The sequence below is a fragment of the Panthera tigris genome, chromosome F2 (genome assembly GCF_018350195.1).
Source record: "Panthera tigris isolate Pti1 chromosome F2, P.tigris_Pti1_mat1.1, whole genome shotgun sequence".
Taxonomy (NCBI): Eukaryota; Metazoa; Chordata; class Mammalia; order Carnivora; family Felidae; genus Panthera; species Panthera tigris.
In genome coordinates, this window is record NC_056676.1 from 80,859,652 (window position 1) to 80,974,916 (window position 115,265).

At 61.5% G+C, this 115,265-nt stretch overlaps 1 protein-coding gene across 1 annotated transcript; it reads right to left on the bottom strand.

The window, feature by feature from the left end:
- Window positions 1–10,305: 10,305 nt before the first annotated feature.
- TSNARE1 (t-SNARE domain containing 1) lies at window positions 10,306–112,365 on the bottom strand. The gene is given in 14 exon segments (XM_042973238.1): window positions 10,306–11,606; window positions 18,983–19,414; window positions 20,645–20,717; window positions 32,273–32,431; window positions 42,464–42,523; window positions 43,009–43,083; window positions 45,738–45,828; window positions 54,196–54,265; window positions 55,084–55,161; window positions 67,399–67,648; window positions 67,650–67,894; window positions 68,917–69,066; window positions 75,602–75,727; window positions 112,318–112,365. Coding segments are annotated over 13 exon segments (2,361 nt in total). The 5' UTR covers window positions 75,690–75,727; window positions 112,318–112,365; the 3' UTR covers window positions 10,306–11,016.
- Window positions 112,366–115,265: the final 2,900 nt, after the last annotated feature.

Here is a 115,265-nt window from a genome sequence, read left to right on the forward strand (position 1 = left end):
CCGGCCCTCCCACCTGCCTGCCCTGTGGCCAGGGCTCAGGGACGCTGAGCAGCTTCCCTGCAGGCACAGTCCTCCTCCGGAACTCAATCTGGGACCTGGAGCTGCCGGGCTAGCCAGAAGCTGGGCTAGAAGGGGCCCCCGGAGGCCGGCCCCCCAAGTGCAAATCCAGAGGCACTTGTGGATCGGGTCTGGGCCTCTCTGGAGATCCACCCTAGACAAGGGTCTGTCTGGCAAGCGGCCTGGGTGGTCGTGAGGTGCGGCCGGACGCCCTTTCCTCCTCGCACGGTGGGGTGGACAGCTCAGAGGCTGGGGGTCGGGCCCCGGGCCCGCTGCTCTTCCCCGCCCCCCACCCAGCTCCCTGCATCCCCATCAGCCCTCAGCCGCTTCCTGCAGAGCTGGCCAGCTCCTGGAGAAGCCATATCCGGAAAATGGGCCACTTCTTCCTCTGTGCTCCTATCACCGCCCCAGAAGGCAAGTGTGCTCAGGTGCACACACACCGGCGTGCACACACGCACTTGCACACACACACACACACACACACACACACACACAAAAGCTCGCCGGCGCCCCCAGGGCATGCCCGTGCCTGTCTCCCCCGGGGCTGTGGGCAGGTGCTCCCTGAGCGCTTACTGAGTCTGGGACAAGTCTCCAACTCTCCGGCCTCAGGTTCCTCACCTGTGCGATGGGGTGACAGGCTTCTCGCCTCATGGGGTCGCTGTGAGGACCCAAGTCTGAGTTCCCCCACCCTAGGGGGTAGGCCTTTCCAGCTCTAAGATCCCGCTGGTGTCTCAAAGCAGTTTCATTCCCCTCCTCTGGGAGGCCTTTCCCAGTCAACCTAAGCCATGCTGATTTATCCTCCACCTTTGTCTGGCCCACAGTGCTGGCATTTAATTAGCCTCTCTCTCTGGCAGTTTCTCCTGGGCCTCAAGGACACCCCTGACCCTGGCCCATAAAATAGGAACACGGTGGCCAGGCTGGCCAGCTGCCTCAAGTCGCCCTCCCACAGCCTGCTGGCTGGCGTCCTGCTGACCCTCCCAGCGCCGAAAATGCGCGCCCACTTTCCTGACCAGCCAGACAAGAACACGGAGTGGGGTCGGCACACGGGGTTCCACAGCCACGCCCCAGGACCAGCCCTGTTCTCCATCTGGGCAGATCAAGAAAGGGTAACGAGGCCTCTGCCGGGGAGGGGCTGGAGGGCTGCGTCAGGCTTGGGGGGAGCCCCCTATGGGAGCTCCCTGCAGCCCAGAGCAGCCCGGAGGCCTGGCCCCAGGACCCGCACCCGTCGCCCCGCGTGCCTGCAGGTTCCACAGGCCCCAACCCCAGGATGCCCCCACCGCCAGCCCAGAGACCAGACCTGTCACCCAGTGTCCCCGACATCCTGGGCGTCGTACGGCAGGCTCAGAGGAGTGGGACCACCCCAGAGTCACGACGGAGCAGGGCTGTGGCAGTGCCGGCCCTGAACTCAGGCCTGCCCGATCTGAAGCTGCTCCGAGTGGCCGAGGACAGTGGGACAGGTAGGTGGGGGGCTGAGTCAGGTGCAGGGCCCTGTCAGGAGCTCATCTCCCAGGGGGCTCTGGGACAGAGTGCCCGGCTGCTTCACGCTGATGAAGGTAGGAGAGCATCCCCCTCCCTCGCTGGGCCCCCCTGGCCTGTCCTCCACCCCAGCCCCGCCCTGCAGGTGGGAGGGGGTCTGCGGCTCTGGCCCCCGGGTGCTGCGCGCAGGGCATTTATTAAACACTGAGCAGATTGATCTAAATCTTGGCCGAGGGTTGTTTTCCTGCACGGCGCTCATCCAGAGCAGGGCCGGTGGGTCTCCGCACAGCCGCTGCAGACGGGAAGGGCAAGGCCCTGGGGCCCAAGTGCACACAGGGTCACCCTCTGACTGCCCCCCACGTTCCCACCAGCTGTCTGGAACACAGTTCGCATGTACATTTCTCAGCAGACGGAGGAGAGAATCTGTAACAATCTGATCACGAAAATGAGATTGTTCCCTTCACCCAGGGACATCGCACACACTTGGGCCCTCACAAAATCAAATTGCTGCTTATTTAACCTGCTCAGTCTCCAAATGAAAAGGCAGCCCCAACCCCCGTCGATACACACTCCCCTCCCCCCACAGCAGGCGTCAACAGGCCCGGCCAGGGGCAGCGGGGTCTCTGGGCAGTGGTGCTGAAAACACCCCGTCACCAAGAATGCCAGGAAGAGCGCGCCCAAAGCCTCCTCTGGGTGCTGGCTGGTGGCCAGGAAGCCAGCTGGCCTTCAGGAGCAGGAGAGGGGCTCCACCCACCCAACCCGGGCCCAGGGATGACCCCTTCCTTGGGCCTGGACAGCTTGAGCCCAGAACCTGACGGCTGGCAGGCACCCGGCAAAAGTATCTGAGATGCTGACCAGATCCAAACCTCTAATTTTACAGAGAGAAAAATGGAAAAGGTCAAGTCATGATCAGGGGACAAGCAGCCCAGAGCCTGAGCACCAGGGAAGGTCAACTGACTCTAGAAGGAAGGAAGGAGGGAGGAGGGGAGTGGAGGGGAGAGAGGAGGAAAGGAGGGAGGGGGAAGAAGGGGGGATAAAGGAACAGAGGAGGGGAGGGGAGGGAGGAGGGAGGAGGGGAGAAAAGGAGAAAGAGGAGGGAGGAGGGGAGAAAGGAGAAAGAGGAGGGAGGAGGGGAGAAGGGAGAGGGAGGAGGGAGGAGGGGAGTGGAGGGGAGAGAGGAGGAAAGGAGGGAGGGGGAGGAAGGGGGGATAAAGGAATAGAGGAGGGGAGGGGAGGGAGGAAGGAGGAGGGGAGAAGGGAGAAAGAGGAGGGAGGAAGGGAGAAGGGAGAGGGAGGAGGGAGGAGGCGAGGGGAGGGGAGGGGAGGGGAGGGGAGGGGAGGACTCCAGGCCTGACCCCACAGGACCTTCATGTACCTCCTCACCTCACTGCCCAATGCACCAGGCCCAGCCTTGCCTCCCGGTGGGGGGGGGGGGGCGCCTGTGAAGCCCCACCCCCACCAATTCCTGCACTACGTGCTTTTACTGAGCACCTACTGCATGCTAAGCACTGTCCTAGGCACCAGGCAGGGACGCAGCCAGAGCCCTGCCTCGCGGAGCCAGTGTCATACTCGGGAGAGACGGTGCCCCAGCAGACAAGTCGGCACGGGGTCAGCACGGGGGTGCCAGCCGCAGGGGATGAACCAGGGGGATCCTCTCCGATAGGAAAGCAAAGGGGAGGGTGACCGGGGTTGAAAGGAGACCCACACTGGTTGAGCACCTGCCCTGGGCCAAGATGGACATTCACCACTTCCTGCTGCCAGTCGGGCCGGTTATTCGGTTCCCACGGGTCAGGCAGCTGGGCTCGTGGGCAGAGGGCCAGGCAAGGGGCCGCAGGGCGACAGTCAGTTAGTGTGCAGCACACAGGTATTGTCGTCAGCCCTGGTCCTTGCAGCAAAGACCCCTATGCGTGCAGGTGTGTGTGTGTGTGTGTGTGTGCGAGTGTGCACGTGCATGCATGCATGTGTCAACACGTGTGTGTCCTGCACCTCAAGCTCTGGAAAGGTCGGTCATGGACACAGTGTGGCTGGCTGATGCTTTACTCGGGATTGCCGTGTCTATGGTCCTGGGACAGGCGGGCCCGCCATGCTCCTTTGCCGTGTGGCCATCTCTGATTTGACCCTGTATCACGAATTTGGAATTCCCCTCTCTCTGCTCTCTAGAAAAGTCTGTAGAGGCCGGACCTCTTCCCTGGAGGTCAGAGGAGCATACTTGAGAGGCCACACGGGCCCAGTGCTCTCCGCGGCAGCCGCTGGGGGCCCTGTGCCTGCTCTGTGGCGGCCCAGCGCTTCTCCAGGAATCGGCCCGTTTGATTTCTAAGTTTCTAGCTAGGGTGGCATAAATTGTTCACAGAATTCTTATTTTGGAATTTCTGCTCTTTTCCTCCTGCATCCATCTTATCAGTGGCTTGTCTATTTTCACGGCGTTCCCGAACAACCTGCTTTTGGCTTTGTGGAGACTATTATGACTCACTGAACATGCCCCGTCTCTACACGGTTCTCCCTTCTAACTCTCTGGTTTTTTTCTGTGGTTCTTTTACTTAATCTCTTTAATATCTTCATACGGTAATGTTCCGCCTCTTCCTGGTTCGTGGTCGAGGCGTTTCGGGCCAGCAATCTCTGAAGCGTCCGGCAGACGAGGACATGGCCCGCTTCATCGTCACTCGCTCACGTCTTTCTCGCACACCCATTGACGGTTTCTTCTTTGACCTGAGTTACTTGGAGCTCTTCTTAAGTTTCCAAACATACAAAAAAAAAACGTATTTTTTAAGTTACTTACATCTGAAGACTGCATTTGTCCAACTGCATTTTCTAGAAGTCGCTGTTTTATGCAGCACTGACTCGGGCTCCGCAGTCTATTGACCCTTTATATCTGATTTGTGGTCGAAGCGTGCACGGGTCCCAGGCGTACCGGAGAAGGGCCACGTGTGCTCACCGGTGCAGTTCAGTGAGTGTTGGCAAGCGGAACCCTGTCTGTCTGCTAACTTCCTGTGCGCGAGCCCCGCGGGCGGCTGGAGCCTCCGGGATGCTGGGCTCCCTCTGGGGAGGGAAGGCCGTGACTGACCTCATTTTGAGCTGTTCTATTAGCTGTATCCAGGTGTGGAGTTTTCATTTTCCTGCTGGGCGGCCACTGTTACAGGATAATTCTCTTCATCACATTTAATTCATTTACTCCTTTTCCTAGTATTTACGAACATGTGTGTGTCCTAACGCCCACTGTCTGAAGCCAGCACTGCCTCCTGCACTGTAGGCGGTGGGGCGGGGGGAGGGGGTTTCAGCGGGAGCAGCTACATCGTCACCTTGTCCTCTTATAAATGGCAGAGACCTTTTGCTTCCAGTCGGACGATCTTGGACATTCCCCGGGCTCTTTGAACCCACCTGCGGAAATGTGTTTCCCGGACAGGACTGCCCACTTCCCTTTTGCTGTATTTTTTTCTTCTATATTATTTTCGTTTCCTTGTTTTCTTCTTTCCATGTTCAAAGAGAATTTTTGTTTGCTTAATTGTATTCTTACTCCATTTTTACTGGTTTGGAAGTTAGATACCCTAACCCTCCTCTTTCAGAGGTGACCCTGGCCTCAGATCTCGCACTTCTTACTAGTTCCTTCTGTGCACGTCCGGCCTGTGTGATCCTCCCAGACGCACAGACTCTGGCCAGCACCGTGGTGACGCACACACCTCTGCCCTGCGGCGCTCGGGCTCCCTCGGGCAGCCCCCCGCAGCCACGCCCGGCCACCTCGGCTCCCCTTAGTTCCCCTCCCTAAGGAGCGAAAAGCAACCTCAAGGCAACCTTGCTCTTTGCTTACTTGACAACATCCGTCACGACCTTGTAACATGAGATCACCGAATCAGACTACACGTTTGCGTGTTACCATATATGGGAGTCCAAGAAGTAGAAGATACAGAGAAAACCATGCCACACGGCGTTCGGGGCTCAGTCCTTTGGGGACGAACCCAACTGAGCGGTGCCGGCAAGAATAAAGTTGCTTCCGGAAAGAAGAGCCTCGGTGTCACGACTCTCTGTGCGAGACTCCTGCTGCACAGCCACTTGGCGAGCGTTCTGTACAGGGACACACGCGGCACATGACCCCCAGGCCTGGCCGGTGGGCTCAGAGCCCGCAGGCTGCTCGTCCTCCTTCACCGCTGGGCAGCCCTCCGGCGTGGACACACTGCAGTTTCCATCTACCACGGAAGGACACCTTGGCTCTGTCCGGTTTGGGACTCTCACAAACACAGGTGCTGCGAACATGTGTGTGCAGCTTTTGCTGTGAACGTGACTCTCTGCTTCTCTAGGATAAATGCAACCGGTGGCAGTGTATTTAACTTAAGAAACTCCCAAACGGGCTTCCAGGGTGGCCGTCCCGCCGGTGGTGCACAGGCAGCCCGGGCTCCCCGCGTCTGGGGGTCTCCTCCTTTGGCCACTCGGGCAGGCTGGCGGCGGGAGCTCCTGACGCGCCAATTTGCATTTCTCCAACAGCTGGTGACGCTCCGACGCCATCTATGCATCTTCTTTGGTAAATTTCTACTCAAATCTTTTGCCCATTTTCTTACTGCTGAATTCAGAGAACTCTTTATATATACAGGATACAAGTCCTCTGTCAGATGTGTGACTTGCAAATATTTTCTCTCCGTCAGTAACTTGTGTTCCCAACCTCTGAACAGGGATTTTTGCAGAGGCTAAGTTTTTAACTTTGATGAAGGAACCCTTGAGTTTTTACCAAGTGTAACTATTAACAGAAGCTAAAATTAACCAATATTTAACTTCCCTGCAAATAACAGATGGGATTAACCATTCGTCCCAACCGGCATACTAGCTTTGTCCGACTGTTGGCCTGTGCTTTCTAAAAATGCAACCCGCGAAACAGACGCTATTGTCACAATTATTATTTTATCGCAGAATAACTTTATTATTTCACATGCCCGTTTGTTGGACCCGCCTCCATATTCACCTGTGTTACAGACCTTCCAGCTTTGCTCCCTCCTTCCTGCAGTCCATCCTTCAGAAACCCCTCTGGGGAAAGTCTCCTGGTGGTGAGCCCTCCAAGTTCCCACATGTATGGAAACATCTGCATTTTGTCTTTGCTCCTGAAGGACCGTTTTGTTGGAAACACAACGTTACCTTGACAGTTTGCTCAGCGCTCGGTCAGCCTCCCTCCTGGTTCTGCAGTTGCCCTCGTTGCCGACGTTGATGTAAAACAGTCGCCTCTTCCCTTCTCTTCGCTGCGACGAGATCCCTTCCCTGGGACCCTGGTGTCCACGCTTCTCCCCGCAGGCCTGCCGCCCGCGTCCCTCCGCCTCCCCCGTCCTGGATGGCGGGCTGGACGAGCTCCTCTCTTCGCCGCCGCCGGCTCACAGCTCTAACACTGTAGCATTTCCGGGGTTCCCTTCATCTGTTGTTTGGCACTTTCTGCGACCAGACGCCCGGACACGCGGGCCTCCGTGAACTTCTTTCATGACTTAAAGTTGCACTTGATTTTCCAGACACACTGGGTCGCTTCTGATAACCTCTCATTGTTCACTTTTGTGATTCCATCTTATTTGAAAATATTTCGTAAGAACTATCTATGTTACATGCTTGATTCATTCCAACAGCTGAAGCCACTCTGGGGCCTGTGTGGTCAGCTCGGCGGACAACTGACACCACGGGCTGGCGCCTGAGACCACAGATACGGGCTCCTCCCGGCCGTGGCAGCCGTGGGTCTGAGACCCAGGAGTGGGCAGGGCCGGTCCTCCTGAGGCCTGTCCCCAGCACATGGGGCGCGTCCCTTCCCCGTGTCCTCACGTGGTCGCCCCCCCAATCCCCGTGCGTGTCTGCGTCCTGGCCTCCCCTTCTTGTGGGGACACCAGCCTGGATCAGGGCCCCCGGTGCCCTCCTTTACCTCAGTCACCTCCGCAAAGGCCCACCTCCGAGCACAGTCACCCTGCGGCCCTGGGGGTGGGACTCGGGTGTGGCTCCGGGGACACGGTTCGGCTCATAACGGGGCCTGTTTTGTCATTCCTGGCATTGTTGCTGTGTCCTCAGCTTTCCACTCAGTGGCCCCGTGACTCACGGGGTGACCTCCGACTGTGGGCTCGCGTGGGCCTCTCGTTCTGTGCGCAGCACAGACGCCCGACTGTCCTGTTCCCTCAGTGAAGGGCCCTGGCAGGTCTGGGATCGCAGGTCAGCCAGCCCTAAACTTGTTCCCCATTCCAGCACATTCCATCAGGGCGGTGGGGGGAGGCGACGGCCGGCAGGGAGCCAGGCCAGTTACTTTGTTTATTCTTTGCAAGGCAGCAAAGCATTTTTCTTTCCTTGAGGGAAAGACAGAGAGAGCACGCTGGAGCAGGGGAGGGGCAGAGGGAGGGAGAGAGAATCCCAAGCAGGCTCTGTGCTCAGCACCATGCCAGACACGGGGCTCGACCCCACCACCTCGGGATCATGACCTGAGCCAAAATCGAGAGTCAGACACTTAACCGACAGCCACCCAGGCGCCCTGGAAGCCAAGCTTTTTAAATCGTGGGTTTCCCACATTGAACTGTTCTATACCGGGAGAGCCGTCCGGGCTGGCTAAGCTCCAAGAGCAGATGTGCCCAAAGGCCCGCATGTCCCGAGGCGACTCCAGGGCGGGACCCGGCCTCGCTGGTCTGCGGGGAGAGCCGTGAGGGGACAGGGCAAGGACCTGGGCGTCACCCCTGCACCCCCAGTGCACCCCAGGCTCTCAGGTTTGCCACCTGTACAAGGGGCGCGGTCAGGTGACCCGCAGCCTCTCCGGCCTTCTGGAACACAGCACGGAAGGCCCTGTGGTCAAGCCACAGACCCACAGAAACGTCTCCCGTCTCGGTCGCAGACACCTTCTGGATGCACCCAGATCGGGTGCGAGGCCGACGTCCAGGACCACTCGGCTCCCCTTCTGTGCACAAGGACCCGCACTCGGGGCTGGCCAGGGCCCCTGCTCTCCCCGCATCATCGCCCGGCCCCCTCATGCATCCCTGAGTCCGGGCCGCTGTCCCCGCCATGCTCCTCCCCGGCCCTCAGTGTGCGGCACAGGGCTCCAGCCGCAGGGGCCGGAGGGCGCACGGCAGCCTCAGGACCTGGACGCCCCACCTCTCAGGCCCCAGCAGGGTGGGGTCGCTCTTCCCCAGCCTCACCCTGGACTCTCTGCCGGCCCTGCCCCTCTCACCCGCTCCCCTGGCCGCATTTCTACCCGGTCTTCAGGGCCACTCGGTCGTACCACTGGCTCCCATGGTGGGGTCGCCCGTTCATCTCCCTGCCTTCAGTAACAGAACCTCCATTTTGGGCTAAAGCTATAAAGATACTTCCCAGCTTCTATTAGGACTTAGTGGGGGCACCTGATTAACTTCCTAGCCCATGGGAGGAGACGCAAGGAGAGGCGTCCTCGGAGGGAGTGGATGTGCCTACTTATCCCTTCTCTTCATCCTGCTACCTGGGACATGAGCGCAATGGTGGGAGTCCTGCAGCCATCCTGGACCATGAGCATCGCCACGGAGCAGGGGGCCATAAGCCACGTGGGTCCTCGAGGACCACAGGGCCACCCTGCCGCGCTGGACCACTCGCCACAGAAATCTCTTAAGTAATTAAGTCATACTTGTAGTCATTATCTACAACATGCTACTCGGGGTTTCTTCCAAATACAACCAGATCTAGTTTTGACTTCTACACAGAAAACACTTACCTGACACGTGTTTACTTGCTTAGTGTCGTTTCCTACAGCAGACCGTGAGCGCTGGGAGGAGAGGCCTCTGGTCTCCCTTGGTCACCTGTGCATCTTCGCACTTAGTACAGGGCCAGGCCCCAAGGGGGCTCCTGATGGACATTATGGAAGTAAGTGGGGCCAGGGCTCAGGGTCAGGGCGCAGCATGTGATCAGGGTGAGGGGTCAAAGTGTAACAACAGTCAGGGCTCAGCATGTGACCAGGATCGAGGACCAGCGTGTGACCAGATCAGGGCCCAGAGTGTGACCGGGGCCAGGGCTCAGTTTCCACTGGAGGTGGCACAAGCAAGGGGCAGCAGTGCTCATGGACAGTAGGGAGGTGAATGTCAACCAGTCAGGCACGTTTCATCGGACAAGGACAGCCCATCCTTTCCACCCACAGAGAAGACTAACGGTGGCTTCGAGAGCGTGTGGAGAAGGATCCGAGGTTTGCGGAGCGGACGGAAGGCTTCGCAGGGCGGGGCCACCTGAGTAAGGCGGCCATTGACAAACGGCACCACCTGCGACTAGAGGGAGAGGAGGCTGCGAGGGCGGCCAGGCCGTGTCGTGGGGGGCAGCTGGCTGAATCGCCAGAGAGCTCTGGCTCCCTTCTGTAGACAAAGTCACCGACACGCTGCTGGCTCACGGTGAAAATGGAAAACCAGAAGAGGGTCCGCCCAATGTGCCAGTGACGCGGGTCCGGGCCCTCCTCAGTGCGGGGGCTTCCCCGGGAGCCCTGGCACCAATATGCTGCCCGGCCCAGGCCGATCCTTCAGGCTCCTGCGTGAAGGATTTTATCCACAAGGGTCAGGAGAAGGAAGTAAAGGGGAGGCGGGCAGAGGGCACGAGGCCCAAGACCAGCGAGGCCCTGGGGAACCCTGCCCTCCCCTCCTGGCCCCCAACAGCCTCCCAGGCTGTGTGGCTGCAGCCCAAGCTCGGTCTGAGAGGGCCAAGGACTGGCCCCAGCTCCCTGAGGGACCCCCCCTTCCCCCCCCTCCCCCCCCCCGGGGCACAGGAGGTAACGGAGAGAGCAGATCTGAAAACCCAGCAAGCGCTCAGGGCTCCCTGCCGGGGCCGAACACAAAGGCACAGCCCGCGTGAGGAACAGGACCGGGCTCCGTCTCATTTGCTCGCGAGCATCACCACCGGCAGGGCTTTCTCCGTTGTTATTTTATGCTTATGTAGGAAAAATAATTCTTTTTGCAAGAAACATCAGTAGGTACAAAATGGTATCCCGCCCCATACAGTACCAGGTGACATATATGCACACGTGTGTCTGTCAGACCACAGATCTAACACCGGGCAGAAATGACCGCAGGCTGCAAGACGGGGGCGTCCTGGGCAGAACCAAGAAAACCGCAGGAGCCCAGCCCACAGCGTCCACACGTCCAGGAGGAGGAGGCTTCCGGCGGGCCCTCCGGGTCACCCTCTGGGGACCTTCCTGACACCCCGCCGAGCCACCCCTCCAGGTCTGGGGACACCCAACCCTCTATAGCCCCGGTGGCCGCAGGGGGGTGCTGGCTCTGCCCTCCAAGGCACTCGGCACAGCAGGTGAGAGCGCGGGACGGGAGCGGAGGCCGGGCCCCGCCAGCGCCCCTCCGCGTCTTCCAGCCACGACGTCCCTGAGTAGACTTCTGTCCAGGACCCCCGACCGGCCCCAGAGCCTCTCCCTGCACGAGTGTGTCCTGTGTCCTTGCCGGCTCCATCGAGGCCCCAACTCCGCCCTGCTGTCCCCCAGCCTGCCTCTCAGGAGGGCTGGGGTCCCCGCTCCTCGTGCAGCCCTCCAGGGACCAGACCCTAGACCTCCTCTTCCACCTTCAGGATCATCCCTGAGAAGACCTCCAGGCCCGGGTGGGGGCCCTGGGGGCTGCCCTGGGGGCCTCTGGTGGGCCCAGAGCCCACTCCCCCAGCGGGGCTGCCGTCCAGGACTGTGGGCGAGGCTCCCCGGGCCGGGCAGGCCTCCACCAGCTTCTCGAGGGTCCGGTTGAGGGCCTCGACGCCGTCGGCCAGCCGCTGGGTCTGCTCGGCCAGCCTCTGGAGCAGCAGGTTCTGCTGGGCCGTCAGTGCACTCTGCTGCTGAGACCAGTGGGAGAGCAGGGCGCCCTGTCGCCGATGGGAGTCCAGCAGTCGCCGCTCAAACTCGGAGGCCTCCGCTGCGGGCCTCCCAGGGGGCGGGGGTGGCACAGTGGAGGGCGGGGAGGGTCCAAGGGCCCCTGGGAATGCAGCTGCAGGGGGCACCGAGGCCGGAGAGGCTGGCGGGGAGGGTGAGGAAGCAGGTGCAGGGACAGTTCCTCGTAGGTCCAGGGGGTCAGGTTCGGGCAGGCTTGGCCCATCCAGGGTCCGCAAGGGTAGCCACAGGCAGCTGGGGGCCTCGTCTTCCTCGTCCGCTGGTGAAGGGGGACAGGAAATGTCAGCCTCCGGCAGCCATGACTCTGGGGCAACACCTCAGAGGGATGGGGAGGTGACGGGTGGGGGCCCTCTGCACATGGCCCTACTTTGGTCTCCTGATGCCCCTCCATGGTGGGCAGCAGTACCCACATGAGGAAACCAGGACTCAGAGGTGAGTCTTCCTCTAGTAACACTTAAGTCCAAACCTCAGCCTGGCAACCGCAAAGCCTCGGTGCTTGTCCCCCATGCCGCCATTTGTCTACACTCCACCCAGCTGGCTGTGGTCTACCATCCAGTCTGTCCATCTGTTCACCTCCGCATACTACCCACCGATCTATCTGCCCATCAATTTCTTCGTCCGTCATCCATCCATCTCCTTCCTTCTTTTCATCTCTCCTTATACTCATCCACCAATCTTCCTTCCACCCATCCATCCACCCATGCCTCCGTCCGTCCATCCATTCACTATCCGTCTATCGTCCATCTACTCATCCATCCACCCATGCCTCTGTCCACGCGTCCATCCATCATCCGTCCTCTATCGACCCATCCATTCACCCACCCCTCTGTCTACCCATCCATCCATCATTCATCCTCCATCCACCCATCCATTTACCCATGCCTCTATCCATCCATCCATTCACCCACCCACCCACAAATCATTCATCCACCCATTCGTTTACCCACACCTCTGTCCATCCGTCCGTCCATCCATCCATCCATCATCAGCCTTCCTCCATCCACCCACCCGTTTACCCCTGCCTCTATCCACCCATCAATCCACCATCCGTCCACCCATCCATTTACCCACGCCCTGTCCACCTATCCATCCACCCACCCATTTACCCATGGCTCCATCCATCCATCCATCCATCCATCCATCCATCCACCCATCTGTCCATCCACACCTCTGTCCATCCGTCCATCCATATCCATCTTTCATCTACCCATCCATTTACCCATGCCGCTGTCCATCTGTCTGTCCATCCATCCATCCATCCATCCATCCACCCATCTGTCCATCCACACCTCTGTCCATCCGTCCATCCATATCCATCTTTCATCTACCCATCCATTTACCCATGCTGCTGTCCATCTGTCTGTCCATCCATCCATCCATCCATCCATCCATCCATCCACCCATCTGTCCATCCACACCTCTGTCCATCCGTCCATCCATATCCATCTTTCATCTACCCATCCATTTACCCATGCCGCTGTCCATCTGTCTGTCCGTCCATCCATCCATCCATCCATTCATCCATCCATCCATCCATCCATCCTCCATCCACCTAGCCATTTACCTATGGCTATTCACCCATCCGTCCATCCACGCCTCCATTCATCTACCCATCCATCCAGGATCCCATCCATCAACCTCTGAGTGCACGCCTCCAGCAAGTAGATGTTCCAGGAGGGTGGGAGGGTGTACATGAAGCAAAGCTTTCCCAGTGCAGCAGGAAAAGCCCTGGACGTGAAATCCTACAGCCTAGGCTCCAAAATCAGCTTTTCCCCTTGAGACCCATGTGGCTTTGGGAAACCCTTTTGCTCTGGACCTTCAGTCCTCAATCTGCACCTGAAAGGTCTGGCTAAGGACTAATCCTCCCTCCTGTCTGGGTGTGGAGGTTACGTTGGTCAATGCCCCAGGGAAAACCTGAACCTGAAACGTGGGGCTATGTCATGCCCTGTCTTGGTGGACACTTCCACCCCTCCATCCAGTGGAGGTGAGAGGAAGGACATTCCTGCGTGGCAGCAGCTTTGGGCCGCACCTGTCAGTCTGAGCCCCACTCACCTCACCTAGGGCACAGGGGCTCCTGAACTGCCATGGAAATGGGGTGGGGACGGCATCACCCCAGAGGACAGGGTCCGATGAGCAACATGGGGCTGGGGTAGGGGTCTGAGCCTGATGAGGTGTCCACGGACACAGGTGGCCCCCATGCCACCTCCACCGCCTCCTGCTGCTCCTCCTGCTCCGCTGTCACACCTCCTTTCTGGGGTCCTGGCATCTGCAGGTCCTGCTCGGATGGCCCCAGGGCATTCGTGGAGGGAGCCACCCTGCTGGCCTGTTGCTTCCCTCTCAAGACGACGCTTTCTGTTGGTGAGGGCTTCGGGCAGGCACTGCCACTCGGAAGAGTTTCCATCAGAGAGAGGCCGGGCCCTGAGCTTCTGGCAAGTCTGTGTCGCTTCATTCGCAACCTGAACCTTCCGCTCCGGGAGGCCCCGGAAGGACCAAGCCTGGTGGAGAGGCCCCAGGTGACGGCCTGGCTGCCCTCGGTGTACCACAAGGTGGCAGGGGCCGTGGGCCGGGCGGGGAGCACCGAGCTGCTGTTCTCTTGCCTCTGCTCCCATCTTGCAGATGAGACCTTGCCACGGCCCCTGTCTTCTCCTGGTGTGGCACTGACCAGCTCCCACGTGTGACCCACCCATAGGCACCCTGACTTCAAGTCTGACGGCCATTGACGGAGAAAAGAGGAAGCCGACACGGCTTTGACTTCCCGGAGACCCAGGGAACGAGAGCCCAGGGAACCATCCGCCCACCTCTCCCGAGAGCCCTCTGCCCCGCTCCTGCCCGCCACGGCCCCCACACAGGGGTCACGTCCAGCCTGTGTGTGGCATTCTGAGCTTGCCCGGGCAGCTCCTCCTTTGGCCTCCGAGCACAGCGTCCTTTCCACCGAGACGACCCCACTTGGCCTTCAGGATGGAGCGTGTACTCTCCCAGGAAGCCGGTCCTGCTCCGCTAGCCCGGGGTCCCCCTGTCGCCAGGCTGGACCATCCGCGCCGCCCCACCCCCCCCTTAGGATGTCCACTGGTGGAGAGGCGGGCTCCATGGGGTCCATCTGCGTGTCAGAGCCCAGCGTGGAGCAGAGAGCAGTGTGTAAGCGATGAGTGAATGGGCGCTGGCTCCCCAGCCCTCCCTCCCGGCCGGACCAAGGCCCAAGCCCGCCTGGCCTGATCAGGTGCTCACATGGTCGCCGCGGGTCAGCACAGAGGCCCAGTGGTCCGTCCCCAGGGCCGCTCTAAGCCCCGTCTCAAGCGAACAAAGGTCTGATATTTGCTCTCTCTCCCTCTGAGCCACCCAACTGGTCCCAAGCCAAGCTCCACTGGCTCCAAGAAGGGAGGGTCCCTCCCAGCTTCCAGCCCGGGGCCAGGCCAAAGGCAGACCCGAAACACACAGGCACCTAGACTGCAGGTGCAGGAACAGGAGGGTCGGAGGAGCCCTCTCCACGGCCGGTTCCCTCTGGGAAGGAGGCAGACACTGCCCGACACATGTTGCCCTTCTGGGGAAAAGAGACCACAGAGCTTTCCATAGGGCACCTCGGTGAGAGTGGTCCTGGGAAACCATGGGTGTGCACCCACACAGTGAGACCTCCCGGGCGGGCGCCGCTCACACTCTCGACCAATTCCCTCCCTGCAGCTTCCACAGAGCTAGCCGGCAAAGGCCCTGGCCGCCTGCCTTCGCGGGGGTGCAGACGGCGGGCGACCGTGCACAGCGTCCTGGGTGCAGACCCCGCCGGCCTGCCTCTCCCCTCCCAGACACCGGTCCACCTCGGCTCGGAAAAGACCCTGTGGGCGTGCCCCTCCCACGCACAGGGCAGGGCCTGGGCCTCCCAGGGAGACAGGGGACGGAGGGGGCCACGGGCCAGCCGGGCCGTCCCCTCAAACTGACTTACTTGGTGCCGGCTGGCTCCGGCCAGGAGCTCGCTGGCCGCCTCTGTGTGCGAGGACGCAGCCTCAAGGCTGGCTTCAATACTATCTGCAAATCAAGACAACGGAAGCAATTACAGAGTGGCGACCCTGAGGGTGTGACGAGGGCGAGCCCAGGGAGCCCAGGCCCAGGGGCTTGGAGCGGGGCCTGCCCTCCCGTGGCCACTAAGGCCCCGTCCTGGCCTCACCAGAGGCCAGGTGAGGAGTCCAGACTCCAGAGAAGCGGAGGCTGCAAGGCGCTGGGCCACCTGGCTGGGGCAGGCGCTGGCTGCCAGAGCCGTCAGAAGGTGCCCTCGGGGCAGGGGCCACCCACTCGGGAAAGATGGGGGCCAGCCTGGAAAGAGGCCCGGCCCTGCTACTTTTCTGCGCCCTCGGGCCGTCCTCCAACTCCTGACCATGGCCCCTGCTTCTGAGAAGGGGCCAGAGCCGCCGTGAGGACGACCGTGACCGGGTCCGTGAACGCAGGTGCAGGGGGCCGGGCAGCGGCACGCGCTGGCCTCTGGCCACTTCAGCGCGGGGCTCCGGGCACGGGCCTGGTGGGGGTGTCCACACAGCCCCTGACACCTCACACCGGCAGCAACACCTAAGCCACCGTCCCGAGGCCCAGAGCGGCCCCAGGAAACCAGAAAATTCCACTCAGCAACGCTGGCGGGAAAGAGGCGGCATCATGAGAACGTGTGCCGAATTCATAACCAGACCCATTCGGAACACGCAGCCAGGCCGCGGGGCCATGCGGAGCAACGGTCAGCAGAGACGAGGACGTTCGCCCACGGTGGGAACTGGCTTGGAGTCCCGGTGAGGGATGCGGCTACACCGTTTCCTCTCCTACCACCAGGGATCCTGGTGGCGCCGGACAGAGGGAGCGTGTGACCATAGCAAGAGGCGCTCTCTCCCCAGACCGGCTGCTCTCACTGCTGGCCACTGCAAACGCCCGGAGTCCCCTCTTCAAGGAAAAGGAGACAGGCCTCCGAACGCCTGAACTTTGCTTAGGACTTCGGAGGCAGAAACAGGTCAGTTCGAGTGGCACCCCTCCCCCGGGGCACCCCGGGCACCACCTGAGCCGAGCGACGCGGGAGGCCCGAGGCCGGGGACAGAGAAGGTGCAGATGGACACAAGTGCCTCTGGGGCACCGCGCCCTCTGCCCAGTGGGTCGCTCTGCGGGGGTGTCTTCCCCGGGGCTCCTTCCCGTCGGACTAAGCACAGCCCCTCCACGCGGAGCCCCACTGGAAGGAGAGGAAGGAGAGCTTGGCCCCTCCTTGCGCCGGGTCACCCCTGCTTCTCCCGCAAGTGCGGCGCCCACCCCCCAGCGTCCATCCAGGCCCCCGCCCCTGCCACGGCCCAGCTCCTATGCCAAGAAGCCACCTTGCACCCCCAGGCCATGGGCGGCAGCAGCCCCACCTGGCTCCCGCTGAGGAAAGAGGCGGGTGCACGGGGCAGGAACAGCTGCTACCATGCGCAGGAAGACAGCAGGGCCACGGCCGTGCCGGGCGCTGGGGGCCGCACTCCTAGCTGGTGTCTCCCGTGCCCGGCAACCACACGGAGCCTGGGCTGCCCCAGGACCCTGCGCTCAAGCTCCGACAAAGCCCAGGTCTGGTCTGCACCCAGCAAGGTCCTGGGGACACCGAGAGCCCAACTCTGATGGTAAAATACTGCCCGGATTCACAAGTGGTCCCCACAGCTGAAGCCCAGCTGAGACCAGGAACGGGCGCACTCAGCACTCAGCCAGCAAAGCCCTCCCCAGATCACAGTTCTGCCCCTGGCCACCCGCTCACAGCCAGCTCCCTCGTCCTGAGCCCCAGGGGCAGCCAGGCAGGCATGGGGCACCCCGGTGCTCCACTGGCCGTGAAGCACACGGCCTCTGCCTCACCTTGGAGATCCCAGGTGGGTCAAGGGCAAATTGCAGGAGCCCTGAGCTGACCCCCAGGCCCCCTGCAGGGCTGCTCAGTGGGAGCTACCTTGCAGGGCTCTGCTGCGGAGAGCTACAGGGCATCTGGGCACCGGGCCAGGCCTCCAGGGCCCAAACAGACCCCCCATTAGCACTGCTCCCCCAAACATTGACAGAAATCAGGGGGATGCACCCCAAGGTGCAGCAGATAGCACCCTGTGGAGGCCCCACAACACTGTCAGCTGGCTGTCCTCACCCCCGTGGTCTTGACGGGGCCCCTGCAAGCCTGACCCTGCCCCAGCCCCTGGACCAATGCTGACCCAGATAGAGGAACTGGTGGGACCTTCAGCACCAGTCTTTGCACAACCCCCACCCCCCCGATCAGGCTTTGCAGACACCTCCCTGCCCCATAGCTCAGCCCTGCCAGGGAGGCCGGCCCCATGCATTCCCATTCGGTGACAATCAGCACTGTCCCAGGAGGGACACTCCCAGGAGGAGCCCCAAGTGCTAAGAGACCAGTCGGCTGTCCCCATGGGGCTGCAGGGTCTAGGGAAGGGGGCGCCTGGCTCAGCAGGGCAGACAGAGTTGTCTGGGCTGGACTGGGCCCCATCATCAGCCAGCACAGGGCACCTTCAGGAGCAACACAGCCACCAAGTTCCTGCCCTGCTCCAGGGCTGGGGACTCGGGGGGTGGGTCCGGGCACACCAGTGCCACCTCTGCCAGCACCCCCTCCAGTGGGCACACCCTGGACCCCAAAACCGGGTCTTGCTCTGCCTGTAAGGAGAGTGGGGCGCCCCCCAGGATGACAGGCTGGCCGCGATCAAGGCCAGCCCCCAGGGACGGCAGCAGGTCCACACACGTCCCCCAGCGGGTCCACCAGCAGCTCCGAAGCGGCCATCCGTCATCAGGGGCTCGTGGCCCTGTCTCTGCAGGGCCAAGTCCCGCGGTCCACTCCGCGGCCTTCACGAGGGAGCCGTCCTGCTCCAGGCTTCATCCCCACCAGGCTTCCACCAGTGGCCCGAGAAGCGCAGGGTTCGTCTTGGCCGTGAGGAGGGGCGCGGCCCCCGAGCAGACTGACCAGGACGTGCAGAGGTGTCTTGAGGAGGAGGAACAGCAGGAGGGAGCACTGAAGGAGGCGGCACAGGAGTCCGAGGCGGCACCACTCTGGAGGCCAGAGGAGGCTGGGTGCGGCAGAAGAGCCCATCGAGCACCCTACGCTTGCCTCACCAGGCACAGAAACTTCCAGCAAAGGGGGGCCCTGGGGGCGGGCGCGTGGGCTCAGAGTGGGGCGTCAGTGTGCCTTGGGAAGCTGAGAGCCACCAGAGACCGGCCTGGCCTGGTCTGGGCCCTGAGGGGCCCTGGGGAGAAGAGCCCCCACAATGAGAGCACAGGAAGGGGTCAGAGGTCAGGGGCGGTCTCCCCCGCCCCACACCAGGAGAGTGGCACTGAGTGGGGACAGGGAGAGGAGCGCGGCCCCTGGTCGTCTGCTCCCTGAGCCTCCAGAGGCACCTGGCTGTGCTGGGTCACGGTGGGGGCACCCCCAGAAGGGTCCCAGCTTGGGGCCAGGATGAGCCTGACTTTGAGCCCCAGCTCCTTTGCTCCCCACGTGGGCCGGCCCCTCCCCGACCCGAGGCTCAGTTTCCCATCTGGAAGCAGAAAGGCCCCACGTGGGTGGTGGTCACGCCCACAGGCCCGCAGCCCTCCCCTGAGCGTCCTACTCCCCAGAAGCCCGGGCACGGGGCGGGGGGGTGGGGGGGCAGGCCCGGGGCGGTGGGGGCCACTTACTTGGCAGGGGCTCGGCAGCCTGGCCCTCGCCTAGGGGGGCTGGGGCCGAGAAGGTCTCGGCCACCATGCGCTCGACAGGGGTGAGGACGAGGCCGGGGGCCCGCGGGCGCTCCGCCAGCTTCTTGCGCACCGCCCCTCGCAGGTCCCTCCACTTGTGCTTGAGGTCGCCCAGGTCCCTCCGGCAGTAGCCCAGAGCGTTCACGGCCTGCAGGATCTTGCTCCACACTCGGTGCTTCCGGGAGGGCGTGCCCCGCAGCGCCCCGAACAGCAGCGGGTAGTGGCGGGCCACCCTCTGCACCAGCACCTCCGTCTCCTGGGGGCTGAAGTTGGGCTTGCGCGTCTTGGTGCGGGAGTGAGGGCCCGGCCGCAGGGGCGCCACGGCTGGCTCGGGGCTGGAGCTCCGCCGGCACGTGGCCCTGCCGCTGCTGGACCCTGGAAAGGCACCAGAGGCTGAAGGAGCAGGCGGGCCGGGAACAGCAGAGCGCCGCCCGGCTCACGACCCCAGGCGTGCACTGTGTCCACGGGAGCGCACACGGGCCCCTGCCCGTCATCCATCGTGGTGGGATCACCCGCGTCAGCACGCGGCGGGATGCCGAAGTCCCAGCCACTCCGGTCCCCAGGCCCGGACCACAGTTGCCACAGGTCGGCCCTTGCCCGTCCCTCTCCCCTTCCCCGCCTGGAGACGGCCCCTCCCGATCAGCCCGTCACGGGGACTGAGTGACCATCTGGGTGACATGCGGGTATCCATCTGGAGTGGACACGCACTCTGCATGCCCGGAGACAGCCACCCAGAGGTGGAACCAGCCGCAGCAGCTGTGCTGAGGCCAATGGGGGCGAGGGGTGGGGGACGTGGGCCCAGGCAGGGGTCTGGGGAGAGAGCGCCTCGAGGGCACGCTGGAGCCGCCCGCTGTCCAGCTGTCGAGCAAACCCCTGCCTGCAGCCCAGGCTCTGAGAAGGAGGGAAGGGGAAGCCTGCCGGACAGCAGCCCCAGGAGGGAGCCGGCCCCACCCTCCCCTGGGGGTGCAGCATGGCCAGGGGGACGGCCGGGCTGGATGCCAGAACCTTGGAACGGGGGTGCAGAGGCTGGCGGGGGGCTGCCTATGCCGGCCAGTGGCTCTGGCCTACCCCAGACACTCTGGGTGCCCAGGCATGCGAACAGTAGGAGGGCCCACGTAGCCACGTAGGGTACAGAGGCCAGGCTGAAGGGGGCTGAGGTCCTCATGTGGAGGGAACACAGAAAGAGCAGGGACATCAGCCTGCTCCCGGCACGGCCCTGCCCCCACCGCACCCATTTCCCAAGAAGCGGCCCCTCCAAGGTGACTCTGGGCGCCACACGTCCAGTGCTCTCTGCCGAGGCACCTGCTGCAGCCTCGACCCCTCCCCCACCCAAGGACAGTTTGTCCTCGCCCGGGAGGGGGGGTCCCTGGGTGGGAGAAAGGCCCGGGCTCTTCAATGAGCAGAATGGATGGGCCACCCTCTCGCACGAGGCTCCCTGACTCCGGCCTTCCTGAGGGGCTGGGGAGACCTGGGGACATGGAGAAGGAGGGCAGCAGATCCTCAGGTGCCTGGAACTGCCCTGGGTCTCATTCATCCAGGAGGCGGCCCTGCCCACACCTGGGGGAAAGGGCAAGGGGCTGTGGGGCAGGTGGCTCAGATACCCACCAATGGCATCTCCTTGCTCTGACACCATGGAGGCCAAGTCCTCGATAATCTGATTTACATCCAACAAGTCACTCTGTGGAAACAAGAAGGCAGGTGTTAGGTGCAGCGGTCAAGGGCACAGCCATCAGGGGGTGCTAGGTGAAGCCAAGAAAGCCTAGGGTCCCCCCTCCCAACCAAGTCAGAGACAGGGCTGGGATCTGAATACTGTTTCCTGACTCCGAGGCCAAACCCCAAGCTCTCTGAGAATCCCAGGGCTGTAAGCTCCCTCACTGGGTACAGAGGACCCAGGGTTGGCCCTCAGAGAGCTGCAGTCAAGTGCAGAGCAGTGTCACCAACACTGCCTGCACCTCCTACAGGCCCATGAGTCCTGTAGACACCTTGTTCCCCACACTTGCTTTGGGGCTCCTTGATAGAAGGATACCTTTCCCTCTCTGTACAGCCAGCACCTGGCATAAGTCAGCACACGGGTGCCACTCAAGAAATCCTGAAGAAGCAGGATGGGTTGATGGATGGATAGATAGATGTATGACTGGATGGTGGACGAATAATAGATAGATGGACAGACGGTGGATGCACGGATGAACAGTGGATGAGTAGATGAGGGGATGGTGGGTGGGTGGGTGGAGAGGCAGGTGGATGGATGGACAGTGGATGGGCGGATGAACAGACGAGTCGGTAGATGGTGGACAGGTGGATGAATAAACGATGGGTGGGTGGATGAGCGGGTGGTGGATGGATGATGGATAGATGGCGGATGGATGGACAGGTGGGTAGATGCGGGCAGATGAACGGATAGATGGATGGGTGGATAGATGGTAGGCAGATGAATAGAGTGAGTGGGTGGATGAATGGATGGATGAATAAATGATAGATGGGTAGGTGATACAGGGGGATGGATGGGTGGATGGATGGATGGATGGATGGATGGATGATGGATGGGTAGGTGATACAGGGGGATGGATGGATGGATGGATGATGGAGAGACGGATGGAGACGGTAGGTGGGTGGATGATAGACATTGGATGGTGGACGGATGGCAGTCCCACTGCCATGGAAAGACTGAGTGGCTTCATGAAGCTGGTGAACAGGGCAAGGACTAGAAATTTGGCCCGGGGGGTCTTGCACCTCACTCCTCCATGCTGCCCAACTGCTTAACTCCATTTGCCAGGAAACTAGCAGTGATGCTTGTGAGGGACACGGCCACTCCGTTCACAGGCCACATGCTGGGGGCATGTCACACACCATCCTGAGGCCAGGTCAAAACGCCCAACTGACAGTAGACGTTGGGCGCTCAAGAGGCTCCGTGACCTCCGGGGCCTCTCAGACGGGGGGAGGGCTGGTACCGGCACCGGGGCCCACTGGCTCCAAGGCCACCCTTTTTCCGAATGCCACCCTGCAGGGACCAGCTCTTCCACTGGCCAGCCAGGTCGCCCTGGGCAAGACCGTTCACCTCGGGGCCAGGTTTCCTCACCTACCATGTGATCCAAACCAAAGCTTCCTCCTTCGGTGCCTGGCTTGTGGCCAGGGATGAGCCCCAGTCAGGGAAGGCTCCTCCAGGCCAGTGAGAGGGGCGGGGAGGGGGCGGTGAGAACCCTACCCCAGGCCCACCCACTCTACAGCTCATTCTGGAACTCAGATCGATTTCCACAGGGGTCGCTGCAAAATATTACGGGGAAACTCATTTTCTTTTTAGGAGTGTTCTCGGAAATGAAGCAATTAGCATGATCTCAAACCCACGTGTGCTACCAACTACAATTCAATTACATGCTTAACCATGGTGCAGGCAGATGGCCACCCTGTGGAAGCGGCCCGTGGCCGGGAGGGTGGCCGTCAGGGTGGAGCCTGTGGGCCTCAGCCCCGGGGACTGCAGCAGGTGAGTGGGTGCTGGGCAGCCCTGGGCCTGGGCCCATTTCTGGGAGCTCGGTCACCACAGCCTCCCCTGAGTGAGGCCACCGGTGGTGGGGGGGGGGGGGACACCCAACCTAGGCTCCACCCCCACCTGGAAACGTCAAGGTCACAAGATAAAGGCTGCAGGCCCAGCGGGGCCTCAGTCAGACTGCCTGCCACCCAGATTCCCCAGCCTCCGCCCCAACCCTGTCAGAGGCTGGGCTCAGACCAGCCACACCCAACCCTGACCTTGCCACTGAGGCCTCTCTCACAGGAGGCTGGCCCTGGATGCACTTGGACTCGACTCTTGGGGGCCTTTCTACGCTAACTCAGTCCCCCCTTATCGTGCGTAAGCACGCCTTCTGGTACTCCCACTTTGCAGACAGGTCAGGCAGGGAAACCAAGTCACCCACAGGTTAAGGGACTCTCCCAAGGGCATGTGGCTGATAAGTGGTGAGCAGCAAATCACCTGACCCAGGTTACCGCCCACCTAGACGGCACTGCTGGAGTGACACAGGGAGGTCGTGGGGCGCGGCTGCCCGCACGGGTGGGATTAATGGGCACGTCCGGCGTTGCTTCCCACGGGCAGGGGCCACTGCGGGCCACGGCTGGCGTGGTGCTGCCCGCGGCCCTGTCCGGCCCACAGGGACACAGCCTCGGCAAAGGACAGGGCAAAGAGGGGCGTCGTTGAGCAGGGGACACGAGCCCGGTGCCCCCCTCGGGGCCTGCCAGGGTAGAGGTGGCCACCGTACAGCCGCTAGCACGGCACTGACCCCAACAGGCTGGGACAGGCCCAGACGGAGCACAGAGGCCCCATCTGGCTCACGTTCTGGGCTTCGGGGGAGACCTCCCTTACAGACGCGGCGGCCGAGGCCGCCTTCCCACCTGCAGACACACCGGCGCCGTGGCTGACGGCCGGCCTTACACACCTTCCCTGCCGGGGCCCGACTCGTCCCAGGCAGGGGGTTCCTGCGGCAGGGAGCCCTCAGCACACCGCCAGAGCCATCCACGGCCCGGCAGCTCAGGCCGGGGGTGCCCATCCGGGTCCCTGCCCTCGCCCCCAACCACGGCGTAACACCTGCCGGGCCCGCACGTGGGGCCCTGATCGAGGGACAGACGGAGCCGGGGGGACTGCCACCTGGGCCTGCTGGCTGCTCCCGACTGGCCCAGTGGACCGGCAACCCGGAGCAGAGACGGCGTGGTCTGCTGGCACGAGCGGGGGTTCCCGGAGCCCTCGGTGCCCTCGGTGCCCGGGGCGGCAGCAGGATGGAGGAGGGGACCTTACGCGGGGTGACCCACGCTGGACCACGGGTCAAGGGCACCCGCAACTCAGGGCTGCGCGCCTGGGAGGTTCCCACGCACAGGCCCCTTGGCGGTCAAGGTCACCTGTCACACACACACCCTTCTTTATTCTGGGCCTCCCTCTTTTCAAAACGCCCAACGCTCAGACCCCTGACCCTCACCTGCCCCCGAGCGGATGGCTCAGGCGACTCTGCAGGACCAAGGCTGGCCCTCGTCCCAGCAGACCATCCTGAGGCCCTGCTCCACCCCCCAGACCCGTAACACACGAGGCTCTCCGTCATTCAGCAACACATAAACACAACGTCATCTGTCCTGAAGGGCAGCTCAGGCTGGGCTCCCGGAAACAGTGACACTAAGAACCGCCCCCTCCCCATCCCATCCCTTTTGTGTTCTGGAAAATGCCCTAAGCAGAGAATCCCTTCCCCATGTGACTTAGACCCGTTCGCCACAGACAGACTCAAGGACACCCCCTGTTCACCCAGGACCAGGCCAGACGCAGAGCCCTTGTTCCCACCCTGTGCTGAATGCTCATCATCCCCCTGGCCTGTCAGGACAAAAGGCTTGGGAACAGACTCTGAGCTCAGTGTGTCTGCTGCCCGGGCCTGGACACCCCCTAACCCAGACACCTCACCCACCCCTCCACCAGACACAAGAGGATCCCCGCTCCCCGGCTCTAGGGGCGTATGCACAGCCTATGGCCCCGGAGGTCACCTGATGGGAGACATCCGCTTGTGACGATCCTTTTGAATAAAGACTCTCCTTGCTCAACAAAGCAAGTGAGCCCTGTGGGGGAGGAATGAGGGGTGTGAGAGTGTCCCAAAGCCCCACGTGCTGCAGCTGGTCTCTGCCAGGTCTGAGGGCTGCAGGCACGGGAGCGGGAGGACAGGGACGCCGCGAGGGGGCCGGGCTGACTGCCGGGCCCCTGTGCAGGGCCAGCCCAGTGAGGTAAGCGGGATGCACACACCCACCACGAACAGCAGACAAGGCCACAGGGCAGGGCTGCGTTCTGATGGCTTCCCTGCGGGGGCCCTGGCAGGGCAGCCGTGCTCCCCAGACAGGTGGTCCCACAGCTGTGCCTGGTTCTGTGGCTCCTGAAGGGTGGCTCAGAGGCGCCGGGACATCCCGGCGGTGCGGGGTTTGTGTCTCATTCGCCCCGGCATCCAGTGGCTGTTTGCAGAATGGATGGGGTCATGAGGACTAGGCAGGCTCCGGGGACAGAGCCCCCGATGTGCCGGGACAGGGAGGGCCCACGGGAGGAGGCGCAGACAGGCACCCCAGCAGCAGAAGGCAGCACGCAGAAAGGGAACATCTGGGCAAAGGCAACTGACACTGACAAGTGTCCCCCCAGCCCCTGTCCCGGGTGCCCGGGACCCTGGCAGGCAGGCCTCACTCAGCTCCCGGAGGAGGACGCCAAGGGCAGGTGGGCCCAACTCCCAGGCAGGCCCAGGGGCACCCCTGAGACGTAGATCCCACCAGGAGCCGGGGTGGGAGCCACGCACGGGCACGGCTCGGGGCCAGGCTGCCCACGGGCCTGAAGGTGAGCTTCCACTGGGGGCCCGGAAGCCCCCAGAGCCACCCAAGGACGGCGCCCACCAGGGACGTCAAGCGGCAGCGGCTGTGGTGCGCGAGGGCGGCGGGCGCTGGGAGCCGTGCGCCTGGCGTGGGCACCAGAAAGCGGGAGAGTGGGTGACGGAGAGACTCAAAACACCTTAACTTAGTAAATGTTTAAATCATGCCATTATTTTCCTGATTGCTTCTAAAACTGGGGCTCATTAAAAGCTCTCATGGAATCTTTTTTCTGTTCCTTTGCTGGCACCACGTAATAACAACCTTGCACGGGACATAATAAAACCTCGGTAAGTGTGTGTGTGCGTGTGCGCGCACCTGTGCGTTCCCTCACTTTTAAGAAGGAAAAGAAAGAAAATACCACTGCGCTTTTTCTATTACGCGATCTCTTCTTATAATTAGAATCTTGGCAACCATCCGCCTATGAACACGACTGTTCCAGTTAATGGAACAGCCAAACTTCACTGATTTATTCCCATATTTATAGGTATCGGCCACGTCACCCCCTCCCCGCCCCCCGCCTTCTGGCTGCACAATGCCACCTTCAGGGAGGGTAGCTGGGCCCCGTGGCTCTGCCTCCTCCCCAGCCTCCTCCCTCCCAGGCCTGCCAGGCAGCCATGGCAACAGACCAGCTGGTGTGCTGGGTCAGGTGCACACGGCTCCGGAGGGGGCAGGGAGCACCAGTCCTCACAGGTGAGATCAGGTAAGGTGGGCTTGGGCGGGGGAGCCCCGCGCAGACACGGCCGTCCGGCCCGGGGGGCTGCCCAGGCTGGGAGCGGACAGACGACTAGGGCTCCGGTGCGGTCAGCCAGACCCGAGCCCGGCAAGCCTGCCCCACGCTGGCAGTGGCTAGGGGCACGCGCCCATCTCATTCGACCTCCCCCCACCCTGGGAGACGAGGCACTGCCCTCCCTCCAGACGGGAAGAGCCAGCCTCAACCAGGATTAAGTGGCCGTGGGCAGGGCAGGGCTGGGGCTCAGGGGCTGGCTCCTTCCGCTCCCGGCTCCCGGGCCCCGCGCCCCCTCGGCGACCGCCTGCATCCTTCCCATCTGGGAGAGAGGCTGAGAGGCAGGGGTCAGACACTGCAGCCAGCCGGCACAGCCCCGCTCCTGAGTCAGGCAGCTTGGGCTCGAATCCCTGCTCTGCCACACACGAGCTGCATGGCCAGGCCAAGTGACGCGGCTTCTCTAAGCCTCCGCTCCGTCTCCGATAAAACTGGAACACGGGAGTGCTCACTCTCACAGAGCTTTTGTGGGGGCTGCTAAAATGATGCATATAAATAAAGGCAACAGAGCCCTCTCATTAAGTCACAGATCTGCTGTGGAGTCCCAACACTTAAGACACATTCATCCATCCACCCCCCCATCCATCCACCTACACACCATCCATCCACCCATCCATCCATCCGCTTATCTGTCCACCTACCATCCGTCTCCCATCCATCCATCCCTCATCCTTCCACTCGTCTATTTGCTTGTTCGAGGAACAGTCATCAAGTGCCCAGATAGCATCATGTGTCCTTTGTGGTGCTGGGACCGCTGCAGTGACTAAACAGACAAGGATCCCTGCCTCCGTGGGGCTTCATTCTCACGAAGGGAGATAAATATTAACATAAAGCACTGAACAGTATGCTAGACAAAGGAGAGGGACACTGGAATTCTAGACGGCCAACATTTGAGCCAAGACCTAAAGGTAGAAGGAGTAAGTTGCTCGAGTGTCTGTGCCAGCATGTGGAAAGAGCCAGGACAGCTGGAGGACAGGGACGGGGAAAGTGTGGTCCACGAAATGGCGTGTGTGTTGGGGGGGTGGGGCCTGGAAGTGCACCTCCCAGAGATGGCCACCCCGACATACCTGCTGTGCTTCTCCTAAGAAGGGACCCTGGCATGCCCCCACCAAGGGGTGGGCCCGCACAGGCCGCCGGAAGTGCCGTAACCAACAGGGCAGAGGCGAGGCTGTATGACTTCCAAGGCTAAGTCACAAAAGCACCACGGGCTCTTCACGCTAAGAAGCCGGGAAGACCCCAGCACCTGGAGACAGCAGAGTCTTCCTTCCCTGGGAAAACGCCGGCACCCGGAAGGCCCACCCTGCCATTACCGCATTGGTGCCCAGGCTCTCGGCCGACCTCAGCACCTCAGTGACAGCGAAGCCTCGCACCCGGGTGAACCCCCCGTCGGCAGCAGGCTGCGCCAGGCCGGGGAGGGTCTGACCTGGGGCAGGGGCCTCAGAGGAGCTCCCCAGGGAGGGCGGGGTGGGGCCGCCGTCAGCTAGGCGCTGCCCCAGCCACACCTGCCGGCGCTGACTCTGCCCAGGTGACGTCCCTGCCGGGCAGCTCAGCTCTGCAGCACGCTGTCACCCGTGGGCTGACAAAGATCTTTCATGGTCCCTTAACCCTTTCAAGGAGAGACTGGTGTCACTGTCCCCTCTCACAGGCAAACTAAAGCCTCCGCAAGAGACCCCGGGGCTCCCATGGCCAGGCAGTGGCATGGCTGGGGCTGGGAGCCTGGGCCAGACTTCTATTTCCCCTCTGTGACCAAGAGATGCCCGAGGCCAGCCAGCCCCTCCCCACAAGGGAACAAGGAAGCTTCTACCTTGGCCACTGGGGGGGCCTCCCCTGCCTCCACCCTCCCTCCAGGCTCTGGCCTGCCTGCTGCCTGCAGCGAGGGACTGTTCTTTCCGCCACAGCCCGCAGCTCTGGTGGTGACAGGCCACGAGGGCCCAGGGATGGTCCCGGCTGCAGCTGTGAGGACAATGGGCAAGCCACCTTCCAGGGGCAGCCTCGTTCCCGGGAGGAAGAAGCGAGGGGCAGCCTCGCCCGCGGGCCTGCAGCACAGGGTCCCGGACACGACCTTCTGCTCCCCTGGGAGGTAGGCACCTCCCAGGGCAGGGAGCTCAGCCAAGGTCTCGAGGGGCGCCTTCCTGTTACTGACCCTTAGCTCCACCTGAAGTCACCACGGTGCCCCCAGGGATCCCCAGAGCCCATTGTCTGAGGTTCCCCATTTCTGACAGCCCCACAGGACCAAGAAATGGGCTCAGAGAGGGGACCTGAGACCAGAAGGGACAGGAGAGGTTGTGGCTCGGAGAGCTGGCTCTGCCCAGGCTGGCGATGGCCCTGCCGTATGTGCTCGGTGGCCGAGGGTACGTCGTCAGTGGGAACAGGAAGTAGGGACTCACCCCTGCGGGCCAGACTCCCAGGAGAGGACGGCCAGAGAGGAGGGGTCGGCCGGCAGTGCCGGCACTGGCTTTGGCACAGCTTTGGCAAGGGGCAGCACGCGGGCCTGGGGACAGAACGCTCCACCGCCCGTCACCCGCCGACCCGCGGTGGGAAGGGGCAGCAGCTCCTAGACACGACTTAACTGTGTGGCTCGTGGATCCTGCTTCTTCCCGCCCACGCCCAGTTAAAGCCTGAGCTCCCACTGGGACGTGCAGTCCCTCCCTTCCTTCCCTCTGCTCTACTGACGGGGCCACTGGCCCGGAGGCTGCCAGGCACCAACACCTGCCCCAGCATCCCTGACACCCTGCCCCCTGGAACCCTGGGAGGTCTGGGGTCACCTAGGGCCTGGCCCATCTGGGACCAACGTCAGGAAGGGGCCTTAGGCTTGGAAGCCAGAGACCACCCGCCTCCAAATCAGGGGCCAGGAGAAGGAGCCCCAAGGAGGCCAAGAGCTAGCCCCGTGGAAAGTGGGCTGTGTCCCAGCCCCCTCCACTCCCTGTGGGAGGGACTCACCCGCCGACCTGGCTCCTGCAAGTGCGCTGCTCACCTCCCCCAGGAGGGGCCAGGGCCCGGGCCGCGTGGGCCCCAGCAGCGTGGCCTCCCCCATCGGGAAGTGGGGGACAGGGCCCTGACTTGTGAGCGCGTGCCTGGGACCAGGGTGCCCGGGCTGGCACGGCTCCCTTCGCGGGTGCAGGGCTCCGGCCCTGCGCTTCTCACTGGAAAGGGCCGTCTGAGCCCGAGGGCCTAGCGCGGCCGTCCCTGGGGCGGTGAGGCTCCTGACACAGCCAGACGCAGCTCTCTGTGGGTGGGTGTCCCCAGAGCTCTCCCTCTGAACCCTAGTCTCCCCGTGGGGAACAGAAGGGGGAGGCCACCAGCCCGGGCCTCCAGACCGTGAGGGAGAGTGTCTGGGGCAGGGGTGTCTCAGGCTAGCCCTACAAGGCAGCCCTGCAGCCCTGCTCTCATACTCCACAACTCCGGCAGCCTGATGACAGCCAGCCAGTGCTTCCCACGGGAGGGGATGTGAGGCCCAGGGAAGGCCTGGGCCCGCCACAGGCCTGCCGGCACTTGGTGGCAGGAGGATGGAGCCCAGGCTGGGAAAGCACGCAGAGTCCAGGCCCAGGAGGCCAGGGGTCAGGACAGAGGACAGCTGAGTCCAAGCCCGGGGACAGCTGTGCTAAGGTCATCTGTGAGCAGGGAGGAGCCGGACTGAGCAGGGCCGTCAGGGGCATGGCCCTGGAAGGGCACAATGGGTCAGGGCGAGGCAGCGCAGGGCGGAGCCGGGCTAAGGGCGGAGCTGAGTGCGGCTGGGCGGGGCTTCATTAGGCAAGGCAGAGTGGGGGGGAACTGTGCTGAGCTGGGCAGGGGGCGGGGCGAGGCTGGGCAGGGCGGAGTAGGGAGGGGTGGAGATGGGGAGGGCGGGGCTGGGCGGGGCTGAAGCTGGGAGGGGAGAGGCGTGGCAGGGCGGAGCTGGGCGGGGCAGGGCAGACTAGGGCGGGGTGGAGCTGGGGAGGGCGGAGCTGGGCGGGGCTGAAGCCGGGAGGGGTGGGGCGGGGCCACCCCGTCCCAGGGCCAAGCACTTCCGCTGGAGAAGCGGAAGCAGCAGAGCTGGATGAAAGCAAGGGATACAGGGACACTGCTTACAGCTTTCTGGGCCAGCGGTCTGGGCACAGGGACCCTGCGTGGGGCCGGCGGGGAAAGGACACGGGTGATGGCACCGCGTCTGTGGGGCTCCAGGCCCCCTTCCCAGCCCTGCACAGCCACCTGGCCAAAAAGCAGGTCCAGGGCTGGGCAAGCAGGCAGAGACCCTCCTGGACAGCAAGCTGAAGGGCAGCAGCTGATGACCTTGGTGGACAGGAGCAACTTCCCACATGGGAGCCACTAGAGGATGACAGGCTGCTTTACGGGGGTCCTTACCCGGCCTGGAGGAGGGCGGCCCAGACATGGGTGTAGGACACAGGCCTCTATCGCTGGGGGGAGTGGCCCCTGTGGTGGGGGGGCTGACCACTTGTCTGGGTTCATTCAACACGTCTGTCGAGCAAGCTGCTGAGGGCCCTGGGGATTGGGCCGGACACCTGACAGGTGAGGCCCCTGTTCTGCTGGACAATAACAGGCTAGCAACCAGAGGCAAAGGGGAGACCGTGGGGGGCAGGTTGTGGGGGTGGCAAGAGCCTGCTCAGCTCCACAGGGAAGCTGCCAGCAGCTCAAGTGTGAGCCACCCCTGTGTCTCCTGAGGCTGCTCCCCACAATCCGCCCACACCACGGTCCGCTGTCCTCTCCAGCTCTGGACAGACAACCCCCATCACCCTGAGCAGCTAGGCTCCAGGCTGGCCCCGTGGGGGCCGGGGGACACCCGTCTGTCCCTGGGACTCCAGCCTGGCCTCTGCCCCTGGCTCACTCATCACATGGAGAAGCTGTCACTGGGACCAGCTGCAGCACTGGGGGAGGGAGAGGGGACGTCGCAGGTGCACTGGCAGGCGGCCTTGGGAGCAACATGGCAAGCCCCTGGCTGCTCCCACGCCACCCTCGTGGGGCAGAGGAGGGAACTGAGGCTCAGCACGCAGCTGGCCACAGTCCGTGCAGTCCCCCGCTGACCCCCGTCAGGCTCCGAGGCCCACAGACAGGACTGGCCGGATTCAGGCCCCAGGTTGGCCCGCAGCCCCAGGCCCCTCCAGCTCGGCTGCCCCGCACAGGCCTCCACGTGGGGCCCATCACCCCTGGTGAAGCCCACCCCTCCACCTATGCTCACCACACAGAGAACCACAGCAGGGCACAAGGAACCCCACAGCCCACCTCAGAGGTGGGCCCTCGACCTACTCAGGGGCCCCAGGCCATGCACTTGGTCGGCAGGGTCAGCTCCCTGGGTGCCAGCACGAGGCCCCATCATGGAGAGCAGCCTGGCCCCTGTCCCTGCCCCCACCGCCCACGGTGCCAGCAGGGCTGCGGGCCCTTCCTGCAGGACCTCAGTTCTTGAGCCAGAGACAACAGCAGATCCCCCTCTAGGGACCCCAACCCCCCGTGTCTTTAAGGGTGACCATGCCTGGACTCCCTCGTCAGCCTCTGGCAGAAAGTCAGTCCTGCTGTGCCAACAGAGAGGCGTGGGCGTGCGTGTGTTTGGTCCTTATCTGGTGTCTCACGGAGAGCAGAGGCCTGTCTCCGGTGCTGCCTCCTGCCAGGGCCCCGAGCAGGTGCACCTTCCCCTTGGGGGAGCAGGACAGGGTGAGGGGGTGGGGGCTTCACCGAGGCAGCGGCTGCAGTGGGGGGACCCCAGAAGTAAGGGGCCGAACCCCGCCTCTCTGGGGGGGCATCCACCTCCTTCAGGGTGGGACAGGAGACACGGCAACGGGTCCTGAGCTGGTGACTCAGTTTACCACCTTGCCCAGGTCCCTGTTTCTCTAGACAAAGGTGCTTTCAGAGGACGTTTGTCCAGAACCCCAGCCCCTGCAAGAGGCTCCCCCTCCCCCTGCAGATGAGCAGAGGGAGGCCCAGGGGAGAAGGGGGGGCGGGGCTCACAGGGCTTCAAGCCCCCCACTGGCAGGGCCAGCAGCCCTCCTGCATTCCCGATGCACCTCCGGTGTCCAGGGACAGGGGCCACCGGTACAGGGATTCACATGGTCACGCCCCTGCTTGCACACACGCGCACACTCGCCAGGCCAGGGCCTCACCTCAATCTGCAGAATGGCCTCCTCGCGCAGCCGGATGGCCTCCTCGTCCTCCTCGGTGATCTCGGGAAGCAGCGCCTGCTCCTGGCCCTGCCACATGCCGTCACCCCCGTTAAAGATCTTTTCATCGTCGGGCAGCTCAGCAAAAGGGGCCCGGGGACTCTGCTGGCAACAGAGACAGGCCGGTTAGCCCGGGTGCGGCCCAGGAAATGGCCTTGTCCCGGGCCGGCAGCGGCAGCTCCACGTTGGGGCTAAGCCTCGGCTCTGGGCACCAGGAGCCTCCGGGGCTGTGCACGCCCCCCCACCCCGCACTCCTAGGAGGGGAGAGGCCCCACGGCCCGGGTTCTGCACCCCCGACGGGGCCTCTGGCGGGCCGCCTTGGGGGGGACGCCCTCACAGGGCTGCCCCAGCGATCAGGGTCCGGTGGACACGCCGTGCCGGCCTCTGGCCATCCCAGGCCCAGCTGCGGGGCGCCCCCGGCAGACCCCCACAACCCCGCGGGAGCACCTGAGTCCTGGCATCCCCAGCTCCTGGTGAAACCTGTTCACACACCAACACAAACCGCAGCTTCTCACGGGAGGCCATGCGCCCACCGGTTCCGGAGGCGGCCGTGGGTCCCAGCGGGAGCTGTGGAAACCGAGGCGTGGGCTCCCACACGGCTGGGGGTGCGTGCCCCCGGGGACCGCGTGTCGTCCTGCGAACCCCTTCGCTGTGACCAGGCCGCGGGGAAGAGAAGCCAGAGGGTTTTTCACGTGGTTTCATTCTTTACTGATTTCTTTAGTTTACCAAATTTGGGGATCCAGTAAAATGGCGGCTCTTCCCTTCCATTAACCATCTGCTCTCCGATGGGATACTCTGAGTACAAGCGAGGCGAGTGTCAGGTCCTGAGCGGGGGAGCTGGGGTGCCTGGGGGGGGGCGCTGTCTCCACCCTGGGCACCGCACAGGGGAGAGGAGAGCGGGAGGTAGGGGTGAGCCCCACGCCGGAGCTGTGACTTCACGCAAAGGATGTGCGCGCCTCGGCCCTGCCCCCATCAGGATGCCGGGCCCGGCACAGCCCAGGTCCCCCCCCGCCCGCCACCCCGGGGTCAGTCAAGCTCTCCTTCATGTCAGAGAGGTGAGTGTGGGTACGCGTGTGTGCATGTGTGTGTGTAAGAGAAAGACATCAAAAGGGCAACAGGGAAGGCTGCAGGACAGGCGGAGCCACCTGGCAGCCCCAGGTCCCACCCCCAGCCCCCCAGTGTCAAATCTCCTTCGAGCCAGCTGTCTCTGACACTCCTGACCGCCTGCAAAAGACAAAGCACTATGGGCCCGTTTTACGAACGAGGACACTGGGGCCGAGAGGCCAAGGAACCCACAAGAGGCAGCAAGTGAAACCCAGCTGAAGGCTCCGTGGTGCACCCAGCCCAGGGGTGGCAGGGGGGCGCGAGCCTGAGCCCACGGCTGGAGCAGCTTCCTCCCCAGCTGACTCCGCGCCCCAAGCCGCACCGGGGCCTCCTCAGCTCCCCTCCTGCCCAGAGACAGAGAGCAGGACACAGCTGCCGCCCCCAGTCACCCAGTGCCAGCCCCGAGCTCCGATGAGCCCCTCGTGCGTGCCGGCGACGGGCCGGGGCCGAAATGCAGGGCGGGACGTCCGTCTCGGGGCCTCCCTCCCCAGACTCCACGTCGCTCTGCGGTGGTCAGCCCGCAAGGAGGCTTCAGAAGCTACCACCTGCCTATCCTCTCCTCTCCCTTCATGACGAGACCACCTTCCTGCTCTCCTGTGCCACTCGGCCACGTGGCAGGGTGCTGGCCGTGCCACAGCCACCACGGCCCGCCAGGCGGCCTTCAGATGACCTGGGCAGCAGGGAGAACACAGCCTGTGCCGCGCGCGCTCAGGGCCCGTGACCGCCCACCCTGCGTCAGGCCTGGGGACACGGCGGACGGACGCCAGGAGCTCCGTGCACAGACACAAAGGCTTCAGCGCAGTTCTCACCGACGCCAGCACGGGCAGGCCCAGGACACCCTGAAAGCCACGTGTGCATGTGCGACGACACCGAGGAAACACAGGGACGGCTGGACAGCCCGGGCGACCTGCCTGCGGGAGGCCCTCGTGACCACGGGACCACCGCTAGGAGCCCCGGAGGGACAGGTGCTCTCTCCAGTGCCGCCCACGCCCTGTGTGGTGGACGCGCTCACCCTCGTGCAAGGAAGGTACCGTGAGGCCCGCACTCACCCAGCTCTCCTTCCAGAGCCCACGTCCTCCCCCAGTCCACATGCCACGGGCAGAGCCCCTTCCCCCAGAGTCAGCAGAGGCCTTTACATAAATAAATACGTGGATACGTGAATATAAAATAAAAGACCAAAAAATCCGCTGACAAGCACTACTGGTCCAAGGTGGCAATTACCACCCCCCCTTCCCGGTGTGGGCTGGAGGAAGCGAGCGGTGCCAGGAGGGGCTGGCACGCAGCCGAGCCACGGCGTCTGGCCCAGCGCCTGCCGGCACGCTCTCCGGGCCTCGGCGTCCTCATCTGCAGAATGGGACGACGACCCCACACCCCCGGGTGCCCGCCACACAGCAGCGCCCCCCCCAGGAGCGACCCTGTGGGGCCCCCCTGCTGCCTGCCGGCGCCTTGGCCCGGGTGGCAAGGCCCTGGGGAGTTCCCCGGATCCCCCAGCCCAGGGTCTACCCCCACGGCACGGGGCTGACACCCCACCCCGGGGTCAGGACGGGAAACCTCACTGCCGTCCGCAGGCGCACAAGGAAAGGAGGTGAGCGCAGGCAGGCTTCGGGACACAGACGCGGGTTCCTGCGTGGAAGCCACGGTGCCGCCCTCAGACGGGAGCGTGTGCACCGCCTCCCCCCCACCCCCGCCCCCCCAGGCCATCCCAGAGCAGCAGCGGGAGGCTCCACAGGGCCTGGTGCTTCCCAGGGACATGCGACAATCCCCCGTGGTGACAGCTGCCCGAGGCCCCCTCACTGTGCAGCCGGGGACAGGACACAGGAACCCTCACTGCATCTGCTCCCGGAGAAGGGACTGGAAGACCACAGTGCTCCTATACAAGGACCCCTACAGACCCACTAACGGAAGCAGTCAGACACACCCGTGACAGACGTGCCACGGGGCACCACGTGACCTCCCCCGGAGTCTGGGGCTCCGCGGAAGCAGCACGAAAGCTGGGAGCAAAGGGCGTCTGCGTGCCTCGCCTCCCCAGGTGCCCTCACCTCCCGGGGTACGGCCCACCCACGCCTCCCCGGGTACGGGCCGCACTCCCTGAGCGGCTCGTGACAAGACAGGGCAGCAAGAAATGGCTTGAGCGCCTGATCTCGTGCAAGGATCAGAAAGTGTCCCTTTATTCTCCTCACAAAGACCCGATTTGGGGATTAGGGATTTGCTGGCAAGACGCTGGGGCCGGCGTGGAGGGGACAGCCCTGTGATGGTTTTCCAGCTCAAGAGGCGGCCAACAAAGAGGGCTTTCTCCTCCCTCCAAGGCCGACGGTTTGGGTCCCGCTCTGCACGGAAGAGACCCACAAACCAACGTGACTGCCGGACCTCGGGGCTGTGAGTGGTTTCCCGTGAGAAGAACCAAGGCCTGCGGCGCCTTCAGGGAGGCGGGGAGGAGGCACACCAGGGTCCCAGGGTTCCCGGGGGCTCTGGGAAACGGGCCACTTTCTCGCGCACTCCGACCCTGGGCTCCGCGCAGGAACACCCGTGACCCGTGGGAGGGCAGGGGTCAGGGTGCGAGCCGGTCCCAGGCCTGGGAAAACTGCTTCTGTTTCGCAGCCCAAGCCTGGTCATCAATTTCCCCACAGAGTAAATGACTCTGTTTGTGAGCTAACGGAAGTTTCTGGAGACTTGTCAAAGCCCAGAACGTCGGAACTGGCAGGACTGTAGCAACCCTTCCCCCAACACCCACATGAAATAACAGAGCCGGGGCCCTCCCGCCCTGTGCCCAGCGGGGCGGTGAGGCAGGATTTCCGGGGAGCACAGGAAGGTGAGGCGTGCTTTTCCCGCCGCGGCCGCGGCCACGCGCACCTCCGGTGGAAATCCGTGCCGAGCCGGCCGACGGCAGCACAGACTGCGGACGGTCCCCCGTGAGGGGCGGGAGCCAGCCCACACACACCGCCTGGGCCTCACCTGGTCTGAGACTGGCCCACGTGGCCGCCAGCCACGGCCCAGAGGGTCTGAGCCGGACACTCGGCTCAGATGGGAGAAGGGGGCCGCCGGGCACCCCTCACTCCCGCCAGGACCGCCGCCGGCAGACAGCAGCCACACAGTCTGCGGCATCAGGGCAGCAACGGTGCCCGCGTCGAACAGGGGACGATTGTCATCGCGTCATTTCCAGTCTGCAGAACTCCCGGAAATAACCTGATCTTTCACAATTTCTCAGAAGCACTGCTGACCCTTCCCTTCCTTTTCTAAAAATTCTGCTGAAACACAACACATCTACGTACAGTCCGATGCCCAAATCAGAAGCGTACGGGTCTGAATTCTTAGACGGGAGAGACCGCGAGCACTGCCAGCGTCCCAGCACCCCAGAAGGGTCGCTCCAGCCCCCCGGTCATTCGGCTGCCTCCAGCCCAGGAAAACACCGTCTGGCTTCTAACACTGCCCACCACTTTGACCTGCTTTTGATCTCTGTCCTCTGCGGTTTCAGGCTTCTTTGGCTCGCCATCCTGTCCGAGGTCACACCGGGGGGCCTGGCTGGCGACAGGCTTCTGCGCGTGAATTCCGCACCGAAGATCTTGCCGTTCCGCTGAAGGCTGGCTCCCTTCCCAGGAGTCTGCTGTCTCGTGTCCGGCTGCCACGGGCATTCTTCAGTGTGACCTCTGGTGGGCACACGTGTGCGTCCACGCACGGCGTGGTCACGGGAAAGAACACGCGTGACTCCAGTGAACGTTTCGGCGTCCCCGAGTGGTCACCGTGGGGTCACACGAGTCTGCTGTCTCGTGTCCGGCTGCCACGGGCATTCTTCAGTGTGACCTCTGGTGGGCACACGTGTGCGTCCACGCACGGCGAGGTCACGGGAAAGAAAACGCGTGACTCCAGTGAACGTTTCGGCGTCCCCGAGTGGCGGCGCCGCTCCGCGCCTCCAGTGGGAGGACACGAGGCTGCCGGCCGCCCCACATCCTCACCAGACTGGGTGTTTTCCTGCGTGTCTGACTGTTCTTAGTTACTTTGGTGGTACAGGGCGACGTGTGGTGACAGCACCGTGGGGTCACTTTCCCTCTTCTGATGGCAGATGCTGAGCACACGTGTCCCCACCTGCCATTTGGATGTCCCCTTCTGTGACGTGCCTATGGCTTTCGTCCTTTTAGGTTTTTGAAAGCAGCTGTCTGCCTTTCTCTTATTGGTTTGTTGGAGACCTTTACATGTTACGGACATAAATCGTTTTCAGGTGCACGTTATGTAAACACCTTCTTTAATGCCACAGGTCGCCTTCTTCACTCTCTTCAGGGTGCATTAATTTAACAAAGTCTCTTCTTTATACTTAGTACATTTTCATCTGTGTAAGAAACGTTAGCTCACCATAAAGATGTGAAGATAGACCCCTATGGTATCTTCTAGAAGCTTCGCTGCTTTATCCTTCACATGTATGTCTGTGATCCAGCTGAAGTGCTCTTTGTGCACGGGGTGGGTTACGGTAAAGGATCTGCTGGCGACGGCAGTCGCGTGCACGCGGGCTCCCGGCCCCTCTCGGCCACATAAGAACGGGCCGTGGCCTGGGGCACTTTCTCACCAAGAGACAGAGCCTTCACAGCTGTGCCGGGCTTGGCGCCTTGGACGACAACGTCCTTCCCTGTTTCAGACTCAACTCGTCCTCCTTTGTTCGGCCAAAGCACCTGCATCACGTGGCACTCCGCCAAGCCCACTGCGGGTGGGGGGCGGGGGCGGGGTGGACAGGGGCCCGTCGCTGCAGCACAAGAGGGACGCGTGCAAGCCAACGACCCCGCCTCATCACCAGGAGGGCCCCACTGGCCACGGAGGACATGCCCACCGCAGGAGCTGGCCTTGCCAGCTAGTCTCTGTGTGAGCACGGCACTGTTGCATCGGTAACTGACGGCACCGTTTCCCTGGCGACCCCGACACCGGGATGCAGGGGCTGGGGTGTCTGCACTTGGACTGGTCATCTGCTCAACAGGATCCTTCTTCCCAGTTCCAGCCCCCGGCCGGTCCGGCGTCGAGCCCCGAACGGACCTTCCATTCCCCACTGCATGGCGGGACTCTTGTTCAAACAGCCGCTCAAAGGCCTCTTTTAGTTTTGATGCTAATACAAGGAGCATCACTGTTTTAAATTTCACTTTCAAGCTGTCTTTTGCTAGCACGATGTTTTCTTGTCTACTGACCCTGTTACAGCCACTCACTAATTCTAAGTTTATCTGCAGATCCGATCACCTCTTCTAGTAATGCAGTCATGTCTCTGAAGTGCTTTCCTCCGCCCCAATTCTCCTACTTTTCATTTATTTTCATGTCTTTTCATGTCATTTATTTTTCATGTCTTATTTTCATGTCTTATTTTCATGTCTTATTTTTCATGTCTTATTTTTCATGGACACGCCCTCCAGCGCAGCAGGGAGTAGAGGGGATACGACTAGACACAGGGTCTTGTCCGCGGTCGCAGGAGGAAAGATCTGAACATCTCCCCAGGAGGTGCGATGTTAACTGTGGGGCTTTTGAAGACACCCATCATCAGACTAAAGGCATTCCTACCTACCCGTCCGCCGAGAGTCTCTCTCCTCACCCTAAATGGGTGCTGAAGTTCACCAAGTGATCTTCCCTACTGAGACTATCAAGTACATTTTCTTACTTACTCCATTAACATGGCAGCTGACGCAGGTTATTTCTGGATGTCAGCTAACCTTGCATTCCCAGACTAAACCCACTTTATAATGATGTCACATATTGCTAGATTCGGTCTATTCGTGATTTGGCTAAGGCTTTTGCTCCTGTGCTCACGAGAGAACATGTTACTTTCCTTTTTGTGATATCCTCGGAAGAATTTGGAATCAAGGTCTGGTGGCCTCCTAAGGCCAGGTGGGAGGTGTTCCCTCTTGATGTTTAAGATACTTAAGAGTTTGTATAAACTGGTAATATTTACTCCTCAAACACTGGAAGAATTCACCAATAAAACCATCTAGGTCTACGGTTTTCTTGGTGGGATTTTAACTATGGAAATTACTTAGTTATTGATTTCATTTTTTTAATACACACCGGACTTTTCAGACTCCGTATGTCTTGGTAACTTACATTTTCCTAAAACAATTTATGTTTTACCTAAGTTGTCAAATTTATTGGCATAAAGTTGTATCACAATATCGTCATACCTCCGTTATTTCTAATTGGTAGGACCCGTGCTATACTCATTGTCATTCATGATATTAGTAATTTGTATTTTCTCTCTGTATTGTGATTAATCTTGTAGGAGTTCATTATTTTCATTAATCCTTCTAAAAAGTCAAATTTTGGCTTTGTTGAATTTGTCTACTATGTATCTATTTTACCCTTCGTTGATTCCTGGGGTTTTTTTCCTATACATTTTCTTAGGATTTAATTTATTGTTGCTTTTCTAGCTTCTTGAGATTGAGAATCAGATCTGTGATTTTTCATCCTTCCTTCTTTCCTAGTGGAAGACTTTAAAGCTGTGAGTTTCCCTCTGGGAGCTGCCTTGGCTGCACCCACAGGTCTTAACTCGGTGCCACTCTCATTTTTGTTCACGATGGTTTCTAATTTCTGCTGTGACTTCTTCTCTGATTCATGGGTTCCTTCAAACTGTATTCTTTCACTTCTCAAGCGTGGCAATTTCCTTTTTGTTACCAAATGTGACTTTAACTGCGCCACCTTGAGAGTGTTCTCAGGGTCCCACCAACCCTCTGGAATCCGTCGAGACTGGACTCGGCATGTGCCGTGCACCTGCAGAGAACGCTCGCTCCCCTGTGGCTGGCTGCAGTGACATGTCCACTTGGGCGGAGTGTATTCCTTAACTGTGACGAGTCTTTTAGATCCTCACTGAACTTTCCTCTGTTCACCTCATCAGTCATTTGGACGGCTGTGTTAAAACTCCCAACTACGATTGTGGATTTGCCATTTTTCCTTTTATTACTATCAGTTCTGTCTTATGTGTTTTGAGGCTTTGTGATTAGGCACCTATACAGAATTACATCTTACATCTGAATTACCGTGTCATCCCCGTGAAGCACACCTCTGTCGGCAGCGACATTTCTTCACACGGACTCGTTCGTTCAGATATTAGCACCGGACACAAGTCTTCTTTGGTTTCATAGTTATCTCTGACCGTCCTTGTATTTTCAACATTCTCCTGGATTTCAAGTGTGCTGCTTACAAGCACTACTTTTTTCTTTTCCCCAGATCTGACAACGTGTGCCTTTTCATCAGAGGGGTTAGGCCAGTCTCCTATAGTCATAAGTGAATTTGCTATAAGTCTACCATGGTGCAACTTGTTTCCTACTTTCCTTCCTGCTTTTTGTTGATTTTTCTCTTTGTTTGCTTTCTTTCCAAATTTTTGAGAGAGAGAGAGAACATGAGACAGACACAGACAGAAAGAGAGGGAGAGGGAATCCCAAGCAGACTCTGTGCTGTCAGTACAGAGCCTGATGCAGGGCTTGAACTCACAAACCGTGAGATCATGACCTGAGTCAAAACCAAAAGGAGGACACTTAACCGACCGAGCCACTCAGACACCCGTGTTTTCTTTTAAATTAATCCTTCATCATCTCGTATGTTCCTCTTAGTTTATAATTCATATTCTTATGCTGTCCTTTAGTGTCACCTGCCTAACGCAACAGGCAGCCGCCTCAGATCAGGGTTCTGGTCACTCCTCAGAGGACGGGGACGCCGCACGCTCTCTCGCAGCTACTCCTCGTCCTGTGCCGCCGGCCGAGCGCTTCCACCTGCCCCACAGCCAGGCCCCACGGCCGGGGCCACTATTCACCAGCCGCACTGCCTCACACGCGTCCTCACGTCAGCATTCCCAGGACGCACCGTCCCTTCCTGCTGCCGCACGTCCGCCTGGGACCACTTTCCCTCTGCTACCGTCAGAGTTCTGTTGACGATAAATGCCCTCGGTTTGTGTTTCTCTAAAAATGTTTTCATTCAACCTTCATTTCTGAAAACTATCTTCACCAAATGCAAACTTCCACGTGAGCGATTACTTTCTGCCCGTTGTCCTCTGGCTTCTCCTGATTTACCTTAGAGTCAGGTGTGAGTCTTGTCGCTCCTTTAAAAATAACATCACTTCTGGGGCGCCTGGGTGTCTCACTCGGTTGAGCGTCCAGCTTCAGTTCAGGTCATGATCTCGCGTCTCGTGAGTTTGAGCCCCGCGTCAGGCTCTGTGCCGACAGCTCAGAGCCTGCAGCCTGCTTCGGATTCTGTGTCTCCCTGTCTCTCTGCCCCTCCCTCACTTGTACTCGGTTTCTATCTCTCTCAAAAATAAATAAACACTGGGGCGCCTCGGTGGCTCAGTCGGTTGAGCGTCCGGCTTCGGCTCAGGTCATGATCTCGCGGCTCGTGAGTTCGAGCCCCGCGTCGGGCTCTGTGCCGACAGCTCAGAGCCTGGAGCCTGTTTCAGACTCTGTGTCTCCCTCTCTCTCTGACCCTCCCCTGTTCATGCTCTGTCTCTATCTCAAAAATAAATAAACATTAAAAACAAATAAACAAGCATTAAAAAATAAAATAACATGACTTCTTTCCTCAGGCTTTAATCTGCTGTTAGGATTTTATCTTTGTCTTAGGTTTTCAAAATCTTATTATGATACAAGTAAGGGTGGTTTTTAAGGAACAGGGTAAATTCATCCTTTGTATGACGGAGGCTCTTCAACCCGTGGCTTGAAATATTCGGACACTTTTGGAGAAGTCTCAGCCACTGCACCTTCAGACGCGGTTCCCGTCCACTCCCTGCCCTGTTCGTGTAGGACTCCAGTTTCTACCCGTTTCTCCCCCGGGGAGGGCTGGCGGGAACAAGCCCGTCCTGAAGGCAAGCAGACGGTCAGCCCCCAGTACCCCGTCTCGAGCCTGCGCCGGAGGACTGAGGCCAGAATACCGGCTTTCTAAAAGGTCCTTCGTCAAGTCACATCCCCCTCCCCCAGATGGGGCCTCTGCCCTCGGCAGCCCCTACGCCTCCCCAAGCACCGAGGGCAGCGAGTGGACTCTGTGCCGTCACCTAACGCCCCCCAACTGTGGCGGTCCCTCAGCACCCACCTGCTGCGTGCTGCCCCTCTGAGCGGCGGGAAGCAGGGCTCTGGACTTTTCTGCAATTTTCTGTTAAATAATAGAGGGAGACGGGAGGAACAGAAGGGTGGGGAGGAGAGAAGAGATGGTCAGCTGAGCACGCAGTACGGGACGGTCACCGACAGCAACGCACACGTCAGCTCCCCGGCCGGAGGGAGACGTCCCAGGTCTCAGGAAAGCCGGGTGCTCGGCCGGGCACCTGGACGGGCTCTGCCGACAACCCAGGGGGCGGCCCCCTCCCACACTCTTAAGCTCCAGGTCTCCGTGTCCTTCCGTCAGGACGAGGGTCTCCCGTCTTCCCACCTCCCGGCAGGGCTCTGCTGATGCCTCCTGGGCACCAGACGGTAAGGTTCCTCCACTGCACACATGCGGAGCCTGTGGCTCCCGGCCCAGCCCTCTGCTCTGAGGGCCAGAACCACACCAGGCCAGCCCCGGGACAAGAGGGCCCGAGCGGGTGCCCGAGGGACCGAGACCCACCCCCGCCTGGCCGGCCACCCCCGCCAGGGGTGCCTCACCTTCTGCACCGCGCCGTAGCGCTGAATGGCATCCGACAGCTGAGTTCTGAGGCGGTCCAGCTGGAGACGCTCCTGCTGCAAAGAGGGAGTGTGGCCTCAACAGGCAGCCGAGGCCCCGTCCTGCCCCGTGGCCTCCTCCAGCCGCTCAGTTCCTCACGCTCCTCGGCCCCCCGTCCCTCAGGGCGCGGGCCGCACCGTCCCCCCAGCCCCCATCCGGCCCCACACTGCCATCACGCCTCTGCCCTGGGAACGGGGCTCGGCCCCATCCACTTCGCCCCATGCCGTCTCGTGCCACCTCAGACACCAGCACGGGCTCCACGGGCTCGGCCTGCGTCCCCGCAGACGCCTCCCCCCGCGATCCCACGCACGACGCCCTCGGCACCCGCCGCGGAGCCAGGCGCTGGGCCGACACCATACGCGTGTCTGGTCCGCACAACGTCTCGCTACCTGAGGGCTCGGGAGACCTCAGTCCGAGTTCCACGGGGCCGGTTCAAGGCCACACGGGTGGTGGAGCCAGGCCCCAGAGCCAGGCCACTGACCCAGAGCCCTGCACCCAACCACACGCAAGGCTGCAGCTGACGCCCCCAGTGTCGGACCGTCCCCCTCGCCACTGAGCTTGGCAGCACGCACGGCCTCACCCCTGCACCGAACAGGACTTGGTGTGTTTGCCGGTGCGCCCTGGTGCCCAGAAGGACGCCTGGCAGAAAAGTGGCGCTCGGGCATACTTCCAGAGCAGGGAAGGACGAGCAAGCCCTGAAGGCTGCCTGCTGGGGTCGTGTGAGCTCCACAGGCCGCCAGGAGCCCCTCCCCTCCCCTCCCTCCACGCAGCACCGGCACAGACAAAGTCACACCGGCGCCCTGTGCCCTCGCCCCAGGACGGGACACCGACGAGGAACCTGGGCACCTCCAACCTGAACTCGGCCCCTGGGCTTGGTGCCCACCCCCCCCCACCACCACCCTGCGCCCCCATGCGAGCCCGCGGAGGACCAGCTGCGGCCGCGCAGGCAGGCTGTTCACCCTCAACGATGCCAGCAGGCGCGGGTCTGCGGAGCCCTGTCTGAGCGTCCGGCTCAGGCCCTTGCGAGGGGCCCCACACGCGCACTCGGGACAGAGCTAAGAGCCCAGGCACTGAGAAAACGCCTCCGGCTCTCCGGTCCGTGAGACCCAGCAGCAGCCCATGTGAGGGCATGGCCTTTCTTCTGCGGGGACAGCAGCCCCTGCAGCCCCTCCGGCCACGTGTGCTACCACGGGACCACGAGCGCCTCAGAGGGGACCCCACTTGTGTCCTTCTCCCAGGGGCACAGAGTAGGTGCTCAGCGTGTGCTGGGTTCTTACGCGGGCGGGTGGCTGGACACAAGGAAGGACACGTTAGGCTAAAAGCGATCCCTCTGACCCCCGAGGGATTCAAGCTCTGATCCCTGGCCTCCAGGGTGCACACCAGAGACACCACGGACTCTGGCCCCAGAAAGACCAGGGCTGTGATCTAGCCAAGGCTCCTCCCTGGGGCTGCAAAGCTCGGGGCGGGGCCCTCTCCCAGCCTCAGGGTCCTTCCATATAAACGGGGGTGGGAACAGCAATGCGCAGACGCCAGGAGCGCCCAACGCGAATGCGACGTGCAGAGCTGCGCACGGGAGGCCCCGGAGACGTGCTCTTGGATGAAGGAGGCAACACGGAGCCCACGAGCAAAGAGCCACGCCACGCGTGAGGAGGCCACACACGTGGCCAACACCACAAAAGCACCGTTCCCCGTGCCCCCGTCCACCGGCCCAGAGAGCTCCCGGGGCCCCGCGGGCCGTCCCACCTCCCCTCCGGCCACGCAGCCCCCACCCCTGCTGCCCGCCCCGGTCTGCATCTTGCAGACCCTTTGTGCGAACGGGGCCACATGACACAACACGTGGCTTCTGCACCGGCCTCCGTCACTGAGCGGACCTCAGGCAGCACAGCTGGCATCTCAGGCATTCCACCGGAAAGCCACGGTGCGCCTTCCTCACCAGCGTCCCGCCTCTCTCTGCGGAGGCCGGACTCGAGCATCCCCAGAACCCGCGTCAGCCGAGGCAGCAGGAGGGGGCCCCGGCACCGTGTGACGGGCAGGGAAAAACTACAACTTAAGAGCACGATCCCGCTCTGTGGCGGCTGAGGGTCTGAGGGTATTTACCGTTTCGTGACAAGCGCCCTCCAGCCTTTGGGGACGGGGCAGGGCGGGGAGGGACAGCAGACAGGGGTGCACTGACCTAGCAAATGGGGGTGGAGGGAAGTAAGAGGCCGACGGTGAAGATGACAGGGGAGGGGCTGTGGGGGGAGGGGCTGCAGGACAGAGGGGATGTGGCCATGGGGGAGGGGCTGCAGGGGGGAGGGCCACAGGGAGATGTGATGAGGGTCAGGGCTGTGAAGGTGACCACAGCGGTAATGCCTATGCTCTGATGACGAGCGGCGGCGTTGGCGAGGACAGAGATGACGGTGGTGACAAAGAGGGTGAGGGCTGGCAGGCTGGGTGGCAGGGAGATGTGGGGGGGGGGGGGGGAGTTCATCCGTCTCCGTCGGGATGACCCAGCCGGGACACGGACTCCACAGCAGCGCCCAGCATACAGTGGGCGCCCAGTGAGCGCGCTGAGCTCCGGCCCGTGCAGCCACGTTGGCCGATCCCAGGCCGGCGTGGGCATCTTGGGCACGTCAGTGTCCCCGGGGCCCCCCGCCACGGCCCCCCTCCCACGGCCTCCAGGACCACCTACCCGGGAGCAGCCCCGCAGGAGCTCTGCCATCTGCTTCAAGGCGCTGGCGCTGGCCGCGACGGTCTTGTTGGTCCCCTGCTGCGCCACATGCCTGAACCAGGACGGGGTGGGGGTGGGAGCAGGACCAGCACGGACGGAGGGGGAGACGGAGAGGAAAGGTGGCCAGACAGACGAGGGCAGGGGCAGGGGGGGGCAGGAGACACGCGTGGTGAACGAGAACACGGGAGGGGAGAATCCCAGGAAGGAAAGAGCCAGAGGCACAAGAGACAGCGGCCATGGGAGGGGACAAGGATTGGAGGCCCAGAGAGGGACGGACAGACACCCCCACAGACGGAGAAGGCAGCAGGGAGCAAAGAATTGGGGCAGAGACAGGGGTGAGGAAGGGGGAGAGAACGATAGGAGTGAGGCCTGGATCGGGACGGACCCCCTCTGTGCACGGCGGCCCCACACCCCACAGGCAAGCACGAGGAGGCCGGCCACAAGCCCTCCCTGGGGAGAGGGCCACCCCCCGCCAGGGTCAGCAACAGTCGGGAACCTGGGGGAGCAGGGGGGCCGCAGACACGCCTGGGACCACGGCTCTGTGGGCTGGGGGGACACTCCCACCTCCTGACCCAGGAGCACAGGGAGGCTGGGCCCGGGCCTCCCCCCGCTCGCAATTTACGGTTCCGAGGGTGACCTGGAAGGGACTGAAAAGACCAGCCCCTCATCTGCTTGGGTTGACCGCTGTCCCTCTGGATGGAGTGACACGGGGCCGGGGGGAGTTGGGGGGGGGGGGGGCGGGTGGCAAATCCAGCCCTGGGGCCTCTGCAGGCACACACGTGGGGCAAGGAAGGGACCCTGGCCTGGCTTTGGGCCTGACAGACACCAGAGAAGAGCCCTCCTGACCCTTCAAGCTGCAGCCTGATGCTCCCCTTTGCTCCCTGCAGGACCCCGTGTGGCAGAGGTGGGGGCGGGGGCACCATCTGACAAGGTGGACGCCTGGCAGACGTGGGCCTGGGTCCCTGACCCCTGCCTGTGGGCCGTACAAGCATGTGGCATAAAGAGGGGGAGTCGCCCACACCGGAAGGTGAAGGGGGGAGGAGGATAGGAAGGAGACCCCAGGCCGGCCTGGGGGATGCAGCGTGTGAGCCCCCTTCCGCCAGCGGAAGGGTTCACTAACACAGTCGTACCCACCGAGCCCTCCATCCACCTTGCCGCACCTCCTCCCGTGGCCCCCACACTGCCTCCCACCCCCTGGTGCCCACACTGCCCCCCATGCCCCGCGGCCCCCACACTCCTTCCCACACCCCCTGGCCCCCACACTTCCCCCCCACCCCCTGGTGCCCACACTGCCGCCCCTACCCCGTGGCTCCCACACTCCTTCCCACGCCCCGTGGCATCCTCCCAGCTCGAGGCCATCCTGCACAAGGTGCTCAGCTGGCCCCTCGTCCCTCTGACCTCCTTGTGTCTCAGCTGGGGGCTCAGACCCTGGACCACCTTCTTCACTCCCTGGGCTCAACTCTTGGGTGTTCTCATGCGGCCTCATGGCCTGAAGTCACATGTGTGCCGCCGTCCCCCAGTCACACCCACACCTGGGCCTGAACTCGGGCCCAGCCCCTCCAACAGCCCCGGAGGTCCAGCGCACATCTCAACGTCCATGTGCCCAAACCGCCCTACCCCCTTCCCAGCCCGCCCTCCGCGGGCCCCCCCACGGCAGCTCGGGGCAGCTCTGTCCCTCCAGAAAAAGCCCTGGGGCCGCTCTTCCCGAAGCGTCTCTCCTCTCATTCTTGAGGGAGGCATGGCCCTCAGACCTGACCCAGACCCAGACTCGGGCCGCCTTCCGCCGGCCCCCCCACGCCCTCGGTGCCCGCAGCTCCCCCACACCCTCCGGACCCCTGAGCTCCCCGACGTGGCCGCGTGTGTTCCTGCAGAAGTGCAGTCCCCACCTGTGTCACACGGTCCCACGGCCCCCTGCTCCCAACGTGCCGGAAAGACCCCTGCCTCGCTGCCCATGCCCCACTGCCACCTCCTCAGACACCCTGACGGACGGTGCACGCAGCCGCCTGGACAGAGGACGCTGCCGCGGCGGGGGCAGTGGGACAAGTGCCTCCGCGAACTGGGAAGGGCAGGCATGCCCCGCCCCGCCCCCGCCCCGCCCCCACCGCCCTCTCCACTTCTGCCCTCCCTGATGCCCCCAAACTCCTGGCAGGGAACGGGTCACAAAGTGCCCCCGCTCCCGCCCAGCCATGCCCGCGGCTCCGCGGAGCCTCTAGCGAGAACACAGAAATAGTGTGAGGAGACGGTCGGCCGCTTCCCGTGCTGGGGGCGGTGAGCTGTCTCCCCCAGGAACGGCGACCGCTCGTGCAGCGAGCGAGGCCTCCCTACCCAACCCGGCCCTTCCCAGGCACCACACCACTCTGCTGAGGCCCTCGGCAGACAGAGGGATGGCAACCAGCACACCCCAGAAGTGACTGGGGCTCCGGAGGCGGGGGGGGGGGGCGGCGGCGGCCATCGGTCAGGGCAAGGCAGCCAGGGCCACAGGGACGTCTGGACGTGGCCCACCTCCATGCTGCTCGTCTTAATAAGGAACCCCATCGAGAGACGCAGCGCGGAGCGGCGTCTGGTGCAGGCCACCTGTGCCGCCATGAACAGAGGGAAACCGGGAGGAAATGAAACTCAAGGGACGAGAGCCGCGGACGCGGCGCGAGCGGCCCTGGAAGGGGAAGCGGGGCTCACCTGCCCACAGCAGAGAAGACGGAAAATGAATGTCTTACGGCTGCCCGAGAAGCCAGCCGCCAACCGCAAAGGAAGTAGAAGAGGAGAGACACGACAGACACGATGAAGCTCAGGAGTTAATGCAGTACAGCAGACCAGTAATAGAAGCGATCCACAAAATCACAAGGTATTCTTTGAAAGTACCAAAAAGCTGCACAGCTCTCGAAACACCGCGTCAACTACGCAAAAATAAAACAAACTGCACAACTCTGTCTAGACAAGTTGAGGAAAAAACTCACAGATTACCAATACCGAGACTAAAAGAGAGAACAGGACTCCAGCTCCAACATGAAAAAGTTTATTAGGAGGTTTTACGAATCTATTATGATAACAGATTTCATAACTAAGACAAAACATGAAAATTTCTCCAAAGGCACGAATCGTCAAAACTGACTCAAGAAGAAAAGGAAAACCCAAGTAGCTCTGTCTCTATCAGAGGACTTATATATGTTCTTAGAAACATTCCCGCAAACGCCCAAGGACAGACGGCCTCTCCACCACATGTTTAAAGCAGAGGTTGTACCAACACCACATGCTCCCCAAACACCGATGGACCGCTCACCTCTCCTGAGGCAAGCGTTACACCAACACCAGAACCCAAGCGAAGACTCTAGAAGAAAAAACACCTCCCATCACTCACAAACACAGGAGCAGAAACCCTTAACACCAGAGTCACTGAATCCAACAATACGTAAGAGGAATGATACATCGTGGCCAAGAGGAGTTCATCCAAGGAACGCAAGGTTGGCCTACCATTCCAAAAGCAATTATGAGGGGCACCTGGGGGGCCCCTCCTCCTGGCTCCTCGAACGTGCCACGACCACTGTGCTCTACAGCGTATGGCAGCTTGGAAAGAGAGCCTCCCCTGAGGTGGAGCGGGTCCCTTCTCCTTGGTCCAGGGGGTCACCTCCACCGTCTCTGCAGCAGCGTTTGCGTGGAGCCCTGTGCTGAAGCAGCACCGTGAGGCCGCCGTGCCACAAGAGACCGTGTGCAGACGCTGCGGGTGCTGCCCTGGCTGGGCCCATCGTCAGTAAAGAAGCTTCCAGACGCGCCAGCCCCAGCTGTGGCGTCGCCTCAGCTCTGAGTGTTCCCGGCAGAGCCCCAGACGTCTGGAGGCAGCACAGGCCTCCTCACTGGCCCTGCCGACCTGTGGTTCACCAGCTCTGTGGCTTTCGGCCCCACTGGCCTCGGTTTCCCCTAGAGACGGGGCCCAACATCACGTCCAGGTCCCCATGGCGTCTCCAGGCCCAAGACGACAGGTGCACACCACGTCCACTTCCCGGGGAACGGTCCTCCACAGCTCTGCTCTCGCTCCGTGGCCCCGAGAAAGCCCTCCCCTCCCCAGCCTCAGTTTCCTCACGTGCTTAAAAAAAAAGACCTGGTCGGTGAGGCTCCGACCCCAGAGGCAGCTCCAAGGAGTCAGGGGCAGGTCTCCGGTCAGCCCAGGTGATCAGGGTCCATCACAGATCAGCGGTAAGAGAACGGGCTGCAGAGGGCGCCCCCCTTCCCCCCCAGTTCTCGAGCAAACTCCGGCTCGGTGTCTGCGCAGCTGTGGAAAGGCTGGAGTCAGGAGCTCGGGTGGTCTGAGTTCTGGGAAGAGGAGGGACAGAGCCTGTCCAGTGCCCCTGCAGCAGCACCGGGCCGTCGGCACGAAGCCCCTCCGAGAGCCCCGGCCCGCGTGGTGCGGACCACCCTGATCCAGGCCCCCCTGGTCCCCTGGGTGCCCATCCTGACACACAAATCCTTGCCGTGGGGAGGAGAGGGAGGGCTGCTCACTTGGGCCAAGAGCCCCACCCCCTCCCTGCACACCCCGCACCCCGGGCCTCGGCCCTGCACCCTGGGCGGCATCTGGGCAGACGTCTCTCACAGACACCCCCGCTCAGGGCCCCCTCGACTTGCACAGGGTGAGGCCAACAGCCCCGCAGACCAGAGGCAGCCAGTCAGAAAGCCCCAGGGAGACGGTCCCCTCTGTCACACACTAGGAACGGAACACTGGGTGGTCACCTCCCTCCTTCAGGGTGCAAGCCCCCCAGGGAGACGGAGGGCGGCCGCCGGGGCCGGGACGCGAACAGAGTCCGGCTCCAGGGATGGGACCGGGCCCTCGGCACCCCATCAGGTGCCCCCGCCAGGCGTGGCCTCCATTATCAAATGTGCACCTGTGTACCTGTGACTCAGGTGGGAAGGCCCGGTTACTAAGGGAAGGGGGCACTGCCGAGACCCCCGTGAGGACGGGTCAGGGCCCCACACCACCCAACCTACCCCCACGCACACCTGCCCCATCCAGCCCGTCTCCAGGCGGAGACCCCACAAAACACCCGGTGGACTGGTGAGCGCCCACACACAGGCCTCAGTCCCGAGACGCCACCATCTCCAGCAACGGGGAGGGAGGGGCTTGGAGCTCTGGCGACTGCGGCAAGGACCCTGAGCTGTGGGCCCAGCGGCCGCCAGAGCCTCCAGGAGCACTGCCACCCTCCCCACACCACCCTCTGCTCCCAGTGTGCACCCACCCCCTGCACCCGCCGCCCGGATCATCATCAGGCTGCAGCCAGGCCTGACTGGATCTCTGTGGGGCCGGGCCCAGCACCAGGCGCAGACGCCGTCATTGCCTCCTCCAACAGGACATCACCCAGAAGGGTCCGGGCCCACCCAGGTTACAGGGCCTGTCACGCAGCCGGGAGGGGACAGGCTGGCCCTCCCCACGCCCCACTGCCGCAGCCCGTCAGCACACGGGTCTAGGGCCAAGCCGGCCCAGGCACCAGGCTCCAGAGGCGGCAGGGTGCTGGGGGGTGCGACGGGGAACGGGGGAGAGCACCATGGGGCGTTGTGGGGGTGCGCTGAGGGAGGGGTTCTGGAGTAGAAGAGGCAGGCCGTGCTGGAGGGTGGGATGGCCGATGCATCCCTAGGGTCCCCTGCTTCACGGGCTCAGGCCTGTACCCGAACAACAGCCCGGGGCCCTCTGTGGTCACGGGAGCAGGGCGCAAGAGGCCAGGTGTTTCGGGTGGAGGAAGGTGAGTCGCAGCCCCTGAGGGAGGTGGCACCAGGAGGGCTCTGGAAGAAGTGATGCCCCCCGTGAAGGTGGAAGGGTGGGAGGCGGGGGCTGGCGTGCACCCCTGTGCACCCCAGGCAGGGCCGCCCACCTGCGTCTGCTTTCTGCTTTTGGAGCCCGGCTCACTGCAGCCTCCAGTGCCCCGGCACCCCCTCGCTCTGTCGTAGCGAGGCCGGGGCCCACGGCCCATTCACAGATGGCACCGTGAGAATCAGAGGGGAGGGCCTGTCTGGGCGTTGACCACCACCGGACTCGGGCAGTGTGCCCAGCCCCATGCCTGCTCGGAGCCGGGACCAGCAGAGCGCCGGAGCTGGGGGCCCTCCTGTCGGCCGCGAACCCAGGCTGATGACAGCTAGGTCATCCAGACGCCGTGCCTGGGGCCCTAGAGACAGGAGCCAGGGCCGCCCCGCTGCGTGGTTGCAAGGCTGAGGGTACCGCGGGCAGACTTCCCGTCAGGGCTCCTGGAATGACCATCCATCTGTTCGACAGCTCTCTGGGTGACACCCCCAAGAGACAGACAAACCAGGCCCCGCTGTCACCTAGCTTCACACCACGGGGGAGAGAGAGCTACCACCCGGCCACCCTGGCCAACCTGGGAGCCTACGATGGTGTGCCCAAGGCAGGGTCCCTCACGGTCCCGACAAAGATGGCCAAGTCCACACCTGTCTCGTGCAAGGCGAGAAAATCACGTTCAGCCCTGAGGTTCACAGGTCACTAGCTTTATTCATCTTGAAGGAACGTCCTCTCTCCCAAGACCGGATCCCATCTACTTCCGTCGCACTGAAATGTCTTGCCTTCCACAAAATGACGGCAATGACAGATGCCATAACGGACTTTTTAAAACGTCCTTATCTGGCAAAATAAAAAAGCCAATGAATGTCGACGTGGAGAAAACAGAGCTGCTTGGCCCCCTGTGCTGGTCTCCACCGTTTAGAAAACACTAACGGTCCACGATGAATGGGGCCCTGGAAGGTTCCAGGCTTGTAGCCTGGTTAGGAACTGCCCCTTGGGAGGAGGAGCCAGATTGGGGGGGGGGGGGGGGTATGGTCAGGGGAGGGGGTGCGGGGCAGGCAGGTGCTAAAGGCCAGAGTGGCTGCATCTGAAGGTGGAGGCGGACGGGGCAGAGGCCCCCACAGCCCTCAGTCACCGCGGGCAGGCCCAGAGTCCGGCCGGGAAGGCAGGAGCCCGCTCTCCACTCCAGACCCACGTTGGTGACGTCGGCCTTCGGCCAGCTGGGCAACACAGCCCAGGAAACGTGTTCGAGGGCCAGGGGCCCTGAAAATGCCATCGCGTGACCCAGGGGACACCACTTCAGGGACCTACCCCGGAACAGGCAAACACGGAGACCAACCCCAGCGCCCTCCCGGGGTCTGGTCACGCAGCTGACAGACGGGAAGAGCCACAGATACGGCTCCAGGTCTCAGCGCAGTGACTGCGCACATTGGACAGTGTCCTCCGCGGCTCCACAGAGCGTGTTTTTAGTGTGCGATTAAGGGCACACGCACCCCAGAACCCGAACAGCAAAAGGCGGGACCGGAACATTATTCACTGAAATCCAAATCTGCAAGACGCGTAAGGATCTGAGAAGAGGCTGGCAGGAAATACCAAAATGTTAACAGTGCCTCCTCAGGCATCCTGTGTGTCCAAATTTCCTATAATGAGCATATGCTACTTCCACAATCAGAAAACAATACGTTATTTTAAAAAAGAAATAAAAAGAATAATTAAAAAAAGAGTTGCACAGAAAATCTGCAAGGGCCCTCAGCTGCCTCAAGCTCTGGACCCCCACACTTGGCAGGAGTGGTCTCAGGCAGCCCGTACGGACGGCCAGAGGACAGGCGGGCGGGTGGGCGAGGCGGGTGGGTGAGGTGGGTGGGCGAGGCGGGTGGGCGAGGTGGGTGGGTGAATAAACAGACAGAGGGAGCCGTGACCTCTCCAACGGACATCACTGCCAGGAAGAGACATGAGGTCTTGGCCGCGGCCCACACCCCCCCGAGCACGTTTGCTCCGGCATCCACACCGTCGTCTTTCCCAGGCAGGAGGCCCAGGCTCACACAGGACCCGCCCGGGGTCCCCTGGCAAGAAGGTGGCAGGGGGAACACCGGCTTCACGGCAAGTCTCAGGACCCCGCCTCGGGGCCCCCCAACCCACGCCATGCCGGGACCACGTGGCGGCCTTGTCACGTCCCGCCAGGCCCAGGGTGGCAGGGCGTGAGCAGAGCTGCCCCCTGCCCCCTGCCAGCCAGGCTACCCCCCTGCAGAGGTCCCCTTCCTTCTTCCCCAGGGACCCAGCCCCCGAGAAGCCTTTCCGTCAGGAGAGGAACTCACCCGAGGCCACTGCTTCACCCAATCCAACCCAGGGCCGGCCTCTAGGCAACCCCAGCAGGAGCCCCTGGGGGCAGAATCAAAACCACAAAGCCACTCTCCAACCCAGCCCGTGTGTCCACTACGTGCAGGCGGCACGAGTGTGCCCCCCAGAGGGTGACGCCGGGCACGCGCGGCCTCGGGCTCGGGGCGCAAGCGGGGCTGGCCCTCGGGCGTGTGGGGCAGGTGTGGGGTCCGGGCAGCTGCCGCGCCGGGACGTGGACAGGCAGGCGTGCGAGGGGGTGCAGGGCACACCCGGGCACGCCCACAGCCACGCACACGATCGCACACTCACAGGCTCTCCCTCAGCTCCTGCGTGTCACTCGGTGTCCCCAGGGACCGGAGGCTCTGCTCCAAGGAGGTCACTGCCAGGAGAAAGGAAGGACGTAAGGAACAGAAAGACCTCCCCCCCGGAGACCCCCAGACTCCAGCAGAGGAGGGCCGGGGGGGCCACAGGACATGGGGGCCAAGGCCAGGGAGACCACCCAGGTGACTGGGGGCAGCTTCTGCCACGGCCCAGCCCCAGCCCCGCAGAACCTCCCAGGCAGGGACCCTCCCCCTGTTCGGGCACAGGCCCCCAGGCCCTTGTGGGCGCAAACGCTCTTGGGAGCCTCCTCCAGGGCCCTCAGCCTCCAGGGCCCCTGGGTCTGGGGATCTCTTTCTCCTCTCCTGGTCAGCACTCTCTGCCGGGCCTAACAGAACTCAGGGTTCACGGCAAACATCAGCCCTCACCCATAGAGTGCGGCGAGCCACCCCTGTGTCCCCATGTCCTCCTGCCCCCGCCCCCCCCCCCCCCACCGTCTGCAGAAGCTAATAAGGATAAGGCCTGGCCCAGTCCCATGAGGCGTGACTGTCGCTCCTGACCCCAGTACCCTCGACCGTGAGCTGACCTGCACTGACGGTCTGAGGGAGGTTCTGAGGCCGCCCTCCCCCTCAGGGATGCGTCCAAATCACAGCAGCCGGGCCAGGGAGCACACACGGGCCCGCCCCGCCCCACCCTGAGACCCCAGGGCTCAGCCCATGCTGTCCTAAGAGAGACGACAGGGTCTGGGCTGCAGGGTGCCAGGTCAGGGGAGGGCGGTGGGCACGCCACCTCCCCCAGTCGCCTCGACCTCCTGGGGCGTGTTCGGTGGCCCGGGCGGCCAGGTGGGGAGGGGTGAGGCTGGGCCCACCACGGACTCACCGTTGGAGTTGATCCGGAAGACGCTGGCCGATGTCTGCTGGAACAGCTCCTGGAGGTCACCTGGGTCCACCCGGGTGGCTAGAAGACAGGAGAGGGAGCACACAGGTTCACAGAGCGGGGGCAGCAACACCCTCCCAGCTGGGGTGGCCCCACGGTGTCAGACAGGGAACAGCAAGCCCGCCCCGGGGCACCCAAAGCCCCTGGAGAAGGAGGAAAGCAGGGGCAGCCCCTCAGAAAAGCCCCACCCGGGCACCAGCTGCCCCCAGCACCCCTGCACCTGCACACGGGGCGCCCTTGACAGAAACGAGGGCCCAGGCCCACATGAGAGCCTGCACAGCCGAGATCACTGCAGCTGTACGTGAGTCACAAAACAGAAACAACCCAATGGGGGCGTCTGGGGGCGGCCCGTTAAGCATCCGTTAAGCGTCCGACTCTCGATTTCTGCTCAGGTCATGATCTCACGGTTCACGGGATCCAGTCCCACGTCCGGCTCTGTGCTTGACACAGCACGGCCGGCTTGAGATCCCCTCTCCCTTCTCTCCGCCCCTCCCTGGCTCGTGCTCAGGTGACTTTTCTCAAAATAAACACACGTTTTTAACACAAAGAAGGCAGCAACAACCCAACGGCCGGCATCTGACGACGTGGGGTCCGAGCCGAAGGCGAGCACCACGCAGCCTCGAGAAGGAGCTGGTGGCGACAGCACAGCGACGGTGTCGCACCAGCGAACGCGGCCGGACACGGGCCTCCCACCACGCGGCTCCGCGTACGGGAAGAGTTCAGGTCCAGGGACAGAAAGCAGACCCGTGGCTGCCGGGGGCTGGGCCAGGGGACGGGATGGCTGCTGACGGCCGTACGAGTTCTCTTGAAGTGACAGAACGTTCTGGATTACTCGCGGGGATGGTCGCGCACACTGCAGGATACGCCACCAACCACAGAAACGTCCACGTGAAGGTGGATAACGTGGTGAATTTTACGTTGTGTGAACTTTATCTCGATCTGAAAGACCACGCCGAACATCGTGTGGTTACCACCCACTCCTAGGGGGACGGGAAGGCCCACTCCACCAGGCGAGCACGAAAGTCTTGCGGACGCTACTGAAAAGTCTGCCCCCTTCACGGGACGAGGCCCTGCCCGTGGCCACGGCCTCTTGGGTAGCTACGCGCAGAAACACAAATGTGCCCGCACGAAGCTTGTGTAAGACACTCACGGTGGCTTCATTCTCAGAACCTGGAAAGGCTGCCACCAGCCGGCAACGGAACGCACAGGGCCCCTCACCTGATGGAGCCTGGGACAGGAACGACTCCCACGTGTGTCTATACTACCCACTACTACCGGCCCCCAGGGAGGCTGGCGCCTCGGCCTGAATGGGCCAGACCCAGACAGGGATTTGTGCACCACGACAAGGTCAGGGTGCACACTCTGAGCTTAACGCAGAGGCAGACGGGTGGGAGGCTGTGGCCTCCGGGCCCCGCCTGGGCTGTGCAGCCTCAGCCCACACGTGGGGAGGCTGGTGTGCGTCTTCCTACAGGACAGACACAGGCAGGGGCGCAGCCTGGCCGCCTGCCTCACCCGCTAAATGCTGGGAGGAGAGATCCAGCTCCAAGAATCGTTCCTATTCTCCAGGTCTGTGTGTAGGTGATCCCAGAGGCCACTTACACTGGGACAAACAGCCACCCTTCTCAGAGCCACCTTCCTCTGGACATCTCTTCAAGCCCGTCCCCTGGCTCGTCACCGTGGCCCGTGCCCTGGGCCGAGTCCTGCCCCCGCCGGTGCCCTGTCTACTCCTGACCCCACGGGGCATGCGTCTTTCCAGAGGACACCGGCTGATGGCCTTTGAGACATTCTGTGTCCAAACCAAGGATGACAAGGCTGAGCTCCCAGAGGCGCAGAGAGTGGCCCCAGGAAAGGGCAAAGGGGGGACTGGAACTGCAGCCTTTACAAAGGTGAGGAGAGCTACATCCCACAGGGCAGGGCGGGGCAGGGCTGCTGAGGGTCTCAGCAGGAGACCAGGCCTCAGATGCAGCTCTCCAGCCTCCACTCCACCCGTCAGTGCAGAGCCCTCGGGGCGGGCAAGCGGGTGATCGGGCCCATTACTGGCTAGGGTCAGGGTGTCGGGGGCAGGGGTGCAGGGTGTGGGGGGCAGGGCTGCAGGGGGCAGCACGGCAGGGGTGCAAGATGTGGGGGGCAGGGGGGCAGGGGGTAGGGGCATAGGGGGGCCAGGGCTGAGGGGCAGGGGCGAGGGGTGTTAGGGGGGCAGGGTATGGGGGACAGGGGTGTGGGGAGCGGGGTACAGGGGTGCGAGGGGCTGGGGTGTGGGGGCCAGGGGTGTGGGGTGTGGGGGGCAGGGGTGAGGGGTAGAGGGGCGGGGGGATAGGGATGCAGGGGATGGAGGGGTGGGATGCAGCAGGCAGTGGGGGCTGGGTCAAAACTGCCCCGAGGAGCTGCATCCAGGGCCGGCATGGACTCTGGCCAGCGGGCAGGTGCCTGCGCCTGGGAGGCCCCCAGCAGGGCGGTGGTGGGCATGCCAGCCTGGTCTACACCACTACCACCGTGGGATTTGGGGCACATCTCGGAGCCACTGTGGAAACCAGGGGAGGGGGCAGCTGGCAGACGCACAGGGCAGGTGCGGGGGGAGGGGGGGGACTGGCAAACATCCCAGCCCCGCAGCAAGGACAGCAAGTCCCCCACCCAGACGGCCTTCCACCTCCACGGAGGTCTGGGGGAGGCCGCGGGGAGGCCGTGGGGGACTCCTACCTCAGCAGAGGGGATGCCAGGGATGCCAGATGCCGGCTGCAGCTGTGGGGCAACTCGGGCTGTCTCCCTCAGACCCGGCCTCTCCCTGGTCCTGGCACCTGACAACACAGCCCGGGACACCCCCTGCGGCCAGGAGGGGCCGCGTGACTAATTCTCACCCTGGAATTAGAGAACCGAGGGCAGTTTCCCCTCCTGTTCTCACAAGGAGGCTGGAGCCCTGGACTGCCCCTCACCCTCTCCCTGGCTGGGACACGATGGGGTGTGACGTCCCTCCCAGGGACACCACCGAGGGGGCGCAGCCACAGCCGGGGGGGGCGGGGAGCCGCGGGGGTGGGGGGGCTGCATGAGGGGAACGGAGGCTCCGTGTTATTGCGGGGGCAGCTTAACCTCTTCTTTCCTTTTCGCCAAGGAGGGGCCGGAACCCCAACAGAGGCCGGCGTCCGCATACACGCGGCTGGGGCGCTCAGGGCCCGGGTTCACCTGGAGCACGTGTGCCCAGATCCCACACCGAGGCAGCCGTCGGACAGGGAAGCAGCAAGACGGTGACCACACAGCACGAGCAGGGCCTCTGCACGCAGCACAGGGACCAATGCTGGGCAGGGACCGGGGGCTGGGGGAGGGTGGGAGGACGAGGTAACGGGACTGGAGGAGGTGGGACTCACAGGGGCGGAGGGAGGATGTCGCGTCTGGTGGGCATGATTGGGGATGGAGGGGGGCTGGCCACCAGCTTAGGAAACACAGAGGAGGAACAGGGACATTAATCCCCCAAACATAAGCCACTTTTTCACGGAATGACAACGCAGGGCAGCAGATCAACTTGAGCTTCTGTGGGGGGGGGGGGGAGGGAGGGCAGGGCCCAGGCCCCCCCTCCCCTGCATGCAAGCCGGGAAGTGGTGCTCTGACCACAGACAGCCCTGGTGCGGCCCCGTGGCCCCCACGGCTCGTCGCCTGGTGTCTCCTACAAGCAAGTCCAGACGGCGAGCAAGGAGGGCGGGTCGGAGCGGAGCTGGCGTCACTGGGTCCGGGGGTGGGGGACTCCGGGGCCTGGCAGGTGCCGCGGCTGCCCTGGGGCAGGAGACAGGGTTGAGGCGATGAGGCAGGAGGGGCTCCAGAAGCCGGTCCCGGTGCCCTGGTCCCTGGCCAAGCACACGTCTGTGCTCACACAGGGAAAGACGCCCCTCGGCCGAGGACCCGGGGAGCACAAGAAGCTGGAGGCCGCTCCCCCCTCCCCCACACAGGGTCAGTGTGCGTGGGTGGAAGTCACACGAGGAGAGAGGAGAGGGCGCCACCCAGCACCCGCGGCGTCGGGCAGGGCCCGCGGAGGCCGCAGCCACAGCACAAGTGCCCTGAAACAGCACCGTGACCCCCGCGCAGGTTTACTGCCCCTGGACAGAGTCCAGTCCTCCCGCAAGGAGAACAACCAAACCCGGGGAGGGAGGACACAAAATTCACACTCGCAACTCGCGGGCCATACGAAGAGGCAGGAGCACGTGACCCCAAACCGTGAGAAAGGTCACTCAACAGGAAATCAGGCCCAGAAATGGTGGCGGACAACCTCACTAGTGCAGAAAAACAGGCGTAAAAGTTGCAAAAGGCTGACGGGACACCGAGGTGCGTGCAGAGCAGCAGGGGAGACCCGGAGAGGCCGCAGGCCTGCCACCCCGCCTCCCCTGACACCCAAGGAGACATTGAAATGACTTCCCACTGTACGGGGTCAGCCACGGGTGCGATGCTGCACCGAGGTTCCCTGCGGTGACAGGGCCACGGGGCACCTCGGGGCGACACCCGGCGACCCGGCAGCCACGGAGCCACAGAGGGGAGCAGAGTTTCAAGAAGTAAGAACCCAAAGTATCCAAATTCCGTCCAATAAAAACCGAGTTCCAAGAACTTCATTAAGTCACAAGCAGAATAAATACTAAAGTCTAAGGGCGCCTGTGGGGCTCAGGTCATGGCCTCGCGGTTCGTGAGTTCCAGCCCCGCATCAGGCTCACTGCTGTCAGCACGGAGCCTGCTTCAGATCGTCGGTCTCTCTCTCCGCCCCTCTCCTGCTCACTCCGTGTCTCAAAAATAAACATTTAAAAATGCATATATTAAAATTTTAAAGCCCAAAGCACAGTAGTCAAAACCACAGAAAGCCTGTGGCGAAGGGGCCCCTTTCGGAGGGGCCAGAGAGGCACGTACCCCACCCCAGAAGGAAACACAAAGGTCGCCCCGCCCCCGTCAGAGCCGCGGAAGCCAAGCCCAAACACGCTGCAGGGACATCTTCAAAGTGCCAAGAGAGAGAAAACAAAAAACACCTTTCGACCAAAATTCTACATGCAATGGAAATATATTTCAAAAATACAGTCAAAATAAAGATTTATTTTAGACAAAAGAGCCGAGAGACTGTCTCAGCCAGATGTGCACCATAGGAAAAGCTGAAAAAAGTCTGTCGGGTCAAAAGAAACAATAAAAGGCAATTTGGATCCACACGAGAAAGCAGAGTGCGGGAGGGAGGCACACGTCTCATTTTAAAGGTATCTCGGACGCCATCGGTTGATAAAGCAAACTGCCAGCCAGGTGCTTCCAGCAACAACGTGGCGTCCGGGGTCGGCTCTGTGAGGTTCCCACGTCACGCGGCGCGACACCGTTGTTACCCGCAGGCAGGCTGCGAGCGCAGGTGTGGGTACGGCTAGCGCTAAACCACAAACGGAGCAGGTCACTAATACGCCAAGAGCGGACTTACCATCATCAGCAACGGAATCATCATCAACACAATTACCCCCAAACAACAAAGGGAAATACCACAAATATCGAGATGGGGGATGTAAGCCTGAACATATCGGTATTTCTGCCTAAACCTGAGGCACCCGTGCGGTCCCCAAGTGGCCAGCGGTGGCCACGCCATCATCACCAAGGCCCTACGGGACAGCACCACTGCCACCGCTCTGGGCAAAGCGGAGACGGTCAGATGGGGCCAAGGGCAAACCCCAAATACACGGGCTACGAGGAGGGCACTTCCTACAGAAAATCAGACACACCTGTGAGTAAAGGGACCGGAAGATTCGTTGTGTGACATGGCTGTGTGAAAGCTGCCACGCTAACATTAGAGAATTCAGAACAACACATGAAAGGAGAGATAAAAGAAGGTTTTACAGTGACAAAGGGGGCAATGGATGAAGAAGACAAAATCCTCAACGTTCAACACGCCTAACAGCACAGCTGGAAAACGTGCGAGGCACAGACTGACGGGCTTGAGGGGAGAAGCAGACACATCCACGGCCGTGGTCATCAGCATCCTCTCAGCAGAAAATAGATCGGGGGACAGAAGATCCGTGAGGATACCAAGACCTGAATGGCACCGTCGATCACCTCGGCCCGAGTGACAATTATTGGACACTCATACCCAACGACAGATGGACACACTCTTGTCAAACACACGGGGAACACGCACAAGACACGATGCACCTCCAGTGTGCAGCAGGTCCCGATGCATGTGTAACAGCTGAAACCATATGAAACATTCGCCAACCAGGACAGCACGAAACCAGAAGTTAATAACAGAGAGGTATCTGGAAACAAAGAGAATTATTTGAAAATTAAGCAATACCCTTCTAAGCAACCCTTAGTTAAAGAATAAACCACAAAGGAGATTAGAAAATATTTTTAAATGAATAAAATGAAAATACGATATATGCAAAATTGTATAAGTAAAGCAATGCACAGGGAAAAATTTACAGCAATAAATACCCGTTACTAGGGAAGAAGAAAGGTCTCACGTCAATGATCTAACAAAAGCAAATTAACCCCAGAGTAAGGAAAAGGAAGGAAATCATCAAGATGAGCAAAAACCAATTAACTCAACATTGAACAAATAGAGAAGATTAATGAAATCAAAAACTGGTTCTTTAAAACAATCAATAAAATTGATATACTCACAGTGAGACGAGTCAAGTATGAAACAGAGAAAACACAAACCAGCAATACCAGAAATGAAAAAGGCAGTCTTACTACTGACCATACAGGCATTCAAACAATACTAAGGCAATATGACAATTTCGTGCCAGTACGTTTTACAAGTCTGATGACGTGGGTAAGTTCCTTGAAAACACAAATGATCAAATTTGACTCATGTGAGTAGCAGCAGAAACCTGGGCAACACTGCAGCACGGTGACACGGTGATGCGACAGCACATAACACTGTGTCACTACAACGTTGCCACCTACGGCTGTAACACGTAACACCACAGCACCATAACGCTATGGCTACAACATTAACACGTATGCTAGGGCGTGTACATTGTGATACCACAACATTGTAACGCTGTACCATGTAACGTGACACGGCAAGGTTAAAGAAACTGCAGTCTCAAATCTTCCCACGAAGAAAATGCTCAGCTCACATGCCTCCTTGGAGAATTCCGCCAAATGTTTAAGGGAAGAATAATACCAATTCTACACATACCCTCAGAAAACAGGAGAAACCAATTCCCGACTCGATTCAGGACTCACTTTATAGTTACTCCAGTCAAGGCAGTTCCGTATCATGTTAAGTGGAGACCCAGGTCGATACGGACGGGTCAACACCCAGGTGAGCAGTCACGGGGTTTCAGACACAAGCGTCGAGGTGACTCAGTCATTTCCCCCAACGATGATGACCAACTGGACAGCCACTGAACCCCGACCCATATCAACAAAACTGAGAACCCACTCAGCCTGGCTCACAGATGCAAACATAAACGCTGGAACTGTAAGACTTCAAATCACAACAATTTGCGGCCTTGTTGTGGGTAAGAACTTTTCAGGTGGGATACAGACAACAGAAATCCCAAGGAAAACGCTGGTAACACTGAAATATAAAACCTTCAAAAAAGACACAATTAAAATAAAAGGCAGTCCAGGGGGCACCTGGTGGCTAGGGTCACGATCTCGCGGGTTTTGAGATTGAGCCCCGTGTTGGGCTCTGCGCCGACACCACGGAGCCTGCTTGGGATCCTCTCCCTCTCTGTCTGCCCCTCCCCCGCGCTCACTTGCTCTATCTCAAATAAACGTAAAAAAAGTTTTTAAATAAAAGGCAGTCCAGAGCCTGCAGAAGAGGTTTGCAGTCCAGATCTCAGACGGGCCCCTTGAACTCAGAGGCAACGGACATGTGCAACACAGGAAGGCCCACAGATCAGGGCAGCCTCTGGTGACAGCAGAGGAGACACCAGGCAATGCTCAGTGATGTGTGGGCAGACACAGAAGTGAGGCCCCGCCCTCCCCAGCACAGCCCCGCCCCACCACAGCACAGCCCCACCCCCGTAAAGCCCCGCCCCAGCACAGCCCCACCCCACCTCAGCAGGCCTCACCCAGCCCCGCCCCCTCAGCACAGCCTCGCCCCGCCCCCCAGCCAGCCTCATCCCGCCCCACCCCTCAGCACAGCCCCACCCCCGTAAAGCCCCGCCCCCAGCACAGCCCCACACCACCTCAGCAGGCCTCACCCAGCCCCGCCCCCTCAGCACAGCTTCGCCCCGCCCCACCCCCAGCACAGCCCCGCCCCCCAGCCAGCCTCACCCCGCCCCACCCCCTCAGCACAGCCCCACCCCCAGCAAGCCCCGCCCCATCCCAGCACAGCCTCACCCGGTCCCGCCCCTCAGCACAGCCCCGCCCCCAGCCACGCTCACCCCGCCCCGCCCCCCCAGCAAGCCCCTCCCCATCCCTGCACAGCCTAACACAGCCCCGCCCCACCCCAGCAAGCCCCGCCCCCTCAGCACAGCCCACCCCCAGCAAGCCCCGCCCCACCCCAGCAAGCCCCGCCCCACCCCAGCACAGCCCGACCCCTCCAACAGCCCAGTACAGCAAGACCAAAATCAACCCCAAGGGGTGGAGGGAATGAAGAGTAAACCCAAGCTCATGGCTACAGGACCCAATAGTGGGACAGCCAGTTTCTTAGACACTTTCTTGGAAAGTTTATCAATCAACCCCCACAAGAGTGACACTGTCAATGCAAAGATTTTATACAAATGTTCCCAGTACCTCCACCCGGCCAAAAGCTGGCAACCACAAAACCATCCATCAGGGCAGACAGAAGGACAGGCTCCCGGGACACAGACACACGGACGGCCCTCCAGCACCCCCGCCCTCTGCAGAGACAATGGGACGCTCCTTCCTGAGCACGCAAATCCGGGGAACCGCCTGAGCATCTCCACACAGGTGCCCAGGGCAGGACGGGGACTCGAGGCTTCCAACGCACACTTGGCAACGCCCTCTGTCCCCTACAGGGCCCAGCTCCACGTCTGCTCCAGACACCTGCCCTTCATGCCGCCGGGTCCAGAGGCAGCGGCCCACCCAGCAGTGCTGGAGCGCCGGAGCCCCCTGGAGCCAAACATCGCCCCCACCCGCCGCGTCACGTGGGCCGGCCGGACAGCTGGGCTCTGCCCCGCTGCCGAGCGCTGGCTGAAGGACTGCGTGCCCACTCGGGCCGGGCAGGAGGAGGCCGAGTGGCAGTACGGTGCCCCAGACGCGGGACGAGCAAGGAAGTCAGGGGGCCTCTCGGGTCCAGAGCAGACAGGCCTGGGAGAAACCCAGTGGCCCAGTGTGCGGGCACTGCTGCCCAGGTGGGCTGCCGGGGGTCCGCCAGCACCGCGCCCGCACAGACCCAGGGCCCCGAGGAGGCTGGTGATGACAGCAGCAGCCCGTTCCCCGGACGACACTGGCCGTCCCACAGACAGGACGCAGGGATGTGCGAGCCCCACGCTGAGCAACCCCAGTGAGGGCAAGTCCAAGCACACCCAACGGGCACCAGCGGCAAAGGGCAGGACAAGGCCCCCTGGCCGGCCCCTCGGCTCCCCCCCAACACACACAACCCAGCCTCCACAGGGGACCACGCACCTCTGGCCTCCGGGCCCAGCCAAGCAGCTGCCGATTCCGTGGAACCCAGCGGGGTCACCAGTGCCCGCCTGCCTCCCACCCCACGGGGCCACCGTGCACTGGGGCAGACAGTGAGCAGAGCTGGGGGACCAGTCCCCTGAGGGCATCCCCCTTCTGAGCCTCACATGCTCATCACAGCTGCACAACACGGGGAGCCCCACCGGGTGCACCCCACACCCCAGAACACGGCTGGAGCAGAAGCACAGGGAGACCCCCTGGCCAGCCCCACCTCTGCCAACCGGAGCGGAAACTCAGAACCGAGGCGCTCTAAGAGCAGACCGGAGTCACCACGTTCGGGCATCACAGGACGCTCCACTTCTGGGTCTACTCACCCTGCGGACACAGGCTGGATCTCTGCCCCTGCACCAAGCGGAGGGAGGAAGCGGGGCGGCGGTGGGGGTGTGGTGTGGATCCCGACTCACGTGTGCATGAGGCACAGGAAAGAAAGAGGGACAGCACGGGATCCTCTGAGCATCAGAGGCGTCCTCCTTCCTAAGAGCAGGGAGCCCCCACTGGACAGGGCGAGAGGAGGTGTGGGGCTGGGGGCGCCTGGCCTGGCTCTCGGCCCGGGGCCCGTGCTGAGGGCACCAAGGAGGACCCAGGGAGGGGCTGCGTTCCAGGGAGAGGCAGGGACAGCACCAAATCTCAGGGGGATGACCCTGAATACACAGGTACTCTGTACTTTCCTGTTTCTCCCGGAGAGATCGTCTCCTTGTTCTGCAGCAACAGCCCCCCCGCAAAGTGCTCTGGGGAAGAAAGGCCATGTGACCAGATCCAAGTCTGGGCGGGCAGCAGGACGTCCCTGGTGCGGAGCGAGGCCCGCCACCTGCACCCAGGCCACACCATGGAGCCTCCCACACATGCTCAGCCACCCCCCGAAACCCAGGTGTGCGGCAGGCCACGGTGCCAGGGAGGTGAGAAGGTGTGTGGACAACCATCACAAAGCCGGGAAAGCCCGGTGCTGGGAGCCAAGGGCCCGAGGGGCCCGTAGGGAGCCCTGCCAGGGGGGCCACACTCCTGCCTCAGGGCCTGCAACAGGGACAGGGACCTGGGGGGAGGGGGAGGGGGAGGGGGAGAGAGCTGGAGGGGGAGGAGCCGGAGGGCGGGGCTGTGAGGAAGGTGTGAGGTTGGGTCCCCCACCGGTGAGAGCACCTCCACCCTGAGCCGAATGCACCGGCCCCCCTCCCCCCACGGGGGGAAGGGGAGACCCAGGAGGCAGAGGGGAGCCCGAGGGACCGCGCAGGGCTCAGTCTGGGGCCAGGGCCAGAGCAGGGCCGCAAGCGGGCTCAGGGTCAGCAGGGCCAGGGAGGAGGGGGCCTCAAGCTCGGGGTGCGGGGCAGCAGTCCGGTCTTGGAGGAGGGAGGCAAGCGTTGGGCTCCGTCCGGGAAGAACACGGGAACCAAGGAACGGAGGCGCAGGTTCTGGGCACCTCGAGCTCTCCCGCTGCCCACGGCAGGCCACGGAGGTGTCCACGCCTGACATTACAGAGCAGGAGGCCCTCAGCCTCGGGATCCCACTGCTTCGTGGCCCCCAGCCAGCACCAGGTGCCACTGAGGACACGGCAGGCAGCGGCACCCAGACCACCGCCTTGCCCGCCACCGGCGGAGACGACGTCCCCAAATGCGGGGCTGGCGGGGGAGAAGCGAGGCAACGCCTGTCCTGTCTGCTGCACAAACACGTGTCTGCTTCTGTTTTGTTTCTGACGTTCTTTGTGTATTTTCTGGCCCCGTTTCAAAGCCGAACACCAGGTACGGACTCAGAAACGGTCCTCAGGACCTAACACCGGCACTCCCGATGACCAAGGAGTCACGCACAGATGACCTGCACGCCCCCCACACCTCCCTTGTACCTGCCGTCCCCTCCCCCTCCCCACCGGCCTTCCTCCGCCTCTGGCCCCAAGGCTGCTGCCGCTGCAAAGCCCCACTGCTGTGCGTGACCCTGCACCTGTCTGGGACCCACCCACTGGGCTCTCTGACGCCCCGCTGGACCTCCACGGGTCCCCCGACCCCCTGTGCCCGACAGGAACCTTCGAGAAGTGACCCCCACAGGGCAGCACGCCCCAGAGAACTCAAGGTGCCCACCGCCCCCCCCACCCCCGCCACATCCCGATGCCGCGGGGCCGGCTCTGGACGTCAGGCCAAACCCCAGCTCTACCACCCAGGCCTTAAAACCAGAGAGTCGGCGGGAGCGCTTTACTTCACGCACAGGCTAAGAGCCCTGGACGGGACAGGAGAGCAAGAGAGGGACACGCCGAGGCACAGAGGGTGACGTGGGGTGAGCGCTCGAAACCCGCGTGTTTTGGGTGTGTGCGCGTACACGGGACAGCAACAGGAAACGCGTTTCCTCCTGGGGGCCGGGGTCCAGAGGCAGGAGGCGGAGTCCTCGGGGGAAGACCGTGTCTCGACACGACCGTGTCGTGTGCCCGGCTCCCCGCTCTGCAGCCGCGAGGGTCAGGGCTGAGGTGGATTCACCTGCCGCGCCCGGACATTCAGAAGGCTGTCCCCGCGCGGGCAGGCGAGTGCGCGAGTCCGGGGGCGGGAGTCACCGGAGGTGGTGCAGGTGGGGAAGAGGAGAGGGGAGGAGAGCGTGGCGGGAGGACCGAGGCCTGGCCACGAGCAGGCCACCGCGGGCCTGCGCCTCCCGCCGGCCGGACGGCCGGGGCAAGGCACTCACCTCTGAGCGGCTCCAGGCCGAGGCCCTCCGAGGCGGGGGCCTGGCAGGAGAAGGTCTCAGCCACCGCCTGCTCCACAGGCGTGAGGGCCGAGGCCTGGAGCCGGCCGGGGCCGTGGGCCACGTGGCGGAGGTCGCCCAGCTTGCGCCGCACGACAGCGCGCAGGTCCCTCCACTTGTGCTTGAGGTCCACGACGTCCCGGCGGCAGTAGCCCAGGGCGTTCACGGCCTGCAGGATGCGGCTCCACACGCGGGTACCTGCGGGTGGGCTCGGCCTTCAGCAGCCCCGTGCCGAACAGCAGCTGGTGGTGCTTGCTGACCTTGGACACCAGGACCTCTGTCTCCTGCGGGCAGAAGTTGGGTTTCCTCTTCTTGGCCCGCGTGGCGCCGGGCCCCGCCAGCCGGCCGTGGGCCCCGCCGGCAGAGTCCTTCCTCGGGCTCGCAGCAGGCGGTGAGCCGGGCTCTGGTGTCCCACTGCCTTCGGGGGCGACCCCTGGCCCTGGAACGGCACCAAAAGGCGGGTGTGTAAGGCCCTGGGCCGGCGGGGTGGCCCCCAGGGCGCCTCCTCTCCGGCTTCGGCTTCAGGACACTGCCGGCCCCTCCCTGTGGGTGTCCACAGGTCCGACTGGGCTCCGCGGGCAAGGCGCTTCACTTCCGGGCTGCGGGGCATGTCTCCAGAAAGGGCCACCTCTGGCAGCCGTCATCGGGAGCCAAGGAACCAGACAGGCAGGAGCATTCCTAGGTCATCCCTCCCCAGGGGACAGCCTGGCCACGGACGCGCCTGGCGGCCCTGGCTGAGAGGCCCCGCCCCGCCCCTCCGAGCCCCCGCAGCCTGCGGTCCTCAACACACGGGGGTCCGGGGCTGGCCGTGCAAGCAGCAGGTCCTGGGGCCTCTGCCCAGCTGGGAGATTTGTCCCCAGCCGGCACATGCCTGCCGGGGGTGCAGGGGACCATCTGTAAGGGCAGAGGAGGCAGCTCCCCCATCAGACCACAGGTTTCCCAGACGTGAGGAGAAAGCCCCCGAGGGGAGAGGGATGTCTGAGCCCTACGGAGCACGCAGAGAGCAGCCCCCCCCGCCCCGGCCTGTCTCCCTCCAGGTCCCCGTCAATCAGAAGGCGACCTCTACAGAGGCCCACAGCCCCTGCCCTCACTATAGCGCACACCAGGGACCTCGACTCTCCCTCACCAGCGCCCCCTGCGGGGAGAATCCCGGCTCCGGAGTGAAGGGGCCGAGTGAACCAGTCCCATAGGTCTGAGCCTCATCCCTGGAGCCCACGGGGCCCCAACCAGCACAAGTCCTCATGCCGCACCCCTCTGTCACCAGTCCAGCCCGGCTACACCATCTGCCGTCCCTGGAGAAGGGAAAGGCTAGCGGGGGTGAGGTACAGACCAACCAGAATCCCGGCCAGCCTCGGGCCGCCTCGCCCAGCTCCCGCCTGCTGACCCTCCCTCCTCGGCGCTGGGCGTCTCTGGGCGGCCTTCCCCGGAACCCTCCCGGACCCAGCACCCGAGCGGAAGTACCTCGCTTCCTGGCCCTCGGGCCTCTGGGCGTGCCCGCCGACCCCAGATCACCTTCCCCGTCCTTGCCCACACAGGGGTCCTGCGGGCTGCTCTCTGGCGACGGGCAGGGGAAATGGCGTATTCCATACTCGGTCCAACATTTAGCGCACTCTACAGACAGCAAGGGACAGTCACAGTTACACCCAGCCCGTCCACAGAGCAGCTCGGGTGCTGCTGGCAGAGCAAGGCCCCCACACAGGACAGCAGGTGCCCTGAGCCCTCCAAGCATCCACGCCAAGAAGCTCCATTCAGTCCCACCTCCTCCAAGGAGCCCTCCCAGACTGCCAAACCCTCTGCCGGAGGCCAGCTCCGAGTTCAATACTTTAAATGCTCCAGATCTTTCTTTGAACCACAATTACTCCAAAAGGTGACCCCAAACAAGGATGAAATTGCCTAGAGCAGGGCCTTCAGGCATGGCCCACAGACCAGGCCAGGCCTTCAGCGGGTGTTACCTGTCACCTGTCTGCAACAAATGATGTACGTAAACGGGGAGCAAGGCCTTAGGGATGTTTATGGCAGTTCAAAATCACCACAGCAACCAGGCACGGGAGCATTCTGTTGTAAGAACGTTGTTCCGTGGCTTCTGGGCAGTGAAGATAAATGTAAAACCCGCCCTCCTGCCTCTCGGCTGCACAGCTGAGGGGCAGTGGCTCCGGGCACCTGGGCGGCCTCCTCCTGCTCCCTGGCCCCCAACAGGCTCCCATCATGGGGTTGGTCCCCCAGGGGAGACACTTGGTAATTTTCATGTATTTAAAAACACTTCCTGGACACATTTTCCCGTAATGTGTCAACCAAAGACACGCCTTATAAAAACACCTTTACGTCTCTGAGAGATGTGCCCTTCAATCCATGGCACCTTGAGTCGATGAGGGGGTGCGTGCAGCCTGGGGCCACACAAACCAGAGCCCGGGGCTGTCTGTGTAACCCTGTTCTCTCTGGAGCTCTCTCTGAAAAGGCAGTTTCCAGGGAGCGAGCTCTAGAAGGTGTCGGCTGACCTGACCACACTGACAGCTGCTCTGAAACCCAGGGACACGGCCTGTCCCAGGCCATTCCCAGCTCAGAGCTCCTGAAGGGGCAACTCCTTCCCGGAAAAGGCCTGAGACTTGCATCTCCCCAGAGGAGATAGCAAAGGACACCGCTCTGCAGGGGGTGGGGGGGAGGGACACGGTGGCCCAGTGTGACAGGAACAGAAGGGCTGCACCAAGCAATCCCCCTAGGACCCCACCCGGGGTGGGAGAGGTCTCCAGGCAGCAAGAACCCAAAGCACACAGGCAGGCCCCGGGGCCCCCGGCCAGACTCGGGGAGGAGGGCACCCCTCGGGAGGAGCCTCCACCCTTCCGGGAAGGTGGCCCCCGTGCCTGTGCCATCAGGGGAAGGACGCGGGACGGCAGGACGGCAGCCGGCTTACTCGAGGGTGGAGGTTCCCCGGCCACGGAGAACTGCAACAAGCAGGTCTCCGAGGCAGACCGAGAGAACTCTCCTCCGTGTGTGGGGAGGCAGGCGCGGCCCCGGATGGTCACGGCACGTGAGAGAGAGGCGGGGGCCGAGGGCCGACACGGAGGCATCTGCGGGTCTGAGCACGAGCCTCCAGGCCAGGGCCCATCTCACGCAGCCCCTCTTCCTGAAGGGCTTCGTGGGGAGCCTGCGGGGCGGGTCCTCTCCCCAGACACCTGCCAGGCGCCCCTGCAGGCACGCGTTCCCCGGGTAACAGCGTCCAGGTACCTGGCAACTGGGGTCACCCTCTGCTTCGGGCCCCCCAGAGCTCCCCCCGTGGGGGCAGGGAGACTGGAGGCCCAGCTGGCGCCCGCATCGCCACCCGATGACCTCGCCACGCTGGCATCTGGCCACGGCAAGCCCGGGCCCTGCCCACCTCCTCCTGCTCAGTCCACACGGTCCCCAGACGCCTGTGGAGGGGCCCGCGTGGCCTGCCCTCCGGAATCACATGACCCTTGAACTTTGAGGGGGTCCGGAGACAACTATTGTTTCTGACTATTAGAACACACACGGTTGCGAGAAGTTCGAACGCAGACAGTTACAAGAAAACGATACAGATCACCTGTGATGACGGCATCTGGAGACGAACACTGTTACCATGGGGGCAGGGGTCGCGCACAATTAGAACACTCTGGGCACGGCTCCGCGTCCTCCAGTCAGCACACCCGTCACCACGTCTGGACGTGTGCAGAGGCCGCCCAGCCACCTTCAACTGACGCTAACACCGCCATCACAGCCCGACCCAGGCTGCGCCTCGCCCCGCCGGCTCGCTCAGCGAATCCTCTGTCGGCCACCGCCGCACCCGGCACCCCTGCCCACAGGTCGGTGACTTCCCAGCCGTCCAGGAGGCGGCGGCACCGGGCCAGGAGAGGGCAGGTTGCGGGGTCCGGGAACCGCCCGTGCCCTCCCCTCCAGAGCGAGCCGGCACGCGGTCACCTCCAAGTCTGTCTCTCTGGGCACGGTGAGGCCCGGGCCTCCCGTCCGCAGTGAGCTCGCGAGTTGGCCCGCTTGCGTGAGGACTGTCGGGTTTCCCTTCGATTTGTGTGAGTTCGTCACGTGTTAGCAGTCGGCCAGTCAACTTCCTGCTGTGACTCCTCCACGAAGAGGTCACCCTAAGCTCTGCATGACTCCCTCCAGGGTCGCATGCACCCCAGGGCTCGGTGCACAGCGGGTCCCGGGTGACGGCAGCCACTCCCGCACACGGGGGTCTCCGCCGGGCCCCACCGCCCAGGCCCCTGCCCGGACCCTTTTCAGGGCGCCCCGCAGAGGACACAGTATAAGCAGCCGGGTCCCGACAACTGTCAACAAATCAGGACAATATAGATCCTCTTCTGGCAAAAATGCAATTAAGTAGAATCATTTTTTAAAGATAGCCAGAAAAAAACCACATATATTTGGAAACGATGAACCACAGTTTGAAATAAATCCTGAGTCAAAGAAAAAATCATAACGGAAATGAGAAAATACACCCGAAGTCTAACTTAAGAATACTATATACTTTTAAATGTCTGACGCTCAGCGAAAGCAGTGATTATTTGGACATTTATAATCTAAAGTGGTTTTATTACAAAAGAATAAAAACTGAACACGAATGAGGTAAACATCCTCCTCAGGAGTCAGAAAAATCAAACAGCTCCAGCTTCAAGAAAAAAGGGAGAAAACAATAAAAATGTGAGCAGAGATCAATCACGTACAGACGCATGCACCGGAAGGTGTCAGGAAAGTCAGGAGTCAGTTCGTCAGAGAGACTTACAAAACTGCCAAGCCTCAGTCAACACGATCGTAAAAGAAGAAAATAAGGAAGGTACAAATAAACTCTATCAGGAATAAAAAAAAAGAGTGCGATCCAGACACCGTGGCTGTTAGTAACACAGCAGCCACCGCAAGAGTGGGCGCTCCCAGCCTCTGGGATTTGCCGCGGTCCGTGGGAGGTCACGCACGTCCAGGCGGTGGGGCAGGGGCAGCGTAGGGCAGGCGGCCCCCGGCCAGGCCCTCAGCGATGCCACAGGGCTGCCTCGTCAGCAACCAGCGGCTACTGTCTACATTTCACTTCCATAAATTCGAACGTTTACATGAAGCAGACGGAGGTCTCACTTTGATTTAACCAAAATGACCCAAGAGGAAATAGAGAGCCTGGGTAGTTTTTACAACTGGAGACATGAAGTGCTAATCTAAAAAGCATTCCCCAAAGGGAACACTACACCCGGATGCTTTTACAGCAAAATCCAGAAACACTTAAGGAACACGGAGTCCTGTCCCTCCAGAGACTCACACAGAAGACAAACACCCTGTCGCTCAGCATCACAGAGACTCTGAGCGGCTCAGGAAGGCAGAAGAAGGGCGAACGCACTGGGGAAGAAGAGAAAAAAAGTCACTATTTACGAATGACACCATCCAGACAGAATGAGTACGGTCAATAGGAGTTTGGCAAAACGGCAGCATATAAAGTTGGGGGGCAAAAATCAATTACGCTCCGCAGGAAAAACGGGGTTTCTTCAAGAAATAAACTTCAAGGAAAAAAGGGCCAAAACGATGGAGAAGCTCGAGCTTCCAAGAGACGTAGGAGGCCTGTCAGCACACGGGTCTTCCCAGGGTCCCGCTTCCCAGCGCGAGGCCACCGAGCTGTGATTGACAGCAGGGCACATCCGGCCAGGCCCTCTGGGGGCGCTCAGAGGCACGTGGACACGTCAACAGAGGGTGCGTGCTATGTCTGGGACTCTCCACAGAATGACGCAGGGGCAGGCCAAGGGCACAAGGAGCTGGACGGGCCACGAGTAGACACCTGACGAGGTGGAGCGGGCAGCCCCGGGGCTCGCTACGTTATGGTGTCTACTCCTTGTTTTTCTTTTTTTGAGAGAGAGGGGGCATGAGTGCACACACGAGCAGGGGGACGGGTGGCAGACGGAGGGAGACGGAGACGGAGACGGAGAGGGAGAGGGAGAGGGAGAGGGAGAGGGAGAGGGAGAGGGAGAGGGAGAGGGAGAGGGAGAGGGAATCCCAAGCAGGTGCTGTGCTGTCAGCACGGAGCCCGACACGGGGCTTGATCCCATGACCCTGAGATCATGACCTGATCCGGAATCAAGAGTCAGACGCTTAACCAAGTGAGTCACCCGGGCACTGCAATGTCCACTTTTCTGTTTGAAACCGTCCACATCTTGAAAGTTTAAAAAGTAAATAAAACGTCAAGACTGCTTTTTTAAAAAACCAGTTACTGTGTATGTGAACCAGCAACAAAGATTTAGAACGCGTAATATTCAGAACGGTGCCGCTTACGACAGCATCGACAAACACGTTTTCTTCGTGAGAGCAAAGCTAACGAAAGGTATGTAAGATTTTTACGGTAAAAGTTGTAAGACTTTACTGAACGATACGGAAGAAGATCTGAGGAAGAGAAAGGCGCGCTCACGGACCGGAAGCCCACGGCGATGACGGGGCCAGGACTCACCTGTACCAGGTGAGTGCAGCAGGTGCACGGCAGCTCCCGCCAATGCTCCAGGCCCGAGGGGCGGGAGTCTGAAGTTCATGTTCAAGAACGAAGGGCCAGAAACACCCAAGCCATGTCTGAGAAAAACAAGTAGGGCAACTTACGTAAAAAATACCAAAACCCGTAACTCTGAAAACTAAGGCGGGATTTGGGGCAGGAAGAGAAAAACTGACCGAGAGAGCCCACGCGGAAGCTGTCCCAGAACTCTGGCTCTGCGGGCCTGCAGGATGGGACGGCATCTTCGGAGACTAGCCCCAGGACTAGAGAAACAGCATCACGGCCCCACCCCCGCACACACCTCTCGCCGTAAACAGAAGTCCAGGTGAGTGAAAGACTGACCCCGGAAAACCAAATCTCGTCGTAGGAAAGGAAACAAGCCGGTACCAGCTCGTGCCAGGATTTGTCACACTGAACCAAAGTGCAAAGGTGACAGATACCACAGGCACGCTCAGGCGCTCCAACAGCCCGCACCCGCCCAGCAGGCACCACAGAGGGAAGCAGGCCCCCGCCGAGCAAAGATGCGGAGGGCCAGCTGACGACGGGTCGTCCAGGATGCAGAAGGGACCCTTACAAATCAGCAGGAACACGGCAAACTTGAGAGGAGAATTAACGGGAAGAGTTCTCAGCTGGAGAAGAAATGGACCCGTCCCATCGGTCACCAGAGAAATGGAAAGCGAAGCCAGAAGAGACCGTTCCCCACCCACAGACCGCGAACGGTCACCGCCCGCCACCGGCTGCCACGCGGCATGACGGGGATGGGGCGCCAAGGGCACCAGGGTGGCGCCAGCACAGCTGACCAGGACGGGGCACCAGGGGCACCGAAGCGGGACCAGCACGCGCCTCGGGTGCGCGGCAGCCCAGACAGAGCCAACGGGTCCCCTGCACCTGCCGGGCGACGGCGCCCCAAACAGACGCCCACGCTAGCCCTCGCACGTGGACCCATGCAGGTGCCACGCAGCCACAGAGCAGGAAGACGCAAGGGGACAGCGACATTCCACATCAGGGATATTCAGGAGCAAAGCCAGCAAACGGCAGAATAATAAATCGTACGGAACAAAGTTCCGAGACGTGCGAAGGCAGCACGGGGCCCTGTGGGGACGGACGGACACACACACACACACACACACACACACACACGTAGGCAAAACTAGGAAGAAGACAAAGAAGCCAGAACCACGCTGTTCAGAGTGAGGTGGTGCTGCGACAGGACAAGGGGACTTGGGAGTCCTAGAAGGGGGTCCCCGCTCTGCCCTGCACCAGCTGCATGGAGCCCCGAGCCCGCCTGGCCTCAGTTTCCTCCCCTGTGTGTTGCGAAAATTACACCCCTGCACCACACTGTCATTAGGAAGACCAGTCTAGGCCATCCATCCACTCAGCTGTTGGCCAGGTACCCCAGGCACCCCCAGACCAGCTCGGGGCACCTGCTGAGTGCCAGCCTGAGGCCAGAATGGCCTCAGACACCAGGTCCGTCCCCACGGCGGGCCGCCTCTCCCAGTGAAGCCTCTCCTGGTGCTGACCCAGTCCAGCACCAACCACCCCGCCCCAGCCCCTGGCCACAGGCAGCACTGCTCCCACAGCCCACCTACCCCTGCCACCACCGCGACACAGCAGAGACCCGCCCACTGCCACCCCTGCCACCCTTCCAACGCCACGAGCCACTGTCATTACCTAGGGGCTGATAGCCTTGTCTGGAGGGTCCCCCGAAAGGGCTGTGGCTCCCCAGGCCACCACTGCCAGCGATGGATCCATAGGACATCTTTTTACGGAGAGCAGGGCCACTGCCTTCCCACAGAGCTGGAAGAGACAAAAAGCAGGAAGGGAGAGGAGTTAGTGCTCCAGACCCAGGGTCACTCGGGCCCCTGCCCGCCCAGCCCACCGGCCTGGCTTCACGTCGTCCCCACCCCTGCATCTCAGCCCAACTGAGCCCCTTCAGGTGCCCACCTGTCCCACTGTCCTCACGTGAGGACAGACACCGGGAATCACCTCTCCCCTGAGCAAGCCCACCCCTGCCGAGCTGAGAACCCACGGGGCTTGTGAACCCGCCAAGCCTCTGGCTCCAGCTCAGTTCTTCTGAGCCTCGCAAGTCGGCGGGAGGGCTGGGGACAGGCTGCCTGGGCCGGACCCACCTCAACACGTGGTACCGATGCAGCTCGGACGGGACACTGACCCTCTGTGGGCTCAGCGACCCCATCTGTAAGATCAGGGGGACGCGAGGCCCTGCCTCCCAGGCGCACAGAGAGCAGGAAGTGACACCCACGGTCCCAGCACTCTCGGAACACGACCGCCTGTATCGCCGCCTGAACACGACACCGGCCGTCCCGGCCGCGGGCACTCGGCCTCCTGCCCGCCCCACCTGCTTCTCCGGTGAACCACAGCTCCAGGGCGGCGGAAGGGACATCTCCAGACATGATCTGCCCCCCGGGACCCCCCAGGGTCATCAGCTTCCCGGGTGGCCGCACACGTGCCGTGTGCACAGAGACCCGTCCGGCGAGCGGCTGATCGGCCACGTCACGCTCCCAGCAGGCCGGGCTGGGCTCCCAGCACATCGCAGCCACTACTCCACTGCCCTGGACAAAAGCCCACGTGAGAGCGCGAGAGGGCAGGACTGTGACCTGCGAGCTCCCGGGGCCGGTGGGGGCCCACGGAGCGGGCTGCCCGAGCCGTCTGCCAGCCAGGGCCCCTCCACGGCCAGGAACTCCGGAGCACCCCAAAGAGCTCTGGTTTACGGGCGGGACGTCCACCGGTGCTTACTGGGTTACAAATTAAAACAAGGTTGTAAAACTATATTCAGTAACTCATCTTAGAATAACAGTAAATCCATCAGCTATTAAATAGGCGACACAACTTTAGGACACACAACTGCATGTGCCCGGACAGAACAGCTCAGCAAGAAGACGGGCCGCCCGGCTCCCGGTAAATCCGCAGGCGGGCTCGACGGACGCGCTGGTTCTCACAGCTGCTTCCGGCTGCGACGTGACGGTGGTTGGAGCGGATGACGAAATCTGGCCCCAACAGGGCAGCTGTCGGGGGGGCCCCGGGGGCCCCGCACCTGCTCCAAGGAGCGCGGGCCTCACATCCCGGATGCCTGCCGAGGTCACCGCTGGACTTGGCTTCCCGGATGCCCCACGAGGGGAGACGGGCCGCGCAGGGAGAGCGGGAGGAGCCAGCAGCAAGAGAGGACGCAGGGGTGACCGCCGGCCTGGAGGGGAGGTCTCGGCGCGGCAAGCCGGGCACCCGCACGCTTGCCAGCGCCTGACGGGAGCACGTCGGACGTGGAAGACGGAGCCCAGGACACACGGGGACACACCCGGAGCGAGCGGCACCGGGAAGAGCCGTGTAACGTGGCGGGGAAACGGCCGGGGCTGGCGCCCAGAGCGGCGGGCACACTCACGCTTCCCTGCGCGCCTCCACGGGCTTGCACGCCGTCCTCACGAGCAGCTGCGGGGGCACCCCACCACTGCTCACGCCGCAGACGGGGACACTGAGGCACAGAGGGGTAAGCGCCCAAGGCCACACGGCCGGCAGAGAAGGGTTTCGGACCTCACGGGGCGACCCCAGTGCCCACGACCTCCCCAGGTGGCCTCCTTGGGGGCAAATCCAGGTCACCCAGCCCCTCGCCACCATCCCTGGAGACAGGAGGCACTGCCCCCAAAGCCCCACAGGACGCTGTCCGGGGCGCCCGGGGCACACCAAGGTGCTGGGGACACCACGGTGCCCAAGAGCAGCGCTTGGTGCAAAGGTGGGAGACGTCTGCCCCAGGAAGCAGAACAGAGACAGAACGGGCCCGGAGGCCAGAATGGGCCTCCTGCCTCCGAGGGACGGGAATCGTGGGGACAGAGGAAACCAAGGGAAGGGGATGAGCAACTCAGAAACTCAAGGCGACGGCCCTCATGAGCCATGAGGACAGAACTTAAAACCACGGCGGCCCCATGAAGGTATAGAAGACACTTTCTGACACGGTGCAGGCCCTTCCCTGCCCTTCTTGGGAGAGGACAAGAGTCCACATTCCCCCTAGGACGGAGAACCCAGGAAAACAGGCACGACCGCCTGCGGCACGAGCCAAGAGGCCCGGGGCCCAAGCTGTGCCAGGGACAGGGGGGCGACTGGCTGACAGCGCGGCAGAAGGTTCCAGACACACATCCTCGGGAGGGTGCAATCACGGCCGCGGCGTCTGGACCTAACCGAGCCCCAGGGAAACACGGTGAAGGGGAAACGAGGACGATCCCAGGTAATGACGAGGCTCAGCCCTCAGCGGCTGCAGTTAGGAACGGCCTCATCCACCTGCCAATAGGATGCAGCACAGAGCCGTGCTGGAGGAGGGCAAGTGTGTGTGCGAGTGTGTGTGCACGCGCAGGTACGAGTGTGTGGGTGTGCTCGAGCGTGTGTGCACAGGTGTATGTGCTCGAGCGTGTGCATGTGTGCGTGCGCTCAAGCATATGCGCGTGTGTGTGCATGTGTGTGCTTGGGCGTGTCTGCACATGTGTGTGCGTGTGCTCGAGTGTGTGTGCACAAGTGTGTGCGTGCATGCATGTGCTGTATGCATGCATGTGCTCAAGCGTGTTGCACGGGTGTGTGTGCTCGTGTGCATGTGTGTGCACAGGTGTGTGAGTGCATGTGTGTGCTCAGTGTGCATGCGTGTGAGTTCAAGCACACGTGTGAAAGGACACTTCAGTCGTCATCTTGCAAGACAGTGGATAGTGTCTAACTGCTGGAAACAACAGAGAAGTAGTGAACGAGCATGTTATTCAGAGAAAAGTTACCCAAAGATCTAGAAGATCAAAAGTAGCACACGCTGGGAAGAGGAAACTGGAACCCCTGTTTTTCTCAAATAACCACTGTAGGGCTCATTTTTTCTCCACACTCTGTATGTGTATAATCCTGAAACATTAAAGCTTCATTTTTAAGATTCCACTGAGATCATCACGCAGAAAGAGGAGTCTGGAAACAGAGCGGCGGGCTGCGGGGGAGTCTGCCTTGAGCAGACGACCCAGGCAGAGACCCACACTCTCTTCAGATGCCTGGAGGGTGGCCCCAGAGTCACCATGTTGTCCTGGGGCGCTACGAGGACCCCAGGCAGGCACAGGGCACTGGGCACCGTGTCCGGTGTGAACAGGGCGGGCCCCGGCACAGCCTTGGGGTCGTGAGCATCTGTCGGGAGTCGGCGGGAATGTCCCCTGGGACAGGAAGCTGTGGGGACCGGGGGCCATGGCTAGAGCCCCGGACTGGGCGGGCTTGGCAGCTCCCCAGAGGAAGCAGCTCAAGCGGGGTCCAAACGGGCGCAGGAAGGACTGGCCGACTGGGTCGGAAGGGAGGGGCGGCCCGCACACAGGGGAGCCCGGGGCCTGCCAGAGGAGGTGACAGAGACTGGTGGGGGGGGCAACACTAGGGACTCCCAGCCCAAGCCCACAATGTGCCCAGCACAGGGAGGGCAGCAGAAAGGGACAGAGGGGCCGAGCCCACAGCACCACTGAGGGGCGAACGGAGGCCACGGGGGCCACCCTCGGCCGCATCCGGGCAAGCAAAGGGCAATGAGCAGCCCACCTGCAGAGGCAGGGAAGGGAAAAGACCCCCAGCCTGCCGCCTCGTCTGGCCCGCAACCTCCTCTCGCCGGGTACCGCCCGCAACATGTGCCACCAGTGTCTGCTCGGCAGACGGGGGGTGAGGCTGCCCCCCTGCCAGGGCCACAAAGAGGCGCCCCAGCCTGAGGACCAGAAACACCAAACACCAGTACCTGTCCTGGGCCCACTGCTCCAGCCCCTGGGGGACCCAGAACCCAGCAGGGCCCCCCCCCCCACATCGCTGGGAGACAGCGAGGGGCCGTGGGCACACACTCAGGTCCCCCAGGCGCCCTGTGCCCGGGCTGCGCCATCAGCTTCCTCCACACCGCTCCCACTCAGCCGCCCGCAGCCAGTTCGCGCCCCGACCCTCAACGGGCGAGGGCAGGCGGCAGGCGGCGGTGGAGTCAGACGGGGAGGGGGAGCAGCGGGACAAAGGCCGGGGCGGCCACCGGGGGCCCAGGCGGGCGGAAGCGGCAGCAAGGCCCACGGGAGGGCCGGGGGGGCGGGGGGGGGGGGATGCTGTTGGGCCGCAGTACCCAGGAAGGGCCCTGGACCGCCTCGGAGCTGCCGGAGGCCACGGGAACACTGCCTGCTCCCGAGCAGGCCTCCCATCGAGCGGCTTCCTCGAGCCGCCGGCTCCTCGGACCCTGCGCCCCCAGGGCTGGCGCCAGGCTCGTTGCCAGCAGCCTGAGGGAGCCATCTGTCCTTGTAGTGCCCAGATCCTGCTTTTGGGGCAGCAAAGGAAGCGGGGGGTGCCAGGGAACGCCCCAGCAACACAGCCCCGCCCCCAGGACAAAGCCCCTAGGCCCCAGAGGAGAGAACAGATGGACAGCAGGACGCCCCCGGACCCTGGTCGGGAGAGAGCAGCGGACACAGCTCCAGGCTGGAGTCCAACGGCCTGGCCTCCAGGGCCGGTGCCAGGGCCAGGACAGGGCCGGCTCTGCCCCGGACGGGCTCCCGAGCAGGACATGACCTCTGCCTGCAGCTTCCTTCCATCGGCCTGGGGCTGTCAGAGGCAGGGGAGTCCCGAGACCCCGGCTGACCTTGCTGGCAGCAGAGAAAGGACAGTATTTTCTAGACTGGGGTAGCCCTCAAGCTGGAGGGGACCCCAAGGATGGAGAGCAGGCGTCTGTTTTCTCAAGTGTAAAATGGGCAGCTGTCCAGCCCTCAGTGAACTAAGCAAGGAGTGAGTTCATCTTTGGGTCTCATTCCCTGGACCGCTGACCTGCGCTGTGATGGGGACACAGCAAACTCAGCATCACACAGTCCCCCCTGCCCGTGGGCCTCAAGCTCCAGCTGGGCACAGACAAGACAGGAGGCAGGAGACCGATGCACCATCATGGGGACCCTGCCTCGGTCCCACCCAGACTTCGCCCTGCTGACGGCCCTGGGGACCTGGCCCTCAGGCCTGGGCTCTGGCCTGGGGCGCTGTCCTTCACCTGAGTCCTCGCCCGTCTCTACCCTGCTGCCCCTCTCTTGCCCTTCTTCCCCACCCCTGCACAACCACACCCCTGGTTAATCTGCCTTTCCAGGCAACACTGCACCCGCCCGCCCCTCTGAGACCCAAGTGGGTGTCAGGCCGCAGTGGCACCGGGATCCCCCTGCCCCTCCCTGGACACATGGCGAGCCCTTCTCTGGGCACAGTGCCGGGCTGAGGGACAGGACCCAAGCCATAACCAGAAACGTGTCCAACACAGAGAGCGGCAAACGGGCACCGGCTCCCTTCAGTGCCTGCCGTGTGAGGGGTCAGCAGGGAGGCGGGGAGGCTTCCTGGAGGAGGCAGGGCCGGGTAGAAGAAGAGCGTGGTACCAGGTAGTGCAGAAGGAAAGCTGGCCGGGGCCTCCCCCCACCGCCCGGACCGTCCCGCTGCGAACCACCTTCCGCTCACCTGGCCGCACGCCTGGCACGACCGAGGAGGCCCGCTGGGAGGGGACCCGAAGCCAGCGCTGCCCCGCGCACGGCTCCGCCCGGGGCCCAGCCGCCAACCCCGGCCACGCCATTCCGGGGAGGCAGGAGCCCCAGAGCCGCGTTGCTCAGAGACCGCAGCGCGGCCCCCCGGGGAGGGCAAGGCTGGAGGCTGTGATGCCCAGTCCCGCCCACGCTGCTCCAGGCAGAGGCCGGGCAGCCCCGGCTTGCCGATCGCGGCAGGCGGACACCACGAGTCAGCCCAGGGGAGCAGCGTCAGGCTGGGCTGCTACCCTCTGCGCCCGCGCTTCCCTCGACGGACTGCTGCCCGTAGGCCCCCCAAAATGCCTGTCTCACCAACGTGCCCTCACGGGTGCTGCAGAAGCCAAGCCGGCCTGGAGACCCTGGGCGAAGGCCACGACGTCACAAGACCCAGCTACCCAGCACGCTCGCCGATCCGGGCACACCCAGCACCAAGACAGGAGTGTCACGCAGGCAACGTCTGGGGCGCGTCTGGAGTCACAGGCAGCCTTGCGTGAGGACGGACGTCTACCGTGCATCCGTGGCAGGGGTGGGGTCACCTGTGCCGAGTACTCCCTGATCCAACCCAAACCCCAATTTTTAAGATGACAACACTGAACGCACAAAGAGAAAGTGACTTACTCCAAACCACAGAGACAGGCAGGACCTGGGAGCCGGCCGCCGGCCCTCGGCACCCTCCCCCGGCAGCAGCAGGAGGACACCTCCCCTCAGCCTGTTTCACCTCTGCCCAGCACGCTTCCCCTCCCCAGGGAGCACCACTCGACCGGAGCTTGGAGTCTCCCATTTGGATTCAGGTTTCAACACGCACAGGCCTGTGCAGGTCGATGTCACCACAGGCATGGTCCTGTGTGTGTGTGTGTGTGTGTGTGTGTGTGTGTGAGAGAGAGAGAGAGAGAGACGCTCGTTACTTCCTCACTTCCTCGCTTTGTCTCCCCACAGCAGGAAGCACACCCAGCACGCTAATCTTGATGCTAAAACACCATTCTTCCCCAAGAAGAACTCAGACTCCCTGGAGACACGGCTGATCCCAGGGCCGGGGCAGAGCAGGGAACAGATACACCGGGAACAGGGTGTTCCCGCTCGCTCGACAGAGCGGAAGTGCTCCAAGGTAGGTGGGGACGTCACCAAAGGACGCGGGAGCCGGTGGGAAGGCTTCCACCGCCACATCCGGGACAGTCTGAGCCCCAAAATAAGTAACAGTAACGAAGGATTACAATCATTGCACAAAATAAAAACCCACGGGTCCACACGGTCACAAATAAATAAATGAGGGAAAAAAGGAAAAGCTCCTCCTTCGAGCAGAAAGCCGATAACGCAGAGGGAGTGGGGGAGGGGCGGCCGTCAAGACCCTGATTCAGACAAGCGTGTCCAGGGTGCTACAGCTGCCGGGACAGGTCTGCTAAATGAGAGGCCAGCCACACAGGCTCCAAGATCTTCCCCAAGATACCTGCTAATTAAAAATGGAAAAATTATAACTTTTCAGAGGCAGCTGGCAGACATCCCCTTAACCAAATGATCTAAGTGAACACGGTCACCGCGCACGGAGGAGCACGCGACGGCACCTCCGCAATCCATACCCCCCCCCCCACCCGCCGAGGGCCGCGAGAAACAGCAGAAACGACCAAACTGAGAAGCCGTCTACTCAATAACTGACCTGCCATCTTCACAAATGCAATCTCGGGACACAAAGACCAAGGGATCGTCCCAGAGCAAAGGAGGCTGAAGACACGTCATCGCTTAAACTAACAGGCGGTCCTGGATTTCTTTTGTAAGAAGGTGCTATGAGGACAATTCACAAGCTCTGCCCCGATGAACACGAACAAGATCCCGGGACGAGAGCTGCACCTGTGTCACTTTCCCGACTGGCACTGCCGCGCCGCGGTTGCGTAAGACGGTGTGTTTGAGGACCAGGGAGCATCCTGTCTGCCGCTCACCATCCAGCGGTCCAGAAGGGAACACGTACGCGTGCGTGCACACACGCACACACGGAAGGACAAAGCCAAGGTGGGGAGGGGCACCGGGACGCACACTGGATGTCTATCCATCTGGTAACTCTTCTGTAACCTACAATTATCGTGCCCCAAAACTTGTAAGTTAAAAATAAAATAGGGGCGCCTAGGTGGCTCAGTCGGTTCAGCGTCCGACTTCGGCTCAGGTCACGATCTCGCGGTTCGTGAGTTCGAGCCCCGCGTCGGGCTCTGTGCCGACAGCTCGGAGCCTGGAGCCTGCTTCGGATTCTGGGTCTCCCTCTGTCTCTCTCTGCCCGTCCCCTGCTCATGCTCTGTCTCTGTCTCTCTCTCTCAAACACAAATAAATATTAAAAACCGAAAGAAAGAAGGAAAGCAGAGCACACGTACGTGAGTGAAGAAACGTGCCGTGTCCACGGACGGACGCTTGAGGCTGGGGAACCAAGGCACTGGCGTCAGCGTGATCGTGTATTTTAAACGTGTCCAAAAACCAAGAAGCCCCTCCCATTTTAAGCACGATCCATTAGACAACTCTTAGGAGAAAAAAGAAAAAATACAAACAAAACTTTGGAAATTTCCAAAAAAGAACCAAACAGTGAAAACATCGCACAAACACATCGATAAGATACATTTAAGAGAGTGACCAGAGGAGAATCCACGACACTGAACATTTCGTGAAAAAAGGTGAAAACAAGCAAAATTCTTAGTTTAAGGGTTTGGAAAAAGCCATGCGTTTACCCACGCACTGCCAGCTAAGGTGTCCACCGCGCACAGCGCTCCGAGGGTGGAGGACGGTGTGCCAGGAATGATGTCGACTTCTGTGCCTGCCGTCCGTGTCCCCTCGGCTTGCAGCCGTCCTCTGACCACAGGCCCGGGGGGCCTGCAGCAGCTCACGCACAGGGGAGCCATGTGAAGGGAAGCACGGAGAAGCGCAGTATCCCCAACACCTGCCTCCTGCCCGCCTTTGCTTTCCCGTGAGCTTCGTGGGCTGTTTCCACGTCACGTAAGCTCACGTCAGTTTGATTTCCTGTTATTTGCAGCCCAAGATGTTCTAATGAATACATCTACCCTTAAAAAAATAAGTTAAAAAAAGCAGTAAGATAATTCAAGAGTACCCACAGAAACAACATAAATAAAAGCAAATATTAACGAGGTAAGAAGTGGAAAAACAATAGATCTGACTTGTGAATCAAAACCCTATTTTCTCGACTACTGACAAAGGAGACAACCACTAACACGCTCAAGAAAAGAGGGAGGAAGCAGAGATATGTCATGTGAAAAATTAGAAAGAAAGAAGAATCGCTGAAACAGAAAAAAGGTTACGGAATCGCAAGGCTGTGCTTTCCAACGTCTACACGCCAAAGTGGTGCAACACAGATGAAAGGGGTTGTGTCTCCGGAAAGTGAGGTTCGCCAAAAGTGACCCACCCGAGACAGCCTGAACAGACGAATCTGGAGAGAAGAAATAGAAACCGTTATCATAAAGCCACCCCCACAAAACACCAGGGCCAGATGGTTTTGCAGGGGAATTCTGCCACATTTCCAATGCTCCATAAATTATTCCGGGGCGCTGACGATGGAGGGAAACTTCCCGACTCTCTTCGGTGAAGCACGTATAACATTGGTACCAAAACCTGATAAACTCGGTCCAAAAACAAATGGCGAACCGGTTTTGTGTTGATGTGAAAACACTCCATAGGTTACTAAGAAAACAAAGTCCAAACCCCCAGGTGTTTCTTTCGCCCTGAATGCAAAGCATATTCAACGTTAGGAGCCTGCAGCCACAGCAGTGGACCAGAGGGAAGCTTACAAGCTGTCCACAGATGGCCACCAAACCCTTGACGGAAACAGAGGAGAACTTTCTGGAGATGATGAGGTCAACGCCCCTTAGATAGAAGGCCCAGGAGAGGGCAGAAGCACCGCCACGCCCAGCACTGCCCAACGCCGGCCCACGCGGCCTGACGGCAGAGGCCACCGAGGGGCGACAAGGAAACGGAACGCACGGTCTCTTTGCCACTGACACGAGGGCATGTGTGTAAAACCCAACCTGAATGCCGAAAGTCAAAGATGCGGGTGTTGCAGGAGGGTGCGAAATTAGCCATCAGAGGGCAGGAACCTCCACACACGGACGCCGGTGAGAGGACAGAGCAGCAAAGACACCGCACCGACGACGAAAAGGACAGGACACCCGGGAACACACGTGCAGGAACGAGAGAGGAACCGGGAAGCATGACTAAGAGGAACCTGTAAATCACTCCAGGGGGACAGAGGGGCAGAACCGCTCCAGCAGAAAGAACCCCCTGCTCCCGGATGGGACGACCCGGCCTCGTGAAGATGTCCGCTGTCCCACCCTGATAAAAACCCCAGCGAGCTTCCTTAGGGAGCTCAGAGGCTGAGGGTGAGTCCGCGTGGAAAGGCAAGAGGAACAGAGGATATCCAGGAAAACAGCAAACAAACTAACGGGAAGGACCACTATCCCCAGACCCGACATCCTGAGAATGACGGGCGGGCAAAGGCCACGACACAGACGGACCTGGAGAACATTCTACGGGCAGAAAGGATCCGGCACGGAAACAACACGGGTGTGATTCCACTTAGGAGACACGTCCAGCACGAGCAAATCCATGGGAACAGAAAGCAGACAGGTGGCTGCCGGAGGCTGGGGCAGAGGGATGGGGACGGACTGCTCCTGGCTGTGCGCTTTCTTTTAGGCCGGCGAGAAGGTTCCGGAATGAGAGAGTGCTGACGGAGGCACAGCTCTGTGAACAGTCCGAAAACCGCTGGGCTATACATTTCCAAAGGGTGAACTTCAGGGTATGTGAATTCTCTCTCCACAAAGCTAGTACAGCAAACACTGGAGCGCCTCCATAACTGCAACTCTGTGCGTGAAGACGTCAACCGACGGAATAAGGAAGTGTCAAGACAGACCCATGTACACACACACGTGCAGCAGACAAGAAATGGGGATTCTCAGCTCACCCGAGCGCAGGGAAGTTTCCTAAGCAGGGTGCACAATCCCAACATCGTCAAAGGAAAGACCGCACACGGGACGGGCGCCCTGCCCTCTCCTCAGCCTCCAGGGTGCTGGGGGGACAGTGAGCCTGTGCAGAGGCCTCCGAACACTAACTAGTGAGCCCTCCTGCCACTTCCCTGCTGTCTCCTATCAAGGCACACTCGGCGAGGCCACCCTGCGGGAGGGCCTGTGGGGTCTAAGCGCCCGCCCCTGCTTCCGCTTTCTTCCTGTTCTCTCCTCCAGGCCCCTTGGCCACTCAGGCTTCCTAGCACTTTCCTCCCTCACCCGTCTGCGGGGACTCTGGGCTCTCAAAAGACACACGTGCGTGCATGCGTCTGTTCTGGTGCCACAGGAAGGAGAGACGGGGAGACGGGAGGGCGGTGCCCAGGACCAGCTCCCTGGGAAGAGCCCCCTCCGGCCTTTGAAGCAGCTACAAGTCAGACCGGGCTGGTGTCCAGACCCTCCCCACCCCCTTCAGAGGTCAGGGCCCTGGGAGCCCAGGACCCGGCCCGGCCTCACGCCAATGGGAGGCAGGGAGACGACAGGGACAACCCGGACCCTCCCCCCGACACCTACTCGACCCCCAACGTGCCCAAGAAGCCACAGCAGAGCGAATATAATTCAGTGACCGCCGCCCTCCAGGAGGAGGCCAGGGTGGGGCTCAGAGCTCCCGCCAGGACTGTCCATCGGCCACCGTCCCCGGGACCTGCCTCAGGCTGCGGCGGGAGCCCAGGTCGGTGACAGGTGGGGACTCGGACATCAGGGACCCCAAGACCACCACGCAGCAGAGGGCCTTGGCCCTGGAGCTCTGCGGGGCAAGCCCACCAACAGGTCCTGCTGCCACGCAGGGATCTGCCCCAGCACAGGCTCTTGGCCGCAGGCTGGCGCTCCAGAGACGGGCTACCAGGCTGAGCCCCGCAGGCACTGGGACCCCTGAGGCGGAGGCAGGGAAGCAGACAGACAAGAAGGAAGGAGGGAGGACTCAGCACACAGGGTGCACAACACAACCCCGCAAGATGAAGCAGCAGAAAGAGAAGGCAAACCTGGGGCGGACTGGGTGGGGCCGGTCACCGGGGACATGGCTTCTCAGCACGTCACTTCAGAAGTGGGAACTCCGTGAACCGAGGCCCCTCAAGAATGCTCTCAAATGAAAACAGTTTGAAACGGGAAAGAGGCACTGGGAGAGGGGGCAGAAAGAGGCCAGACGGCAAAGGGGGACCCCCGGGGCCCCGTGCCCTGCCCTCAGGGGGCCTGGAAAGGCCTCTGTGGCTCGCAAACCCACCAGACCGTCACCGCCACACAAGTGCACGCTGGACACGACCCGCGGGGCAGGCACCCAGACACGGGAGCTCCGGTCCCCTTTCCACCAGAAACACGGGTGCGAACACAAGGCGCGACCCGGGAACACCTCGCCTCCAGGGCCTGCCCAGCGGTGGCCCCCCCCACCTGGGTGGCGTGGCCAGAGGACAGCACGCCTGGGGCCACGGCACACCGGGCCCCATTCTCCGTGCTCCAAGACATCTCTCGGGGCCGCCGGGCACCCACAGTGCACTCCGCATCCGGGGCCCTGTGACAACATGGGTGATCTCCCAGCTGCTGCCCACCCTGTGCCTGTGGGGGGCAGGGACAGGTCAGGATCACCACAGAGCAAGGCAGTGTGGGCAGCAGCAGGCCCGTCCCTCCTCGCCTCTAGGCCCCTGCATAAGACATCCCCACCTGGGGAAAGAGGAAGGTGGGCAGGGGGAGGGGGCGGGTGGAGGGGGGTGGGCAGGAGGAGGGGGAGGGGGCAGGAGGAGGGGGCAGGTGGAAGGGGAGGGGGAGGAGGAAGGGAAGGGGGAGGGGGGCGGGGGAGGGGGCAGGTGGAGGGGGGTGGGCAGGAGGAGGGGGAGGTGGGCAGGTAGAGGAGAGGGGGTGGGTGGAGGGGAGGGGGCGGGTGGAGGGGAGGGGGCGGTGGAGGGGAGGGGGCGGTGGAGGGGAGGGGGTGGGCACCCAGGCAGCACAGGCCCTGGGGCGGGCACCAGCTTCCTCTCTCCTCAGCATCTGCCAGGCAGGCCTGGTAGCAGCCAGCCACAGAGCCACCCGCCGGGCAGTCCATGATGCGTCTCCGGCCGAGTCCCCGCCCCCACCAATCTGTGCCGGCGCAGGGGGCACAGTGTCTCACAGCCCTGATCCTGGAGTGAACACATCAGATCATTCACACCGAAGACACCATCGCACCCACCGGCCCACGTCACGGTCCTCGCGGCACGGCCCCAAAAGCAGGAGCCTGCTTCCACCCCCAGCCCCCACACCGGGGGTCCCACACGGGAGACACGGCTCGGTCCCTACCAAGCCCAGGCCCAGGCCACAACTAAGGAAGAACAACGTGTGGACGGAAGAAGGGAGGAGGGGGGACCCCAGGCGGGAGGCCGGTGACCAGCTCCCTCTTTACAGGACAGCACCAGGCCCAGGCCCCACGTGCCACTCGCCAGCCTTGTGACAGGACAGAGCCGATCCTGTCCCCGCTGTGTGCACTCCGCGTCCCGCAGAGCCGCCCAGGAGTGAGTGTGGGACAGCGGGGCAGGCTCAGCCGCCGGGGCCACAAGGAGCGCCCGTCCCTGCCATCCCTCGCAGGGAGCCCTGAGCCCTGGGGAAGGTGCGGGCGACAGGACAAGTTGAGGACCAGAGGCCCTGCCACCCGCAGGGTGCAAATGAGGAACGCACAAACCCACCAGCGGACACTCCGGCTGACAGTCTACCTGCCCTGGGGAAGCAGGGGCTTCAGGCGGCCCCGTCAGGACCCAGGCTGGGCAGGGGCGCAGCCGCAGACCAGGGTCGAGGAGAAGTGACTACTGAGCTCACAGCCACCCGCAGGGGCCCTGCCCGACCCGCCGTCCTCAGCAAGGACTCCAGGCACACGGAGGGATGGAGGGATGGAGGGATGGAGGGATGGAGGGACGGAGGGACGGAGGGACGGAGGGACGGATGCTCACCGGAGTTCACACAGGCACCAAGGAAGGGGCCCTCCCCTCCCGGAGCTCACCCCTCCCCCCACCAGGCCACAGTGTCCTCCCTTACCCCGTGCTTGACACACCGGTGAGCCCAGAAGATCCAGAAGACACCAAGCCAACTGGTTCCTCATCTAAAACCTAAACAAAGCTAATCCAGAAGGACTAAAAGGTTGAGGATTTAAAAGAATTTTTTTAATGTTTATTTATTTTGAGAGAGAGAGAGAGAGAGAGAGAGAGCGAGCATGAGCAGGGGAAACACAGAATCGGAAGGAGCTCCAGGCTCTGAGCTGTCTGCACAGAGTCCAAAGTGGGGCTCAAACTCACGAACCATGAGATCGTGACCCGAGCCAAAGTCGGACGCTCAACCGCCTGAGCCACCCAGGCGCCCCAAGATTTTAAAAACGTATTAAATATAGAACATTAGGGGCACCTGGGTGGCTCGGATGGTTGAGCATCTGACTCTTGGTTTTGGCTCAGGTCATGATCCCACGGTCTGGGGATCAAGCCCCACATTGGGCTGTGCCTGCTCGAGATGCTCGCTCTCTCTCTCTCTCTCTCTCTCTGCCCCTCCCCTGCACTCGCTCGTTCTTTAAAATAAAACAATAATAATAAAATAAAAAATAAAAATAAATAAAACATTAAAGCAACCCAAAAGACACATCTCATCTCAGAAATACAAAAGTAACGTTAAACACACACACACACACACACACACACACACAAGAAAACACATTTGGCAGCGTATTAAACTTAAAAAAGATTTTGTAAATCAAAATGCAACAGAGGCAAGATTAAAAGGCAACAACGCTGGAAAGACCCACACCACAACGGGACAGAGGCTGCTCACGTTCACACGTCAGGCACCCCTACAAACTGATCTTTAAACACATTCGAGGGTGATGAAAAGCAGCAAGGCTGTGTGCAGATAACCCAAAGAAGAAACGCGCACGGCCCAGCCACCCGAGAAACAAGCCCGGGGGAAACCACAGGCGGGTGGGTCGGTGTCCCCAGGGGGAAGGGACAAACCCGCACCCGCCCTCCAGAAGATGGCGGGCCTGCAGACACAGGACACCCGGGGACGTCGCGTCACACCCGGGAAGCCAGACCACGGAGGGTTCACGTGGTGCGACAGCACGCATGTGAAATTCTAGAACAGGCAGCACTCGCGTCTGGTGCAGGGGGACCTGCCGGCGGGCGGGAACGTTGACCACGGCGGCGGTGGCGGTTTCACGGGCGGACACAGCCCTCAAAACTCACCACGCCCGGCGCAGGAGAGCTGAGAGCGTCGCCGTCCGTCAGCTCCGTCACGGTCAAGGCAGCCTCGTGGAAGAGTCGGATGAACCTGCTGAGACCGCCACCCCGGCAGATGAAGCGGGACAGCCGTGAGCGCCACGGAGAGCCACGCGAGGGCGGATCCCACTTCTACGAAATGTCCAGGACAGACGAGTCTATGCGGACAGATGCAAACCAGGGGCTGGCAGGTGGATGAGAGACAGGAACGGGAGTGACTTCTGTGGGCCGGGGCTTTCCATCTGCAGGGGTGAAAGCGTCCGGCAACCACAACCCGTGAGTGTGCTACAGCCGCTGAAGCGCACGCGCTAAATAGGTGCCCTGCGGGGGGGCAAATCATACGTGTAGGCGGTCACAGAACTGCTCGGAGCTCTGCGGCTGAGTGGCAGGTCAGGGGAGGCCGTGGGCACATGAACCGCGCTTGGGTCCCAGCACCCAGGGTGTGAGCCGCTGGGGCTTTCCGAGTTCTCTGCCAGGCACACGTCGCTTCTTATTTTCAGGAGAAATAAAACGAATGCCCTCACTTAACCAGGCACACACATCAGCGCTCCTGGGCTGGGCAACAGGGCAGGACGACGGGGAGGACAGGACGGTTTCAGGGGCTGGAGGGCGGCGGTACGCGCAGGCATCCAGGCCACGGCACGTGTCAGCCTTGGTCACGGATGCGTCCCCGGGGCCGGAGCGGCGAGCTCGAGTCCTTGTGCTGGCTGATGGACCCCTGGCACTCCAGCACTGGGCACAGGCTGCCCGGTGCCCCAGGAGCTGCGCCGGGCAGCAAGGACCTGGAGCAGCCAATATGTGGTTCGACATAGCGCGAACCTCTGCAAATGGCCCACCCCGTGTTGTTCATCTCTGCTCCCTGGGAAAGACGTTCACTGGGGACACTTGGTCCCCACCGGCCACGGCCTGGCCCAGGATGAGTCCAGGCCGACCCCCGATTTGGTCACCAGCGGCAAGTGGCTGTGCCACACGGTGAGCGGCCCACGGCCGGTGCCCCATCTCGGCCACTTCTGCATCACCGGCACCTGGCCCACTCCGTAAATGTCTGCAGACGAGTTATTCCCTCCCGCAGCCGGGTGCCGGGGCCATGAGGCACCAAGGGAGCCAACTGGTGGCGAGGCCCAGGTCCCCGCGCCTTCTCCTTCCCACACCCAATGCACCCTCCAAACAGGAGCAGGGGCGGCCATGGTGGAGGTCAGGGCGTACGCAGGGCTCGGGGCTGGCGGCAGTGTTAGGGGAGCAGAGGCAGGGAGACTGAGGGCTGGCGCTTTCCTTCTTTTCCTCCACATGGTTTTCCTGACACTAAGAGCGTGGACACAACCACCTTGATGCGACAGGCCCGACAAGACCTTCCCAGACGTTACCACCTGACTCATTCCCACGAGGCAGGCACAGCCATCACCCAGGTCTTGGCCACAGGAGACCCTTGGTGGAGGCCCAGGGGGTAGAACTTGCCCCAGACCACCAGGCAACTGGGCAGAAGCGGGTCCCCCAGCCGTCTGTCTGCCCAGGTGGGCCCGTGTGTGTGGCCAGGGGGTGGCTGCCGGCTCCCACGGATGCTGCCGCCTCAGGCTGGCCGGCCGGAACCCAGAACCCCTCCCCGAGGGAGGACACGGCAAAAGAGGTGTTGGGGAATCGTGACTACTGATGTTCTTGTTTCCTTCCGCGGGAGAGTTGGCTGCGGGCCAGAGCGAGTCCCCTCCCACGGGGGACCCGGGCACACACCCTCACCTCTCTAAGGTGCATCTGGGCGCAGAGACCCGGAGTCAAAGAGCCCCAGTTCATGCTCTCACCCACTCTCAGGCCACCATCCCCCTGACCGATTTCCGCCCTGCCGCCCCACACGCCCAGGCCAAACGCTCGGCCCCACGCACATGTGCGCCCGTGTGCACCGCAGAGCCAGAGGCAGAGGAGGCCAGCTGGGGGAGCTGCGATGGCGCGCCTCGGAGCGTTGTTATAGCAACGTGGACTCCGCGTCACGCAGAATGCCAGCCAGGCACCCCAGGCACCTCGCGGAACAGCGCCCAGAACGGGCCACGGAGCAACAGAATGGCTGACGGCACCGAGGGGCGGTCAGGACACCAGCCGAGCACGCCCTTCTCTGTCTCCACCTGCCTGCCGCGCCGCCCCCGCCCCAGCCCTCGCTCCCCTCTCTGGGAAGGCCACAGGAGGCCAGCCCACCGCCCAGCTGCCTGGTCCACCAGCGGAGCCCTCGCCTAGGATGGTGGCAGCAAAGGAGCAAGAAGGCAGCCTGAGTCACAGGGGTGGGGGCGGAGCCATCCACACAGCTGCGCGAGGCCCAGAGACTTCTGACGGGGGTGGGGGCAGGCAGCGGGGGCAGGGTTGGAGCGGGGGCTGGGCTTGGGCACAGCTGGACCGGTCACCATCTAACCCTCGGACCCACGGCAAGGGAACCTTAACCGTCATACTTCACGGCTGGGAAACTGAGGCTCGGAGAGAACAAGAACTTGCCCAGGAAGCCCTATCAGAGGCCGAGGCAGGATCCAGACCCAGGTCCCTATCCTGCCAAGGCCTGTGTTGGCCCCACCCCACTGGGCCTCCGCCATCGGACCAGACCGTCAGGCTGCAGCTCAAGCCGTTCCGGGGCGTCACACCCCAGCTCTGCGCACAGAGGCCAGTGAGGGAAGGACAGCCAAAGCACCAGCAAGAGCCGCCGGCAGGACGGCACAGCCCCAGGACCCCTCTGTGTGGGACCAGGCGCGGAGGGGCCGAGTCCACCGGTCACAGGGAAAGGGGGCAAGGGCACACAACAACCTCACTCGTGACGGCACCCCCTGTACGACCCCGTGCCCAGAGCACCTTCCCCCTCAGGGAGGGAGGACGCAGGGCGCTGGGAGCACAGTGAGGAAGCCCTGTGTAGGGGGAGCAGGGGAGACGTGGGACGGGGCCTTCTCCCAGCAGGCACCGTCACCACCACCAGCGCCATCAACACCGTATGTGTCTAGCTTCACCTCCAATCCCGCTGTCCCATCACACTGTCCCAGCAGGAGCAGCCCCACAGCAGCAGGACCACCAGGAAACACCCCCGGCACCGCCACCTGCCATCACCCCCACTGCAGTGTCCTGTCCTCCCATGAGCCCCCAGCCCCAGGGCCACCGCCCAGGCCATCAGCACCCCTCCTCGCCTGCAGCAGGGATGGGAGGCTGGTGGCAGTTTGTTGTTTTAACGGGAGGAACTTCAGCAGGGTACCAGCTGAAGAGCAGAGACCCGTGCGGCTGGAGGGGGCAACGGCTGCAACAGGATCTCAGGGAAGATGGCAGGGGGAGAGGGGCTCCCCTCTAACTTTTAGAGTTAAATCACAGAGGGGTGCCACCACTCGCCCAGGGTGGCAGGCAGCAGGCACAGGCCAGGGCCCCCAAGCCCACACTCTTCACCACAGCACTGAAAACACAGACCCACCCAAGAGGGGTCTCCCGGTGAAAGGAGAGCTTTCCCTCACCCCCAGCCCCCAGGAATACCCCACAGCCCTCCCCTGACTGCACGCCCCAGCTGCTGGTACCGAGTGCCAGGCCAGTGGCTCTGACACCAGGACAGACCTGCACCTCCAGCCACTTGCCCCTGGGGTCTGGGGTCTGCAGGGAGGAGGCATCCCTGTGGGCAGGATGGGCTGCCCGGGACGGAGGCACCCCCACTTCCGAGGCTCCCGCAGGGACACCCTGGAGCTGTCCACGGTGCTGACTGCAACAGGCCCACTCAGCTCCGAGCCCCCACAGGGCCAGCCTCTCCAGCCTGGAGCTCAGCCCTGCAGGGCTGGTGGCCCTTCTGTCATGGCAGAAGGGGGCCGGGGTGTGGATGAGTCCTACGTGCCAGCACCGGAACAGGCACGGGAACCACACCGACCTGTTTTCCTTCCCACAGTCTGGATTACTGAATACAAGGAAATGAACTGAGCATAGTTTTTCCTATTTCCTCCCAGAAATCACATTACGATGGTGAGGAGAATGACCCTCCCCCCACCAAAAGGTAATCAAACAAAAACCTTAAAACTAACTGAACACTTCGTATTCAGAGGAAGTAAGAAATGACTACAATTTGCAGCCCTACAACACAGGAAAAACCCACAAAGAGCAGGTGAGCTGAGCAGAGTCCTCACAGGAGGAAGTGCAGGGAATCAGAGTGGCGGGGGGGGGGGGGGGGGGGGGGGCGCGCAGCGCAGGGGCAGGTCTCGGAAGGACCTCACATTCCCTGAACGCCACAGACTAACCCTGAGTCACTGAGAACAGAGCCAGACAAGGAGGGATGTCAGAGGCAGCCCGAGAGGCCCGTCAGGCTATGTCAGCACAGCAGCCGTGACTATGGGGAGAAGTGCCCAGATGGGTGGCCTGCGGGCACAGGCTGCTCCCCTCTAGGCACCCCCTGCCCCACCTCTCTGAGAAGGGGGCAGGGAGAGTCTTACGAGGACTGATCCAGGGAAAAAAAACAATTTGTTCCAAAATGAACAATAAAGTCCCAAGAGCCAAAACAATACTGAAAAAGAACAGAGTTGGAGGCCTCATACTTCCTGATTTTAAAACTTACTACAAAGCTACGGTCATCAAAACTGTGGTGTCGGCATAAATGTTGGCATAAAGACAGACACACAGACCAGCGGCAAAGACCAGAGAGTCCAGAACAGACCCTCACGTATGCAGTCGAGTGATTCCAACCAGGGTCCAGGACCACTCAACAGGGAAGACCAGTCCCTTCAACACACAGCTGGGAAACTGGACATCCACACGCAGCAAAACGAAGCTGGACACTTACCTAACCCCATACACAAAATTAGCACAAAAAAAGATCAAACATGGGAGCCGAAGTCTAAAACTCAAGAGAGAAACACAGAGCAGCAGTTTCGTGGCGCTGGACGTGGCCGTGGCTGTTCAGTCTGGCACCAAAAGCACAGGCAAAAGAAGAAAAAAAAAAAAAAAAAGATGAATCAGACGCCATCAAAATTAAAGACTCTTGTGCATCAAAGCACACGATCAGCAGAGTGAAGAAGTAACCCACAGACCGGGGACAAACGTTTGCCAGGCATGTCTGATGAGGGATTAATACTGAGCATATAAAGAAACTTCCTAAAACTCAACAACAGAAGGGCCAGTCCTATTACAAACGGGCAAAGGGCCCCGCACAGACATTCCCTCGGAGAAGACGTGTGACACAGACCCACGCTCGACATCGTGTGTCAGAGAAACGCAGGCCACGGCCACAGCGAGGTGGCACCTCACACTCAGAAGGACGGCTACTGTCAGAACAACCCAGGAAGCAACAAGAGTTGGAGAGGATGTGCAGAAAGGGAACCGCATGCACTCCCGGTGGGTGTGCAAAATGACAGCATTCCCACGTGCCCCAGCAGCTCCACGTGTGGGCAGATACCTAAAGGAATTGAAGGAAGGGACGGACACCACGTTGGCAGTGGCCAGAACACAGAAGAAACTCAAGCGTCTGTGGACGACGGGTGGGCAGATGTGGTCCCTCCACCGCGCTACCGCTCAGCCTTGAAAAGGAAGGAAATCCCGACCCTCCGGCACAGATGAACCTGGAAGGCACGGTGCTAAATGCAAACAGCCAGACAGCAAAGGACACAGGCTGCGTGACTTCACCAGGAGGAGGTCCCCGGGGGCCTCGGGTTCTGAGACAGGAAGTAGAACGATGGAGGCACAGGCTGGTGGGGCGACGGGAGCTGGTGTGCAATGGGGACAGAGCTCCAGTTTGGGAAGAGGAGAGTTCTAGAGGTGGACGGTGGTCGTGGCTGCACAAGGTTATAAACGCATCGAATGCCACAGAATGATACACTTAAAAGTGGTTGGAGTGGGTGGCGCCTGGCGGGCTCTTGATCCCAGGGTCATGAGTTCAAGCCCTACACTGGCTGCAGAGTTCACTTTAAAAAAAATGATCATAATGGCAAATTTTATGCTACGTATATTTTACTAGAATAAAAAAAAAAGATTTTAAAACTTTTTTAAAAAGACCAGTGAAAGAATTGCCCAGCATTGATACAGACACTAACGAGGTGGGGGTGAGGGACAAAGAATAGAGCTGGGACACCTGCCGAGAGGTGAGGGACACCCACACACCCCACACGAAGCAGAGCAAAGCCCTGAACTGCAGAGTCACAAGCACTTGTCCCTACATGGGAAGTCCACAAGCAGAGTTGCAAGAACTGACTCAGAAAGAGAGAGAGAGAGAGAGTCTCGGCCCAGAAAACAAAGACAAGGGTCACAAAGGACAAAGACAAGAGAGGTGACCCGCTGAGGACAAAAGAAAGACAAGACAGCCTCAGGAAGAAAACAAGCTGGGCAGGCCCGGGCGTCCTCCGAGGGAGGAGACCAAGGAGGGGCCTCTACAGGACGTGCAGAGGTCAGAGGGTCCCTTCAACACGCACACAGGCCCCGCCCATCAGCCATTCTGAAAAAGCAAGTGCAGGGCAACCCTCCGCCTTCGGGGGGCCGACGGGAGCATGATGAAAAGGGTGGGGAGCACCAAGCAAGCTTCCCCGTAGGTGCAAGACAGACAGACGTGGGGCTGGAGAGACAGACAGAAGGCAAACCACACAGGTGAGTGTGGAGAGGGGATGGAGGAGGAAGGGGACAGGAAGGGAGGTGGGCGAACCAGGTCATCGCCTGGGCAGGAAGAGCTCCGAGGCAGAGGACGGACGGACCGCCGACACTTTCGTGACAAGGTACAAGTAATAATGGCACGAAGGTAGAGCCGAGGAAGGGAACCAACTGTGCTGACCATACCCGAGTGAGGAGAAGAAAATAACAAGGCGCATCATCACAGCCACGACTCGCGGAAGGGGTACTTGTTCCTCGCTGCCGTCGAGCGACGACCGCGGACTTGGCGGCAGACCACAGATCCGCGGTCTCAGTGTCTGCAGGTCAGGAGTTTGCCTGGCCGCCTGCGGCTCTGGGAGGCGGCTGAGACCCCTGGCTGAACACGGGTCCGTGCGGCCACAGGGCTGCGGTCAGCTGGTCAATCCTGGGCCAGAGGCGCCCCCCCCCCCACTCCGGCCCTGCACCACAAGTCCTTCTCACTCTCAGACTCTCTCACTTCTCCCTGGACAAAGTCCTCTGCTTTTAAGGGCTCAAGGAATCACTTTCAGCCTACCCAGATAATCCAAGATCAACTCTTCCTTTTAGGGACCACAACCTTAATTACACCTGCAAAGTCCCTTTCTGCCCTAACACACTCCCAAGTTTCATGGCTTAGGGTGGCTCCACAGGGTTGAAGGGTCGGGGGGGACGAAGACAGCAGGAGATAATATTCTGCTTGACACAGAAGGTACTTAATAAGGTGGTCCCCACACACAGAGTGCTAATGGCATTACGTGAGGCAGCAAAACAAAGGGAACCCTTACGGCAGATACAGACTCTGCCTAAATGCCAGAACTATACAGACTTCAAAAAATAAACAGAGAAGAAAGACACACCAGAGAGTAGAAGACGTCAAACACACACACACACACACACACACACACACACACACACACAGAACATGAGAGAACTTAAATCAAATATAATTGATCTACCAACTATTGTACCTTAGTTTACCTTCTCCAGTGAAATCAAAAAAAAAAAAAAAAAGATTCTCAGATTGGATCACACAGCCAAATGCAACTTCATGTGGCACATAAGAGACACATCTGAGGTCCTTCAAAAGGGTCAGGAATAAAAGGATGTGCAAAGGCATACCAACAAATGCAAACTAGAGGAAGCACCATTTGTCACGACCCGAACGCAGGCAACACAGAAATGGGACGGAGAAGGGCACTTCATGATACTAACAGGTGCAGTTGAGAATAAAAATAAAATAGTTTTAAATAGCCGTGCCCCACGCCACACAGCAGCCAACATTCACAGGACAGACAAGGAGAAAGAGACAGAAATGTGCCAATGGCAGAGACCACGATTCACTCGCCTTGGTCCACGGCAGAGCCAGCGCACAGGAACCAAGGGGACGTGTGACCGAAATGACACCGCTGAGGCTGTGGAACTGACTGGTACACACATCAGCCTCCATACATCCAGGTTCGAAAACAGAGCCTCTTTCCAAGCACCTGTGACACAGTGACAAAAACAGACTCCACATTAAGGCCACAAGGAAAACTGCATAAAACCCAGAAAGTCCAAAAGGGAACAGTCCGTATTCCCTGATCAAAATGCAACTAAAACTTTCGTTAATGACAAAACCAATGACTCAAAAGGCACGTCACTTGGAAATTTTAAACCTTGCTCCTGAACGATCCTTCGACCAAACAGGATAATATGAGCCAAAATCACAGAGCTTCCAGCAGTGATGATACAGAAAACATATTTGATCAGAACTTAAGAAAAAGCTCTTCCACGTAAAACACTTTTTGGAAAAGAACATAAGCAAATGAATCAAGCCTACAAATCAAACACCGAAGAAAACGGACAACCTGAAAAAAACGAAAGGAAGTTTTAACTGTAAGCGAAAAGTGATGAGCTACAAGGCAGAGAAGCAGAAAAATGAACTTCACGAGAACATCTTAAAGCCGAATCTGTGAAGAACAGCGAGAGTCATAAAGGAATCGCTACGGTCGGCCCTTGAACAAGTGGTGTCCAGGCTTCAGGAAGGCTTCCAGCCAGCAGGCGGCCATCACTGGCCGAGCCTCTGGGGAGGCGCAGGTTACACACAGATTTCTGGCCGTGCAGGGCGACAGTGAGCCCACCCCCCACTGTGTTCAACGGCCAAGTGTAGCAGCTAACCCAACCAAGCAGCGGTGGGAGCAAACGGGAGGGAAATAGCCCCAGAGACCAAGAAAATTAAGACTCATAAGAGACCATTTTCCTCGAGTCTATGTGAATTAATCTGGCAGCCCGGATGAGACTGATGTTTTTCTGGGAAAATGTGTGTGATTTAGAAGACTGACCCCAACAGAGAAAACTTAAAAAAGAACTCTCTTTCTTAAAACGGAAACAAAACAAACCAACAAAAAAGCCCCAGCCCCCTCCCCCACAAGCTTCACAGGGGAACTACTTGCCCCGTAAAGACCTCGTAATTCAAAATAAAAATAATAAAAAGTGAAAACACCGTGTAATTCAATATTATCAAACTATTCTTGAGAACACACAAGACTTCTTTTTTTTTCTATTTTTAGCGTTTATTTATTTATTTTGAGGGGGGCATGAGGGACAGAGAGAGAGGGAAAGAGAGAATCCCAAGCAGTCTCCGTGCCATCAGTGCAGAGCCCAACACGGGGCCCGACCCCATGCACCGTGAGATCATGAGCTGAGCCGAAATCAAGACTTGGAGGCTTAACGGCCTGGGTCCCCCAGGCGCCCTGGGAACACCGAAGATTCCTAAGTGACCTTCACGAAGCAAGCGCAGCACTGGTACCAAACCCCGAAGAAGGCGCGGATCCACCTGACTTGCAACGAGCAGCACACGGACGCTGAAGTAAACGAGAGCAGGAGCACCGGGCGGCCCTTCCGCGCATTACGTATCAGACCGCGCGAGGCACGTCCACCGGGTCAAGAGCGCACCACCCTCAGCGACAGCACCAGTATGGGGTCTTACGTTTACGTACCCAAGGAGAGACGTGCCGCGATTGTCCCACACATGATCTTCAGAAAGGGAACTGACCGATTTCAACGGTGATTTTTGCTTCAAAAGGAAAAAACACAAGAGAAAGGACAGGCTCTTCCTGGGCTCGTGACACATTGGTACCTTACTCCAAAAGCCACGCCCACCAGGCGCCCATGACAACCGCAGCTAGTCACTGCCTAACAGTGCGGGAACCGGCCCCCACGACTGGTAACAGGCAGAACCCAGGGACGAGACTGGAGAGGGAGGGGTACACAGCACTGCCTGCTCTGCCTGGACACCTGAGAACCCACGATAACCACACTAAACCACAGGACGGCCCAGCGAGGCAGCAGGGGACCGAGTTTTATGCAGATACCGACAGGATTCGCACACGCTCACGCAGACAGAGGACAGCACGGAAAAGGCTCCTCGCGGTAAAAAGGCCAAAACTTCCTGCAAAGAAAGCGCGGCGATGCTGAAGAAGAACGCAAAAGGGGACCAAAACGAGTGGGAAGATAAGCCACAGCTCGAGCGGAAGTCTCGGGATCACAAAGATGTCACTCTCCCGAGTCAACTTACAGCTTCACCACAAGTCCGACCTGAAACCAACCTGAAACCAACCCGAAACCAAGCTGGTTTGGGGGTTCTGAGTGTGCGCACCTGTGTTTGGTGGACGGGCTGGGCAAACAGACAGGCTAATTCAAAGTCCACATGAAGACAATCTAGAAAACGCCCCCCACAATTAGGACAGACGAGCACTGTGTTCTCAGAGATGTGAAAACACACAGTAACTGAAGCAGCGTCCACATCTGCACACGCGGACAAGGGAACAGCTCGCAGAAAACAAACACCGTCAAGTCAACAAAGAGCGAAAAGTTGGGAGACATCACACGCCTGGACTTCAAAATACATCACAAAACCACAGAAGTTAGAACAGTAGCAACTAGCATGCAGACAGACATACGGACCAACACAACAGAGAGCCCAGGAATAAACCCACACAGCCAACTGACCTTCGACACGCGTGCCGAGAATACACGGCAGGGAAAGGACAGTCCCTTCAACGAAAGGTGCCGGGAGCACTGAAGCCACACATGCAAAAATGAAACTGGAGCCCATCTTACACCGTGTGCACAAAACCAACTCAAAATTAAAGACCCAGACTGTAAAACTCCTAGAAGAAAGCCTAGGGGGAAGCTTCACGACATCGGTCTTGGCAACGACTTCATGGAGCACAAGACAACAAAAACAGAGAAATGTCACTTCATCAAACTAAGAGGCGTCTGCAGACCCAAGCAAACCATCAACAGAGTGAGAAGGCACCCAAGGAACACGACGTGTGCAAGCCAGAGATCTGATGAGGGGCTAATCTCCAAACCATACGAGGAAATGCCACAGCTCAACGGTAAAAGATCATGACATAACTCAATTATAAAACGGGCTGAGGACTTGAACAGACATTTCTCCAAAAAGACATACAAATGGCCAACAAATACGTGAAAGGATGCCCAACACCACTAATTACCAGGGAAATGGAAGTCAAAACCAGTATGAGATACTACGTCGCATCCGTCAGGATGACTATCAAAAAACCAAAAGCTACCAAGCGTCGGGGAGGATGTAGAGAAATTGCAACCTGTACACACGGTTCATGCAAAACGGCACGGCCACTGTGCAAAACGGCGTGGGGCTTCCGCAAAAGAATAAAACTGGAACCACCAAATGACCCGGCAACCCCATGTCTCCGTATTTACCCAAAAGAACTGAAACCAGGATGTCGCAAAGAGAGGGCAGCACTCCCGTGCTCACGGCAGCACCCTTCACAGGGGCCGATACAGAAACCACCTCCACACCCATCCACAGAGAAACGTCACCTCCACACCACGGAATGTTATTCAGCCTCGAAAAAGAAGGAAGGTCTGTAACACGCGCCAGCACAGATGAGCCGTGAGGACGCTGTGCTCGGTGCCATCGGCCAGTCACAGGACAGACACCGCACGGCGGCATTACACGACGCATCTGAACTAGCCAAATTCACGGAGTCGGGGGCACGGCGGCCGGGACTGAGCGGAGGGGGAAACCGGGAGCTGCTCATCAACGGACACAAAGCTTCGGTCGAGCGAGACGAGTACGGCCGAGAGATGGGCTCTACGACACCGGGCCTCTGGTCAGCAACACGCTCCATATACCTGCATTTAAGACTGCAGGCTTCGCACTGAGTGTTCTCGCCGTTAGGAAAAAACACACCTTTAAGAAAAACCTAAACAGAGATGGGAATTCAGGGCATGACTAAGCTAGAACCTAAAACTGGCAGGGTAAGACCATCGGGATGGGACTCCTGCTGAAGCATCTGGAAAAGGCTAGTCGGACTCGTACCTCACACCACACACCGTAACAGACACACGGATGGCAACTTTAAAAATAAAACCGCGAACACTAGGAGAAAACTGCATTGCTTTGTAAACGCGAAAAGCAGCCCTTGTTAACTATACTCAAAAGCCAAAGCCACGATATAAATGTTGATGAACTGAACCACAGAAGAGCTTCTAGATGGCGAAAGAGAAACAATAACCAGAGAAGGCAAGTGACCTAATGCATCTGACACTCAAAGAGCTAATTTCCATAGGATATAGGAAAAAGATCAACAACACGCTTTGTAAAAATGAACAAAGAAACAAAGTGCACAAACAAAATACAAATGACTCTTCGATGCATAAAAAGATAGCACACTTATTCCTAACGAAGGGAATCCAGACGTGTCTCTATCTGAAGCTTGCTCGCTGCCAGCACGGAGAGCACGGGGGCAGTCGGACGCCTCTCGGCCTTCCCGGGGCACAAAACACACTGCGCTCGGGAAGGCGGGTTGGCAGCGTGCCTCATAACCCAAAAAGCATGTCTCTCTGGGCCAGAGTCTGCACTGCAGGGCACCTACCCTGCACACACACTGTCCTTAAACAGGGACGAAGGCTGTTCCTTCTGTAACACGCGAGGACCGGAAAGCACCTACGTTGGCACCAACAAAGGGCTACTGAGTTGATTCTGGCACATCCGTGCTGGAAACACCCTGTAGCTGTGCTCAAAAGGAAAAAGAGAAGCCCTCTGTGTCAGTATAGAAAGATCTCCAGGACATTTTGTTTAGAAGGAGGAAACAAACACCAAGGCGCACGGACTTGTCAGCACACGACTCACGAGACACAAAGGAAAAATGTTTGGCTGATACTGATATTCACAGACCGGGCAGCGTAGATCAGAAACCAGGAACAGCGTCACCTGTGGAGCTGAGGACGGGGCCGGCTGCCACGGGGGGACTTGGAACTCTGGGCCGCGTGTGTGCTCGCGGACCACATAAGCCGTTCGAAGTGCAGAAATGCGAGGGCACCGGAAGGGTTCCCTGCGGTGCATCCACACCGCAGAGCAGGACTCAGTCACGAAAAGAAACAAACTGCTGATACGTGTGGCAACCTTGGGAGATCTCCAGGGAGCTGCGCCAAGGGACAGAGCCAGTCCCCAGAGGAAACATGCCACACGGGACTCCGTTTAGGTGACACTCTTGACGTGACACTGGAGCAAGAAGGGCGCATTGGCCGGTCCCAGGAGTTGGGGGGGGGGGGGCAGGGCAGGAAGATGGGCGTGGCTGTCCAAGAGCCACACGGGAGGGGTCCTCTCAGCGGCAGAAAGGAAAACAGCCTGTGCTTGAACTGCAATCCTGGGTATGACAGCACACGACGGCTTTGCAAGACATCACCGCTGGGGAAACCGGGGAAGGGTCCACAGGATGGCTCAGAATTCTTTCTCACAGCGACATGTGAGTGTACCATTGTCACGAAATTAAACACGTAACAGAAAAAAGGCACCAGGCTGTCCGTCTCCGTGCCCGGAGTCACTGAGCGGGCAGAGCAGGGGCCGTATTCACTCTGAGCTGGTTTCCTGAGCACCTGCCTCCTGGAATGTGGGACTAGACAGGGCCCAAGCTCTCTGTGCACAGGGGACCCCCCAGGAGGAAGAGGGAGGAAGCCCAGGAGAGGAGGGTGGTCTTCCAAATGCACAAAGTCGCCTGGCCAGGCGGTGTGAGCATCAGCAGAGCTGGCCACCAAGTCTGGTTCCCTCCCTCGGGAAGCAGGGCGGCACCACTGTCCCCGGCCCCCTGAGGCAGAGCCACCGGAGTCCTTCCGGACAACGAGTTGGGAACAAAAGCAACCCAGCTCCCTTCTGAGCCAAGCGTTTAGTTCCCAGGACCAGAGCCCCAGAGTTCTTTCCCTGTGGCGGGAAGGCTACATTCTCAACGGTGCCTGCTCGGTCAGCCTGGGTCTCTGACGGCACCGAGCCCGTCTGGCCGATCCCTGGGGGATCGCCTGGGGGGACGCTGTTACCTACGGCGGAGGCGAGAGCCAGCCTGTATCCTTAGGACCCCCACCCGCCCGATCACATCCGCGCCTACACCCGTCTGTCTGACCTCACCCCCGCCAACCTGGCCCTCCTCCACGCTGCCCGTGGGGCCCCTCTCCCACGACGGCCTCCACACCCTCCTGCAGGTGGCCAGAGGCACAGAGGTAGCAGGTGGTCCGCCCCAACGTGCCGTCAGACCAGGAGGCCGGGCACGGCTGGGGCCACAGGGGCAGGCAGCTCTGGCCTCTGCCCCCCGCATGTAGCATGAGTGCCGAACCAGGTTCACAACTGTCCCCGGTGACAGAATCCCTCCTTCGGACGCACGGTACTGGAAGGTACAGGCGACACATGAATCCAGAGCTGTTCCGGGTAACGGGAGGGGGCGCACAGGGCAGGGGTGACTAGAGCCCCCGTGCCCGGTCCCCGTGAGCGATGTCAAACCTGCTGGCCTAGCAGCTCTCCACACTCCAGGCTCCAGGGTGCCACGGGGCAGCCAGCGAAAGACAGAGCCCAGATTCCACGGCCCACACGCGGGCTTCCACTCCCAGCTCTGCCGAGCTTGCTTCCGGCCTTGGGAGAACGAAGTCCCCTCTCGCAGTCCAAGAGAAGGGACCCGCCCACTGCCCTGCTCCCATCAGTGACACGAAGACCACCCACCGTGCACTCGGCTCAGAGCCCGAGGCGCTCCTCAGGGCCCCCGCGGCACTGCGCACCCACCTGCCAAAGGTCTGTGGCGGCCGGCTCACCCCTGTCCCGGGAAGCAGGGAGCTGGGAGTCACCCCTCCCCCAACCCGCCCCGCCCCGGCTCCAGCTCCAAGAGCCCTCTCCTTTTGCTGTGAGGAGTGCACACGGCACACGTGAGTACCCTGCTCAGGGTGGGCCCACCCATGCTCTCAGCGCCCCTCACAGCTTCCCACCCGCAGGAGATGTGGGGGTGACCCCAGGTGCACCAAGGGCCCAGCAGAGGGTAACAGCCCTTTCCAACTGCTAGCTGGTGCTTGCACAAGTGTCTATCGAGCGCCTACTATGTGCCAATCCCTGCCTGGGGCCACGGGTGACCCAGGGGAGCGCACGGGCAGCCCGACACCACGGGCAGCGAGGAACCAGCCAGGTGAGACTCTGTGTGCCCTGCCCTCCCGAAGGACTCAAGCAGGCCCCACAGACGGGGCAGGCTTCCAGACAGCAGAACTCAACCCAGCCTTCACCTGGAGGGGACCACCCGGCAGGGCTGGCACCAGCTGTTCCAGACAGACAGACAGACAGACAGCAGAGCTGACATCCGGCTCGGGAGGCCAAGAAGTCGGCAGGGCAGGCTGACCGAAGGCCGGAAAGGTGATCAGGTCAGACGGCGAGGAGCTGCAAAGCCGAGGGAGGGAGGCGGCCCTACCGTGCGAGCACCCCCCAAGTGCTGCCCGCAGGAGAGGGACGGACCGACCAGCACCACGCCTTGACAAGGACAGCCACAGCCTGAGGAGTGAGCGAGGAGCCCCGGCTGGAGGCTGCAGACTCTCTGGACCCGGGGCCAGGAAGGAGGAGACGGGGCTCTGCCCCCACCACCGGCCCACACTCATTAGCACCCTCGCTGTGGGTGCCGCGGCAGGGGAAGGAGGTCAGACCTGAGTAATGAGTCCAACTCCTCGACTCCAAAAGCCGGTGCGGAGCAGGAGCCCAGCCCGGGAAGGGGGCTGTCGTGCTGAGTGGGTCTAATGTGGGGGAAGACTGATTCCGGGCTGCTGGTTCAAAAACATGCCCCCTTCCAAAGACTTGGCTGGGACGGATTATGGATCCCAGTGGAAGGCAGCCAAAGGTGGCCGGGGGGTGCACCCATCTCCTCCGTGCTGCCTCTGTCCAGCACCTTAATGCCCCCACTGTCCCTCAGGGTGCCTGTCTGCCCCCTCTCCCGCCATCTTCCCCAGAGGCCATCTCCCCTCCTCCGTCACAGCCACCTGCAGCCCCAGTGTCCCCTGCGGGCCCAGTCTGCACCCCTCAGACCACACCCAGGGTCTGCCCCGGGGGACAGGAGGACACACGTGAACAGGTGGGTGCCCAAGCGTGGCACCAGGCCCCAAAGCCCTGAGAATGCTGACTCAGTGACAGGACATCTTTCCGTGGGTCGGGGAGAGCCAGCCACCAGCCACCGATGAGCTCATTCCATCCCCCCACCCGCTTCCATCCAGCCTCACTGGTCCGCCTCGGCCTCCAGTCCCCAGGTGCTAGTTTGCACTTTGATACCTGGGTTCCCTAAAGCCCTCAGACCTTTGCCAAGCTCTCCTTTAGAATGAGCCCAATGGCAGCTCCAAATGGGAGAGGGGCCCAGGATTAAGTCTGTATAACATAATCACGGCACCATTAACACGGCCACTAACTCACAGGGCATCCTTCAGGGCGGAGGCGCCTTCCAGTCCCCAAGCAGTGGGACAAGAATGCGGGGCAGATGGGGCAGCTCAGGGATGACCAGACGGGTCCCTTATGGGCCTGTGCCTGTGGATGAGCCACCCAGCCCGGGGAAGTCTCCTGATCTGAGGAACACAAGGAGCCCAGCAGGGGCCAGGCAGACACCAGAGGTCAATAATCAGGGGTGACTACGGTCGGTCCCCCCGCATTCCTGCTAATCCAACTCGAAAACGACCCACACCTCACCTTCCCCGTCCAGCAGAGCCGGCCCTCCGAAGGGGGGGTTCCAGCCGGAGGTCACTCAGAAGGGGGGCACTCCCTCAGCCCCACAGCACCCCCCCTCGCCGCACCCTGGGCACCCCTCCCCCACCCCAGGGCTTCAGTGTCCGCCCCTGCGACGGCCCCCGCTGCCCGGATAGCTGCAGGACCACAAAGGGCCAGCTCGGGGACACACTAATGAGGACATCAGTCAGCACGCTACAACTAAGACCCTGGGTTGCCACATCTGCAGGGCCTCGCTGTATCCGTAGCAGGATGCTAACTCAGTCAGGGCTGGTCCCAGTCCCCTCTCAGGGGACATCAGAGACAGAAAATAAGACCATTTCCCGTCGATCCATTAAAGAAAACAGTAAAGGTTTACCGGGCCAGAGCTCCAGGCTGGGGGCTCATGGGGTCAGCGTGACGACCAGGCTCTGCTCTCCCAAAGCAGGAGCCCCGCGAGCACCCCGCCATCCCGGTCCCCGGCCCGTGATCCCTCCACCGAGGGGATCTGCGGCACTGTTACACCACCACGGACCCAGCCACGTGATACTGAGCCACGGGGCCCATAGGTCTGGACCTCCCACTGCCCCCGGCAGCCTCCCACCACCAGCCCTGGGTGCCATCTGGCCCAGACCCCTGCTCCGCCCCCCAGCCTAGTTCCCCCAGCGATCCTCAGCCGGGCTGGCCTGTGGGAGACCTGCACCCCTTTATGCCTTCCCTCGTGTCTCCTGCTGCCTGCAGCCTCCTTCCCGCCCCCGAGCCCGGATGACGCTCAGCTTTCAAGAGTCAGTTGAGGCCTCACCAACACCCAGGACCCCTTCCCAGGTATGTACCCAGACCCTCCAGCCCCACCCACAGCCACACGCAGAGCGGGGGCCCTCTCTACACCCTCGCTGACCACTCACTGTGACCTCACTCTGTGACATATGCACGGTAGCATCCTTGAGGACGCCAGGAAAGCCGTCGGGGTGGCCCCCAGCTGCTCACCACGTACCCTGAGCCTCTGTGCAAGACCCGGCCTTCGAAACTCCCGGAAGAGTGTTCCACACCTCAGATGGCAGCCCTGAGCAGAGACCGTGGGAGGGGCCCTGCCAGAGATCCTGTGCGTTCAGGCACCGGCCCAGCACACCTGTAAGGACACCTGCAGCCCCCCAAACTGGGTCGAGTCCTGACGAGGCTTCCCCGAGCCTGGGGCGGACCTACAAGCGGGGAAGGGCTCCACCCAGTGTGGTTTGGGTTTGAAGCCAAGTGTGGAATTACCTTTCCTTTATTTCACACCTGTCCCAGCCCTTACTAGGGTTTCGGGCTCACGGGGACAATCCCACAGCTGTAACAGGCTGCGGAGGACAGCCCTGGATTGCAGGGAACTCACGGAACCAAGGGCCCCCGGGAGACACCACTGTCCCTGTTGCTCGGCTGGCTCAGGCACCTGCAAGGCACCGGGTTCAGCTCGTTGGCGAGTCCTGTTTTCTCCACCGGGATGTGGGCCAAGACAACTAACTCCCTTCCTAGGAGAGGTTCCCTGGCTCCACAGGAGCGCTGACCGCAGGTTCCAGCCGGCTGTGTCACAACCAACCTCACTTCTTCAACAAACAGCCACCAGCAGCCACCGGCTCCAGGCCTGGGCCACAGACGGGCTGCCATTCACAGGTGCGGCTCCCGTGGGTGGGGGGTCGGGGGGCAGGCCGGCTGCATCTGCCACGGAGGCCCAGCTCGGGTGCAGGAGGAGCCCTCCCTGGGCCCCAGGCCGCCACCTGGAAACAGGTACAGTAACTCTCGTCACCTGCCTCCGCACACCCAAGCGGGATCAGGCTGCTCACGGCAGGGCGCAGAAGCACAGGCCGGCACCAAGGCTGAACCGCCAGACGTTTGGCCGCGCAGGAGGGCCCCCACCCCGTCCCTTTGGTCTGTCTGCTCTGTCACCCAGGCTGCGGCACGGGCCCGGGGTCGGCTCAGGAGACAGGCGGCGCGGGGCGGCCGGGGGCGCAGAACCGGAGTCCAACAGGACGCCCACCTTCAGATTCCCAGCGAGTCCGTCCGACTGTCGCCACCCGAACCGGATTCTGACAAACGGCATCGACTCCAGCCGCCCTGAGCCGCACACCCAGTTCCACTTGCACACTCACGGCAGTCAGAACGGATCCAGTGACCACGCACACAGCGTGTAAGTTAAGTAAGTAAGTAAATAAGTAAACCGATCAATCAATCAATCAGGCCTCGGCCTTGGCCAGCTGTTCACACCCCAAACAGGAGTAACAACAAGGTGCCCGAACCTTGGAAGCTTCGGTGTCCCAGGCTGGATGGGTGGTACCTTAGCACTTCACAGTTAAGGGACTTGGGGCGAGTCTCCTTTCCTGTGCCTCAGTTTCTTCATCTGTACTATGAAAACATAAGAGGCCCTGTCCCGGGCTCACTGTGGAAATGAACTGAGCTAGGGAGCCTAAACAGCTGAGGACCAGAGCCTGGCCCCCAGAGCACCACGTGAGCACGGCAGGTACGACTAGTGTTAAACCCCCACGACACCCACCCACCCTTCCTGGCCGACCAGACATCACCGTGCTGCCTGGCCCAGCTCAAAGCCCATGACCTGCGAAGCCCCCCTTCTCTGCGACCCCGGGAAGACCCCTCCCTTCTCTGAGACCCCGGGAAGACCCCTCCCTTCTCTGGGACCCCGGGAAGACCCCCCCCTTCTCTGGGACCCCGGGAAGACCCCCCCCTTCTCTGGGACCCCGGGAAGACCCCCCCCTTCTCTGGGACCCCGGGAAGACCCCTCCCTTCTCTGGGACCCCGGGAAGACCCCTCCCTTCTCTGGGACCCCGGGAAGACCACCCCCTTCTCTGGGACCCCGGGAAGACCACCCCTTCTCTGGGACCCCGGGAAGACCCCCCCTTCTCTGGGACCCCGGGAAGACCCCCCCCTTCTCTGGGACCCCGGGAAGACCCCCCCTTCTCTGGGACCCCGGGAAGACCCCCCCCTTCTCTGGGACCCCGGGAAGACCCCCCCCTTCTCTGGGACCCCGGGAAGACCCCCCCTTCTCTGGGACCCCGGGAAGACCCCCCCTTCTCTGGGACCCTGGGAACCCCTCCCCCTTCTCTGGGAGCCTGCAGCACACATCCATCCTTGTCGTTAAGGGCCCAGGGAGTGCTTGGTCCAGTACGAGTCTTCTCTCCCCAACCGGAAGGTAACCGAAAGGTAAGCCGGCCTCCTTGCCTCTAGCTTCCCCTCGTCTTGAACGCACGCCCAGCCATGATTGCATTTCTCAGCATGCACTCTTTGCTGCCCTGTGTCACCAGTCCACTCTCTCATCGCAGCCTGCTGGGCGCCCACACCACTCCAGACTCCGGGCTAGGCACCCAAGATGCAAGGGTGACCAAGACGGAGGTCCCTATGCCCCAGGGGCTCTCAGCCACGTGTGCGAGATAAACACACACACACACACACACACACACACACACACACACACGGATCACTTCAGTGCAGCAGAGAAGGCAAGCTAAGCATCGGGGCCCTGGGCCACGAGCCTGTGGGTGAACCTCATCCAGGGGAGGCAGGGGACAGGAAGGTTCCAAAGGGGATATCAGGAACACTAGGGCATTCCAAGCAGAGGACCTAACTGTCATGTCGGTGAAAAAGCGACGTGGGATGCAGGAAACAAAGCATCCGAACTGGCTGGGTACCTGAAGCAGGCCGTGGAAGATGTGACTGGAGGGACAGGCAGCAGCCACACCCCGACCTTCACCCTGCAGGCTGCAGGGAGCTGGAGAAGGGGCTTAAGGACGCCTGCCTGCCTGTGAGCCAGCAGACAGCAGCTCCTGTGGCCAGGCACCCATCTCACCCGCACAGGGAAGTCATCTGGACACAGGGCAGCCAGGCCAACGGAGGACAGATGTGGAGGTGGCCCGGCCAAAACGCCACTCTTCCAGGAAGCCTTCTCGGATCTGCCCATCTCCCACAGCCGCCTGCAATGGCGACTTGGCTCCTGATCCCGTGCTGTCCTGGGCAGGCATTTGCTGCACCAGATTTCTACCGAGGACCCAGCACAGGAGAGGCGGAACCTCACCAGAGTACCCTCTTAAACAGGCTGGACACTGCAAGACTGACGAGCGTCACCTGTGTCTTTCACCCAAACTCGGTGCCCCTGCTGGGGTAGAGTGGAGAACCCCCATCCCTGCCTCCCAGGGAGGCACACACACGTGGCAGTGACAGAACAGGAGAAGCCACAAAGGCAGGGAGGCAAACCCTGGCGGGAGAGGTAGTCAGGAGAGCACCCCAGCCCCCAGAACTGGGAGCAGGGCCGAGGCGGGCAGCGGAGGGAGGGGGCCAGGTGAGGCTGCGACGGCAGAGGCCTATCTCGTCCAGCGGCCAGGCCCGCAGAACTTTCTGCGACGGGGCAGCGTTCCATACCTGTGCCACGCGTGGCTGCTGCCACCACGCCGGACGGCGCACACGGAGCCCCGGGCCCCGGGGCAGTGAGTGAGGTCCCCGACAGGAGGCCCCAGCTGGGCTCCCACGGGGCCAGGTCACACCTGGTCACCTGCAGACTACTCGGGCGGGAGGACCTCGCGCTCAGAACCGGGAGGCGCCTCGTAAGCCAAACGTGGCTGAGGGCAGAAAGGCGCGGAGGGGCCGCCCCCGAGGCCTTGTGGCCGAGGGCCGCCCCCTGCGCCCCACAAGTGGGAACCGAGGCCTCAGGGAGACCGCGCGCATGCGCCCTCAGGTGGGTCCCAGCCAGGGCGCCTTGGGGGCGGAGCCGGAGCGCCCCCGGCCCTCCCGTCCGCCCCGCCCCCGTCCACCAGGGCCTCCCGCCGAGACCACGCCCCCTTGTGACCACGCCCCGCGCCTGCCCCGCCCACCTCCCGCGGCCAGCCCCTCCCTCGGAGGCCCCACCCCCTCGCCCCGCCCCCGCAGGCCCCGCGCGCCCCTCCCGACCCCCGACCCCCGCACCCCCACACCTCGGGCCGCGCGCCCTTCCCGGAAGGGCCCCCCTGGCCCTGCCTGGCCCCGCGGCCTGACCCCGCCACCTCACCTGGGCCGGGGTGGTTCGCAGGCGCGCTCCGCTCGCTCTCGGCGGGAGGGGCGGTGCAGGGGGCGGAGCCGGGACCCAAACATCACGTGACGACCTCTCCCGCGCCGGGCGAACGCCGCGAGACCGCCCCCCGCGCCCCACCCGCCAGTCCCATCGGCCTCGGCGCCTTGCGCCAGCCAATGGCCACTCGAGCCGCGCCGCGCCGTGGACGGCGTGCGCCTCAGGACTACAAGTCCCAAACTGCCCCGCGTGGACGACCGGAAACGGCCGGAGACGGCGGCCGGCTGGGCCAGAAAGCCTTCTCTGACTGGAGCTCCTGGCTGGCGTCGAGGCCGTGGTCCTCGAGGGCCGCACGAGGGTCCCTTCCCCAGCTCAGTCCCTTCCCCAGCCCCTTGAGGTGGCAGGTGCGCTGTCACCCCCGAGCCTCGGTCTCCCATCCGTGGAACCAAGGCGGGCGGGGGTGAGGAGGATGAGGATGAAAGTGAGCTTGGACAAGGCGAGCCCAGCCCTCAGCCTCAAAGGCCTTCGCTCCGGGTGACAGCCCCGCGGGGCCTCTGCCCAGGAGCGGCACTTGGCCCTCTAGAGACCTTCGTGGGGTCGGGCTCCCTCCTGCACGCTGCCTGCGCCCCCTGAAGAGCTGGACCGGTGGCTGTGTGCCCTCCGGCCCGCATGCCCTGTGCCTGAGCCTGCTTGCCCACAGGCGAGCCCAGAGCCGCCGCTGGGGCTGGGTCCTTCCCGCCTCCGTACCAGCCCTGCCTCCTCGGCCCAGGTCCAAGGCAGCGTCCTAACAACTGCTGGTGATCAGGCCTGGAGGGGTGTGGGCAGGGTTGTCCCCACAAGGCCAAGCATCTCCATGCAGGGGTTGGGCGCGGGCCGCCTCCTGTCTGCCAGGACTCCTGGATCGCCCTGCTCCCTGATGCCCGTGACATTACGGGATCTTCAGTTTGGGCACAGATGTGTGTGTGAACAAGTCCTGGGTACGTGTGTGCACGGCACACAAGTGCAAGGCCGTGCACATGGACACTGGGCAAATGCGTGTGCACGACACGAGTGTGAGCACAAGGGTGTGCAGCGGGTATGCTCGGATGGGAGCAGGGGGATGATTGTGTGTGGTACGTGTGTGTGCTTGTGTGTCGCCTGCACGGGTGGGGAGGAAGAGGCGACAAGAGCAGGCCAGCACACGTTGGCTCAGATCAGCCTGTGCCGGGGCTGGGCCTCGTGTGCTCACCACAGCCTTGGGGCCGATGGCCTGTGCCCGTTTCACAGGCCAACCCGACTTCCGTCAGGGCTCGTGCCCTGCCCCCAGGACAGCTGGAATGCAAAGGAAGCCAGTCCCTTGCCCTGCAGAGGCCGTGATGGTGACTGCTGACCACAGCTTCGGCCCTTCCAGGGAGAGGTCTCCCGAGACAGATGCCCGCCTGAGAGCCGGACGCTTTGGCTCTGCTGGAGTGTGAGGCCAACCACTGGGCTGAACTCTATGGCCCACAGGACGAGTGACAGGCATTGGCTCCTGCAGGGAGGGTTGTTACCTGAGAGCAGGGATTGGCTTAGCTCAGAGCCCCCCCCCCCCCCCCCCACTGTGTGGATCTTCCCTTTAGGCCTCAGCAGGGGCGTGAGCCACGAGGTTAGGGACGGGTGGAGGGTCTCCAGAAGGAGCCTCCGTGCAGCTCCCACTAAAGCCGCCCTGGAAATGCTTGCTCTGGCTTCAGGAGCAACACGGGCTTCTCCATGGTTATGCTGGATCTCCGGGTCAAACACTGTCAGCGTGGGGTCTGCAGTGAGCCACCCTCCCCCACCCTTGCTCTCCATGCTCTGGAGCCTGGCTCCCTCACCCCTGCCCAGACTGCAAGGTTTGCAAGTCCGCACTGCTCCCGTAGCCCTCATTTGTCCATCCATCAAGTCTCGTGAGCACCTGACTCGCTGTGGCCCAGGCTCCAGTTGTCCCTTACGGACAGAACTCCAGTTTTGTTCAGGGCGGGAATGTGCCCAGCGTCACTGGCAGCTAGAGCTGGCCATGTGACCGTCCTGACCGGGGGATGATGGGAGAAGGCACAGTAGTCTTCAGGCCCCCCCAGAAGGGATGGAGGAGGCCGGCCAGCTCATCTGACTGTCCTGCTCCCTTCTGTCCCAGCCCAGAGTGTGGGCAGTGTGCAGAGGACAGCAGCTATTCCGGGAGGAAGAAGATGGGTCCCAAGCCGAGGACGGGGAGCCTCTGCCCCAAGTGCGCCCCCAGACTCATCGTCACAGGAGAAACAGGCCCCTGCTTCCTTCGTGCTGCTGATGACACCGTTCCCAGCAGATACAACCCCCGTGCGCCTCAGGATGGAACCATCACCCTGGTCGGTGTTGTCCTGCCCACAGCAGGAGGGGTCCCCTGAGGGGAGGCTTGCACAACAGCACACAGAGGACGGCCTGGCGCACGGCGTGGCCTCAAGGGCAGCGCCGAGGGCATGAGTGAGCACGTGAGCTGTACCTGCCGGTCTCCCTTTTCGCGCGGTGTCCCCCGTATAACTCGGTGAGGCCGGCCCAAGCGCGGGCGACGTAGAGGGCTGGGCGAATCCGGGAGCGCGGGGGTGCCGAGGCTTCTGTGCAGGGGACACGTGTAGAGGGGCACGCACGGGGAAGGTGTGGCAGGGGCCCAGCACGTGGCAAGCGTTTGAGACCGCTCTCGTCACAGCCCTGGGCTCCTAGGTGATCAACTCCGGCGTGAGACTTGTAACAGCCTCCCAAGGTATTTGACACCAAGAAGGAGTGGCAGAGAAAAAAGCAAAAGCAAACCGTGAGTGTTGTCTCCGCCAGTCACATCTTCAGTGAAGGATGGGTTTGCCACCCCTCCTGGGAACGGCAGAGCCCACGCATGCTCCGTCCCCAAGGGAGGGGGCGTCTCCACACCCCGGGCTCGCCACCTGGCAAGGCGCTCCCTCCTCTCTCGCCAAATCTCACCCTGC